The 144,179-nt window shown below is 39.3% G+C and overlaps 1 protein-coding gene and 1 pseudogene across 1 annotated transcript; one reads left to right on the top strand and one right to left on the bottom strand.

Moving 5' to 3' along the window:
- Positions 1-48,526: 48,526 nt before the first annotated feature.
- Positions 48,527-49,114, bottom strand: LOC132223479 (TIP41-like protein; annotated as a pseudogene).
- A 15,863-nt stretch (positions 49,115-64,977) lies between these two features.
- On the top strand, positions 64,978-143,868 carry ALG13 (ALG13 UDP-N-acetylglucosaminyltransferase subunit). The gene is given in 29 exon segments (XM_059679732.1): positions 64,978-65,122; positions 66,026-66,188; positions 68,395-68,533; positions 85,685-85,713; positions 85,716-85,837; positions 85,839-86,057; positions 86,620-86,703; positions 88,767-88,817; positions 89,543-89,589; positions 91,128-91,200; positions 94,302-94,383; positions 94,576-94,738; positions 96,595-96,670; positions 97,660-97,768; positions 99,701-99,765; positions 100,094-100,194; positions 102,052-102,179; positions 102,890-103,136; positions 103,583-103,696; positions 103,879-104,035; positions 104,368-104,488; positions 108,534-108,566; positions 108,671-108,726; positions 115,612-115,683; positions 117,636-117,801; positions 129,586-129,771; positions 131,442-131,482; positions 133,317-133,497; positions 142,969-143,868. Coding segments are annotated over 29 exon segments (3,372 nt in total). The 5' UTR covers positions 64,978-65,041; the 3' UTR covers positions 143,235-143,868.
- Positions 143,869-144,179: the final 311 nt, after the last annotated feature.

Genomic DNA, 144,179 nt, shown 5'->3' with positions numbered 1-144,179 from the left:
TAGCAAGTGTTGATTTTTTTAAAAACATTTTATTCTCATGATAAAGCCATATTACAAATTTTCCCAGTATTTCAAAGGGGCATCAAGTGAAAAAAATTTTTAAATGACTTTATTTTCTGGTTGCCTTACCTAGATATATTTGGTTGAGATATTTTTGGTTTTTAAGACAGCACTTCTAAAGTGTAGCATGCTTAAATTTCATACCTGTAGTGCTTGTTACAATTCCCTAGGCTCCTGCTTATGGAATCAGAATACAGGATGGGGCAAAGTAGGTTTATAGTTGTGAGTATGTGAAACAGTTTATTTTTTTATTATTACTTACTAATTACTAGAGGTCCAATGCATGAAATTCTGCAAGGGGCTCGGCCCTTGCAGCCATGGCTGCTGCCTTGGCCCTTGTAGCCCCAGCTTCGTCCGGAAGGTCGTCTGGAAGGATGTCTGGAAGGTCATTCGGCTGTCCAGTCTAATTAGCATATTATGCTTTTATTATTATAGATTGCATTATTTTCCATATGAACAACTGTAAACCTACTTTTGCTCCACCCTGTATATAGAAATCAGAGGTGGGGCACAGGGATTTTCACTTTCTACAAATTCTTCAGGTAATCCCTAGATATTATAGCTTTAGAGATTTAGCTTAAAGATGCAGCTAAGATAGATTTATTTCTGAGACACAGAGGTTGTCTAGAAGACCTTTAGATGTTATCTACTAGACTTTTAAGGGTTTTCTGACAACATTAAGAGCTATGCTTTTCACTCTCTTGGGGCTATTTTACATTTCTATATGTCGTAAAAAATGGATAATAATGCAAACTATTTTGATACATACAGATGCAAAAATTTTGTTCTGTTTGGGGATGCAATTAATTGAAGAATAGATGTCTCCACAAATTACATTTTATTTCCCTGTAAGCACTGATCAGTTTTGCATCTATTAGGAAATTCATTTGATTACCTATATATATGCCTGTTCTTTGGATTCACCTTTGAACCATACTAACAGCTTACTTGTTCAATCATTGAGAGCTAAATAAAGCCTTTGTGTGTTTATATTATATTTGTATAAACACAATTTTACCTTTTGAAATCATCCTTTAACACTGATTATCTTTTGGGAGTCAGGAATCAACCCTAGGATGAAAAAAGAAAAATGAATGAGATTTGGTTAAAAAACTAGGTAATATGCCAGAACTAAAAGGGGGAAAGAATAGGAACAGATCTGAGATTTTGGTAACTAGCACCATGAGAAGTGCAGCAGTCTATATTAGTCAGGGCTCTCCAGGCACAGAGAGAGAGAGAGAGAGAGAGAGAGAGAGAGAGAGAGAGAGAGAGAGAGAGAGATTTGGCTCACATGATTGTGAGGCCTGGCAAGTCTGAAATTTGCAGGGAGGCAAGAAGGCTGAAAATTCAGGTCACAGCTGATGTTGCAGTCTTGAGTCCAAAATCTGAAGGGCAGCCCAGCAGGCAGAAAACTCAGGCAGTATTGCTTTTATGTTGAAATCTTAAGAAAGAATGACATCTTTTTTGGAAAACCTCAGTTTTGCTCTTCAACTGAATAAATGAGACCCAGCCACATTATTCAGTATACTAGAGGCCTGGTGCACAAATTGGTGCATGAGTGGGGTCTGGCTGGCCCACCCCGATGGTGGGGGGGAGGGGCCATGGGAGGTTGGCCGGTTGGCCCCGCCCATGATTGGGGTGGGGGGCCGATCAAGTCAGGAATGACTGGGAGGAGGGGCCATGGGCCATTGGCCAGCTGGCCCTGCCCCTGATTGGGGCAGGGGGGCAATCAGGGGTGTGGCCAGCTTGGAGGGAGAGGCCATGGGGAGTTGGGGGGTCAAGCAGGGCCCTGATAAGGCCAGTTGGCCACCACAGTGTGTGTCATAGTGACCGGTCATTCCGGTCGGTCCATCGTTCTGGTCGCTTGGCTTTTACATATATAGATTCTGCTCTACTCAAAGTTTATTGATAGCAAATTTTAATTGTATCTTAAAACAAACAAACAAACAAACAAAAAGCACTGCACAGTAACATCTATTCTAGGCTGATATTTGACCAAATTAGCTGGGTACCATAAACTAGCCATGTTGACACATAAAATTAACCATTACATAGCCCCAAACTTTTTAATATACTTACAGTTGAGTCAAGAATCAGTCTTTTGTGCAGTGTCTAAGAGCAGTGCTTCCCAAGTTTTAATGCACAAAGGAATCACCTGTGAATCATGTTATGTGTAGATTCTGATTTAGTAGGTTTGGGTAGGCCCTAATTAACTCCCAGATGATGCTAATGATGCTGGTTCTTGGACCACACTTTGGGTCTAAACCAGCACTGCACATAGAAATATTATCGAAGCCACAAATATGAGCCACATAAGTAACATAAAATTTCCTAGCGGCTATATTAAAAATGTAAAAAAAGAAATTGGTACAATTAAATTTAATAACTATTTAACCCATAATATTAAAAATATTATCATTATAAAATGTAATCAATATAAAAATGGTTAACAATATCTTTCACATTGTTTTTATACCAAGTCTTTAAAACTAGGGTATATTTTACACTTAAAGTACATCTCAATTTGTACTAGTAATATTTCATGTATTCAACAGTCACATTTAGCTGTTGGCTACCACAGCAAACAGTACAAGACTAACCCTTCATGTAGGAGCCATAAAGGAGTATCTATCTGGATGAGTACTTGAGACATTATTTTTCCCTCACCTTCTCATTTCTTCTTTTAGCTAAGCCTTTATTAAGTGATATTTGTATTCAGGAATCAAGTGCATTTTAGCACAGACATTAACAACATTGGGACATGAGGCTGAACTATGCAGATTACTATCAGTCTTTGTTTCTTTTTCTCTCTTTAAGAAGTAGAGAAACATCTACATTCATACATAGTAAGAGATGTAATACTATTGCATCAGTTTCTGATGTTGGAGTGCATAGTTGACATTTGCCCAACCCTCTCTTGGTTCTGCCAGCTGAGACTAGGATTAATGCAAGGATCCTGGACCATGATGCTGGCATCTCAGAAAATCTGATCAAGTTTGGCCAAAGGCAAACACAATTCCATTCCAATGCCCAAACACTCCCTGTACTGATGCCTTTCAATAATATACCCTATAGCTGAAATAAATATTTAATCTCCTAGGAAGAGGAACTGGATCATGAAATGCTTCAGTGATGCATTAGACCTAGCACTTGAGAGATTGGCAAAACTTTGTGGGAAAAGTTCAAAAGACATAATATACCAGATAAAGAACAGGTATGAACAATTGTATGTATAAATCTAGTGGTAAAGAGGAAGGTCTTCAGTTTGAATCTTTGCCTTAATACTTACAAACACTACTGTGATTTTCATTCCATTTACTTATCTATGTGAAATCCCTGCCTTATTCCTTTTAGTTTCTTGCTCCCCTATTAGATAACCCTATCCCCATATCACATGCTCAATTAGCTAAATTGTTTATTTTATATCTGTGGGTAGGGAAATTCCCTTATGTTGTTTCACTCCGCTTTCCCCACCACCCCTTATTGCACAGGTGAAGTTATCTCTTGGGCAGCCATTTTATCTTACTCGCTGGCTTACAAAAAAAGAAGATAACTAGATTTAAATTCAGAAGAATTACATTTACTCTTTTTTTTATATTGCCTTACTCACTTAATTTAAAAATTTGAACCATTTTTCCATTTACATAGTAAAGTCATCCTCATAATTTTGTTAGCATTAAATAGAATCTAATAAAAGACAAAGATGCAAATTGACCATACCTTCATTATGCCTTAAGCCATGCCCACTAGCCAATCAGAGCAACTATATGCAAATTAACCCTCACTAGATGGCGGCTGGCAGCCACGGAGCTGGAGCGAGCAGGAGGCTTGGTTGCTCCAGTGATGGAGGAAGACAAGCTTCCCACCTATGGCAGCCAGCTCTGACCTCCACTGAAGGCAACAAAGTTTCAATTATAGAAGGTAAATAAACCCCAGATACCTGCTTTCAGCCGGCCATGGCCACAGAGCTGGAGCGACCAGGAGGCTTGGTTGCTCCAGTGATGGAGGAAGCCAAGCTTCCCCCCTATCCTGGCCAGCTCTGAGCTCCACTGAAGGCAACAAAGTTTCAATTATAGAAGGTAAATAAATCTCAGAATAAAAAAAAAAGAAAAAAAGGAGAGGCTGGGAGCTCCCATCGCTAGGGAGCTTGGCCAGCCTGAAAATGGCCCTCAGCCCCTCACACAGACTGGCCAGGCACCCCAGTGGGGACCCCCCACCCTAAAGGGGGTGTGGCCAGCCAGAAAACAGCCATCAGTCCCTCACCCAGGATGGCCAGGCACCCCAGTAGGGACCCCTACCCTGATCCGGGACACCCTTCAGGGCAAACCAGCCAGTCCCCACCCATGCACCAGGCCTCTATCCTATATAATAAAAGGGTAATATGCAAATTGACCCTAACAGCAGAACGACTGGGAATGACTGGTCACTATGACACACACTGACCACCAAGGGGCAGACTCTCAATGCAGGAGATGCCCCCTGGTTGTCAGTGCACTCCCACAGGGGGAGCTCTGCTCAGCCACAAGCCAGGCTGATGGCTGCCAGTTCAGTGGTGGTGGTGGGAGCCTCTTCCGCCCCCTCAGCAGTGCTAAGGATGTCCGACTGCATCTTAGGCCTGTTCCCCACTGGCAAGTGGACATCCCCCGAGGGCTCCCAGGCTGCCAGAGGGATGTCTGATTACCAGCTTAGGCCCAATCCCCCAGGGAGCAGGTCTAAGCCATCAGGTGGTCATCCCCCGAGGGGTCCCAGACTGCGAGAGGTCACAGGCTGGGCTGAGGGACCACCCCCCCCCCCCCGAGTGCACAAATTTTTGTGCACAGAGCCTCTAGTACTTAAATAATAATGACTAGAAATTAGTAGATCCTCATTAAATTACATTGTCACCCTTTAAAAAAATGTGTGAGCAAGAGAAAATAGCAACTTTTGAAAGGCAGGTCCTATAACATAGACCATTCTTAGACTGAGGGTGTCTAAGGATTAAAGGTACATTTCAGTTAGCTTTTCAATTTTTTACCATTTGCAAAGATTACTTATATGCATTTCCAGTTAGAACTTCAGTGCATAATTGTAAATAATAAAAATTAAAATATATTACATGCATCTATAAATCTAATAATAGTCATGAAAGTGAATTAAATTGTATGTTAGTGAATTTAAGCCTTGTAATAAGGGATAATTGGTATGAGATAGAATTACAAAATCAACTCCAAGGAAGCTGTCCAAGGTCAAAATGCCAGTAACTCTGTTTATGTACCCAAATCAAATGGGTGCAGGAGATAATTATGGGTCTTGTAACTCCAGGAAGACTCGCAATCTAAAAGGAAAGAAGCTAATAAAGGGCTAGACTTCTAAAACCTGGTCAGGATATAGGTAGTCGAGTGTAATTCTTCTAGATAACAGTTTCTTTCCTTACAGGTAAAATTCTGATGCCTGACATGGATACATTTACAATGATTACTTCTCTGCAAAGTGAAATTGGCGCAGTTCTCTGTTCAAAGTATTAATTTCACAATAATTGTTTTTGTATGTTTGTTTTTAATCCTCACCTGAGGATATTTTCCCATTGATCTTTTTAGAGAGAGTCGAAGGGAGGGGGAGAGAAAGAGAAACATCAATGTGAGAGAGACACATGGATTGGTTGCCTCTCGTATGCTCCCAGATGGGGATCAAGTCTGAAACCAAGGTACATGCCCTTGATTGGAATCAAATCCAGGACCCTTCAGTCTTCGAGCCAATGCTTTATCCACTGAGTCAAACTGGCCAGGGTCACAATAATTGTTTTTAGTAAAACATTACACCACTAGTGTATAGAATTTACACATAGTTATTCTCTTTTTCAGTTTGCTAGGATTTATAGGAACTTTAAGCAGATGCTAGTAGAATATATCTTTTCCAGGCTTTCAGCTCTGTTACATAAATATACTTAGACTCTTTCACAATTTGCAATATACTATATATGGCAATGAGAAAAGTTCAGTGTGAAAAGTATAGTGTGAAAACACTATAGTTCGAATGGACCTAAAGGAAAATTAATAATAGAGGTAGATATTTCAAAGAATAAAAATTGAAACACTATGTTGACCTTGAGCTATGCAATTTTAATTTTGATGAGAACAATTACTAAAAATGATATATGAGTTTGGTATTGGGACCACAGTCATTTAAAGTCTCTGAATATTTGGAGTAACCACTATAAAAATTACAAGCAAGAAGTTTGGTCATGGGTTTACTATCCCTTTGCCAGAACAAAATTGGTTAAGATGATATCTTTTGTTAAGAAAATCGCCATTAGGGAAGATAGGTCCAACAGGGATTGATATGAAGGTCAAGTGAGGTCCAAAAAAGTATTTTTGGTGATTAAGTTGTTTTTCTTCCTCCAACCATTTACTATTGGATTCTAAATCATTAAGGGGGATGATTACATTTAACACACCTTAAATTTTGGCAACCAATACAGTGTTATTTTCAGGACCACTGAGAAGGGTCTTTAAACCAGAGGTTTATAGAATGGATGTTTACAAGATGATCCATGGAGCACAGGAAGGAAAAGCAATTCTATTTAGATTTTTTATTTATTTTGTTTTGCTTATTGTATTTTTACAGAACTTTATTGAGATATAATTTACATATCATAAAATTTCATCTGTTTGAGAGTGTGAAAGTCAATGGTTTTTTTGTATATTCAGATTTGTACAACCATCACCAGAATCTTATTTTAGAACATTTCAATACTCCAAAAATAAACTCCCAAACATATTAGCAGTCTCCCCTATTGACCCTTCACCCTATCTCCAGGAAACCACTAATATACTATCTATCTTTATAGATTTTCCTATACTGGACATTTCATATAAATGGAATCCTATCTAATAAAAGAGTAATATGCAAATTAACCATCACACCCTCACTCCATCAGTCTGTCAAAAAGATGGCAGCGGCCACAGAGCTGGAGCAGCAGGAGGCTTGGTTGCCCCGGTGATGCAGGAAGCCAAGCTTCCTGCCTGTCCTGGCCAGCCCTGAGCTCTGCTCAAGGCTACAAAGTTTCAATTATAGAAGTTAAATAAATCCCAGATACCTGCTTCAAGCCTGCGGCCATGGCCAGCCTGAAAACGGCCATCAGCCCCTCACCCATGCTGGCCAGGCACCCCAGTGGGGATCCCCAACCTGAAGGGGGTGTGACCAGCCTGAAAACAGCCATCAGCCCCTCACCCAGGCTGGCCAGGCACCCCAGTAGGGACCCCCACCCTAAAGGGGGTGTGACCAGCCTGAAAACAGCCATCAGCCCCTCACCCAGGCTGGCCAGGCACCCCAGTAGGGACCCCCACCCTAAAGGGGGTGTGACCAGCCTGAAAACAGCCATCAGCCCATCACCCAGGCTGGCCAGGCACCCCAGTGGGGATCCCCAACCTGAAGGGGGTGTGACCAGCCTGAAAACAGCCATCAGCCCCTCACCCAGGCTGGCCAGGCACCCCAGTAGGGACCCCCACCCTAAAGGGGGTGTGACCAGCCTGAAAACAGCCATCAGCCCATCACCCAGGCTGGCCAGGCAACCCAGTGGGAACCCCCAACCTGAAGGGGCTGTAGCCAGACTTCAAACAGCCATTAGCCCCTCAAAAAGAATGGTCACACCCCCATGGGGTGATGGTCCCCACTGGGGGGCTTGCCAGCCTGCAAACAGCCATCAGCCCCTCACCCAGGCTGGCCAGGCACCCCATTGGGGACCTCCACCCTGAAAGGGGTGTGGCCATCCTGAAAACAGCCCTCAGCCCCTCACCCAGGCTGGCCAGGCACCCCAGTGGGACCCCCACCCTGATCTGGGACACCATTCAGGGCAAACCAGCCGGCCCCCACCCGTGCACCAGGCCTCTATCCTATATAATAAAAGGGTAATATGCAAATTGAACCTAACAGCAGAACAACTGGGAATGACTGGTCACTATGACATACACTGACCACCAGGGGGCAGATGCTCAATGCAGGAGATGCCCCCTGGTTGTCAGTGCACTCCCACAGGGGGAGCTCTGCTCAGCCACAGGTGAGGCTGATGGCTACCAGCACTGCGGTGTTGGCGGGAGCCTCTCCCGCCTCCTCAGCAGCGCTAAGGATGTCTGACTGCAGTTTAGGCCTGCTACCCCTGGTAAGTGGACATCCCCCGAGGGCTCCCAGGCTGCCAAAGGCATGTCTGTCTGCCAGCTTAGGCCCAATCCCCCATGAAGCGGGCCTAAGCCAGCAGACAGACATCCTCCAAGGGGTCCCAGACTGTGAGAGGGCACAAGCCGGGCTGAGGGACCCCACAAGTGCAAAAATTTTTGTGCACTGAGCCTCTAGTCATATAATAATTTATTATTATTATGGGCTCTTTCACTTAGCATACAGTTTTCAAGGTTTATCCACTCTGTAGCATGTATCAGTACTTGATTGCTTTTAAAGCTAAAACTAGTCCATTGTATGGATATAACATGTTATTTATCCATTCATCCACTGATGAAAATTTGGATTGCTTCCACTTTTTGGGTAATATGAATGATGCTATGAACATTCATGTAGAAGTTCTTGTATGGAATACATTTTCAATTCTCTTAGGTATATACCCAAGTGAAATTGTGGATCATATGGTAACTCTGCTGAACTGACAGAATGTTTTCCATAACAGCTACATCATTTTACATTTCTACCAGCAATGTATGAGGGTTCCATATTCTCCACATTCTGGGCAACATTTGTTTTTTTCCCTTTATTTGATTACTAGAGGCCTGGTGCATGAATTCATGCATGGGTGGGGTCCCTCAGTGTGACCTCTGGGGACCAGGCCCCAGATCACACCCCTAGCCTTGCAGACCCAGCTCACACCCCCAGCCTCGCAGCCCTGCCTGGCACCCCACCATGGTTGGCGCTGCCCCCTCACCTGCTCCACAATCCTACCTGTGGGGTGATCAATTGGGGGCCGCCCCCCCACCCGGCTCCCCCAGTGCCTGGGATCCAGGCAGCTGCCCTGCCCCCTACTGCCACTGGTCGCCATCTGTAGGGCGATCGATTGGGCAATTGGGCCCCGCTCGCACCCGCCTTGGCCTGGCACTGCCCACTCATCTGCTCCACCATCCCACTGCAGGCCCTCTCTTGTTGGGGCCCATTGGGGCCGGCAGCACTTCCACTGCCACCCGCTGGCAGTGCTGCATCGCAGAAGCCTGCCATGTTCCATGCCATCCCCTGGTGGTCAGTGCACATCATAGTGAACAGTTGAACTTCTGGCCGAACAATTTGCATATTAGGCTTTAATTATATAGGATAGTCACCTAGAACCGTGGTCGGCAAATTGCGGCTCGCGAGCCACATGCGGATCTTTGGCTCCTTGAGTGTGGCTCTTCCTAAGCGTTAGGAGGACCCTAATTAAGTTAATAACAATGTACCTACCTATATAGTTTAAGTTTAAAAAATTTGGCTCTCAAAAGAAATTTCAATCGTTGTACTGTTGATATTTGGCTCTGTTGACTAATGTGTTTGCCGACCACTGACCTAGAGGATATGTAGTGATATCACCCTGTGGTTTTGATTTGCATTTTTCTAATGTCTATTGATATTGAGCACTTTTTCATATATTGATTGGCTTTTTTTTTTGGTCTTCTTTGAAGAAATGTCTATTCAAATACTTTGCCCATTTTTAAATTGGGTTGTCATTTTAATGTTGAGTTGTGTTTTTCATATATTTTGAATACAAGTCTCTAGTATTCATATTTATTTTTATCTTGTTTTACAATTTCTAATTTTTAATACACTTTATAATAAACACTAGAGGCCCATTGCAGAAAGATTCCTGAAAGAATAGGGCTTCCTCAGGCCTATTCCTGCAAGAATAGGGCTTCTTGAGGCCGGAGCGAGGCAGCGGAGAAGGGAGCTGCCTCGCTCCCTCCCGTCTCCGCTGCCTGGCTTCCTCCCGTCTCCGCTGCTGTCCCACCTGGCCGCCCCGGGTTGCACACATGAGGTCCAGATGGCGGTCAGGCAGGCGGCGGATTGCTGCTGTCCTTCCCAGCCATCCCAGTCGCAGATGGCAGGCCCGGATGGCAGCGGGGCAGGTGGTGGATGGCGCTGTCCCACCCTGCCTGCAGTATACAAATTAACGGCCATCTTTGTTGGGTTAATTTGCATACTCTTCTGATTGGCTGATGGGCATAGTGAAGGTACAGTCAATTAGCATCTTTGTCTTTTATTAGTGTAGATAATAGTACAATAATAAGAGTATATTAATTATAACTAAGTTTGGAGGCGTGTGCTCAGTTATTTTTATTGTTAGGACCTGCAAGTAAAAGTCTATTGAGCAATGCTTTAGACCAATTTTTTTTCCTTCCATGCTTTTGCTGTTTGCAAGAAGGGAAAGCTGAGTGAGCTTAAGTCAAACTTCAGGTCTTATATATATTTTTTATTTTTTAAATATACTTTATTTGTTTTTTACAGAGAGGAAGGGAGAGGGATAGAGTGTTAAAAACATCGATGAGAGAGAAACATCAATCAGCTGCCTCCTGCACACCCCCTACTGGGGATGTGCCCACAACCAAGGTACATGCCCTTGACTGGAATCGAACATGGGACCCTTCAGTCCGCAGGCCAAGGCTCTATCCACTGAGCCAAACTGATTAGGGCTTTATATATTTTAGTTACTATCCTATTGAAGTGTGCCTGGTACATGCAAAGTATTTTAGGTTATGCTAGATAATTAACACATAATTTAGGAAACCCTAAATATGAGAAATGAGGAAGAGTGACTAAATGAGGAATGTGCTACCACATAGTGACTGCTCTAGGAAATATTAATCAAGATAAACATCATCATCATTTCAATTCTACAGATTATATGAGGAGCCATGTTAAGTAACATGGACAAGGTCATACAGTTCATAAATGGCAAAGCTGAAATTTTAATTCAAGTCTAACTCCAAAGACCATTGTTTTCTATGTGACAATGCCTATCAGTAATATAATAAGTGATATTTCTGCAGTGAGCAATAAATTGGAGATGACTTCCTTCTAATCCTTAGGTATTATGATGACATTTTGATTTATCAAAGTGTTCATGTCTGTGTCAGTGGTTATTTTTATAGCTAATAAACATGTAGGGGCAAGAACAATTTTGTCTTACTGCAACATGTAAGTAGAATTGATAACTGAGATAATGTTTAAGTCAATGTTTGACATAAAAAGAAAAGATATACATCATTGGTGAAGTTTATTCCTCTATATCAGGGGTTCTCAAACTTTTTAAACAGGAGGCCAGTTCACTGTCCCTCAGACCGTTGGAGGGCCGGACTATAGTTTAAAAAAAAAACTATGAAAAAATTCCTATGCACACTGCACATATCTTATTTTGAAGTAAAAAAACAAAATGAGAACAAATACAGTATTTGTATTTGCATGTGGCCTGCGGGCCGTAGTTTGAGGACCCCTGCTCTATATCTTATTTTTTTGTTGTTGCAATAGTAATAGTAAATGAGATGTTTTTTTAGTTTCTCTTTCTGAGAATTCTTGGGGGTATAAAAATACCATTGATTTTGAGGTATTAATTTCGTATCCTGCTATGTTACCAAATGAATTAAATCTATTTTTTTTGGTGGAGTATTTAAAGTTTTCTGTTACAATGTCATGCCATCTGTGAATAATGACAGTTTTTCTTCCTCCTTTTCAATTTGGATGCCTTTTATGTTTTCTTTTTGTCTGATCACTGTGGCTAAGACTTCCAGGACTGTGCTGAGTAAGAGTGGTGAAAGCGGACATCATTGTCTTGTTCCTGTTCTTATGGAAATGGTTTTCGTTTTTGCCCAGGCTGTAAGTTTGTCATATGTGGCCTTTATTATGTTGAGGTATGATCCCTTTATTCCCACTTTGCTGAGAGTTTTTATCAAAAATGGCTGTTAGATTTTGTTGAATGCTTTTTCTGTGTCTATTGATATGATCATGTGATTTTTGTCTTTCAATTTGTGTATATGATGTATCACATATATTGAATTGCAAATATTGTACCAGCCTTTCATCCCTGGAATAAGTCCCATTGGCCATGGTAAATGATCTTTTTAGTATATTGCTGGATCTGATTTGCTAATACTTTGTTGAGGATTTTAGCAACTATGTTCATCAGGGATATTGGTCTTTATGTTGTCTTTATCTGGTTTTGACATTAGGATAATGCTGGCATTATAAAAAGAGCTTGGAAGTGTTCCTTCCCTTGGATTTTTTGGAATAGTCTGAGGAGGATAGGTGTTAGTTCTTTGAATGTTTGGTAAAACTACCCTGTGGAGATATCTGGACCAGGGCTTTAGTTTTCTGGGAGTTTTTTCTTTATTATTACAGCTTCAGTTTCATCAGTTGCTATTGGCCTATTCAGGTTTTCTGATTCTCATGAATCAGCTTTGGAAGATTCTATTTTTCTAGGAATTTTCCCATTTTGTCCACATTGTCCAGCTTGTTGGTCTATAGTTGTTCATAGTATTTTCTTGCAATCCTTTGAATTTCTGTGGTGTCAGTTGTTACCTCATCTCTTTTGTTTCTGATTTTATTTATTTTCGTCCCATGTTTCTTGTTTTAAAATATTTTTTACTCATTTCAGAGAGGAAGGGAGAGGGAGAGAAAAAATCAATGATGAGAGAGAATCATAGATTGGCTGCTTCCTGCATGCCCCACACTGCTGCTTGAGCCCGCAACTCAGGTGATGTGAACTGACTGAGAATCGAACCATGACCTCCTGGTTCAAAGGTCAAAGCTCAACCACTTGGCTCTCTTGGTTTCTTGATGAGTCTGGCAAAAGGTTCATAAATTTTATTTATCTTTTCAAAGAATCAGCTCTTGGTTTCATTGATCTTTTGTATTGTTTTGTTTTTCATTTTTAGTTTCTCTGTCATTTATTTCTGCTCTGATCTTTATTATTTCCTTCCTTCTACTTACTATGGGCTTTCCTTTTTGTTCTTTAGCTAATTCTTTAAATTGTAGGGTTATGTAGTTTATTAAAAGTTTTTTCTTGTTTTTTGAGGTAGGCCTGTCGTGCTATGAACTTCCCTCTTAGGTCTGCTTTCAGTGTGTCCCATAGATTTTGGGTTGTTGTGTGTTCATTTTCATTTGTTTCCAGGAAGTGTTTTATTTCTTTCTTGATCTCACTAGTAATCTAGACATTGTTTAATAACATTCTATTTATCCTCCATGAGTTTGCATGTTTTTGACTACTTTTACTATAGTTGATTTCTAATTTCATACCATTGTGATCTGAGAAGATGCTTGATATGATTTCAATCTTCTTGAATTTGTAGAGACTTGCTTTATGTCCTAACATGTTGAAACATGAGACATAGGTAGATGTAAACAAGTGGAAGAATATACTGTGCTCATGGATTGCTCGAATTAACATCATTAAAATGTCCAAATTGCCCAAAGCAATCCATAGGTTCAATGCAATTCCTATTAAAATACCAATGGCATATTTCACAGATCTAGTACAAACACCCCCAAAATTTATGTGGAACCAAAAGAGATCCCCGATAGTCATAGCAATCTTAAGAAAGAAGCACGGAATTGGAGGAATCACAATACCAGATATCAAATTATGCTACAAAGGCACTGTACTCAAAACAGCCTGGTACTGGCATAAGAACAGGCATACAGATCAATGGAACAAAACAGAACCCAAGCCATAACAATTAATATTTGACAAAGGAGGCAAAAACATACAATGGAGTCAAGATAGTCTCTTCAATAAACGGTGTTGGGAAAATGGAATGTGCAAAAAATTGAAACTAGACCACCAACTTACACCATACACAAAATAAACTCAAAATGAATTAAAAACTTAGATGTAAGTCATGAAACCATAAAAATCCTACAAGAAGCCATAGGCAGCAAAATCTCAGACATTTCTCATAGCAATATGTTCATGGATACATCTCCTAGGGCAAGGAAAACTAAGGAGAAAATAAACAAAGTGGACTACATCAAAATAAAAAGCGTCTTCATAGCAAAAGAAACCAATTTTGCCAGCGCTATTTATTGGAGAGACTGTCTTGACTCCATTGTATGCTCTTGCCTCCTTTGTCAAATATTAATTGAGCCTAATGACTTGGGTCGATGTGGGGGTTCTCTCTTCTGTTCCATTGGTCTATATGTCTGTTCTTGTGATGGTACCAGGCAGCTTTGAGGACAGTGGCTTTGTAATATAGCTTGATATCTGGTATTGAGATCTCTCCTACATTGTTCTTCTTTCTCAGGATTGCTGTGGCTATGAAGGGTCTTTTTTTAATTCCATATGAATTTTTGGAGTTTGTTCTAGGTCTGTGAAATATGCCGTTGGTATTTTTTTTAATGATTAAAGTTTTACATAAGTCTCCTTTTTCCCCAGTTGACCCCCCAGTCACAGTCGTTCCCACCCCAGGCAAGCGCCCACTGCCCTAGTATCTGTGTCTATTGGTTATGCTAATATGCATGCATACAAGTCCTTTGGTTGCTCGCTAACCCCCCTCCTTCCCCTGCCATTTGTCTCTGGATCTATTCTTGTTCATCAAATTATGTGGATCATTATATCCCACATATGAGTGAGATCATGTGATATTTATCTTTCTCTGACTGACTTATTTCGCTTAGCATAATGCTCTCCAGTTCCATCCATGCTGTTGCAAATGGTAAAAGTTCCTTATTTTTTACAGCAGCATAGTATTCCTTTGTATAGATGTACCACTGTTTTCTAATCCACTCATCTGCTGATGGGCACTTAGGCTGTTTCCAAACCTTAGCTATTGCAAATTGTGCTGCTATGAACATAGGGGTGCATATATCCTCTCCGATTGGTGTTTCTGATTTCTTGGATATATTCCTAGAAGTGGGATCACTGGGTCAAATGGGAGTTCCATTTTTAATTTTCTAAGGAAATTCCATACTGTCTTCCACAGTGGATGCACCAGTCTGCATTCCCACCAGCAGTGCACGAGGGTTCCCTTTTCTCCACATCCTTGCCAGCACTTGTCGTTTGTTGATTTGTTGATGATAGCCATTCTGACAGGTGTGAGATGGTATCTCATCATTGTTTTGATTTGCATCTCTTGGATGATTAGTGACTTTGAGCATGTTTTCATGTCTCTCGGCCTTCTGTATGTCCTCTTTCGAAAAGTGTCTATTTAGATCCTTTGCCCATTTTTTTTATTTTAAAAAATATATTTTATTGATTTTTTAAGGAGAGGAAGGGAGAGAGATAGAGAGCTAGAAACATTGATGAGAGAGAAACATCGATCAGCTGCCTCCTGCACATCTCCCACTGGGGATATGCCCGCAACCCAGGTACATGCCCCTGACCTGAATCGAACCTGGGACCCTTCAGTCCACAGGCTGAAGCTCTATCCACTGAGCCAAACCGGTTTCGGCCTTTGCCCATTTTTTGATTGGATAGTTTATCTTCCTTTTGTTAAATTGTATGAGTTCTCTGTAAATTTTGGAGATTAAACCCTTATCTGAAATATCATTGGCTAATATGCTCTCCCATGCAGTGGGCTTTCTTGTTGTTTTGTTGATGGTTTATTTTGTTGTGCAGAAGCTTTTTATTTTGATGTAGTCCATTTGTTTATTTTCTCCTTAGTCTCCATTGCCCTAGGAGCTGTGTCTATAAAGATATTGCTACAACATATGTCTACTATTTTGCTGCCTATAGTGCCTTGTAGGATTTTTATAGTTTCCTGTCTTACATTTAAGTCCTGTAGACATTTTGAGAGGTTTTTGTGTGTGTGTGTGTATGGTGTAAGTTGGTGATCTAGTTTCATTTTTTTTTTGCATGTATCTGAACAAATTTCCCAACACCATTTATTGAAGAGAATGTCTTGACTCCATTGTATACTCTTGCCTCCTTTATCAAATATTAATTGTGCATAAGGGCTTGGGTCGATTTCTGGGTTCTCTGTTCTGTTCCATTGGTCTATATGTCTGTTCTTGTGCTGGTACCAGGCAGTTTTGAGAACTGTGGCTTGGTAATATAGCTTGATATCTGGTATTGTGATCCCTCCAATTTTGTTCTTCTTTCTCAAGATTGCTGCAACTATTTGGGGTCTTTTTTATTCCAGATGAATTTTTGGAGAGTTTGTTATAGATCTTTGAAATATGCCATTGGTATTTTAATGGGGATTGCACTGAATCTGTAGATTGCTTTGGGTAGTGTGGACATTTTAATGATGTTGATTCTACCAATCCATGAACATGGTATGTTCTTCTACTTGTTTATGTCTTCCTCTACCACTTTTTTAAACATTTTTCAGTTTTCTGAGTAAAGGATTTTTACCTCCTTAGTTAAGTTTATTCCCAGGTATCTTATTTTTTGTGTGTGTGGCAATGGTAAATGGGATTTTTTTCCCTCTTTCTGTGAGTTCAATATTGGTGTATAAGAAATCTATACATCCCTAACCGGTTTGTCTCAGTGGATAGAGCGTCGGCCTGCGGACTGAAGGGTCCCAGGTTCGATTCTGGTCAAGGGCATGTACCTTGATTGCGGGCACATCCACAGTAGGGGGCGTGCAGGAGGCAGCTGATCGATGTTTCTCTCTCATCGATGTTTCTAACTCTCCCTCTCCCTTCCTCTCTGTAAAAAATCAATAAAATATATTTTAAAAAATAGAAATCTATAGATTTCTGGGTGGTAATTTGTATCCTGCTACATTGAAAAATACGTTTATTAGGTCTAATAGGTTTTTTTTTTATGGAGCCTTTATGGTTTTCTATGGTTTTTCGATATCATTTCATCTGCAAATAATGAGAATTTTACTTGTTCTTTTCCAATTTGGATACATTTTATTTCTTCTTCTTGTCTAATCACTATGACTAGCACTTCCAGTTCTATGTCAAATAGGAGTGGTGAAAGTGGGCATCCCTGTCTTGTTCTTGTTCTTAGTGGAAATGGTTTTAGTTTTTGCCCATTGAGTATGAAGTTGGCTGTAAATTTGTTATTATTTTGAGGTATGATCCCTCTAGTCCCATTTTGCTGAGAGTTTTTATCAGGAAAGAGTGTTGGATTTTGTCAAATGCCTTTTCAGCATAGATTGATATGATTATGTGATTTTTATCTCTCAATTTGTTTATGTAATGTATCACATTTATTGACTTGTGGATATTGTACCAGCCTTGCATCCCCAGGATAAATCCCACTTGGTCATGGTGTATAGCCTTTCTAATGTAATGCTGGGTCCAATTTGCTAGAATTTTATTGAGTATTTTAGCATCTATCATCAGGGATATTGGCCTGCAATTCTCTTTCTTTGGAGTGTCTTTGTGTATAAGAATGCCTATCATCAACAAATCAACAAACGGCAAGTGCTGGAGAGGATGTAGAGAAAAAGGAACCCTCTTGCACTGCTGGTGGGAATGCAGACTGGTATAGCCATTGTGGAAAACAGTATGGTGTTTCCTCAAAAATTAAAAATGGAATGTCCATTTGACCCAGTAATCCCACTTCTAGGAATATATCCCAAGAAACCAGAAACACCAATCAGAAAGGATATCTGCATCCCTATGTTCATAGCAGCATAATTTACAATAGCTAAGATATGGAAATAGCCTAAGTGCCTATCAGCATATGAGTGGATTAGAAAACTGGGGTACATCTATACAATGGAATACTATGCTGCTGTAAAAATTAAGGAACTTTTACCATTTGCAACAGCATGGATGGAACTAGAGAGCATTACTGTAAGTGAAATAAGCCAGTTGGAGAAAGATAAATATCACATGATCTCACTGATCTGTGGAATGTAATGAACAATATAAACTGATGAACAAAAATAGAATCAATCATAGAAACATTGAACAGACTGTCCAACCTATAAGGGAAGGTGGCGGGGTGGGGGGGAAATGGGGTAAGAGATCAACCAAAAGATTTGTATGCATGCATATGAGCATAACCAATGGACACAGATCTGGGAGGAGGGGATGGCATGGTTCTGGGGGGTGGGGGAGGCTGGGGAGAGGTCAATGGAGGAAAAAGGAGACTTACATAATACTTTAAACAATAAAGAATTTTTTTAAGAAGAGTGTATTTTTATATTTCATTAAATTTTGGGAGGTGACATTGGTTAATAAGATTATATGTTTCAAGTGTATACTTCTCTGATATATTATCCATATATTGCATTGTGTGCCCACCACTCAAAGTCAAATTATCTCCTGTCACCATATAGTTAGTCCCCTTTACTCTTTACTATTGTTCATCCCCTTTCCTGCTGGTAACCAACATACGGTTGTCTGTGAGTTGCAGTTTTATATCCATTGAAGAGGAAAGAGTGGATTATTCTTTATGAAATAGAGAAAGTTCATTTAATTTTACCCAAGAGCAGATTTTAAAAAACACCAAATCTAATGAAGAAATATCAAGATTCTATAAAGTCAAATGAATTATTATATAACTCAATGCTAATTTTACTTATTCCCAAAGTAGTTATCTTACCCTTAATCTCCTTCATTTTAATGTACTGGATGGTGCATGCCTCCTATGGCAAAGGTATTGAGAAATGCATAATAATTGGTATTTTGTAATATATAAGATTTCTGTTTGGAATTGCTTCTTTACAGATGGTGTGGGGTTTTTTTCCATTGAGGGATTTATACCATAATTAGAAAAATGATGGTCTAAACCCCAATGGAATGATAGTACATTAATTGGTATTCATTTATATTAGACACGCCCATGGAGAAGACTAGAAGTCACTTTTTATTGAAGTTAAATTATTGTGTGAAATCAACTAAATCCCATTCTCACTTAAATATCTGAAATGACTGGACTTTTTAATTACTTTTTTTAAAAAAGCTAGTCATCTGACATTAACTGAATAATTCTTCAGGACAAACATTTTTAAAACCCTTCAGATGAAAATATAGACTCAGATAAAGTTGAAGAGACAGTGGAATATTTTAAGTATATTTAAAATTACCATTTTAAAAGACAATCATATATTTTAAAAATAACTCAAAAGTAAATAGTATGTTTCATATTTTAAGAGTTTCTTAGCAGAAATATTTAGCCTAAGGTCAGATGAACCAGGGTCAAGGCCTATAATGGCAATAAGATTATACTTCTCATATATAAGATAAAAGTAATAGCATATGCTGTGTGGCCAGCCATCTGCTGACTTTGCATGATAGAATAAAACCATATCTAAAATTCATCCTGACTCTTACCATTTGCAACGGCATGGATGGAACTGGAGAGCATTATGCTAAGTGAAATAAGCCAGTCAATAAAGGAAAAATACCACATGATCTCACTCATTCATGGACAATAGAGACCATTATAAACTTTTGAACAATAATAGTTACAGAGGCAGAGCTGCCTCAAACAGATTGTCAAACTGCAGCGGGAAGGCCGGGGAGGGTTGGGGGGCAGGAGGTAGGGGGGTAAGAGATCAACTAAAGGACTTGTATGCATACATATAAGCATAACCAATGGACATAAGACACTGGGTGATAGGGGAGGCTAGGGGACTATCTAGGGCGGGGGGATAAAATGGATACATATGTAATACCCTTTGTAATACTTTAAGCAATAAAAAAAAATAAATAAATAAATAAATAAAATAAAATAAAATAAAATTCATCCTGATAATATTTATTAAGTACAATTTGCATGGTGATCTGGAATATTTAGGGCAGTCAAGGTAACATTCAGTATGCTTGTCTACATAAGTCATTTAGATGCCCTGAAAACCCAAAATTTCATCATCCAAACTATATCTTCTAGACTACATGTTACATTTAAAAGGAACAAAAAAATGCCGAAACCGGTTTGGCTCAGTGGATAGAGCATCGGCCTGTGGACTGAAGGGTCCCGGGTTCGATTCCAGTCAAGGGCATGTGCCTGGGTTGCGGGCACATCCGCAGTGGGAGGTGTGCAGGAGGCAGCTGATCGATGTTTCTCTCTCATTGATGTTTCTAACTCTCTATCTCTCTCCCTTCCTCTCTGTAAAAAATCAATAAAATAAATAAATAAATAAATAAGTAAATAAATAAATAAATAAATAAATAAATAAAACGAACAAAAAATCCCTTTTGTCACAATACGTTTAAAACAAACATACGATTTTCAAAAATTTTGCCACTCTCAATACTGGATTAACTTGTATTGATCAAATGTATTAATATCTAGTAAAAACAAGTGCTATTAAAATGCAAGTTATTTACCCTGTGTCTAGGGACATTCCAAATCACTAAGTAAATAGCAAATACTATTCATATAATTTAGATTAAGAAACTATGTTAGATTGTAGATAAGTGATTGGTTTCTCAGAAATAACAAATTCAGCAGAATTTATATTTTACTTTTATATAATTTTACATAGGACTTCATTCATTTATAAGCAACTCATTTTTGCAGTCCTCCCTGAGCAATCCCAACCTCCAGGCTTCCTTGAGCTTTCACACTCACCTTTTAGTTTTGATTCAGTTTGTTCCAACAAAGATTTATTGAATATCTACTGTTTGTAATTTACTATGCTAAGTACAAATACAAAGATGAAATGTTCTCAATAAGCTTAAATCTAATAAAGATCACAAAATCATCCTATCTAAAAAAAGAGAAACATGGTAATTGGCGTATGACCGCTACCCTTCCCATTGGCTAATCAGGACGATATGCAAATTAACTGCCAGCCAAGATGGCGGCTGGCAGCCAGGCAGCTTAAACTGAACATGAGGCTTGCTTGCTTCAGTGACGGAGGACTCCAACGTTCCCCGCCTGCCTTGCCGGCCTCTGAGCCTGCAGTTTGAACATTGTAACAAATATAGAAGCTAAACAAAACCCCAGAGACCTGCTTTCAGCGAGCCAGGATCTCAGAGCTGGAGTTGATACAGAGTTTCGATTATAGAACCTAAACAAACCAGATACCTACTTTCAGCAGCTGAGGCCTCAGAGCTGGAGCCAAGCCTCAGAGCTAAAGCTGGCCCAGAATAAAAAAAAGAAAAAAGGAGCAGTTGGGAGCTTCATTCCCAGCCTGAAAACAGCCCTCAGCCCCTCACCCAGACTGGCCAGGCACCCCAGTGGGGACCCCCACCCTGAAGGGTGTATGACCAGCTGCAAACAACCATCATCCCCTCATCCAGGCTGGCCAGGCACCCCAGTGGGGACCCCCACCCTGATCCAGGACACCCTTCAAGGCAAACCAGCCAGCCCCCACTCATGCACCAGGCCTCTATTCTATATAGTAAAAGGGTAATATGCCTCCCGGCACCGGGATCAGCATGACAGGGGGCAGCGCCCAAACCCCCTGATCACCCTGCAGCTCTGTGTGTGACAGGGGGCGGGGCCACAACCTCCCTATCCGCCCTGCTCTGTTCGTGACAGGGGAAAGCACCCCAACCTCCTGATCGGCCCTGCTCTGTGCCTGATAGGGGGGAGCTCCCCAACCCCCTGATCGCCCTGCGGCTCTGTGTGTGACAGGGTGTGGCGCCCCAACCCCCCCACTCCACAGGCCCTACTCTGTGTGTGACGGGGTAGAGCCATAACCTGCCCGTTGGCCCTGCCCTGAGTGTGACAGTGGCGGCACCCCAACCCCCTGATCAGCCCTGCTCTGTGGGTGATAGCGGGTGGGACCCCAACCCCCTGATGGGCCCTGCTCTGTGCATGACAGGGGGGAGCTCCCCAACCCCCTGATTGGCCCTGCTCTGTGCGTGACAGGGGGCAGCGCCCCAACCCACTGATTGGCCCTGCTCTGTGCGAGACAGTGGGTGGCACCGCAACCTCCCCATCGACCCTGCCTTGAGTGTGACAAGGGGCGGTGCCCCACCCCCCCAATCAGCCCTACCCTGAGCATGACTGAGGGTGGCATCGCAACCTCCCCATCCGCCCTGCTCTGTGCATGACAGGGGGCGGCGCCCCAACTCCCCAACCGGCCCTTCTCTGAGCCCGACCAGGGGCTGCCCCTAAGGATTAGGCCTGCCCTCTGCGACCTGGGAGCAGGCCTAAGCCAGCAGGTCATTATCTCCCGAGGGGTCCCAGACTGCAAGAGGGCACAGGCTGGGCTGAGGAACCCCCCCTCCCCCCCCCGAGTGCACAAATTTTTGTGCACCGGGCCTCTAGCCTATATATATATATATATATATATATATATATATATATATATATATATATATATATATATATAAAGCCAGTGAATGGAATGCCATAACAGCTGGAAGGACTGGTCGCTATGACACCCACTGCAGCCAGCGAACCAGCCCGATCGAGGATGGGGCCAGCCGACCAAACTCCTGAAGACCCTCCCACTGGCCAGCTTGCCCCTGATTGGACTTATCCACCCCAAATGGGGGCAGGCAGCTGGCCAATCCCCCCGTGGCCCTTCCTCCCCACCCCCCCCCACCAGCCCCAACCCCGATTGGCCAGCCCCACCTCGATTGGCCCTCAGCCCCTCTCCCCAGCCGGCTCCGCCCCTGATCACACCCCCCACCCCAGTAGGGGGCGTGGCCGGCCAGCCAACCTCTTGAAGCCCCTCCACCTGGCCAGCCCTGACCCTGATCCCCACCCCAATAGGGGTCAGGGCCAGCCAGCCAACCTCCTGCAGCCCCTCCCTCCACTCAGCCCCAACCCAAAACAAACCCCCCCAATCAGGGGCAGGGCCAGCTGGCCAACCACCTGCAGCCCCTCCCCCAGCCAGCCAGGCCCTTATCAGGCCCCAATCAGGGCAGGCCAGCTGGCCTACCTCCCATTATCTCCTCTTCCTGACAGGCCCGGTCCAGATCTGCCCTGATTGGGGCCGGGCCGGACAGAATCCACCTGTACACGAATTCATGCACTGGGACTCTAGTATCATCCTATATAATAAAGAAGTAATATGCAAATTGACCCTCATGCCCCCACATCATCACAAGATGGCCATCCCCATGTCATTACAAAATAGCCGCTCCCACATCGTCACAAGATGGCCGACAGGGGAAGGCAGTTGGGGGCAAGATCAGGCCAGCAGGGGAGGGCAGTTAGGTGTCCCAGATTGGAGAAGGTGCCGGCTAGGCTAAGGGACACCTCCCCCGTACATGAATTTTGTGCACCAGGCCTCTAGTAATATTATAAGAGGGATATAAATAAACATGTAACCCTATGTTCATAGCAGCACACTTTATAATAGCTAAGATTTGGCAAAAGCCTAAGTGCCCATCAGCAGATGAGTGGATTAAAAAGTTGTGGTACATCTACACAATGGAATACTACACAGCTATAAAAAAGAAAGAACTCTTACCATTTGCAACAGCATGGATGGACCTGGAGAGCATTATGCTAAGTGAAATAAGCCAGTCAAAGAAAGATTAAGTATCACTTGATCTCATTCATACGTGGAATATAATGAACCAAATAAACTGATGATCAAAAATAGACCTAGAGACATAGAAGACTGTTGAACCTCAGTGGTAAAGTAGGGGAGGGTAGCTGGGAAGAGATAAACCTATGAACTTGTATGTATAGATGCATAACCCGTGGACACAGACAATGGGGTGGTAGAGGGCCTGTGCAGTGGTGGAAGCGGGCTGGAAGAGATTAATGGGGGGAAAAGGAGGACCTATGTAACACTTTCAACAATAAAGATTTTCTTAAAAAAAGTATAATATAATAAATTAATATGTAAACACAAAAAGGGAGAGAGTATGTCTACCATGTCAGAATAAGAGCAGTATTAAAAAATTACCTGAAAATTAGAAATACTGCAAATGAGTTGGGCCATATATTTTTAATGTCATAAGAAAGTGAAGTCCACCCAAAGAATGTCCAGAGCAACAATCAGAAAATGGTTTCTGTAAAGGTCCAGATAATAAATATTTTTCATTACATAGGCCATATGGTGTCACAAGTACTCAACTCTGCCTTTGTAGCATGAAAGCAGCCATAAAAAATATGGAAATAATTGATAGTGGCCAGATTTCACGCACAGACTATAATTTGTTAGCCCCTGGTCTAGGGGACCTAAGAGAACTCATTCAACTTACTATTTACTATTTATTTATGGTTCCAGATTTAGTGAAGTTGCATGTTAACATGCAAATTTTGTCTTGTCTAAATGCAAATAAATTCTGTCTGTAGATAGATAATTCCAGTTTTATGGCCCTGTTGAATATTATCCAATTTCTATCAAATTTAGCAATTTCATCTTCCTATCAATACTCTTTTAAAATGGTCTTTGACTTAGTTATGATATATTTTTAAAAATTATTTTTAAACATATTTTTTTATTGATTTCAGAGAGGAAGGGAGAGGGAGAGAGAGATAGAAACATCAATGATGAGAGAGAATCATTGATTGGCTGCCTCCTGCACGCCCCCTACTGATGATTGAACCTCCAACCTCTGCATGCGCCCTTGACTGAAATCAAACCTGGAACCCTTCAGTCCACATGCTGACACTCTATCCACTGAACCAAACTGTTATGCCCACCAGAGTTCGGGGTCCCCAATAATCCACCACCAGGGAGCCTCCTCCGATGCAAAAGCAACGAGTCTTTATTGATCAATTCTAGAATTGGCTCCCAGCCTCTATCCGGCACAGCGGTGAGGCGAGAGAGCGCGTCCCAGGAGAACAAGGGTTATATAGGGCTAGCTATTTGGGGTGGGCTTTGGGGGTGACGTGAGTTACAGAGATTGGTCAGGGTTTTACAGCATAAGGGCCAGGAAGTGACCATCACATTCTGAAGGTTGGAGCCATCCTCCACTATAGCCTTATTAGGACCTTAGCTACATTTCTGGAGCTTCATTGGTCCACTCAGGTGGGTGGTTGGGAGAGTTAGGACAATACCAGCATTCTTGTGGTCACTCTCGGGGGGGGAGTGGCTTGGGCTGAGGGCCCAGCCTTGCAAGACAAGATAGAGGAGAGGGAGAAGAGTATGTCCCTGCTTCGTCCTTGAAGAGGGAGGAGGGTGTATTTCTGCTTAGTTCTTAGTTCCATTCTGTCCCTTCACAAACCAGCTAGGGCTAGTCATGATATCTTTTTTTTTTTAATTAAATCTTTATTGTTCAGATTATTACAGTTGTTCCTCTTTTTTCCCCCCATAGTTCCTCTTCACCAGGTTCCCATCCCACTCTCTGCCCTTACCCTCCCCCACTGTCCTCATCCATAGGTGTACGATTTTTGTCCAGTCTCTTCCCGCACCTCCCACACCCCGTCCCCCCCCCACACCCGAGAATAGTCTGGCCACTCCCTATGTCCTTGATTCTATTATATTCACCAGTTTATTCTGTTCATCAAATTGTTTATTCACTTGATTTTTAGATTCACTTGTTGATAGATGTGTATTTGTTGTTCATAATTTGTATCTTTACCTTTTTCTTTTTCTTCCTCTTCTTAAAGGATACCTTTCAGCATTTCATATAATACTGGTTTAGTGGTGATGAACTCCTTTAGCTTTTCCTTATCTGTGAAGCTCTTTATCTGACCTTCAATTCTGAATGATAGCTTTGCTGGATAAGGTAATCTTAGTTGTAGGTTCTTGCTATTCATCACTTTGAATATTTCTTGCCAATCCCTTCTGGCCTGCATAGTTTCTGTTGAGAAATCAGCTGACAGTCGTATGGGTACTCCTTTGTACATAACTGACTGTTTTTCTCTTGCTGCTTTTAAGATTCTCTCTTTGTCTTTTGCTCTTGGTATTTTAATTATGATGTGTCTTGGTGTTGTCCTCTTTGGATTCCTTTTGTTTGGGGTTCTCTGCGCTTCCTGGACTTGTAAGTCTATTTCTTTCACCAGCTAGGGGAATTTTTCTGTCATTATTTCTTCAAATAGGTTTTCAATATCTTGCTCTTTCTCTTCTTCTGGCACCCCCATAATTCGGATGTTGGTACGCTTGAAGTTGTCCTAGAGGAAGTCATGGTATCTTAATTGTTCCTTCAATAATTAATTAGTTCAATAAAATTTTTGATATGTGTTCATTTTATATTTTTCTGATTATGATCATACTTGTTTAAAAATTATACTTTAACAATTTTGGAAAGTTCCATTCACCTGATGGAGACAAGTAAACTGCATTATGACAGAAATGCACCTCACAATCCATTTAAACCTAAGTACATTTTTATTGACTGTCAAGGTGAATCCCAACCAGTAATATTACTTGAACTTTGATTATTCTGTTTCTATACGTTTTATTTTCTCTTCTCTGGTGATTTTTGTGTTTTTGATTCTTGTTTGTACATGACAATAACTTATTCCCACTTAGTGGTAGTAATGATTGGGAATTTTATTGTCTGACCATTTGGTGATTTCTTCTAGATGGATGGTAGAGAGCTACTTTCTGCTGAGTGAGAAACAGAATCTGGTTTGTTTAGTCTTTTTGTTTGTTTATGAATTCATATCAATTATGAACTCTATACCCATTGTGAAAGAGAATAACTCCTTAATATATACATCTGTAAGTTTTTATGTTTGTGTTTACTTTTAACCTGTGGCAGAAGTTATAGTACTGACACTGTAAATTCTCCATATATCTGTGTTTATTTAAACTAGAGAGGACTTTCTGTTTCATATGAATATGAAATAATATCCTACCTATGAATAATAGTAAACTAAACCATAATGTTTCTTTAATGAGGCCAATTGTAATTGATTTGAGCACTTATATAAAAAATATTCCTATCAACCAGAAAATTTTAAAATGAACTTGTAATACTGTAAATATACTATGCATTTATAAAATCACTAGCGGCCCAGTACACAAAATTTGTACATGGGTAGGGTCCTTAGGCCTGGCTGGCAATCAGGGCTGATCTGTAGGGTGACTGGCAGGGCAATCTTGGCCCCCCCACTGGCACCTGCCTTGGCCGGCCTGGCACTGCCTGCTCATCGGCCCCACCCCCTGCTGCTGGTCACCTCCCTCTGTGGGATGACTGGAAGGGCGATCGGCGGGGGGGGGGCCCAGTTGGCACCCGCCTTGGCTGGCCTGGGGCCTGTGGGCCGGGGGCAGCTCCTGCATTGAGCGTCTGCCCCCTGGTGGTTAATGCGCATCATAGCGACCAGTCATTACACCATTCTGCCATTCGGTGGATTTGCATATTAGGCTTTTATTATATAGGATTACAGAAATGTCTAACTCAGACACATTTTAAAAAGTCATCTATACTAATAAAAGATAATATGCTAATTAAGGTGGACATCTTCCAGACGACCATCTGGATGTCCTTCCAGACAAAGCCGCAGCAGCTGCCTGAGGCTCAGGCAAGCCATGGATAGCGGCTGCCACTACGAGGGCCGGCCCAAGGCTCAGGCAGCCACACCCGGCTGTGAGGCTGGAGGCTGAGGCAGCCATGGTGGCTTCCAGTGGCAGCAATAAAGGGCTGATGGGGTGGTGCCTTCCCCTGATCAGCCAGGTCACCTCTGGCAGAGGGAGGCCAGACTGCGGCTTAGGCTGGGGGCCAAGGCAGAGGTGCTTAGCGGTGATCAGGCTGGAAGGGGGGCAAGGTAGGGGCGATCAGGTCAGCAGGGGGCAAGGTAGGGGCAATCAGGCCGGCAGGGGGGCAGTTAGGGGCAATCAGGTTGGCTGAGGCAGTTAGGGGTGATCTGGCAGGCAGGTAGAGTGGTTAGGGGAGATCAGGCAGGCAGGCAGAGGGGTTAGGAGCCAGTGGTCCCGGATTGGGAGAGAGATGTCTGACAGCTCTGCGGGATCGAGCCTAATCTGGCAGTTGGACATCCCTAGAGGGGTCCCAGATTGGAGAGGGTGCAGGCTGGGATGAGGGACCCCCCCATTCATGAATTTCATGCACTGGGCCTCTAGTGTTTACATAATTAAGAATCTTTGAACAATTTAGATTGGTTTGATCATTTAGGTTTAAGAAAGAGAAAAAATAGCTCGAGGTCCTTTTAAATGTATATTAAGTATAAAGTATACATTTTTTTATAAAATTATGTCTTTTATGAAAATAACACATATTATGACTTTCTTAACACATTAAGCACCCAGTCAGTCACTGGTGACTGACACTATACTTTCCATCCTGAAGTCAAAACAGGCTGGGCGCTTAATGTGTTAAACTTATTATTTTCGTTTACTAATCAAACAAGCTATTATAATTTTTTAAGATTGTGAAAAATTTAAGTTTGTTGTCTATTTTATTATGATAAACTTTTTACATGAGCTGTAATTATGTTTTGTAGCTTGAGCATAATTTTCAAGATCATTAAGTAAATTAAACACAGGTTAATATCAAATAAAATGAATTAATCAATAAGTTTTTATTACTAAATAACTTCTAAATGAAATGGAATACTAAAAGCTGATTACTAAGAATAATTTCAAACTAATATACACTTGCTTATATTTTTATAAGCTATAGGATGACTGCCTTTGGTCCTGTGAATGAACACATTCATTCTTAACACTTTAAAATGTAAAATATATATGTGAGGCTGTATGAAGTTGTATACTCATAAGCTTTCCTATTCTGATTATAGTGTACAACAGTTTTCAATTACTTCCTCCCTTTTCTTTCCTGTGAGATAGAGGTTACTGTTTGTTTTTAAATATATTTTTATTGATTTCAGAAAGGAAGGGAGAAGGAGAGAAAATCATTGATCGGCTGCCTCCTGTACACCCACAATCTAGGCATGTGCCCTGACAGAGAAACAAACCATGACCTCCTGGTTCATCAGTTGATGTTCAACCACTGCGGCACACTGGCTGAGCAGAAGTTAGTTACTTTGTAAATGTTATAATTAATATGAATATACTAGAAAAACAGTAGGAGAGAAATAAACCTGGGTATATAAGGTAACAATTATGTTTTTGTTTATTAAGGTAAGAAGAGACTAGTTTTTTTTTGAAGCACCTGATTGCTCCAGAACATAAAAGAAGACAGGGAAAGACAAAGCATTAATGGTTATACAAAACTGTAGAAGGTTTTCAGGAAAGGGAATTTTCTTTTGCCTTGGTTTATAACACAGAATGTGAAAAGAAGCAACAAAACTGTTAAATTTTTGCTAAGATTTGGCTCAGTTTTGATGGGTTTGTTCACAATAGAAAAAAAAAGCTTGTGAAATTTTACTGCCAATATTGTACTAATGCAAATCTAGAATCTGACTTTCTTTCAGTTAAAGTCATAAATTGCAGAGGGATAGACACATAGATCAGTGGAACAGAATATAGAACCCAGAAATAAATCCCACTAATATGCCCATTTATTTTTGATAAAGGAGCAAAAGCAATTCAATGGAGGAAGAATGGCCTTTTCAATAAATGTTGCTGAAAAAAGCTGGATATCCATGAACAAGAAAATGAACCTTGACCTAAAATTTATATAAAAAATAACTCAAAATGGATAATGGGCATAAATGTAAAATGTAAAACTACAAAACTTATAGAAAAGAACATGAACCTAGGTAGAACTAGTCAAAGCTCTTTGACTCGACACCAAATAGCACAATTGATAAAATGAAAATTTGACAAATTAGACCTCATCTAAAAGAAAAACAATTTATCTGTGAAATATTCTCTTAAAAGGATAAAAATACAAATCTCAGCCTGCAATTACATATCCAATAAAGAACTTGCATGTAAATATATTAAAAGCTCGAAACTTAGCATTACAAACAACAAGCAATCCAATTAGAAAATGAATGATATGTACAGACATTTCAACCCCACAGGATACACAAATGGCAAATAAATGAATGAAAATATGTTAATCATCATTAGTCATTAGAGAGATGCAAATTAAAACAAATTAGGTATCACTATACACCTAGTAGAATAACTAAAATGAAAAATAGTAACAGCACCAAAATGCTGGTGAGGATATAGAGAAACTGAGTCATTCATATGATGCTGGTAGGAATGTAAAATGGTACAACCACCTTGGAAAAATATTTTTGCAGTTACTTTCAGATCTATACATGGACTTAACATATGGTCCAGTGATTATACTCTTAACATTTATCCCAAAGAAATGAAGTTTTCTTTTTACGCAGGAACTTGTATATGAATGTTTATAGCAGCTTTATTTGTAATAATAAGAAACTGGAAACTACCCAAATGTCCTTCAATGAGTGAATGGTTAAATAAACTGTAGTACATCCATACCATGAAACACTACTCAGCAGTAATGAAAGAATGAATTACTGACTCAGGTAATAATTTAGATAAATCACAAGAGTATTATCCTGAGTGAGGAAAAGTCAATCTTAAAAGCTCACATACAACATGATTCTATTTATGTAACATTCATGAAATAACAGAGATAGAGAGGAGATTTATGGTTTACAGAAATCGGAGAAGGAAAGGAGAAAATTGGTGTGACATAAATGAATAACATGAAGGAGTCTTGTGGTGATGTTGGTTGAATGTCTTGATTGTGGTAATAGTTATGCAAAGATACACATGAGATAAAAGTGCATAGATACATACACGCATACATGCACTCAAGTGCATGTATAACTGTTTAAATCTGAATAATCTCTATGGATTTTATCAATATTAATTTCTTTGTTTTGATATTGTATTATAGTAGTGTAAGTTGTTAACATTGGGAAAATCTGGGGTGTGAAGGAGGAGAGTGCATAGAACTTCCCTGCATATTTCTTTGCAACTTCCTGTGAATCTATAGTTATTTCAAAGCTAAAAAAAATTTTAAAGATTATAAATTGGTCTTCAAGCTCTTATTAAGGGATAATGAGAAGTTATATTTCCCTTATGTAATCTTCCTTATAATAGAGACTTCGCATATCATAGGAATAATTTTATCTTCATTTCATTGCCCTTACTATGTCCTCCAGGTTTTAAAAATGCACCCAAATGCACAGAGACCAAGGTGGAAGAACTAAATTTTCTTAGAATCATGTTGGCTTTCTATATGGTTAATTTAAAACATTTTATTATCATTTTGATTAAATTGATAACCAAGTGCTATTTTTCAGGTACCCATGTAAATATTTCAAAAATTGTACAATATATGTAAAGGCATTGGAAACTTGCCAATGCCTTTGTTGTCCAATATGTTCTTTATTTGCTGTCAAATGAATTTAAATATTTTAATTATTTGATTTACAGTTTACTTTCAATATTATTTTGTATTAGATTCACATGTACAGCATATTGGTTTATAGTTTAAAAATGTTCCACCTGATAGTTCTAGTACCCAAATGGCACCATACATAGTTATTACAGTATTATTGACTATATTTCATATGCTGTGCTTGACATGTTACACTCAGTGGAAACACTGAACAAACTCATGAAATAGTTCTGTACTGTTACTCTCCTCTAGTATAATATTACTAGAGGCCCAGTGCACAAAAATTTGTGCACTCGGAGGGGTCCCTCAACCTGGCCTATGCCCTCTTGCAGTCTGGGACCCCTCGGAGGATGCCCACCTGCTGGCTTAGGCCCGCTCCCTGGGGAATCGGGCCCAAGCTGGCAGTCAGACATCCCTCTGGCAGCCCGGCAGCCCTCGGGGGATGTCAACTTGCCAGCAGGGAGCAGGCCTAAGCTGCAGTCAGACATCCTTACTGCTTCTGAGGAGGCGGGAGAGGCTCCCGCCACCACCGCTGTACTGGTAACTATCAGCCTGGCTTGTGGCTGAGCAGAGCTCCCCCTGTGGGAGTGCACTGAGCACCAGGGGACAGCTCCTGCATTGAGCATCTGCCCCCTGGTGGTGTGTGTCATAGTGACCAGTCATTCCCAGTTGTTATGCTGTTAGGGTCAATTTGCATGTTACCCTTTTATTATATGGGATAGAGGCCTGGTGCATGGGTGGGGACTGGCTGGTTTGCCCTGAAGGGTGTCCCGGATCAGGGTAGGGGTCCCCACTGGGGTGCCTGGCCATCCTGGGTGAGGGACTGATGGCTGTTTGCTGGCTGGCCACACCCCCTTTAGGGTGGGGGGTCCCCACTGGGGTGCCTGGCCAGTCTGGGTGAGGGGCTGAGGGCCGTTTTCAGGCTGGCCAAGCCCCTCCAGGAACAGAAGCTCCCAGCCTCTTTTTTTTTTATTCTGGGATTTATTTACCTTCTATAATTGAAACTTTGTAGCCTTGAGAGGAGCTCAGAGTCAGCCAGGGCAGGCGGGGGGAAGCTTGGCTTACTCCATCGCCAGGGGCAACCCACGCCTCTTGTTTGCTCCAGCTCCGTGGCCATGACTGGCTGAAAGCAGGTATCTGGGGTTTATTTATCTTCTATAATTGAAACTTTGTTGCTTTCAATGGAGCTCAGAGCTGCCACAGCAGGTGGGAAGCTTGGCTTCCTCCATCATTGGGGCAACCAAGCCTCCTTCTCGCTCCAGCTCCGTGGCTGCTGACCGCCATCTTGGTTGGGTTAATTTGCATATAGTCACTCTGATTGGCTGCTGGGCGTGGCTTAAGGTGTAGCAAAGGTAAGGTCAATTTGCATGTTTATCTTTTATTAGTGTAGATTGATGACTGTAATAAATAAACTATAACCTCTCAATCTCACTACCAAACAGATTTCTGCTTCCTGAAGCATACGTGAAGTCTCTGCTGTAAGATAGTGGCTGGAATTTGTGTTTACAACATAGGAAGAGGTTGTTGAGGCTCCTGGATAAGACTATATCAGGTTCTCTACTGCTACTTTAACTAGAGACTCTTGATTACAGGCTGACATTTGCTTAGGTAGGTTTCAGACTGAATGACTGGAGTGAGTCAGAGTTTCCAGGACTCTTCATAGTCCAAAAGTAGATATATTTCCCCAAGATGCAATGCACACACATCGAACAGAATTAATTACATAGTCATGAATGAACTGATGAGGAAATATTAGTTATTTCCTTAGAATATGGTGAGGTAATACACTGAGTAACATTCACATACGATAATATTTATCTATTGTAAGTATGCAACTCAATGATTTCTAGTACATTTATAGAATTGTGCAACTATCACCAAATCTAGTTTTCACATATTTCCATCACACCTAAAAATGCTCTCAGGTTCCTTTGCAGTTAATTTCTACTTCCTTACCCCTACCTTCCTGCCCCTAAGCCAAGGCAACCACTAATCTGCTTTCTCACTCTAAATGGCCTTTCCTGGACATGTTATATAAATGGAATCATGTAATAAAGAACCTGCTATATTTGAATGCTTTCACTTAGCATGTTTTTGAGGTTCATCCATGTTTTAGCCTGCATCATTATTTCACCTGTTTTATAGCTGAATAGTATTCCATTGTATCAATAAACCAATATTGTTTATCCATTCACCAACAATGCACATTTGAATTACTTTCAGGTTTTGGCTACTATAAATAACTATAGGCCCGGTGCACAAAATTCATGCACGGGGGGGTGGGGGGGCCCCCTCAGCCCAGCCTGAACCCTCTCCAATCCAGTACCCCTTGGGGGATGTCCGACTGCCGGTTTAGGCCTAATCCCTCTCACAATCCTGGACCACTGGCTCCTAATCGCTCAACTGCCTACCTGCCTGATTGCCCCTCACTGCCTCTGCATGCCATCCTGATTGCCCCTAACTGGCCCCCCAATGGCCTGGTCACCCTGAACTACCCTGCTGCCACCCTGGTTGCCCCTAACTTCCCCCCCACCTGCCGGCCTGGTTAACCCCAACTGTCCCCCTCTGCTGTCCTGGTTGCCCCTCACAGCCTGCCATTCAGTTGTTTGGTCATCCCTCACTACCGCCTGCTGGCCTGGTCGCCCCACACAGCCTGCTTGTTCAATCGTGTGGTCGTCCCTCACTAACCCCCCTGCCGGCCTGGTTGTAGGCAGCCATCTTGTGAGGGCATGAGAGTTAATTTGCATATTTCCTTTTTAGGATGCTGCTATGAACACTTGCATACAGGTCTTTGTGTGACATATATTTTCATTCCTCTTGGGTGCATTCCTAAGAATGAGAATCACTAAATGATATGAAAATTTTATGTTCAACTTTTTATGAAACTTCCAAAATGTTTTCTGAAGAGAGCATACCAGTTTACCTTCCCATAAACAATGTGTGAATATTCTTATTTTTCCACATCCTCACCAACACTGCTATTGTTTTTCTTTTTGCATACAACAATTCTAGTGATATCTCACTGTGGTTTTAATTTGCATCTCCATGATGATTAATTATGTTGAACAATTTTTCATGTTTTCATTGGCCACTTGTATGGCTTCTTTGGAGAAATGTTTATTCAGATCTTTTGTCCATCTTTTTATGTGTAGCTTTATTATTGAGCTGTAATATTTCTTTATATATTTTAGATTAAGTCCTTTAACAGTTACATGATGTTCAAATATTTCCTCCCATTCTGTGGGTTGTCTTTCACTTTGTTGACGTTATCCTTTGAAATGTAAATTTTTAATTTTGATGGAGTCCAATTTATTTATTTTTGTCATTTTTGCTGCTGCTTTGGGTATCATATCTAAGAAAGGTTGTGTAACCAAAGGTTAAAAATATTTTCTCTTAGAATTTTTAGTTTTAGTTTTACATTTAAGTCAATGATCCATTTTGACATTTTTGTTTATAGTGTAAAGAAAGTCTAAATTAATTTTTGGCATAATATGGATATTCAATCAACACAGAACCATTTGTTGCAAGGACTATCCTCTTCCCATTTAACTGTCTTGGAGTGTTGTTGAAAAATCATTTGATCATAACCATATGAGTTTATTTCTGGACTTCTAATTCTGTTCCACTAATCTACATGCCTATCATTATGCCAACACCATGCTGTTTTGATGACTGTAGCTTTAATCTAAGCTTTGAAATAGGGTAGTATAAATTCTCCAACTTTGTTATTAATTTTCACATTTATTTTGGCTATTCTAGTAGCTTTGCGTTTCCATATAAATTTTAGGATTACCTCAGCATTTGGGGGAAAGTTGCAATCTTAACAATATTAAGGCTTCCAACCCATTAACATGGAATATCTCTCCCACTTATTTATATCTTTTAAAATTCATCTTAATATTGGAAGGAGACTTGACTTTGGTGCTGGGGTCCAGCCCCAGCGGGTCCAGGGGTCCCCAAAGGTGTGGACGGAGTCGGCGAAGAAGGAATGACACGGAGACAGCGTTCAGTTGATCAGCAGCCTAGCCAGGATCTCTAGCCAGGATCTCCAGCCAAGTTCTGGTCTGGATCTCCAGAGAGGTTCTGCTTTGGAGCTCCAGCCAGGTTCTGTAGCCATGTTCCCTCGCTAGGTTCTCCAGCCAGGTTCTGGCTAGGTTCTCCAGCCAGGTTCTGTCCAGGTTCTCCAGGCAGGTTCAGTCACCAGGTTCTAGTCAGGTTCTCTTGCCAATTTCTGTAGTCAGGTTCAGTCCAGGGTCTTTTGCCATGTTCTCTCCAGCGAAGTTCTTCTGTCTTCTAAGTTCTGTGTAGGTTCTGTCTTCTGAATTCTGTCTTCTAAGTTCTGTGTTCTTACATCCGTATTTATACCAGTTGATTCAATCCTATCAATCTCTATTACAAAGGTTAGGGCGTTTCTTATCTCCATTCCAGGGAGTAAAGATTATGTAGCTTAAGCATGATTGTTTGTAGTTAAAGTGATTAATTACCCGCCTGGCAGTTAAGAGGTTTTATTCCCTCCCTAACTTCAGGGGAAAATCCCTACCTGGGGAAACAACCTTTCTCAGAGACCTTGGTTAAAACACATAGTGCCAAGAAGGTGAGCAAACATATTAAGAACAGTATGCCATATATGCCAGGTCCCGTGAAACAGCAAGCACGGACCGGCTCCCGGCACTTTGGGTGGTGAACACACAACACAATATAAAGATGATATAGAATTGCACACTTGAAACCATATAATTTTGTTAACCATGTCACCCTAATAAATTCAATACAAATTTTTAAAAAATTATCTTAACAATGTTTTGTAGTTTTCAGTATAAAAATTTTATACTTTTGTTAAATTTTTCCTAATTATTTTATTATTTTGATGTTATAAAGAATGTTTTCCTAATTGCACTTTCAAGTTGTTCATTGCCAGGAGTTCATTCATTATATCAAAATACAATTAATTTTTATATGGATTTTGTGTCTTGTGACCTTGCTAAATTTATATATGACAGGCGAAAACACCATAGACTTGCTCTGTTCTTACCCAAAGTTCAGTTCTCTGTTGTATTCAGAGTGTTGAAAATGGTAGTTTTTGACAATTTGTTCAACTTCTTAGTTGTTATGCACATAAGCATAAATTGCCCAAACTCAGGAATTTATTTACTCAAATAGAGTACAATTTCCTTCATCAAGGTCAAGAAAGTCTTCCAACTGAGGGAGATGTCAATCTTTGACCACCATCAGTGTAAGAAACAACAGTAATACTGACTTGGAGATTTTACTGCTCTTTTACAATACAGCCTTTTAACCAAATATCTGAAGAAGGGAACGAACATGCAATAAAAGATGGATATCAATTTTGATGAAGACTTTGATGTGATTTGAACTTGGAGTCATACAGGCAAATCTATATGGCAGAACAAGAGAATAAAAGGCCATATGTCTGGGGGATGGGAAAGTGAAATTTGGAATGAAAGGGATAGAATAAAATATGGAGTCTAATGATCATTTTGAAGTGTTCCTTATACCTAGATAAACTTTTCAAATTATTCTGTAAATCCTTCAAGAGCAAGAACAGTCTTTTATGTAGTGCAAAATACTTTAATATAATTTTGGTACTACACATGTGTTAAAATAAGAGTCATCAACTCCAATGGACTAAGTAGTACTGAAAGTTAGATTTGCTAGCATTATCCTATATAATAAAAGGGTAATATGCAAATTGACAGAACAGTGGAATAACCTGTCGTTATGATGCGCACTGACTACCAGGGGGCAGACACTCAATGCGGGAGCTGCCACCTGGTGGTCAGTGTGCTTTCACAGGGGGAGCACCGCTCAGCTACAAACCAGGCTGATGGCTGGCAAGCGCAGCAGCGGCAGAGCTAAGGATGTCCAACTGATGACTTAGGCCCACCGTCAGTCAGACATCCCCCGAGGGATCCCAGACTGCTAAAGGGTGCAGGCCGGGCTGAGGGGACCCCCCCTCTCCACAACAGTGCACAAATGTTGTGCACTGGGCCTCTAGTATGACAATGAAGCCAAAATTCCACATCTATAAAGTGATGTGTGTCCTAGAAGGTGAGGCACTGATACACTGACACTAATAAAATTTCAGCAATATCAGAGCCATATTTTCTGACTTTCATTTTATAAACAATATCTAAAAGTAGGCATGCCAGGAACCAAAGATAGACGAGAATGGTTGTAGCCAAAATGCAGAGTATTTGTCATGTGAAGAGGAATGGCATCTAGGTATAGCTATACCAATTAAAAAATACTCAGAGCCTGGCCTGTGTGAATCAGTGGTTGAGCATCCACTCATGAACCAAAAGGTCATGGTTCAATTCCCACACATGCCTGGGTTGTGAACTGCATCCCCAGTAGGGGACATGCATGAGGCAACCAATAGATGATGTTTCTCTCTCATTGATGTTTCTATCTCTCTTTTCCTTCCCCTTCCTCTTTCTCTAAAAAAATCAATAAAAACATATTTAAAAAATACTCAGGAGACTTACATTTACTAAAACTCATTACATTGTATACTTGAAATTAGTGAATTATATATGTAAATTATGTCATAATAAAGTTACTAAAAATACCCAGGAGACTGAGAAGCATGTTTTTCAAATACAGATTTTTGAAAGCATACAGATTCAAAATAAAATCAATTACAGTAATAAGAAATAGGCAGTCTGTTACGTATCATAGATATCTAATTCAAACAGATGTTTTACACAGCTGTACTTTAATGTTGGTGAAACATGCCACTTTAGAAATGAATTTATTAATGAAATGTCAGATGCAATTAGAACTCTAGCTATTCAGTAATAAAATTTTCAACAAATTCATTTTTTTTCTTTTTCTGGAACATTTACTATTATGCATACTTTCAGAAATTTGCAGTTCATGTAACCAACTCATTAATGACTTTCACTTGACCACAGATTTATTTTTATGTAAAAACACAACAGTATTTGCTGAGTATATGCAATATCTTCCACCTCATTAGTACCTCAGGGCAGGTTGTTTATAAACAGAAAATAATAAGGGACATGTTAAATGGATATGCAGTACTTTCTGCATACTATCAAGTTTAGAAATAAAGAAGACAGTTTCATTTTAAGCAATAAACCAGCTAGCTCCCAGATTGCCATTAAGTACAAGGAATCTAACTAGAATAACTTGTGATTCGTGAAGAAATAATACGATCTACTGGATAAATGAATATGGTTCCTTTTAGCTTCAAATTAGAAATATGTTTAGAGTGGAATATGGAAATAGATACTAATTTTTATTTTCAAGATTAATTTTAAAATAATGTTACTAAAATATTTCACACATGATGCTAAATACATCCCAACACTGCACATCCCCCCATTGTCCAACAATTACTGTCAAGTGACTACCTAGTATCCATTTACTGGGATCACTATAGAAATCAGCCATGAATCAGGGAGCATCTGGCTTAAGGGAACTGTAATGGGTGGCAGAGGAGTGTACATCCTGTTTGACATGCAGATGAGGTTGCCATCTGGTGGATTTTCTCTAACTAAACACTAATAACATTTAGAGGTATAAGCAGAGCACATCTTTTCTAGGTTGGTAAATGCTGCCACTTTTAGAAAACATATAGTTTATTTTAACATTTATTATGTCCATATTATGATTTGTACTGAATGGATGCCTGTTTTTTGTAACTTAAGTATGAAGAAAAAATACCAGTACCAGGAAAAGAAATAAACGAAAGCTTCAGATTTAAAAGTTAATAAATGTGGGTGGGAAAAGATATTTCATTCAAACAATAAAAAATGAGAGCAGGAGTGGCTATCATATCAGATAAAATAGACTTTAAGTAAAAGTTAGTTACAATAGTCACTATGTAGTAATAAAAGTATCAGTTCAGAAATAAACAGTGATACCACAGTAAGGGACTTAAATACATCACTCTCAACATTGGATAGATCATCCAGAAAGAAAACTAATAATGAAACAGTAGACCTAAATAACACTATAGAGCAAATTGACCTAACAGACAAATATAGAATATTCCATCCAACAGCACCAGAATACACATTCTTTTTAAGCTCACATGGAACATTCTCCAGGATAGATCATATGTTGGGCCACAAAACAAACCTTAACAAATTTAAGAAGACTGAAATCATATCAAGTATCTTTTCTGACCACAAATGTATACAGCTAAAAATCAGTAACAGGAGGAAAAATGGAAAAATTCACACAAAAAATGAAACAACACATTCCTAAACAACCAATGGGTCAAAGAAGAAATCAAAGGAGAAATCAGAAAGTATCTTTAGACAAATGAAAACAAAAAGACATCATACCAAAATTTATGAGATGCAGCAAAAGCAGTGCTAAGGGTTTGCAGTGGTTCTCAACCTTCCTAATGCCACGACCCTTTAATACAGTTCCTCATGTTGTGGTGACCCCCAACCATAAAATTATTTTCGTTGCTACTTCATAACTGTAATTTTGCTACTGTTATGAATCATAACGTAAATATCTGATATGCTATATGTGTTTTCTGATAGTCGCGACCCACAGGTTGGGAACCGCTGGTTTGTAGTGATGAATGCCTGCATTAAGAAAGATCTCATCAACCAATGGACTTGTATGCATGCATATAAGCATAACCAATGGACACAGACACGGGGGGGGGAGGGGGAGGGTATGAATGGGGGTGGGGTGAGGGGACAGTGGTGGGATAAGGGCATATATGTAATACCTTAATCAATAAAGAAAAAAAATTTTAAAAAGAAAGAAGATCTCAAATAAGTAACTTAACTTTACACCTTAAGTAATTAAAAGAAGAAAAATAAACTAAGCCCAAAGTTAACAGAAGGGAGGAAATAACAAAGATTATAGCAGGAATAAATGAAATAGAGACTACAGAGCCAATATTAAAAAATTAATGAAATTGAAACGTTTTTTGAAAATATAAACAGAATTCACAAATCTTTAGCTAAACTAATCAAGAAAAAAAAGAGAGGGCTCAAAAGGTCATAAATGTGACTTTTAAATTATTTATTTATGTATACTTTCTGTCTATTTTGTTTCTTTTTTAAAATTTATCTTTATTGTTGAAAGTATTACAGATGTCCCCTTTTGTGCCCCATTGACCCCCTCTACCCCACCTCCTCTCTCCCCTCCCCCAGGCCTTCACATCTGGGTTGTGCATATATGTTCTTTAGTTAACCTTTAGCTAAACTAATCAAGAAAAAAGAGAGGATTTAAAATGTCATAAATGTGCCTTTTTAAAATGTATGTTACATTAATATTAAATATTCAACATATTAATTTGTCGTGTTTCCCTCCACGTCCTGCGTGGTTCAGGGTTCGGGTCTGGAAGAGGAGCCGCACAACAAATGAAAAAGAAAAGACAGGAGATAATTTGGGAATATTGGGGGACCAGGCAGCAAGTCCAACTCAAGAGGAAGGACTTCCACTGTGCTCAGGCCTCACCAAGCTTTTAATAGTGAGAGGTAAACAAGGTAGTGGTTACCCAAGTTACACTTTTCTTGTTTCACTTGTTTACACCATGGTTATACTTCCTGCACTTCCTCAGCCCATTAGATTCCCAGATAAGATCTAGGGAGTGTTATAAGGTCAAGCCTAATTATGCTAAGAGGACTGTGCCCTCTAAGCTAGGACTTCTTTGTGACTTTGCCAGCAGGTCAGTCCGAGGCTTAACCCTATATCAGTTTCCCACATTAATTTTTTTATTTTTCTGGAGCATTTACTATCATGCATACTTTCAGAAATTTGCAGCTCATGTAACCAACTCATCAATGACTTTCACCTTGACCACAGATTTATTTTTATGGAAATACAAAACAGTATTTGCTAAGTATATGTAATATCTTCCACATACTTAGTACCTTCTAGATATTAAAAATATATAGATATTAAAAATAGCTAGAAGACCTGTGACATCACATCGGCTTTGTTTTAAATGTTAAAGTGACTTTTGGTGCCATGTATGTCCTTACATAACAGCCTTGCAATGAGGAATGAGGATCAGATACATGCCAGCACGTGCCCAGGTTCTGGGTTCAATCCCCAGTATGAGGCGTGCCGGAGGCAACTGATCAATGATTCTCTGTCATCATTGATGTTTCTATCTCTCTCTCCCTCTCCCTTCCTCTCTGAAATCAATAAAAATATATTTTTATAAACCTAGACAAGGCCATATATTTTATGTTTACTAGTATGTGTCAACTTAAATTAGCTATAATTAAGTATTTGAAAATTGATATGCCTGTTTTTTGTAGCAACCAACCTTTTCCTTTTTGATGGTGCAGTGAATAGTCATATACAGTGTATATGATTTACATATTATAGAATTATTGATATCATGTGTCTCTGAAACAGGTTTTTACTTTTTTGTTGCAAAGTGTGTTTCTTAATTTTCTACCCTTAATATTATTAGCTTTGGACTACATTAATTCTCGATATAGAATGTGTTATAAGACTTCCAGTTAAAGAAGGCAGATTAGACACATTGCATTTATCTCTGCTACTTCATGAAGCTCCACTTAAATGACAGCAAATTATTTTTAAAGGTATAAATAGAAAATGAAAAAGAAAACAAGAGAGGAAACAACAGAAGACTTGTGAAGTAGAAAAAATATTGGAAGTTGGAAAGCAATGGATGAAGTGAGTGTTAAGCTAACTTAAACTGGAGAAAGCTGAAACCTAAGGCTAGTTGTGATGGGTTCAGTTCTTAAAGTTACGGGATATCTCTGAGGTATAGGGTGAAGGGAGGACTGACTGAAAGTACAGTTAAGAAAAAGTTATATCCAAAAAGCCCCTTATCCATTCCAACAAAAGTTTCAAGTTTTATTTAACATATTTTCAGAAAAGTAGCTCTAGTTTTGGAAACAATAGGCATAGATTGAGTATTTACTAAATAGTAAGACACTCTTCAGTCACTTTTCTGCTGCTTGGTTTCTCACATATTTTCAGCTGGGCAAAAGACTGGAGAATTCTGTAGAAGCTGACCAGCACTAGTATAATGTTCTACAGTGATATTGTTATGCCCAGATTTCAAGATTCCCAAGAGCCCACCAGGTAGCCAGCGAGTCCGATGCAAAAGCAAAGAGTCCTTCATTTTGAACTAGTTCGGCTCCCCGACCACACTCACCGATGCAACGGTAAGCCCAGTGGCAGAGAGCGAAGCCTGATGGGATGAGGAGTTTTATAGGGGGGTGGAGTAAGGGCAGGAGAGGGGACTGTGGGCCCCGCCGATTGGCCAGGCGCGAGTAGGTGTCTCATTACACAGGATGTGGTCATAGTGATGGCATGCACTTCCCTTGATTATCATTGGCTAGTCCAGAGAAATCCTGGGTGTGGCTAGCAGAGGCTTCTTCCGGGAAGAAGCCCTGCCAAGTACATGGCTCTGTCCAAAAATGGAGGACCCAGGGCAAGATGGAGGGTGCAGTCCTAGCTTCCCCCCCAGGGCGAGCTGAGCCCGGGCTCCCGGGGCCAGTCCAGTTGCCGGGGGTCAAGCAGATCGGCCAGTTCCAGCCCAGACAGGAAGTCCATGTCCTCCGTCTCATCCCCATGGGGCGCCGGCGATCGCCTCCTTAGGCAACCTGGTGGCCCCCCGCTCCCAGGTGGTCACCATATTGATGCCGAACTTAGTGCGGACACCCGATAGGCATAGCGCACTACAGCCCAGAACTCCTGGGCTCAAGCAATCCTCCAGCCTCAGTCTCCCGAGTAGCTGGGACTACAGGTGCGCACCACCGTGCCCGGGGCCGCTGCCTCAGCTGCTCGCAGCAGGGAGACCTGGAGGTCCTCGGCTCTTCCTTCGCCGCCGCTGTCGCGCGGGTCCGGTCCGGGGACAGCGGGCGGGTGGTGGCCTGCGCCGGGCTCTCGCTGCGGGCTGGGGCGTCGGTGCCTGAGGCCACCAGCAGCGTGGTCAGGCTGTGCCTCATGGGGCCCGGCGGCCGGCCCACATAGGCCCCGCGATGACTCGCCCTTTCAATATCTGGGGTTCTCCCATTGAAAAGAATGAATTTCTTCCCAGTTACTCCACAGTGAAGCTCATTTATTCCCAAGTCCCAACAATGAAGGCAGAACTTCTCTTTTGTGCCTCACTCTTAAACATTTTTGACTGGCCAAATCCCTAGATATTTGCAGGAAGTTTCTAAAATGAAACAATAGCAACAAGAATCAAAGCAAAAAGAACCAAAATATGTAACTAATAATATCCTCAGAAATATGAAAAAATACTGCATTCAAAACATAAGAACAGTATGCAGTAAAAATGGAACTTTTAAGAAATGAGAAAGAGCTACTAGAAATTTAGAATATTATATGTATTAGAAATCTAAAAAATCAATAGAAAATTTTAAAAAGTTAAATTAAGAAGCATCCCTAGAGAGTAAAACAAAAAGAAATGGGGAAAAAATCAAGTATGGAGGGCCAAATTAGACCTACAGAAGTTGGAGAAATAGAGGACAGAAAAAGGAGTGCGGGAAGCCACTGCTTGCCAATACTGTCACAAGAGTGCACCAAGTGACGAAACCGGCTTGGCTCAGTGGATACAGGGTCGGCTTGCGGACTGAAAGGTCCCAGGTTCAATTCCGGTCAAGGGCATGTACCTGGGTTGCGGGCACATCCCCAGTAGGAGATGTGCAGGAGGCAGCTGATCGATGTTTCTCTCTCTTCGATGTTTCTAAGTCTCTATCTCTCTCCCTTCCTCTCTGTAAAAAATCAAGAAAATATATTAAAAAAAAAGAGTGCACCAAGGAACACAGAAGGCTGATGGACCTTAGGCGTTAGCAGGCCTGACACTAAGTACCTTGTCTGTTGAGATAGTGGTGGCTAAAGGCAATTCCCTAACCTGGTAATCCTTTTACTGTTTACCAAACTTTACCTTTGACATGCTTGTATGCATTGCTAAAGGGCAAATGTGTATTCAAGTAAATAAATAGCAGACCAGGACAGAAGTCAGTGTGTCTGTTCAAGAAAGAGGCTCCACCTGGCCCCCAATGCCTTCTAAATTCATATTTCTTATATAGTATTTTCATTTGTGTGTCAGCCCCTCCTTCAGATCCTGAACCCCGCCTCGAAGGTCACAGCAAAGGAGGAAGGAAGAAAATTACTAAAGAAATAACACAAGGAAAATTGCTAGCACTGCAGAATATGAGCATGCAGGCTGAAAAGGTCTATGAAGTATCCAGAGCAATAAATGAGAAAATTATTCTCAGCAATGTACGTCACAGTGAAATTTTAGAAAATGAAATAGACGATTTTACTAGTCAAAGCTTCCAGAGGGAAGAAACTGGTTATATATAAAAACATCACAGATAATTTTAGGAACAAACTTCTAAATTATATCCCTAGAATCAAGAAGACAAATTTTGAGGGAAAATAATTTCCAACTGTCATAGGTTTAATAATGCCTCCCCTCAAAGATGTTCTCTTCCTAAGCCTTGGACCTGTGAATATGTTATCTAAAAAACAGGATTTTACAGATGTGATTAAGTTAAGGACCTAGAGATGGGGGTGATTATACTAGATTTTCTGAGTGGGCCCAATGTAATTAAAAGGGAAGGCAGAAAGATCAATGTAAGAAAAAGAAGATATGAAAACCGAAGCATAGGTTGGAATGATATGCTTTAAAGATACAGGAAGGACCCATGAGCCAAGGAATTCAGGTGGCCTATAGAAACTGAAACTGAATTCAGATTTCTTTTTTTTTAATTAAATCTTTATTGTTCAGATTATTACATTTGTTCCTCTTTTTTCCCCCATAACTTCCCTCCTCCCAGTTCCTGCCCCACCCTCTGCCCTCACTCCCCACCCACTGTCCTCATCCATAGGTGCACGATTTTTGTCCCGTCTCTTCCCGCATCTCCCACACCCCTTTCCCCACCAAGAATAGTCAGTCCATTCCCTTTCTATGTCCCTGATTCTACTATGATCACCAGATTATTTGTTCACTTGATTCTTAGATTCACTTGTTGATAGATGCATGATTGTTGTTTATAATTTGTATCTTTACCTTTTTCTTCTTCTTCCTCTTCTTAAAGGATACCTTTCAGCATTTCATATAATACTGGTTTGGTGGTGATGAACTCCTTTAGCTTTACCTTATCTGTGAAGCTCTTTATCTGACCTTCAGTTCTGAATGATAGCTTTGCTGGATAAAGTAATCTTGGTTGTAGGTTCTTGGTATTCATCACTTTGAATATTTCTTGCCATTCCCTTCTGGCCTGAAAAGTTTCTGTTGAGAAATCAGCTGACAGTCGTATGGGTATTCCCTTGTAGGTAACTGAGTTTCTTTCTCTTGCTGCTTTTAGGATTCTCTCTTTGTCTTTTGCTCTTGGCATTTTAATTATGATGTGTCTTGGTGTGGTCCTCTTTGGATTCCTTTTGTTTGGGGTTCTCTGCGCTTCCTGGACCTGTAAGTCTATTTCTTTCACCAGGTGGGGGAAGTTTTCTGTCATTATTTCTTCAAATAGGTTTTCAATATCTTGGTCTCTCTCATCTTCTGGCACCCCTATAATTCTGATGTTGGTACGCTTGAAGCTGTCCCAGAGGCTCCTTACACTATCTTTGTATTTTCGGATTCTTGTTTCATTTTGCTTTTCCAGTTGGGTGTTATTTGCTTCCTCGCATTTCAAATCTTTGACTTGATTCTTGCGCTCCTCTGGTCTACCGTTGGGAGTCTGTATAGTATTTTTTATTTCAGTCAGTGTATGCTTAATTTCTAGTTGGTTCTTTATCATAACATCGAGGGTCTCATTAGATTTCTTGTAGATCTCATTAAGTTAATTGGCAGCTTCTAGACAGTTCTTGAGAGACCTTAAAAGTGTGGTTCTGAATTCTATATCTTCCATTGACAATTTTGTCCTGTTTCTTTGTCTCCGCATTTTTTTTATGCTTTCTTGGTGCACCTCCTAGTGGTCTTTGTGCGCAGTCTTGTTGTAGTTAAGCCTTGATTGTTGTAGTTAATACTGGGGGGATTTGACCTCCAGGCCAGCTGGCTGTGAGAGTCAGCTGTGTCTGCAGTGGGAAAACTTCTGTCCTCTGGGGAGGTGCTAATCTAGCCTTTGCCTGAGGCTATCTGGCAAATGGCTCTGTGCAGGGCTTGGGCAGGGCGGGTTGCATGGGATCAAACAGGGCGGGCTGAGCGAGCAGTTATGGCTGCTCTCAGTTCCGTCCCTAGGGGCTCTGCCTCACAGAGTCCCAGCAACCGCTGCAAACCTCGGAGAGAAAGCTGCCTTCGAGTTCCGACCGAAGCCAGACAGTCCCGCTTCTCCCGTTTGAGTCTGGGTCCCTAGAGACTCGCCTGGATCTGGAGCTCAGAGTCTGAAACTCCCTCCAGATTGAAAACAACAACCATGCCCTCCGCCGCCAGCCCACTCCGCGCGCACTCGGCACCTGAGTATTTCACTTCAGCACTTCTGGGTATGATATTCTCTTTCCTCCTAGTTGTAAAATTTCCACTCAGCCAGCCTTCCTGTGGTTCTGGATGATGTCCGTTCCACCTTTTAGGTGTACCCTTGAATTGGTTGTTCCAGATTTCTTATAGAGAATAAATTTGCACTGTTTTGAGACACTAACTTGAGGGTAATTTGTTCCAACAGCAGTAGGAAACATACATCAACCTAGAATTCTATATCAGTTGAACTAACAATCAGATGAGATATTAGAACAACGTGTTTTCAGACATGCAAGATCTAAAGAAATGTACCATATTTTCAGGAAGTTACTGAGGATATTTGTCCACCAAAATGAGGAAGTTAAAGCAAAACTGACAGAAATAAAAGGTCCAGAAAATGGAATCCAACACAAGAGAAAGGCAAAAAGGATTTTCAAGGTAAGGATGAGGGGATACGCCAGGAAGACAGCTATTCAGAAAGGTTCAGATTGGAGAAGGACAAATATCCCCAATAACCAAACAAACAATCCAATTTTAAAAAGGGCAAAGGACCTAAATAGACACCACTCCCAAAAAGACATACAGATGGCTATCAGATATATGAAAAGGTGTTCAAATTCACTAGATATTAAGAAAATGCAAATCAAAACTACAATGGAATACCACCTCACATTGTTATAATGGCTATTATCAATAAGACAGGTAATAAAAAGTGTTAGAGAGGTTGTAAAAAAAAAGGAACCCTCATTCACTGCTGTTGGGAATGTAAACTGGTACAACCATTATAAAAAACAATATGGTGGTTCCTCAAAAAACTAAAAATAAAGTTACCATATGATCCAGCAATCCCTTTTCTGGATATCAATCCAAAAAACTCAAAGATATTTGCAAAGATATATTTATTCACAAAGATATATGCACCCCTATGTTCATTGCAGTATTATTCACAGTGGCCAAGACATGGAGACAACCAATGTGTCCTTCAATAGAGGACTGGATAAAGAAGATATGGTACATATATACTATGAAATACTACTCACCCATAAGAAAAGATGAAATACTGTCATTTGTGACAACATGGATGGACATTGAGAATATTATGTGAAGTGAAATAACTCAGTTAAAAAGTCTAAGAACCATATGATTTCACTCATATGTGGGATATAAAACTGAAACTCATAGTCACAGACAGACAACAATATGGTGGTTACCAGAGGGAAGGGTAGCAAAGGGTAAAGGAGGTCAAATATATGGTGATGGAAGATGTTATGACCTTGGATGTTGGACAAAAAATGCAATATACAGATCATGTATCATAGAAATGTACACTTGAAACCTATATGACCCTATTAACCAATATCACCCCAATAAATTCAATTAAAGAACAGAAAATCTAAACAGACCTATTGCAACCAATGAAATCAAAGCAGTCATCAAAAAATTCCCAACAAATAAAAGTCCTGAAATGAATGGTTTCACGGGTTAATTTTTCCAAACACTCAAAGAACTAACACCTAGCCTTCTCAAACTATTTCCAAAAATTCAAGAGGAAGGAAGACTCCCAAGCTCATTTTACTAGGCCAGCAATATCCTAATTCCAAAACCAAATGAAGAAGAAGAAGGATAAAAAATATGATCAATAAATAGCAATAAATACACATCTATCAATAATTGAACCTAAAAATCAAAATAAGTGAACAAGGAATCTGATGGACAAAATAAACTGTTTAATAAAATAGAACCAGAGGCATGGAAACCTGGAAGAGACTGACAAATCTCAGAGGGAAGGGGGGAAGGGGAGGGAAGAGATTAACAAAGATCTTATATGCATATATGCATTACCTATGGACACATACAATAGGGTCCTGAAGGCCTGGGGCAGGGTGGGAATTGGGTAGAGGGGGGGCAATGGGAAGCAAAAGAAGGACATCTGTAATACTCTCAACAATAAAGATTTTTTTAAAGACACTACAGAGAAAGAAAATTATAGGCCAATATCCCAGATGAACACATACGCAAAAATCCTCAACAAAATATTAGCAAATGAAATTCAGCCATACATTAATAAGATCATATGCCATGATCAGGTAGTATTTATTCCTGGGATGCATTCATTCTGATAAGCACTCCATCAATTCTCAAGAAAAACCACAACAGCAGGAAAAAGCTGGAAGGCTTTTCACTTTTAAGATTGAAACTCCATGCTCATGAAGTTCATCCTCAAATAGGAGAACTTCTTCAAAAAACTTATTCTGTTCTATAGCTTTCAATTTCTCTGTATCTATATGATTTGTTATAGGTACAACCTTTAACTTGATTCTCCAGGTAATATTCCCTTATAATCTTTGTAGAGGCCAAATGGTACGGTTTAATAACCTCCTTGAAGTATTCACCCTCTGCCCTACCTTCCTGCCATTCTTCACACAGGCTACTTTAACATTCCTTGGTAGTTGTTTATACATCTTAAAGCATGTGTAGCATTGAACTCAATCCCCAAGGCAGAACCATGCTGGATTTTTAAAATGTTATCTCCAAACATCATTTCAGGGAGAGATGGCATACGCAATTGATTAGCTAACTTCTCCACCTCCACTGACTTCGTGATGTGAATTTTGGCCACCACCAGCTTTCAGAGCCTAAGAAAAAGTCCCAGTGGCTGCCCTGGAAGCCATGGATCATCATGACCAAGGTATCCAGCGTGAGCCACGTGGAAAAGGCTGGATCCGCTGCCTCACTGCAGCTTAGCCCCCTTGGGCTTCAGAGCCCTTACCATGCTCAGCCATACCTCACCCTTCCCTCCCAACTAAGAAAGTTTTTGCACAGCAAAGAAAGTTATCAACAAAACAAAAAGACAACCTACTGAATGGGAGAAAATATCTGCCAATGATACATCTGATACGTATACACTCATACAACTCAACACCAAAAAAACCCAAATAATCCCATTAAAAATGGCCAACAGACATATGAAAAGATATTCAACATCACCAACACAGAAATTCAAATTAAAACAACAATAAGATATCACCTCACACCTTCCAGAATGACTATCATCAATAAACCAAGATACATCAAGTGGTGGTGAGGATGTGGGAATGCTGATTGGTGTAGCCACTATGGCAAACAGTATGGAGGTTCCTCAAAATATTAAAAATAGAACTGCCTTATGACCCAGTGATTCCACTACTGTGTATATATCTGAAGAAGTCCAAAACAATAATTTGAAAAGATACATGCACCCATATGTTTATCGCAACGTTATTTACAATATCCAAGATATGAAAGCAACACAAGACAAGTCAATAGACAAGTAGATAAAAAGTGGTGGTACATATACAATGAAATATTAGTTAGCCATAAAGAGAATGAAGTCTTACCATTTGAGACAACATGGTTGTACCTAGAGGGTATTATGTTAAGTGAAATAAAAGTCAGAAAGAGAAAGACAAATACCATATGAGGAATCTAATCAACAAAATACACCAACAAACAAAACAGAAATACTCATAGACACAAAGAACAAACTGAAGGCTGCCAAATGGGGAGGAAGTTGGGAGGTTGGGTGAAAAATGTGATGGGATTGAGAAGTACAACTTGGTAGGTGCAAACTTGTCATGGGGATGTAAATTACAGCATAGGGGATATAGTAATAATTATGTATAGTGCCAGGTGGGTAATTGAATATTGGAAGTATCACTTCATAATTTATATGATTGTCTAACCACTACGCTTTATAACTGAAATTAATCCAAAGTAATATTGAATGTGAACTGTAATTGAAAAATAAAAAAGGATATACAGAAATTTTTGTAGAATAATGAAAGCTTTTAAAAATAAATCTAAACAGAATAGTTAGGTTCAAGGATTCTTTAATGTGCTGTATTTAAAAGATGAAGAAGAAACTTCTAGTTTATCATCCTTTAAAATTATATTGCCCTTTTTTTAAATATATTTTTAATTTATTGATTTTAGAGAGAGAGTAAGAGGGAGAGATTTGTTGTTTCACCCATTCATGCATTCATTGGTTGATTCTTTCATGTGCCCTGACTGGCTATGGGGAGGATGCTCTAACCCAGTGGTCGGCAAATCAGCTCACGAGCCACACGCGGCTCTTTGGCCCCTTGAGTGTGGCTCTTCCACAAAATACCGACTTCTGCGCACGGGCCACAAAGTTTCAATAGCACTGTACGTGCGCACCCGCACGTGGTATTTTGTGGAAGAGCCACACTCAAGGGGCCAAAGAGCCGTGTGTGGCTCGCGAGCCACAGTTTGCCGACCACTGCTCTAACCAACCGAGCTACCTGGCCAGGACAGAGCCCTGCATTTTTAAGGGGGGTCCCAAGTGACCTGACCCAGCCAGTGTGACCCAGGTCTGTGGACTGGCTCTAAGTGCCAATGGTACTGCAGAAATGCTCAGTTTTCAGCATTGCAGGGCCTGGTTCAAGCCCCAGCCAGTTCTGCCACTTTATTGGGAAAGTCTCAGAGCCCTTTTCCCCAGCTTTCAAATGGGGACAATAATAGGACCATACCAATAACTAGCTCAGGGACAGAGCAGGGGCTCCTGTGCTGGGCTAGGCTCCACCTCAGGCTGCTAGCAAATGGGCTGGTGTACAGGACATTCGCCTCTGTTGGGCATTTTCCACAGGCCAGACCTGCCCTGCCTTACAGCCAGTCAGCTCCCCGGGGCTCTTGGCCGCCAGCACCTACCTAGTTACCCCCAGGTTCCCACCTGGCACCTGGCTGCCCCCAGTCTGGAAAAGGCCTCCCTTCAAACCACCACCACCACCACCACCCTCCACTGCCCCCCCCAGCAACCCCCACCTCAGGCCTCACCACAGCTGCCACTCTGTCTTGGGGTGCTGTTTCCTATTGCTCTTTTTTTTTTTAAATTCTTACCTGAGGATTTTTTTTTCTTTTTTTGTGTGTGCATAAACCTGCTATTTCTTTTTATTAATCTTTACTAGAGGCCGGGTGCACAAAAATTGGTGCACTCGGTGGGGGAGGGAGGGTCCCTCAGCACAGCCTGTGCCCTCTCACAGTCTGGGAACCCTCAGGGGATGATCACCTGCTGGCTTAGGTCCACACCCTGGGGGATTGGGCCTAAGCTGGCAATCAGACATCCCTCTGGCAGCCCGGCAGCCCTTGGGGGATGTCTACTTGCCAGCGGGGAGCAGGCCTAAACTGCAGTCAGACATCCTTAGAGCTGCTGAGGAGGCAGGAGAGGCTCCCACCACCACCGCTGTACTGGCAGCCATCAGCCTGGCTTGTGGCTGAGCAGAGCTCCTCCCATGTGAGAGCGCCCTCACCACCAGAGGGCAGCTTCTGCATTGAGCGTCTGCCCCCTGGTGGTCAGTGTGTGTCATAGTGATCAGTCATTCCCAGTCATTAAGCTGTTAGGGTCAGTTTGCATATTACCCGTTTACTATATAGGATAGAGGCCTGGTGCATGGGTGGGGCCGGCTGGTTTGCCCTGAAGGGTGTCCCGGATCAGGGTGGTGGTCCCGCTTGGGTACCTGGCCAGCCTGGATGAGGGGATGATGGCTGTTTGCAGCTGGTCACACCCCCTTCAGGGTGGGGGTCCCCACTGGGGTGCCTGGTTAGCCTGGATGATGGGCTGATGGCTGTCTGAGCTGGTCACACCCCCTTCAGCGTGGGGGTCCCCACTGGGGTGCCTAGCCAGTCTGGGTGAGGGGCTGAGGGCTGTTTTCAGGTTGGTGGGCGACTGAAGCTACCAGCCTCTCCTTTTTTCTTTTCTTTTTTCATTCTGGGATTTATTCACCTTCTATAGCTGTCACTGGAGCTGAGAGCCAGCTCCAGCTCTGAGGCCATTGCCAGCTGAATGCAGGTATCTGGGTTTGTTTAGATTCTATAATTGAAACTCTGTTGCCATCACTGGCCGCTCTAAGCTCTGAGGCCGCGCTGGCTGAAAGCAGTTACCTGGGGTTTGTTTAGGTTCTATAATTGCCACATTGTTACATCCGTAGCTCAGAGCTGGGCTGCGGCAGGTGGGGAACCTTGGCTTCCTCTGTCACTGGAGCAAGCAAGCCTCCTATTCACTTCAGCTGCCTGGCTTCCCGCCGCCATCTTGGTTGGCAGTTAATTTGCATATCTCGCTGTTTAGCCAATGGGAAGGGTAGCGAAGTTATGGTTAATTACCATGTTTCTCTATTATTAGATAGGATTGTTGAGATTATTACAAATGTCCCTCTTTTTACCACCCATAGCTCCCCTCCACCTGGTTCCCACCCCACTCCAGGCCCTCATGACTCTATTGTCTGTGTCCATAGGTAATGCATACATCAATATAAGATCTTTGTTTAATCTCTTCCCGCACCGCCCACACACCTTCCCTCTGAGAATCGTCAGTCTGTTCCATTTCCATGCCCCTGATTCTATTCTAGTCACCAGTTTATTCTGTTCATCAGATTTTTATTTATTTCATTTTTAGATTCACTTGTTGATAGATATGTATTTGTTGTCACTTTGTTGTTCATTATTTTTTATCTTTACCTTCTTCTTCTTCTCCTCCTCCTCCTCCTCCTCCTCCTCCTCCTTCTTTTTCTTCTTCTTCAGTGATGAACTCCTTTAGCTTTTGCCTGTGAAGCTCTTTATCTGACCCTCAATTCTAAATAATAGCTTTGCTGGGTAGAGTAATCTTGGTTGTACATTCTTACTATTCAGCAGTTTGAATATTTCTTGCCACTCCCTTCTGGTCTGCATAGTTTCTGTTGCGAAATCAGCTCACAGTCATATGGGCACTCTCTTGTAGGTAACTAACTAATTTTCTCTTGCTGCTTTTAAGATTCTCTCTTTGTCTTTTGCCCTTGGCATTTTAACTATGATGTGTCTTGGTGTGGTCATTTTTGGATACCTCTAGTTTGGGGTTCTCTGTGCTTCCTGGACATGTACGTCTATTTCTTTCACCAGGTAGGGGAAGTTTTCTGTCATTGTTTCTTTAAACAGGTTTTCAATATCTTGTTCTCTCCCTTCTTCTGGAACCCCCATAATTTGGATGTTGGTACACTTGAAGTTGTCCCAGAGGCTCTTTACACTATCTTCATATTTTTGAATTCTTTTTTCTTTTTGCTCTTCTGATTGAGTCTTTTTTGCTTCCTCATATTTCAAATCTTTGACTTGATTCTTGGGATCCTCTAGTCTATTGTTGAATCCCAGTATACTATTCTTTATTTCAGTCAGTGTATGCTTAGTTTCTGACTGGTCCTTTTCCATGTGTTTGGCATTCTCACTAAGATCCTCAAAAGTCTCACTAAGTTCCTCAGAGGTTTCTAGAAGATTCTTGAATAACCTCATAACTGTAGTTTCGAACACTATATTCAGTAGTTTGCTTTCTTCCATTTCTTTCATTTGTGACATGCTTCTTTGTCTCTGCATTTTGGCTGCTTCCCTGTATTTCTTTCTATATATTGGGTAGCTGCTAAGTCTCCTTGAGTTGATAGAGTGGCCCTGTGTAGTAGATTTCCTATAGGGCCCAGTGGCTCAGCCTCCCCTATTACCTAAGGTGGACACTCTTGGTGCACACCTTTGTGGGCTGTGTGCACAGTTTTGTTGTAGTTAAGACTTGATTGCTATTGGTAACAGGGGAGGAATTGACCTCCAGGCCAATTGGCTGTAGGGACCAGCTGCAACTACAGTGGGAGAGCTGCTGTGCATGAGACACCCTTATGGAGCAGGACTTGCTTAAGTGGGGCTTCGGTGCTCACTGAGTCTCCCCTTGAGTGTGTCTCTTATGGATGTGAAGAGTTGTAATCTGGTATGGTCTCACACTGATCCCTGGATATACTGGCTCTTGGGTCTCCAGGGAAGTGCAAAGTCAACCACTGCCTGTGGCCATCCAGAAGGAGCTACAGAGAGATATTCAGATTCCTGCTCTTTGTATGGGATTTGGAAGTGCCCTGATGAGGCCCAGCTGTGAAGCAAGGCAGGCTGGTGCCAGGCCTTGGCCCTTTTATTGATAGGTTTGGGGATCCCTGACCCAGCTTCAGCTTGTTTGACAGATTTTTAGCCTGAGAAAGGACAGAGCATTCATATGCAAAGCCACTGTGTAAAGCTTGGGTGGGGTTGTAAATTGGGTGGGGCAAGGTCTCCAGGAATCTCCAGGGAGGAGCAAACAGAAATGGCTGCCAGTCTGCCCTGCATGGGGGAGGTCCTTACATGGGAGTAATGACTGATGTGAGGGACAGTCCAGTTTCTCCCTGTATGTGTCTGGGTCCCCCAGAGCCTCGCCCTGCACTGGAGCTCAGAGGAAGTGGGAGCCTGTAAATTCAGTTCATGGGGCCGGCCTTTTAAGAGGAGCAGCTGGGTCTCCAGCAGCCTGTGTGTCACTCAGCCCCAATATGCACTGGTTTTTACAGTCCGTAGTTCTTACCGCCAGTAGGGACTTCTTTCCCCAGATCTGGCAGTAAGTTCTTACTGCTAGTAGGGACTCCTTTCCCCAGATCTGGGCTGGGGGTCTGGTGTGGGACTGGGACTCCTCACTCCACGGAGCGACCTCCGCAGAGGCAATCTCCCTCCCCATTAAAAAAAGTGGCACAGCTGGGTGCCAGACCAGCCCATTCCATGCCTCCACACCTCCTACCAGTCTCATTGTGCTTTCTTCTTTATTTCTCTAGTTGTATTACTTCCATTCAGCCAGCTTTCCAGAGGTTCTGGATGATAGCTGTTCTGTATTTTAATTGTAATTTTGATGTGGTTGCGGAAGGCAGCAAGTAAAGGCACTTCCCTATGCCACCATCTTGGTTCCACGGAGGATATTTTTCCCCCATTAATTTTTTAAAGAGTGGAAGAGAGGAAGAAGTGGGAGAGAGAAACAGATGTGAGAGAGACACATAGATTGATTGCCTCCCATGAGAACCCCAGACCTGCAACCAATGTACATGCCCTTGATTGAAAATCAAACCCATGACCCTTTGGTTCACAGGCCCATGCTCTAACCCTGAGGCAAACCAGCAAGGGCAAAAGTATATTGCTCTTAATGCTTTATATTATAATGCAGATGTCATTCCTGTAGGCTCATTGTTAAAGGATAGGTCAGCATAGTATAGGAGAGCACTTGACAGGATGGCTGGGTTCAGTCCTTAGTTCTGCTATTATTATTAGCTTTGCTATTATACTCAGGAAAATTCACAGTCTTATTTGAACCTGTTTCCTGTTCATAAGATAAAAAGAATGGATTCCATGGTTTCTTAATTCTAAAAGTCCACAAAACATTGATCAGCCTATGAAAAACAATTGTTGTTGGAATAGAAAAGGAAACACGTTTTATTTATCTTTGCATTTCCCATACTGCTTAGTTGGTACCTAATAATTTAACATTTTTTAGTACAATAAACATTAATTGAGTATTGTCTAGGTCAGTGATGGCGAATCTTTTGAGCTCGGCATGTCAGCATTTTGAAAAACCCTAACTTAACTCTGGTGCTGTGGCACATATAGAAATTTTTTGATATTTGCAACCATAGTAAAACAAAGACTTATGTTTTTGATATTTATTTTATATATTTAAATGCCATTTAACAAAGAAAAATCAACCAAAAAAAATGAGTTCGTATGTCACCTCTGACATAGGTTCGCCATCACTGGTCTAGGTTCTATGGAAGCACTAAATGATGGGAATTCACAGATGACGTAGATGATCTCTGCCTTTAGGATTTTACTATCCAGAGGAATAAAAAAGTACATAGGTTATTTAAACACCAAGAATTATGACAGTGCTAGGTAAAGAGTAGTATTCATAAACATTGGGCATACCTTATTAGGCTTCCTTTGGGAAATTCCACCTCTGCTGAATCTTGAAGGATTAATTAGCCACATTGATGAGGAGGCAGAAAAATTACCAAGAGCAGAAACAAAAAATATATAAAATTAATATGAATAAATTAATGTTATACTTTCATTACAATTTCCTTCTGGATTATTTAAGAAAATAAAATAGATATCCTATCTAATAAAAGAGAAACATGGTAATTGGCGTACGACCGATACCCATCCCATTGGCTAATCAGCGAGATATGCAAATTAACTGTCAGCCAAGATGGCGGCTGGCAGCCAGGCAGCTTGAAACTAACATGAGGCTTGGTTGCCTCAGTGACGGAGGAAACCAACATTCCCCGCCTGCCGCTGCCTCTGAGCTGGCAGTTTAAGAAACATTGTAACGAATACCACCCGACTTTAGCCAGCAGATTGGCAACATTGTAAGCAAAGGCCAGAAACCTACTTTCACCCGGAGGCCTAAGAGCTGGAGCCAAGCCTCAAGCTAAAGCTGGCCCAGAATTAAAAAAAAAAAAAAAAAAAAAAGGAAAAAAGGAGCGTTTGGGAGTTCAGTCACCCCCAGCCTGAAAACAGTCCTTAGCCCCTCACCCAGACTGGCCAGGCACCCCAGTGGGGACCCCCACCCTGATCCAGAACACCCTTCAGGGCAAACCAGCTGGCCCCACCCGTGCACCAGGCCTCTATTCTATATAGTAAAAGGGTACTATGCCTCCCAGCACCGGGATCAGCGGAGCCGTGAGGCCTCCCGGCACTGGAATCAGCATGACAGGGGGCAGCACCCAAACCCCCTGATCGCCCTGCGGCTCTGTGTGTGACAGGGGGTGGGGCCACAACCTCCCTATCCACCCTGCTCTGTGCCTGATAGGGGGGAGCTCCCCCCCCCCACGGGCCCTGCTCTGTGTGTGACGGGGTAGAGCCATAACCTCCCCATCAGCCCTGCCCTGAGTGTGAGAGTGGCGGCGCCCCAACCCCCTGATCCGCCCTGCTCTGTGGGTGATAGAGGGCAGCACCCCAACCCCCCTGATGGGCCCTGCTCTGTGTGTGACAGGGGGTTGCTCCACAACCTCCCCATCAACCCTGCCTTGAGTGTGACAGGGGGCGGCGCCCCAACTCCCCAATCAGCCCTGCTCTGAGCCCGACCAGGGGCTGCACCTAGGGATTGGGCCTGCCCTCTGCCACCCGGGAGCAGGCCTAAGCCAGCAGGGCGTTATCTCCCGAGGGGTCCCAGACTGCTAGAGGGCACAGGCCAGTCTGAGGGACCCCCCCCCCCGAGTGCACAAATTTTTGTGCACCAGGCCTCTAGTTGTTATATAAAATCATTAGGAAACCTCCCTTTTCATCTAGTTAACTAATGCTACTTTATTTTCCATATTTTCCTTAGATTCTAAGCAATAGTTACATGTTTATTTTATCTGGGCAAGTATATATGATATTTCTTCTAAAATGCAAGTCAGAAATAATCAGTTTCACATGTCATCAACAACTGTAAATACTTTGGAAGGGGGTAGAAAAAAAAGAATTATTGGGTATCTTATGGAAGGCTAACCATTGTCTAGCACAGTGGTTCTCAACCTTGGCTGCACATTAGAATCACCTGGGAATCTTTTTAAAATCCTGATTTCTGGGCCTCATCCTCCAGAAATTCTGTTTCTTTGTTACTAATGTGGGCCCACCCCATAACAAAGAAACAGAATTTCCAGAGGATGAGGTCCAGAAATCAAGATTTTAAAAAGATTCCCAGGTGATTCTAATGTGCAGCCAAGGTTGAGAACCACTGGTCTAGCACATCCTCCTGGTTATCTGATTCTATATTACTCTGCCCCTTTCATTGGATCAAAAAGATTCCTGGAAATACTGCCTCAGCCCACTGGTGCCACCTGAAAGTTATCTAAGTGATATCAACTCAGGTGTCTGAACTCCAAAGTTTATTCTTTGAAGTGGCAAGCATGTTATGTCCTTTTCCATGAGGCTCTGAGATTGTTCTTCTTTGTTGAAAATATAAACTCTGTCCTGTAGTTTATAGTACAGCCTTTAGGCAAGCTTAGAGCAGGAGTTGGGGATGTCCAGCACTCAGGCCGTATAAGGCCTGCAAAATTATTTGGTCTGGCCCTGCCAAGGCATTAGGGGTGAGTTAATTAAATTTGACCAAATATAGAAGGCTAATTTTTATTTTTTTAACATATATATTTTATTGATTTTTCACAGAGAGGAAGGGAGAGGGATAGAGAGTTAGAAACATCAACAAGAGAGGAACATCGATCAGCTGCCTCCTGCACACCTCCTACTGGGGATGTGCCCACAACCAAGGTACATGCCCTTGGCCGGAATCAAACCTGGGACCTTTCAGTTTGCAGGCCAACGCTCTACCCACCGAGCCAAACCGGTTAGGGCTAGCAGGCTAATTTTTAAATTGGTGATTTTGTATGGCCCACAAATTATGTTATAAATATCCAAATGGCCCTTGGTAGAAAAATGGTTCCCCATTCCTGCTTTAGAGTATGACAAGAACATTAAGAAATTTAATAGCAGTGGTTAATTTATTTCTATTGTCAATTCTTTCATAATAGAGAGGAGTTAAATTCTGTATTGGAGTCCAGTACACAGGCATACCTCAGATATATGGTGAGCTCTGTTATATACCACCATAATAAAGCAAGTATCACAATAAAACTGGTTGTAATCTTTTTGCTGGAGGAGAGTCTTGCTTTCCATTTGTAAAAAACACAACACCTGTGAAGCACAATAAAATGAGGTGTGCCTGTATAGCTACTTCATAAGAGTTTTGATAAGGGTTACCTCTGAAGGTAAAACAGAATTATGAAAAGATAGGGCACTGACAAATTGCCAGACACTTCCAATAAAACATACAATTTTTGAAATGTTTATATTAATACTATTTTACACCAAAATTAATTTACAGAAGGCTGTGTCCATTATGATGACAACTCTTCCCAATCAACTTTACAGTAATAACACATTAAACAAACATAGTCATTTGCAACACCTCTTTTTATAAGGTGAAAGAGCAAATATTTATGATTCCAGAGGCACTCTGAAAAATCTTGTTTTATGTATAAAAGTTACAGTTTTAGCTATAAAATATATCATGAAGATTTTATTTTATCCTAAGTTTGGGAACTGATTTGGCAAAAGCAAAATTAAGAATGGTTGGAGATTTGTGCACTTGAGTAAAAAGGATCCTGAGTGACTGAGAAAAATACTTCTATACATACTTAATCAAAGTAAAAATAAAGCATTTGAAAAAAAACACAGATATTAATACTATTGTAAGTGAAGAGCCTATGTTCTAAGGCAGTGGTTCTCAACCTTGGCTGCACATTAGAATCACCTGGGAATCTTTTTAAAAACCTGATTTCCGGGCCTCATCCTCCAGAAATTCTGTTTCTTTGTTATGGGGTGGGGCCACAACATTAATAACAAAGAAACAATTTCCAGAGGATGAGGCCCAGAAGTCAGGATTTTAAAAAGATTCCCAGGTGATTCTAATGTGCAGCCAAAGTTGAGAACCACTATTCTAAGGTTTTCCCTCCTTAAATAATGCTATCTAATAATAGACAAACATGGTAATTAACTGTACCTCTGACACGCTTCCCATTGGCTAATCAGGGTGATATGCAAATTAACTGCCAACCAAAATGGCAGCCGGAAGCCAGGCAGCTGAAGGGAACAGGAGGCTTGCTTGCTCCAGTGAAGGAGGAAGCCAAGGTTCCCCGCCTGCCGCTGCCTCTGAGCTGCAGTCTAAGAAACAATGTTGCAAATATATAAGCTAAACCATCCCCAAAAACCTGCTTTTGGCCAGCTGGGCTTCAGCCAGCAGGACCGCAACAGTGTTTCAATTATAGAACAAATGCAGATACCTGTTTCAGCACCTGAGGTCTCAGAGCTGGAGCTGAGCCTCAGAGCTAACGCTGGCTCTCAGCTCCAGTGACAGCTGGCTCTCAGCTCCAGTGACAGCCATAGAAGGTAAATAAATCCTGGAATAAAAAAAAAAAAAGAAAAATGGAGAGGTTGGGAGCTTCAGTCTCCTGCCAGCCTGAAAATGGCCCTCAGCCCCTCACCCAGACTGGCCAGGCACCTCAATGGGGACCCCCACCCTGAAGGGGGTGTGACCAGCTGCAAACAGCCATCATCCCCTCATCTAGGCTGGCCAGGCACCCCAGTGGGGACCCCCATCCTGAAGCAACAAGATGTCGGCTAATTTGCATACTGAAGGCAGGCGGTAGCGGGCAAGGCTATCCGTGGTCTGGGACCCGGATCTGTGACCCTGCCGGGTGGGGGGCAGCGCTTGAGGCTGTCCGTGGTCCTGGGACCCGGATCCATGACCTGTCGGGGGGGTCAGCGCTTGAGGCTGTCCGCGGTCCCGGGACCCAGATCCATGACCTGGAGGGCAGGTGGCAGCACTTGAGGCTGTCCGTGGTCTGGGACCTGGATCCATGACCTGGCAGGTGGGGGTTAGCGCTTGAGGCTGTCCACGGTCTGGGACCCGGATCCATGACCTGGAGGGCAGGGGGCAGCGCTTGAGGCAGTCCGCGGTCAGGGACCCAGATCCATGACCTGGTGGGCAGGGGGCAGTGCTTGAGGCTGTGCGCGGTCCTGGGACCCGGATCCGTGACCCTTCTCGGCAGGGCAGCAGCTCGCACAGGGGCAAATCGTCCAGGGTTGGGCAGGGCAGAATGCCTGGCTTCCACCCAGCCCCAGTCACTCTGGGCAGGTGAGCAGCGCAGAGAGCCTCTGGACAGGGGAGGCAGGCCAGCGGAGGGCGGCCTGTACTCCCCACATGGCGGTGGTGACAGCTGTGAGCACGCCAAGCGGAGCCTGCAGGCTGAGCTGAAGTAGTGCCTGCAGGCCATCAGCGCCCAGGAGTGACTGCGCAAGATCCGCCTCCTGGGCCAGAAGGTGCAGGATTGCAGGAACAGCCACTGTGGCGGGCCAGACTGACGTCGTCCTCCTGGCTGCACCACGGGGGTTTGCGGATCTGCAAAGCCAGAGGCCTCCAGTGTGCACACCCCCCCCCTTGGCGTGCGAGCATCCCCCAGCACACTGTCACCCTCCTGCGCCTGCAACAGTTGCAAACCAAGGCATGCACAAAGTCCCCCCCCCCCCCCCCGGCTTTTCCACTGCACTTCCATCAACCCAGCATGCCTAACACCCCCACAGGATGTGCACACATCCCCTCTGATGCGCTCACGTCCTTTGGAGAGTGTCTGGGTGTTCTGGGTGCTGAGAGTGGGCGCCTGTGAGATGACAGTGAGAGGGCGGAGTGGTGATGTCCTGTTCCCATGGAGGCCAGTGCAGCTACGAGATCACCTCTGGGGAGTTAATGCAGGTGCTGAGGCGGGAGCAGATGCAGACAAACACACCTGGTGGGCGCGGGCAGCCCTCACTGAGGTGCCTTCGGTCAGCATTCAAGATCAAGAACCCAGAGGCGGAGAGGAATTCCGTCCTCTCAGTGAAACAGTGGGATAGTCTGGGCTTCTGTAGAGGAGGAATGTGCACTTTGGGTGCCAGCACCCATGAGCAAAGGCTGCCCTGACTGAGCCTCGCTTGCTTGGGGCCTAGCGCACTCCTGCCGGGCAGCGGGTGACAGGACATGCTTGTCCGAATTAATGAGAGAAAAGGTTGATTCTCCTGCTGCCTATGAAGGTGGAAAGTGAAGTGGGGAGACATGTGGGGAGTGAGCGAGGTTCTCTGTCTGGGGGTTCCAGATCTGCTGTTGGTTTCTTTCACCGCTGACTAGAGATATACAGGGTGTCCCCCCAAAATGTATACACACTTTGAATACCTACTAATTCCAATGTTTTTAAGCATAAGGAAGAAACAACAATGGAGCTGTTATCTGTTAAAAGTGTGGGCACAAACAGATAGTTGGACATTCCCTGTGGGGTCTTAGATTGGAGAGGGTGAAGGCCAGACTGAGGGGCCCTTTCCCCCCACCCGTACCCCAGTGCACGAATTTTGTGCACCGGGCTACTAGTCCTATATAATAAAGATAATAAAGAGGTAATATGCAAATTAACCCTCACACCATCATGCCATCACAAGATGGCTGTGCCCACAGCCGAGGCGGGGTTCCCATAACACAAGATGGCTGCACCCACAGTGGAGGCAGGGTTCCCATAATGAGCCTTAACGAGTGATCAGCAGGGACCTGAGGCTGCGTGGCACCGGGCTGGGGTGGGGGACCTGAGGCTGTGCCCCCCCAACCAGCAGGGCTTGATGGGGGACCTCAGACTGCACCCCCCGCTCAGTGAGGCATGACAGGGGACCTCAGGCCGCTACCCCCACCCTGGCGCCAGGGCAGGGAACCTCAGGTCATGCCCCCTGCTTGGCAGGGCTTGATGGGTGACCTCAGCCTGCACCCCTCACCTGGCAGGGCTTGTCAGAAATGAAAGAAAATAAGTAAAATGTACATGAAAATCTTCCTCCTGTCAGAGTCTGGGGCATGATGTAGGACCCAGAGTCAAGTCCCTGCCCACCTGCGTGTGCCTCAAAATCACATGAGACCTAGACCTGGCCAGCCCCACCCCTATTGGGCGAGATCCAGACCCAGCTGGCCCCACCCCCATCAAGCCCCATCAGGTGGGGGGCGTGGCTTGAGGTCCCCCAGCCTGGGCCAGTGCGGGGGCATGGCCTGAGGTCCCCCAGCCTGGGCCAGGGGAGATCTCTGAGATTGGATAAAAAGTAAAATGGAGAGACAAATACTTCTTTTACATAGGTGGGTATAAAATAGTTAACAATTAACATTTACAGAAAAATGAGCGGTTATTCAAGATAACAATGAGGGCTGTGGTCTCATGCTCTGGTGTGGTGGGTACAGGGGTAGGGTGTGATGAGGAAAAAGAAAATTATTCTGACATTCCAAAGGTGTGTTATCTTAGATGCAAAAAGACAATAAACAGGGTCAGTTAAGGTAAAGATTGACCATTGTCAAGGAAGAACCAGTCTAGGACAAGACTACATACCACGACTTGTTTTTAGTCAGAAATTTTAATTTCAGACCATCCTATGTGGTTACTTTCAGTCTCTGAGTTTATGAGACCCACCATGCAACAGGCCTCTCTTGAGCTTGTCCGGTCTAGTATGTGCCCCTTTTTCACCCACACAAATTTACCTTTTTCATAATTATAATCATGTTTAAAAATAATGTTAATGTATTTGATCAGTAAGCTGGTATAAATTTAGGGTAAACACACCCAAGTAAATAAAATTCATGCTTGAATTATACTTAAAACTAACAAAACAGAGAAAAGAGTTAATTGCCAAAATTGTTTTCTTGGATTCTTAAGAGTTCTGGATCAGTTTCTGAAAGATGTTTTATTAAAGTTTAGCAGATTAAAAGTATTAGAAGTTAAATTTTCTCATTTTCTGGTAATATAAGAACATTTAATTTATATATGTGCTTATTCTCTCTGTGATCCACAGAACAGTGCTCCTTTAATATCTTCCAGACATAGGAAAAGATTTCAGAGGGGGGGGGGATGCAGGGTAATGTGGGGATAAGGACACATATGTAATAACTTAATCAATAAAAAATTTTAAATAAAGATTTCAGAGACACAAGAGGTAAAGGTCTTTCTGAATTACAGAGTATTTTGGAATATTTTTGTCTTATATTTCAATAGTTTATTGCTCTTATTGGGCAGCATATATGATTATGTTTGTATTTTATTATTCAACCATTATCTACATTTACTGTTATGAAACTGTAGTTTCACTGTATCATTAATTTGTGAAATTTAGAACCAAGAGAGGGATAGCAGCATATCACTCCTCAGAAAGACAATTACTCAAGCTACAAGACTTAAAGGTAAAAAGATTTTTTTTCAGCCTAAGATCTACATCTAATTCAACTCCAATCCTGTTTCTCTTTAAAACAATTTCTTCTTTAGGCTCCCTTTGGTATATAACTAGCCAGGGCAAAGTATAAATATGACCTAAAGTGAGATTTTAAGTTGGAAACAGAAAACATTAGAACCGGATAGAGCGGGCAATGATCTTAATAACAGTGATAGAAGAAAGGAGTATTGAGAAATCACCTCTCCTGTACTTGACTGCCTAATTGTAATGTATCTGTGGTACATATTCATGCTAATGTATAATTTCACATTTCATCATAATTTAAATTTACCATAAATTTCACATTTTAAATGGTTCAATGGATGGGTTCAATGCATTACAGATGTAAACTTCAGGCCTTAACGCCTCTACTTTATGCGCAATGCTTGCTAATGGAGGTTAATTTTCTTGCTGCAGCTTCCAAAAAAATGCCAGCCATAGAGTTCTGGCTTCTGGAGAACCAAAGTTAGAAGAGCCCATTCTAATGAGTGATTTTAGAAAGGCGCTTTTTTATTTCATGCTCTCTCAACAGACTCAAAGTAAAACCATAGCTCATATGTTCATGTCTTGGCAAAACATGATAGAAAATAAAGAATTTCAAACTTCTGTACCATTAAGATTTGTGGTACCCAAGCAATGAATCAAACGCAATTCTTAAGATAGGATGCAAGGTTTCATTATTATTTGTTAACTGACACTTTTGAGAAAAATAAACTTAAATCTGTTAATTCTCCACCTCCTTAATGTGAGTGTCCCAGGAGCTTACTTGTAAATGACTTCCGACAGTGGCTGACACGTCACTTAAGTAGCCTTTGGCCCCACCCCCCATAGGGCCACACAAACCCAGTTCCCGCCGCACTTTGTCTGCCTTGGCCAACTTCCGCCTCCCCCACTGAACGCGCAGTTCACGTGACCTCATACGTCACATCCGATCCCTGCGATTCTGGGCTGGGAATCCTAGCGATGAAGTGCGTGTTTGTTACAGTGGGGACCACCAGCTTTGACGACCTCATAGCCTGTGTATTGGCGCCCGACTGTCTGCAAGTGAGTGGGGTTGCGGGAGGGCGGCAAGCGGGCGCGCCTCGCTGAGCTCGCCACTTGCCGCCGCCTCCACCCTCGGTAACCTAGCGCGACAGCCGCGCTAGGAAGAATCCTCCTGAGCGGGACACCAGGTCCCACTGTCCCTTTGCTGACTCCTTCCCGCATCACAGAGTCCTCCGCCTCAGTCAGCTTCCCTGCCGCCTCCCCGGGCCACTCCTCCCTGTCTTTCCTCAGGCTCCTCCTTTCCTTGGCTTTCCTCAGAATCTCCGCCTCCGCCTCTGTGGTCCTCGGCCTGGCCACTCCTTCCTGCGGCTCCGCCTGTAGGGCTTAGGTCCGCCTCGCCGCCCTCTCCAGCGGGCTGTGGGCGGTGCAGCCGCGTTGGGCCCCTGGGCCCTGGGCATGCTCAGGCAGACTGGATTCGGACCCGAATCTACCTGGCTGAACTCTGCTCAGCCCATTCGGCTCGCCGCCCCTGCCCTGGCTCCGCTGCGCTTGGGCAGCCCCGCGCCTTTGGGGCGGCCCAGCGGCCGGTTGGTGGTCTGAGGTGGCGCGGCGTCGCTGTTTGCACAGTCGGACCTGGGAGCTCTTAGTTGTCTCCGGCCGAGTTTTCGGCGCCTTTTTCAAAAATCTTTGCCTGGTCTCAGATTTCTTGCGGGGCCACTTCTTTCAGGACTCCGTGAGCTGGGTCGCATAGATCCGTTAGGGCTAGTGAGGTGCCTTGTCAGGGCCCGGGACGAGGAGGAAATGGGTCATTTTGGAAAACGAACAGAAATCGTCTCCATTTAGACTATTTGGCAGCCCGTCCTCAGATCTGAACACCGACTTTAGAGTTTGCTGTTACTACTATTTTTATAGTAACCTGTGTAAAAGGTCTGTTGTTTTTTTTTCTGTTTTGCCTCCTTTCAGATCATCAAGACCCTTGGTTACAACCGACTCGTTCTACAGATAGGCAGAGGAAAGTTTGTACCTGAACCATTCAGTACTGAGTCATTTACTCTGGATGTTTATAGGTACAAGGATTCACTGAAAGAAGACCTTGAGGAAGCAGATCTTGTTATAAGTCACGCAGGTAAAGTGCCTTAGAATCTTAACGGGGTTTGGTTTTTTAAGAACAGAAACTTGAACCTTTTGGAGATAAAATCATTAGAGTAACTGTAGCCCTTTTGAATAAAAGACTTATTTGAACATAACAATCGAGAATATTGGACAGAATTTGTTATTTCTGGGTGGTAAAAGGATGGGATATTAATTATCATAGCCCAACTTTACAGTAAGAAACTTTAAACACGGGCAAAAACATTGACCCAATGACGTGTGTAAAGAGTTGTCATTTGAGGTATTTGGACTTAGATCTGCAGTAGTGTTAAGCCATCTAATTGGTTGGATTAGTCATGGAGAAATTGACTTTGAAAGACATTTTACATTTTTATTAAATGTGAATGTGAAATACATTAAGTAAAAATATTCTATAACAAGTACATATTGTATATCATTGCCTGCTCTTCAGCGAACCATCCTGATCTAGTTACACTGCCTATACCTTCAGAAGAACTGTTTTGGGAGAGCATTGCAATTATGACCGCTGGATAACTGAGGGAGGAAGAAGTTTTGTGGCTCTTAAAAAGCCTTCTTTGGAGAGAGAAAAGTCTTTAGAAGTAGACAGCACTAACAAATTGGTGATTAGAAATGGATAATAGCAACAGCTTTTGGTATTGTTATACTTATTATGTGTGTATAACTGGTTGAATCCTCCCAATCCTATGAACTAAATACTATTAGTATCTCTATTTTACAGATGAAGAAACAGAGACACAGAGGTTAAGTGACTTTTCCAGTTAGTAAGTGGTAGACAGATAACAATCTGATACTGGAGTCTGTGTTTTTATTACTACCCTAGCATTATTTACCCATAAAGGAATTGTCTATTCATTTATCAATCTCCTCCCTGCTATAGAAAATACCAAATGATTTTAGATTTTAAAGTTCAGTTGACGCAAGTATTGTATATATGCACATTTGTGGAGATTTACCCTTGACTGTTTTCTGGAATCAAACCTCACAGGCAAACTCATAAGGAGTGATCAGAGTTTTTCTTTATTGGTGCCTATCACTATTGAGGGCTTGCTTTTACCACTTTTTTAATAGATGTGCAGAACACTTCATGTACAGTATGTTGAACCTGAATTTTATTTGGATTCAAAACCCATGCCCAGGGCATCCAACTAGAGGGCAAATGGCAAAGCACTTAATTTATTGGCAGTGTTAAAAAAAATGTATTTTTCAAATTATGTTTATAACATTAAAGAGCAACTGATAACTATACTTTTGGTATTTTGAATATATAATTAAAAGTCCTGGTTTGTAGTTCTGCCAATTAAGTTTTTCATCTTTTCAGTTTTAGCACAAAACTTGGTAGAACACTTTAACTTTTAAAAACATTTTATTAAATTTAAATAATTGGGGTGAAAATGGTTAATAGGATCATATAGGTTTCAAGTGTACAATTCTATGGTACATGATCTGTATATTGTATTGTGGACCCACCAACCAAAGTCAAATCTTCTGTCACCATAAATTTCGCCTGCATTACCCTTTACTACCACCATCCCCTTCCCTCTGGTAACCACCATATTGTTGTCTATGTCCTAAGTTTCAGTTTTATATTTATCCCACATATGAGTGAAATCATATGGTTCTTAGCTTTTTCTGACTAACTTATTTTGCTTAGCATAATATTCTCAAGGTTCATCTGTGTTGTCACAAATGGCAGTGTTGTCTTTTTTCTTATGGGGGAATAGTATTCCATGATGTATATCTATCACATTTCCTTTATCTAATTCTCTATCAAAGGACACTTTGGTTGTCTTCATGTCTTGGCCACCTTGAATAATACTGCAGTGCACATAGGGGTGCATATATCTTTGCAAATAAATGTTTTCAAGTTTTTGGGGTAAACATCCAGAAGAGGGATTGCTGGGTATGTGGTAATTAAATTCCTAAGTTTTTGAGGAACCTCCATACTGTTTTCCATAGTGGCTCTACTAGTTTACATTCCCACCAGCAGTGAATGAGGGTTCCTTTTTCTTCATAATCTCTCTAACACTTGTTATTACCTATGGTGTTGATAATGGCCACTCTAATAGATGTGAGGTGGTATCTCATTGTAGTTTTGATTTGCATTTCCTTAATAACTAGTGAGGTGAGCATCTTTTTGTATATCTGTTGGCTTAACTTTTTTTAAAACCTGTATTAACAAATTTGATGTATGTTTGTAGGTGCAGGAAGCTGTTTGGAGACTCTGGAAAAAAGAAAGCCTCTTGTAGTGGTTATAAATGAAAAATTGATGAACAATCATCAGCTGGAATTGGCAAAACAGCTACACAAAGACGGGCATCTCTTTTACTGTACCTGCAGGTATACTAGAGACTTATTATTTGACTTCTTGCTTTAATTCCTCCCTATTTTTACCCAGCTACCTACCCCATCTGTCTCTTCAGCCTCTTACTTTCTCCCACTTATCAAACATTCTTTGATTTTTCTCACCTGTCAGACCCTCTCATTTGTTTGTCTTCCACTCCAACTATGATCTGTACCTGCATCATTGCATGTAAATATCTGAGTGTGTGTGTGTGTGTGCATGTAATTTATGTTCATCTGGGTGCTCAAATCTCTGAGAATATAATTTTTGAGTTCATTATTTAGATTTTCATTATTCAAAGAAGGCATTTGCTTATTTTTTTTAACATTTTTAATATATTATTGATTTCAGAGAGGAAGTGAGAGGGAGCGAGAGATAGAAACATCAGTGATGAGAGAGAATCATTGATCAGGTGCCTCCTGCACACCCCACACTAGGGATCCAGCCCACAGCCCAAGCATATGCCCTGACCAGGAATTGAACTATGCTCTCCTGGTTCATAGGTTGATGCTCAACCACTGAGACACTGGGCCATTTGCTTATTTTTAATTCAGGTTTTGCGTTTAGTAAATCCACTGGAATCTCTTAAGTTTGCTCATTCGTTAATTCAACTACACCTAATATATGGCAGGCATTGTTTTAGGTACTGTGGATACAGTGGTAAACATGAGATAAAGTCCCATGGTACTAATGTTCTAATGGTGGGAGATAGTAAACAGTTCATAAATAAGCAATCAATATAATTTTACATAGTGAAATGTGCTATGAAGAAAGTAAGTCAGGGTGGAGTGATAGGTTGGGTGAAGACTAATTATCTAATTTTATCTAAAATGGTTAGGGAAGTCATGATGGTATTTGACATTTAAGCTAATGAATGAAAAGGAAGAGCCAGTCTTGTGAAGCTCTACAGCAGTGGTTCCCAACGTGAGGCAAATGCCCCAGAGGGGGGCAGTTTGATTTTTAAGGGGGGCAATTAAAGAATGAGTTATTAGCAGTGAATTTTTTGCATTTCTTATGGTGGTAGGGGCCTCATATATAGTATATAAGTATATATTGTGACATATTTATGCATTTCAGGTCTCTATTATATGTTTTAAAACTTGTTTTTTCATATCACTTCATATTATTTTTAACAATTTCTTCCTCAGTACTTCAAATGTCCTTTCGTTCTTTCATTTTTCTCTTTCATGGATGCCATGTTCTTTGGAAGCTTGTTTAGACCAAGTTAATGGCCTTTTAGGCTTCCTCTGTGTGAATAGGAGTTCACTTTTTGAATAATAAGAATTATATGTCACGGGGTGGGGGCATCAGGATTTCAGAGATGCTTAGGTGGGGCATTGCCAAAAAAAAGTTTGGGAACCACTGCTCTAAAGGCAGAAGGAACAGCCATTGCAAAGGCCCTAAGCTAGGAATGAGCTTTGAGTTTGATATGTTTGAGGAACAGAGGGATGGTTAGTGTGGCAGCATAGTAAGCAAAGGAGAATGTAGAATAAGATGATACTGGGTAGAAAAGCTCATGTAAGAGTTCTGATTTTATTCTATGTTTAGCGAGAAGTCATTGGAGTATTTTAAGCAGGGGAATTACATTATGGTAAGGAGTATTATTTTCTAGAAGTACCTTAGAATTCAACAGAAACTGATCAACATCACAGTAGAAGGAAGAAGAAAATTGCTGCTTTGTTTTCTATTAATTCTTCTTGAGACACTAGAAGCTTGCCAAAGGGTCAGGTCAGTAATTTGCAATTGTTCGACTTGAAGAGCTATCCTAATTTGATGTTTTAAAAAGCAAAGACCTTATAGAAGTATTGCAAAATACATACAGGGATGGGCAAAAATAGGGTTATAGTTATAATACAAATAATTAATATAATAATACAAGAATAAACTGCTTCACATACTCACAACTATAAGCCTACTTTTGCCCACCCTGTATTTTTATATTATAATAAGTTGAAGTTAATTTGAAAATAAAAAATAAACTTTAGAAGAAACATGTTACAGGGTTGGGCAAACTTTTTGACTTGAGGGCCACAATGGGTTCTTAAACTGGACTGGAGGGCAGGAACAAAAGCATGGATGGAGTGTTTGTGTGAACTAATATAAATTCAAAGTAAACATCATTACATAAAAGGGTACGGTCTTTTTTTTTTTTTTTTTTTAGTTTTATTCATTTCAAACGGGCCCGCAGGCCGTAGTTTGCCCACGGCTGTTTAGAACATAGTTTTTCTTTTAAGCTTTACTGCATCTGTCTCCTAGGCATTCAGTAAACACTTGTTCATTCATTAAATATTTATTGTGCACCTACTATGTGCCTCACATTATTCTAGGTACTAAGGATACATCAGTAAACAAAACAAGGATTCCTCCTCATTAAGAGGAGACAGATTCATTGATTGTTTCAGGAGTATTTGTTGACATCATAATCCCTATAATGATGGAAGAGAGGGAATGTCAGGCTGCTTTGTAATATAGAAGCCATTCTTAAAGGTATTGTAAGTCAGGGAGAATCTAGATAATCAAAATTATGTGGACCTCAGATAATGGGCATATCTGTCATTAGGTAGTTGAGAGTAATAAACTCTAATCTTACTGTTTATGAAAGTCAATTTTTCCAGACACTTGATGAGTATTTCCATTTAAAATGTTAAATCAGCTTTGAATTTGTGTCAGTACATTTATAAAAGGAAAACATTGATTTCATAAAGGATGTCCTGTCCTGACTCTTTTTTCAGGCTGAAAAGGAATCTGTACAAGTCTCTAAAAATTTATTAAAGGTTTAAAAGTCATTTTTTTCTTATATTAATTTCAAGAAAATCATACACATGAATGCCATAAGAATCAGCAATTAGTTGTGCTTTCATCTTAGGTATATTATTTATTTGCCCCAAATTTAGGCTAGGTGGTTGTATATTGTAATTTAAGTGGCTGCTTTAATTAAATTCCTGAAGTATAGTTTTAAGTTGTGGTTTGGAATCTTATTTCCAACAAGCATGGCTATTGTACATTGCTTAATTTACACCAGATTTATTATAGTAAATTGCTGTCAAAAAGTTATTCCACCAACTTCATGAATGGTTTAGTAGTTTCCCAAGCTTGTTGTTCTTGTCTGGCAGCTGTTACTTTTAGTTTCATTTGTTCTGTTTCATAAATTAATTTTGTTTCAATTTGTATCTTCCCAGTCCTAAGAAGTGTTCCAAAGCCATGTGACCACATCCTTCCTGAAATAACATTTCTGAAATATATCAGTTGACATAAGATACAGTATCTTTTGAATTGATGTTGATATATAGCTCTTTGTATTGCTTTAATCTTAGTATGTATACCTATAATATTAAAATACATTAAAATTACATGTATAGATTGAGAAGCTTCACAATATTCTTGGAAGTTAGATTCATTCATCAAATGGGCAGCAGGTGAATGCTGAAATTTTCTCCCATATTACCTAATATTTTTCTTCTTTTGTTTTAGCACGCTTCCTGGGCTGTTACAGTCAATGGACTTATCAACACTGAAATGTTTTCCTCCTGGCCAGCCAGAAAAATTTTCTGCATTTTTGGATAAAGTTGTTGGATTACAAAAATAAACATTAAACTCTCAACACTTTAAAAACATCCCCCCCCCAAATCCAACCAATGGGATATGGTTAAATCAAATTAAATGCTTAAGATATATTTGCAGAGTAATATAAATGAATAAACTTCCTACATCTAAAGAATGTTAGAAAATTTTATGGTGTGAATATTAGCATTTGAGTTCAAATAGTAATTGCAGTTTAGTAGATTTATTAGAATTCCCCTTGATCTTTATTTTTAAGTATTAGAAGTATGTAGTGAGCATTTACAGGTTTCATCCTAGAATCCCAAGTGGAATTGGAATCATGAAAAAAAATGAATAAAATTTGAAAACTCTGACAATAATATCAAATGTAGTTAGTTTGATTTTTCTTAGAGTAAGAAAATAAAACAGTAACAAACTTGTAAAAAAATTCTGAGAGTCAACATCTTTAGATTTATAACTTAAGGAGTCAAATATTAGAGTGGAGTGAATGTGTTCACTTTTTTTCTCTAAAATACAGTGACAGTAATCTTGCCCAATGTCAGAACTTTACTGGTTTGAGTAGAGTAAACCAAAAGGACAAGCCAATAGGATTTGCTGTGTTATTCTTTTCTAAGAAACCTCTCTTACAGTGATATTATAACATTTGCTGTAACATCATAATTTTACTTATAAAATTAGTTTTACAAATGAATAAATATTCTGATGTGTATGGGCTAAATATATGGTTTTACAATTCACATAACAGATATGCAGGGTGGGGCAAAAGTATGTTTACAGTTATGAGTATGGGAAAGTTTATTTTTACATTACTTATTTATTGTATTTTTTCATACAACTGTAAACCAACTTTTGCCTCACCCTATATTATGAAATTATGATGAGCATAAGTAGTCTTAAGACCTGTAAAATAAATTAGGTTATCCATAAATATTCATGGTTTTCTGGCAGAAAGTTTAGACAGAGTTCATCCATGAAAATAGAGCATTCACTGTAATGACCTGCTTTCCATTACATTATCCCAAAATGTTGAATATTCTAAATATTTTACTTGGGATACATTATATTTCTGTAAATTTATTTTCCTGATTGTGTTTTACTTGGGCTAATATTAAATTCTTACTAACGGTAGAAGGTGGTGGCTGAGAAGTACTCTGGGTAGCAGGAGGAAGCCAAGTTGGACTAAAATTTTGCTGAGAATATTCTAAAAAGTGAGTAATCTACACAGTTGAGAATTCACAGCACCATAATCAAAATTGTATTTTAATACTAAAGTTGTAGAAAGGGCCTTATTTAAATCCATAGAGAGAATTTGACTTTTCTGGGATCTTTTCTAAATGTGTTTTTCTAATTTTAGAAAAACTGTGACTTTATGTTGATCACTCACCTTTAGTTATTTTATATCAAGGACTAATCATACAGAATCAGAAACAAATGAAAGGGTGTACTCAAACTGCAGACAACTGAAAAGCAATATGGAACCCCAAATCCTCTGCTTGCTTCTTTCTCACTAGAATACAAAATCCAGATTCCATTATTTTATTTAGCAAAGGCTTAACCAATGGTTTCAATTATGTGTTGTGACATCTCTTGATTATACCTTTATGAAATGTGGGGCTTAAAAATCAAAGCATATCTTGGGATCATTTTGATTTGACAGGAATCTTCAAGATCATCTAGTCCATTCCCTCATTTCTCAGATGAGGAAGAAGGCCAGAGGTTAGTACTTATCTGAAATAACAGCCTTTGGCAAAGCTGCCCCTAGAAGCAGCTCTTTACTCCTGAGCTCTTTTTCTATCATACCATAACATATATTGTAAGCTTTTTGTTTCTTTTTATTCGTTTAGCTACTTTAATCCCTTCCAAGGAAACTTTTTTTCATTTCCAGGAGTTGTTAATTAGTTTATTTTACTAGGAATTTCACACTTAATTGGGTTTTCCTTTGGTTTATGATAACCTTCATTCAGACATAGAAACCTGTGATTACTGAGTTTTTGGAATCTAGCAAAATGCTATGGGGTAGAATTAATGCTAGATTGAATGAATGAAGACTTTAAAACAGAATTGTAGATTTTTGGAGTTCAAAGAGTATAACATGACAGGGCTTCAGGTTCTTGAAGTTAGTAAGTGGAATGCAGTTTTTTGAGCAGTTTTCTGTTCGAATTATTTAGATTTCCAGGAATAAGGAAGCAAAAGGGAAAGTTTAGTATTTTGAGAAATTCACATTGTGGATAGGTTCAGAAGTAGACAACAGAAAGTTGATGTTGGAATAGAAAAATTATGTGAGGAAGGGGATGACTGGGAAGTAAGGATTCTTAGATTACTGTATGCTTATAATTTGGGAGAAAAGAAAATAAGAGCAAGAAAGATTTGGTGGTAGGTAAGAGTATAATTGATGAACTTGAAGTGGGGTTCTGGAATATTTAAAAGTAGTCATCTAAAAGTTCTGTCAGTTGTCTGATTTTAGATACCTTAGAGCAGTAGTCGGCAAATTGTGGCTCGTGAGCCACATGCGGCTCTTTGGCCCCTTGAATGTGGCTCTTCCACAAAATACCGACTTCTGCGCACGGGCCACGAAGTTTCAATCGCACTGTATGTGCGTGCCCACACATGGTATTTTGTGGAAGAGCCACACTCAAGGGGCCAAAGAGCCGCATGTGGCTTGCGAGCCGCAGTTTGCCGACCACTGCCTTAGAGCACTACTTTGTGTACTTATAAAGGCAGATAATCTAGGCACAAAGGGCAATATATAAAGTTTGTATTGCTTATTTGATAGTTTGAGAAAGTTTTCTAAGACTAAAAATCAGAAATAACTAGTGGTAATGTAAATATTTCCTTGGCTCTTTATTATGGTATAAGCACTTAATCCCTCTGATTTGTTCAAAATAAAAGTTTCAGAGATGACCAAAAATCTTCATACAGTCTGAGAAATGAGATATATGGGAAGATTATTTAAAATTGGTTTTTGGGAAAGATTTGGGAATTGGTGGTCCTGATAGCTATGGGCTAATCAATTTTCTGCTCTACAATTAGTATACATTTTTATGGGGGAGTAGAGAATGATAATAAGTTAATACCTGTTGCATGCGTAGTATGTGTCAGGTACTATTTAAAGCACTTTGTAGTGTGAATTTGCTTAATCTCTATGAAATAGGTACTGTTACTGTCCCATTTTGCAAATGAGGAAACTGAGCATAATGTGAAAAAGGACTTTTATGCTACTTCATTATCCAAACGATGATATGGGAATTGTAATTGGAACACTGAATTCCAGTGTATTTCCATCATTTATGGGAACAAGAGTACAAAATATTTGAAATCGGGAATATTCCAAGAAATTTAAATTGTGTGATAGCTACAGGTATATAACCTATTTCAGTATTTGCATTGCTATTTAAAAACATACTGATTTCTACTCATCAAATCTACCTGGAGAAAATCCTAATAGGTTTACTTGGTTGCAAGTTATTTGCTAGCTCCTCTTTCTCTTTAAATCATTGTGTTTTAGATTCTATTTTTGGACCTCTTTTATTTATTTATTTATTTGTTTGTTTATTTATTTATTTTAACATACTTTTATTGATTTCAGAGAGGAAGGGAGAGGGAAAGAGAGATGGAAACATCAATGATGAGAGAGAATCATTGATCGGCTGCCTCCTGCACATCCCCATACTGGGGATTGAGCCTGCAACCCGGGCATGTGCCCTTGACAGGAATCGAACCTGGGACCCTTCAGTCCGCAGGCTGATGCTCTATCCACTGAGCCAAACCAGCTAAGGCTGATCCTCTTTATATATTTTTCTTGGTATTGTCATTACACCTAGAGCTTCTGTTGACTCCCCTATCAATGTCCCCAACTCCGATTTGAGCTCCTGAATGCTATTTTCCAGTTGTCTACTTGTCATGTCTGTCAGTTCTCTAAGTACCTTAAATGTGCCCCAAACTAAAATCATATTTCTCGTATTATTTTTCTGAAATCCTTATATCTATTAATGGTGTCGCTATTTAGTCAGTCCTCCAGGCTTTAACTCATCTCCAACCTTATTTATATGATTGACCACCAGTTACTCTCAGCTTTACTTCCTAAATCTGTCAAGCCCATTTAGTCAATTAGTCTTTTAACATAGATGCATAAGAATCTACTTTTGTTATCAGATGACACAGTTCTTGCTATAGAGAAACTCTTACAGTTTAGTTGAGGAGGAGCTCAGTCTTTGAGTTCTTTGCCTGAAACACAGTAGGCTTTCCATAAATGATAAATGTGCCTCTTTAACTTAGTACTGCTTTCTCATCTTTTTAGGATTAGGTATTGTTTCCCAGAAACACTGTCATCTTGCACACATTCATTTCATATTGTCTTCTGAATACAAAATATCTAGTTTGTCTCATTGAGAAAGATGTGACCATCATGTTGTTTGGTGGAATTTGTAGGATCAAGCTTTTATAGGAATGGTATCTAAAATAGCAGTGCTGAACTTAGCGTAATATCCTAGTGGTATTTAAGGGTCTTTAAAATAATGGGACCTATTGGGAATTTGCAGTAAAATATAATGATGCTAAAAATTAGAGATTTAGTAAAAGCAGTAGTTATAATGAAAGATTACATGGAGAAAGGTCTAGGATAATCAAACACAGTTTAATTACTTGTTAAATGGTTAATTCTTACATGAATATTCTAGCACAATCTTAATATTGTATATTCTTTTAATTCTATAATCTTTGTAGGTGGCTAGACCAAAGGTGGGCAAATCAATCTAGCTAGCTTCAAAAAGGAATGTAGCAATATGCTTCTTGACTTGTATATTCTTGAAAAATATTTTGAGGCGCTTTTATACCATTACATATTTCTCTTGGCATTTCACTTCTAAATCTTTACTGTCTTTATGAATGTTTACATTCTTGCTACAGTTATTTATGTTAATTTGTACTCTATCATTATTTTATTTTGATAGCTACAGTCCTGCTCTCTAAGATTCTTTGGGTCATGGAATCCTTCAAAATATTTAAAACTTAATTTTCTCTCTACTCATACATACACACATTTTCGTGTGAATTTCAGGGAGTTTACAGATACTTTGAGGCCCCAGGTTAAAAATCCCTAGACTGAGGCCATTTCAGTTATTCATAACTACTAGACTTTTTTATAATTAAACCCTCTAGTTAAATACATTTAAGTTTAGTAATTCCTAATTTTTCTAACAAATTATAAACTTTGCTCAAGTTTAAAACATACCAAACAATACATTTTGAAACTAACCTTAATACTCGTATACTGTTAAATCAGTATCTGTTATCCATAATGTTTTGTGCAACACTGTTTCTAATTGATAAAAGGAACTAAATGGAATGTTTTCATTCATAGTTGATTATTTTAGGATATACTACATTAGGCTCTTTGGTAACGCAATACATAATTATGAGTTAGTCATTTACTGTCAAGTGTGCTTCTAAAGTATTTGCTGAACTGATAGTTATTGTTGGAAAGATGTCTGTGAGAGGCCATATATTACATCTTTTTTACTGTTCATTTCCGCTTTTGTACAGGGTATGTTGGTTGTTTCTCCACTAATAGTGTCAAACGGGTGGAAAATACACTCCCCAAATTTAGGAGAGAAGAAGATTCCAAAATCCTCATCCTAAGTATTATGCATTTTAGTTTTCCATTTTGTGAATTCATAAAAGTAACTTTTCTCATAGGTGCTTTCTGAGATAAAACCATTTGTTGTTGCATGTTTGAAAATAAAAAATGTCATTGGAATAATATATTTTCTCTTGGTTAGAGTTTTTGTTTTAAGAGTAGGAATAGCCATAGAAATATTACCCTAGAATTCAAAGTACATAGATCTAAATGTTAGAGAAAGCAAAGTCTTCATTGGGTTTCATATTTATTTTCATATTCAGTCACTAGCTGGGGCTATAGTTAGAGAATTAAAGTTTATTTAGAGATTTCAGTGAATGGGTATTTCCAGTGCATCAAAACAGAAAAGAATGTTCTGGTCTTTATTCTCCTTTCCATCAATCACTTCCTTGTATGTCTGTAGACTGATTAGATATTGCAAGTATCTTAAATCAAGAAACAACCAAAAATAAACCTCAGTATTTCTGTGCCTATATGATATATTTTAAAACAAAGTGCTATTTTTCTTTTTTTCTAATCTGTATTAGAATGTTTCAGGTCGAAGAAGGGAAGCCATGGAATTGAAAGCAAGTGGCTCTTGGTAATGTTTCTTCAGTTTTGCATATCTGAACAAGGATCACTGCTCTGAGAAATTCTTTTTCTTGTCTTTGTCTCGTTCCTAAAACTTGAGGAGGTTGAGTAGGGTCCCTGAGGCCTAATTTTGTTTTAGAACCATTATGTTCCCTTCCTTCATAAATTCTACTTCACTAATTCTGTTTAAATGTCTACCATGAAAAGAACTGACAGGTTCTAGTTTCAAGGTGCTGTTAAAAATGTTGCTTTAAAAGTTTTCCATTATGTTTTTAAAGAATGAAAGACCTTAAAAAGTGGTTCTATAGAGTTGAGGAGCTATTTCCCCCAATTGGCCTCCAGTTATTTGGTGCTAAAAATAATTGAAATAAATGATTTAGTATTAAGTTTTCTAAATATTAATTGCCTTTTTAGCAGTTTCTGTCAACAGTTGTTTTATATACATGTATCATCTTTGTCTTTTCTACTTTTAGATATAATTGACATGTAGTATTGTTTAAGTTGTACAACATAATTGTTTGATGTGTATATACTGCAAAATGATTACCACAATAAGTTCAGTTAACATCCATCACCACACAGCTACAAATATTTTTATCTAAAAATCTAAGTCTGTATATTTCATTTAGTAAGATAAGACTTACTATTCATTTCTCTATGGGTTAATCAACACTACAATTTGCCAGGATAATAGGTTAATCCCCCTAAAAGCTATATTTTTATGGTTAATGTTGATCACAAATTTGACCAACAGAAGAGAGGGCAAATCTTTTATTTACCATTGAATCACAGAATCATAGTTCCTTAAACCTTAAAGAGAGCTTAGAGATCATGCACCCACAGAGATTAAAGTGGCATAACCAAATTCATAATGTTTTCATGGTACCATATTGCCTCTCAGACTCTAAAATAACTGAAGTATCATTTTACATATACATTTATAACTACATATGTTGCAGATAATATATGCTTAGAAAATTCAGACATAAACCTTATTTAATTGGTTGAAATATGGAGTGTTATTTTAGAATTAAAATATTAGAATTATCTATACATATAATTCTAATGTAAGATTAGGAATATATTAGAATATAATTATCTTAGAATTATTAACATTATATTCATATGTTGTACTACAATGAATTTCTCCATTTGATCAGTGAAAGAAGAAATAGAATTTTAGCAATTAAAATAACATCACATTTTCAAGTTAATCAAAATATAAAAAGTAGTAATTATAAAGTTAAAGCACATCAGTTTTCTGACACATCAAATAAATACTTATTTTAAGTTATTTTTGTTTTCTTTAATTTGTTTTATTTTAATCGGTATCTAGAGTACAGTGCCAAAAAAGTCTTTAAGGCAATCATTTTTCTTCCTACTATTTTCCAATGTTGAAGGAAGGAAATCCATCAGGGTTTGAAAACATTTTTCTGGGGAGTATATTTGAACTTTGATTTGATTTCCAGGAGAATTTAGGTAAAATTGTCCACTCTCTCCCTTCCTCTCTCCCTCCTTCCTTTCTTCCTCCCTCCCCCCTCCCTTCTTGTTCATCAGTCCTCTCTCTCTCTCTCTCTCTCTCTCTCTCTCTCTCTCTCTCTCTCCCCCTCTCTCTCCCTCCCCCCTCCCCCTTCTCCTCCTTCCCCCTTCTCTCTCCTTTTACCAAACAATAATTTCTTACTGAACTGTTTTATTTGGCAGCTGACATTCATCAATGCTTAAATAAGCACTTACTACTCACTTGATATGCAGTGTCTTAGCTCATTATCCTACCAACTTTAGGTATAGTCACAGAAAAATTTCTAGAACAAATTTCTCAAACTTTGAAATAATTTAAAAGTAATAGCTATAGTGCATACAACACCATTAATAACTGAAATGGGTTAAGTTAACCTGCTTAACTTTGACCTGGCCTTTCACAAACCTTGTTTTTGCAACTCAAAGATAGGATTATAGTATGCAGTGTTCCTAAAATTTTGGCCTTGAAACTCTCTTAACAACACTTAGTAATAACTTGTGGAACACATTGTTCTAAAGCACTGCTATTCAAAGTGTGGTCCTGGACCAGCAGCATCAGCAACACTTGAGAACTTGATATTCTCAGGACCCAATCTAGCCCTGAGACAATCTCTGAGTGTGGGGCAATCTGTGTTTTATCAAGCCCTTTATATGAGAACCACTGCTTTAGAGGTTTACAGGATTAGTGTAGTTAGCTGTTGAAGAATAGTCAAGGGAGTTCAGGTGCAATAGACATTTCAAAGGACAGTATTAAATAAATTCTTATTGTACTAATTTGGGGAACATAACCTGTACTTAACCACCTCTGAGCCTTTGTTCATATCTTTTCTTTGGTATACAATTCCTCTTTATAATAATCGTGCAACAATATATAGTTGTAATCCTAGTACTGTTACTGAACGGATGGGAAAACTTGGACAAGTCATAATTATTTGAAACCTGGTTTTTTCATCGCTAAAATAAGAGATCCCTTGTAGCTGTAAAAATTCTACTTATTTTTCAGTTTACTCTTCTATTCTGTTTCTTGCTCACATACTGAATAACTTTAAAATTTAATTTTTATTATTTCTTAAGCTAATACATGTAAATAATATAAAATATTAAGGAGTTCTACAAGGTTTCTAAGAAACAGCAGTTTTATGTACCACTACTCTCCATCTCTGATCCTAATTCCTATATATGACTATTGATGATGCTTACATTTTAAAAAACTCAAAAAGGTAGCTTTATCAGTTCCTGTGAGATGTTTTCAGTGTTGACATTATTACAATTACTGAAGTATAATATTGATCACATCCAAGCCATGTAGTATATGTTCATTGATTACATTTCCTTTGCTATAAAACGTTTTACCCTTTTTGTATACTTTTTTTTCATTTGCTCAATTTTCTATAGAAACATCCTCAAATTCTCCAACAGAAGTGTATATCCTAGTATGTTTAAATACATTAGGTCATCTATAACTTCTATTACTTATTTATAAAAGTTTTTTGAAATGTTTGCACTGATGTTCTTCCTTTTACCTGAACTGGTTGTTCACTATTTAATCTTCCTAAATGTTTGTCCTCAGAGTTCCCCTTCATCCTTATAGTGGAAATTCCTTTGCTTCTCTCTTATATTGAATCTTCTGTTTCCAGGATACTGTGCCTTCCTACCTTATTCTGCAGTTTAAACTTTTTATTTTGATTTCAAATATTTCTCCAGAAGCTTTCTGAGAGAGTAAATTATTTTAATATTTCATTTTTGAAAACTCCAGCATCTGATTGATAGTGTAATATGTAATTCAAAGTTGGAAATACTTTCCCCTCAAATATTGAACTATATTGTTTTCTAGCTTCTAGTTCTATTGAGAAGTTTATTGCTATGCATATGTGTGATCTTTTGTATATGACCCCTTTTTTTCTCTCTGAAAGATTTTAAAATCTTTTCTTTATCCCCAGACTTCAGAAATGTTATGTGCGTTGCTGATCATCATGTTTTGTTTTCATTGTTGTGGCTACGTCGTGGAACCTTTTAATCTAAATAAAGATAATCATGTCCTGCAGTGCTATAATTTTTATGATATCATCATCATCACCATCATCATTTCTTCCCCTCTACTTTTTTCATCACTTTTTGGGCTTTCTGTTCTTTAGGTGTTGGCTTTCCTGGATTGACCTTCTAATTTGCTTGCTTTTTCTCTCCAATCTTGTCTGTTCTGTGAGCTCCTCAACTCTAAATTCTATTCCTTCTACTGCTTTTTGTTTTATTCGTTTTAAAATTTAAATACAGCAAAATTAGCATTTTTTCTTGTACAACTCTATACGTTTCAACAAATGCATACTCATGTAATCACTACCGCAATACTCCAGACACCTCCATACATCCTTTGTGCTATATCTTTGTAGTCAACCCTTCTCTGCAACCCCAACTACTGGCAGCAACTGCTCTGTTTTCCCCTCCTATAGTTTTGCCTTTCCAGTATGACATATAAATACAGTCATACTGCATGTAGCCTTTAAATCTGTCTTCTGTCACATAACATAGTGCATTTGAAATTCATACATGTTCTGTGTCTATCAATGCTTCACTTTTTTATTGCTGGGGAATATTCTATTATATGGATATGCCACAGTTTGTCCATTCACCAGTTGAAGGATGTTTGGATTGTTTCCAGTTTTGGGTTAATCATGATTATGAAAAAAGCTGCTATACACATTTATGTACAGGTGTTTGTATGAACTTAAGTTTTCATTTCTCTTGGAGAGATACCAAAAAAAAAAAAAATGGGATTGTTGGGTCATAATGGTAGCTCTATGTTTAACTGTTTAACTTTATAAGAAACTGCTAAACTATCTTTCCAGAGTGGCTTTACTATTTTATATTCCCACCAACAACATATGAGAGTTCCAGTTGCTCTGCATCCTTGTCAACACTTAGTATCGTCAGCTAAAAAAATATTTTAGTTATTCTAAGATGTATGTAGTGGTATTTCATTAAAGATATACAGATGGCCAATAGGCACATGAAAAAGATGCTAAATATTATTTTCCATCAGGGAAATACAAACAAAACCATGATGAGCTACCACTTCACACCCACCAGTATTGCTGTAATCAAGAGATGGACAGTAAATATTGACAGGATATGGAGAAATGGGAACCCTTATACACTACTGATGAAAATGTAAAATGGTGCTGCTGCTGTGGGAAACGGTCTGACAGTTCCTCAAACAGTTAAACATCATTTACTGTATGATCCAGCAACTACATTTCTGGGTATTACCCAATAGAATAGAAACATGTCCAAACAAAAACCTGCATGTGAATCAGTGGGGGCAAGTATGAGGCAGCCGATCCATAATTCTCTGTCGTCATTGCTGTTTCTCTCTCTTCCTCTCCTTTCCTCTCTAAAAAAATAAAAATATTTTTAAAAAATCTTTGATATGAAATATTTTATATTAGTTTCAGGTGTACAGGATAGTGGTTGAACATCTTTTTATGTTACTAACCATATCTTCAGTGAAATGTATAGATAATCTTTTGCCCATTTTTAAATTGTATTGTTTTCTTACTATTGACTTTTGAGAGTTCTTAATATATTTTGATTAAAAGTGTTGTCAGATGGGTGATGTACAAATATTTTCTCTTAGTTGGCTTGTATTATCATTCTTCTGTCATTTGCAGAGCAAAATATTTTAATTGTGATAGATTCCAATTAGTTTTTTTCTTAAATTACATCTAAGAACTCGGGCTAACTCAAGGCCTTGAAGATTTTCTTTTATGCTTTCTTCTGAAAGTTGAAGTTTTGTTCTACATTTAGGTCTTTGATCTATTTTGAGTTAATTGCTATAAAATGTGTGAGGTATAGGTTGAGGATAATTTTTTTCTTTTGCATATGGCTGTCAATTGTTGCAGCACCATTTGATGAAACTACTGTCTTTTCTCTATTGGACTGCTCTTGTACTCTTTGTCAAAAATCAATTTATATTTTTGTGGGTCTTGTGTGCTTTCTCTGTTATTTTCCCTTTCCTCTTCTCTTTTTGTCTTCCGGTCTCTATTTCCTGTCCTTTCTATTTTTGATTCTCTCTGTCCTCTCAGTTTTCCCTTCCTTTATTCCTCAAAATTAAGTATACTAGTATAGATTAGTATTACTTGAAGTTTTATATACCTTATTTTTCATTTAAATAACAATAAATATGAAGTCTTTGTATTTTTCATTATAACCCTTGATTTTTTTTAGTGAATTTGTGGACTTAAAGAAAGATGGTGATTCCTCTTCCCAAATCATGTTTCAGAACTTTTACAAAAGGAATAATTTCCTCAATGTTATGGTTTCTTTAAAAAATAAATTAGTGAAGGTAATTTCAAATTGGCACATTAAAAAGGATGTCAAGATTTTATTCTCTACCATGCTTTTATTTCATTCCTAAATTATAAAATTGATTATTGATGCTGTCTCTGTAGGCATTACTACTAGATCCACAGTTACAAGAAAAACAGTTTTCAAGGCAGCTGAATTTTGCAGTTTCTTCAAAGCCTAATTTTAATCTATTTTTTTAACCTTTAGAAAAGTAAGAAGGGCATTGGATTTTGTCATTTAAATAAAAACAAGACACTTGACCATGGACTCAAGTAATACAAGTGAGCAGTCCTTCTTTGGACCTTAAAAAGCACAGTCATATTTTACTTTGGTTTTCTCAGAATTTAGAGTAATTTTTCTGGGAAAATGCCCTAATAATACACTGAAACAGGCCTCTCAATGTCCAACACCTTCAGTGCTGTGCCCCAGGATTTTAAATGTACTCTAAAGTTTGTGGCTAAATTATTCCTTTCATGCTGCTTCAATTAAAATAATTTTCATTTTTTAAGAAATATTTTTGTATATTCTCTTTTAGTTAAAGCTATACAATAGTTTGCAGACATTAGTCAATAATTGTATCACTGTTTCCTAGCATAGCTAATGGAATTAGTTTCTGTGATCATATCATAGTTATTATTATCTAGGGCAGTGGTTCTCAACCTTCCTAATGCTGCAACCCTTTAATACAGTTCCTCATGTTGTGGTGACCCCCCAGCCATATAATTATTTTCGTTGCTAATTCATAACTGTAATTTTGCTACTGTTATGAATTGTAATGTAAATATCTGATATGCAGGATGTATTTTCATTGTTACAAATTGAACATAATTAAAACATAGTGATTAATCACAAAAACAACATGTAATTATATATGTGTTTTCTGATGGTCTTAGGTGACCCCTGTGAAAGGGTCGTTCGACCCCCAAAGGGGTCGAGACCCACAGGTAGAGAATCTCTGATCTAGGAGAACTGAATGAGATTACTTAAATTCCATTACCTGAAATATCCAGATAACTGCTTTGGCACTTTACTTTGCTTGAATTGTGACCTCTGCACCTATATATTAAGGGTGCTACCCTTTGCTTTTTAAAAAGATATATATATATATATTTTTTGGAGGAGGCACCCGGATATGAACCTAAAAAGATATTCTTAATAAAAACTCTTACTATTTAATTAGGTTCAGATTTTTTCCCTCTCATCTCCATGTAACTATAGGAGCAGGGAACTTGGGCAGAGGTTTTACGGCAATGTAATGTGGGCCAGGCTGCATCATATACACCTGGGTGTTATTGCAGTTCCTTTGCAGCCTCGTGCAGCAGTTGCCCTGAGTTAAGCTGCAAACTCGGCTTCCCTTTGGCCCCAAAACTCAGCTGCTTGTGCATACTTCTCTCAACCTTGGGCTGATGGGTTAATTCCACTCTTCCCAGCAAAGTAGCTCTGCAAGTACCCTTCTCCCATGTCTTTCTCAAGTCTAGTTCTCTATTCCTAGGAGCATTGGTTCTTCCTCTTCTTTTCACAGGATCTCGACTAGTCCTGGGCAAGCCAGCTCTTTGCTTCTGCTCCTGAGAAGTGCCAAGATTCTGCAACGCTGACTCCAACTGCCTTCTCATGCCTAGACTTTGGGCTGCTTTCCGGATACCTGCATAAGCAAGTCCTTGTCACTACTACCCATTCCTACCTGCACCTTGCTTTTTCTTCTGACTACACTTGTGTTCCTTTCTTCCATTCCCCATCTCCACCCTCCGTGCACAATGCAGAAAGGATGGAAAAAGTACTGCGGTCAGAAGTCTCTGAGTGAGGCAACAATGGATGAATATTTAGGCAGCTTAGGGCTGTTTCGAAAGCTGACTGCCAAGGATGCCTCTTGCCTCTTTCGGGCTATTTCGGAGCAGGTAAAAGGAAAGCAAATATATCTTCCCTATACTTAGATTTCAGAGTTTGTGATGTGGCATGGTACTGTAGCTAGAAGACCTGTAGCCCACAAAAACAAAAATCCCCTTTTTTCTTTCCTAGTAAAAATATCCAGGTCTGTCTGCTACTTATTAGCTTGGTGGATACCTTTGCTGATTAGTCCAAATATATTGCTGTGCCTTTGCTATCTTTTCTGTTTTCTAAATACTACTTTGGAATGGATGAGAGGTAAAATAATGGGATTAAAGAAAAATCTGAAATTTATCTTGATCCTTTATAAGCAGCCCCTGATTCCTCTAAATTTTATGCCTAAGGAAAAATATTCAAACTGTGCCCATAAAGAGTAGAAAAAGGGGAGCTTAACAGAATAATCTCTCCCCAGTCTCACAAAAGGTGACAAAAACAGATGTTAGTAATATCAGGACTTAATTTCCCACATACGTTCTGAGCAAGGGGGACTTTTAAGTGACTAATTCCTAGTCTTAATTTAGAAGCTTCTATTTCAAATGACTGCTAAAAGTAAGCTGATTTTTCTCTTTTTAGTTGTTTTGCAGCCAAGTCCATCATATGGAAATCAGGAAGGCTTGTGTCTCATATATGAGAGAAAATCAACAAACTTTTGAGTCTGTAAGTAGAATACATACCCAAGGGAGAGTTGTCATTAGAATATGTAGCAGATGGGAAATGAATTTTGGACACCTATATATGAAAATTATATGTAATCTCAGTAGCAAATATTCAATTTTCTGCTAGCTTCACCCTAGCTAGCACATTTCTGGACCCCCTCCAGAATTAGATTGTTTTGTACTCTAAAAACTAAGAAAAAAAACCAATCTGTATTCTTCCCATTACTTTCTTCCTCCCACACACCAGAAAAACCTCCAAACCCTAAAAAGTCATACTTTGACTTCTGTTTTGTATTATATATACCACTGTTTTATTGAACAATTAATCCTAGTTCACGAAAGGTATGCCTTTGTTTATATTTTAAATGTATATATTTTAAAATATGTACAAATGGGAACACCCTCCGTTCTCTTGCTTAATTCAGTGCACAATGCTTGAAGAGTCTTATAAAACTTAAGTGTAAGGAAAAAAATTAGTCCTAAACATCCATCTTTTCATGTGTCAAACTGTGGTAATTGGAGGTCTGTCATTAATGATTGACTTTAAAACAATTTTTAGAAGGCATCTTTCTATACATTGAAGTACTTGAATTCTTGTTAACAAATAGAGATTTTTATCAAGGTACCCTTTCATTAGTCCATTAAATTTTTATCATGCCTCTAGCCCTTGCAGTACTATTTTTCTTCTGCTTTTATATTACTGATATTTGCCTGCTGTTCGAGGTTTACTCTTAATTTTCTCAACAGGTTTCATTGAGTTTTAAAAATATGTGAAGGCTTTTTGACTTGTAAGCTCATTACCTTAAAGTTAATTACAGTCTTTACAACACCTGGGAAAAGGATTGTTCATTAATTACTTTAAATGTAAGACCATGGTGTAAACTGTAAAGCATTGCATCTCAAGTATTTTTGTGCATACAAATCACCTGGAGACCTTGTTAAAATACAATTCTGATTTAGTAGGTCCGAGCTGGGGCCCAAGATTTTTTGCATTGTTAACAAATTCCCAAGTGATGCTTGCTATTGTTTGTGGACCACATTTTGAATAACAAAAATATGTGTGTAAATTTTTAAAACTATGTGGATGAGTCTCATAATAATAATGCTGTGTGAAAGAAGCCAGACTCCCCCAAAAAAGTACATACTGTATGGTTTCCTTTACATAAAACTAAAGAAAATGCAAACCAACCTGTTGCGATTAAAGCAGGTCAGTGATTGCTTGGGTGTCAGTGGAGTTAGAGAGGAGCACAAGGAAACTTATGGGGAGGATGGATATATTCACCATCACGGTTATCATGATTATTTCATGGGTGCATACATATGTCAAAACTTATTTGACTGTGATATTTAAATATGTGCAGTTTATTATATGCCAGTTATTCCTCAGTAAAGCTGTTTAAAAGGATTGAGAAAAATTCAAAATTGATTTTTTAAATTCTAGTTATATTTAATACTAGGTATGTATGTATGGAATGAGATTTATATTCTCTGAGTTTAATGTAATTTTATTTTTATTGAGGTATATTTTACATTCAATAAAATTCACCATTTTAAGTTTAGCAATTTTAGTTTTGGCAATGCAGTCATGCAGCTGCCACTGCAATCAAGAGAGAGAACATTTCCATTGCCCCAAAATGTTTCCTTGTGCCCTGGGCTTTTTTGAACGTAATAAAATTCCCTTTAAACTTCCTCAGAATTTTAACTTTGTAAATGCATGTCTCCTGTAAAATTTAAAATATTGGGCTTATAATTATTGGGCTTGCTTGATTTTTGAAAATAGTCAAGTTGATATTTCAAAGGAAACTTATAGGCATAGCAGTTGAGGAAATGCACTGATGTATGGATAAGCCAGGACCAATTTCTAACATTTTTAATAGTACAGCTTTTCTCCACCCATAGCTTTTGTGTATGTGCAAATCTTCTTGATGTGCTGTGCAAAGTAGTAATTTAGTACCATAATTATTGAGCTGAACAAAAATCCATTGGAGGATAATATTGCAGAATATGATCAGATTTCAGTAATGATATGTATTTGGTTAAGTCAAGTTTGTTTTATTTTTGAAGTATGTGGAGGGATCTTTTGAGAAATACCTGGAACGGTTGGGAGATCCCAAGGTAAGATAAAATATGGGGGTTTAATCTTTTCAGAGTAGTATTTGGAATAAGAACCTAAATAATCATTCAGCTTGTTGCTTTAGCTAGGGCCAATCTATTTAGTTTCTTAAGTAGCCAGCTGTGTTGAATCATACAGTTCTTGCAAAAGTTTAGAGGCTGGCAGCTGACCTATTATTCTGTGCTGAATGTTGAGAATTGTGTGTTTAACAATTTTATCATCCATAAATGAGTGAAAGAATACATGCTGCTTGGGAACTGTACAAACATGAGCCATTATCATTTTAATGGGGGGGTGGTGGTAATGAATGTTACTAGGAGGTTATTAAAACAATTCTTCCTATTTGTAGTTATCTTTCTTTTAAGTGGAAGATCCATAAACACATTTAATTAAAATTTTATGTGATTAAATTAATTCCATAGTTCTGGGCTTAAAACACATGTACTAAATACCCTGCTAACTTCATATTTTTACACTAATTACATTTTAATTTTGCCTTTTAAATCTCCCATATGAAGTGTCTTTGTTACTTAATAACTAAGGTCTTCGGGTCCTTTTTTCCAGAACAAGTCTATGTTAATTAGTAACTATCACAGTATCCCAAGTCTCAAAGCAAGTTATATTGTGTTCTACAAATTCTTCATCTAAAAAAAAAAAAAAATTATAGTCTTTCAAAACCTTGTACTTTTTAGCTACTCAATGTTTATAAAAACTAATTTATATTTAGGAAAGTGCTGGCCAGCTGGAAATAAGAGCTCTTTCTCTAATTTATAAGTAAGTGGAATCTCCTTTTTTTAAAGTGTGTGTGTGTGTGTGTGTGTGCACGTGCGTGTGTGGGGTTTCTATTTAAATTCCCTTTAGTATTGGGAAAATTTTAGATTTGATGCATTGATATGTAGAAGGAACCAGGTCTAAGCAAAGTTCATTAGTGTAATTTTAGGTGGAGAATCTCTAGCATTTGTTTCAGTTTGAATGGAAGAATAAAAGACTTTAAGAACTGCTGTTATTGTTCCTGTGGCTAATTAGAGTGCTTATTTTAGAATTTTGTTTAACTCTGTGCCTCTTTTGCATGCATCCTCAATAGGGTTGTATTGCTTCCATGAGGGTAGAAATTGGTTCAAGGACAAAAAATTTAGATACGGTGGGTATTAAAATTTCATAGGGAAATTAAGAAAAGTCTAAAGTGTCTCTCTAGGGAGGTGATCATGGGGGGAAATTTTGAGAAACACTGCTCTAATGCTTTGCAAGTTTTGTGTTGAAACTGCAAAAAGTGGCATATGTGAAAGCTGTAGGGTTGGGTTTTTTTTACTTTATTTTTTACATATTACAGATGTCCCCATTTCCCTGCCCCTTTGCCCACCTCCACTCAACCCTGCCCCTCCCTTCTTTCTGGCCAACACCACACTATTTTTAGTGTCTATGGGTTATGCATATATGTTCTGTGGCTAATCCTTAGGGTTTTGAAAAAGCTATATAATATAGGTTAGCCTCGAGGCTCATGGGAATCTTACTCATTTGAGAAGTTTGATCTATATAAGACTCCTTCACAATTCTGAGGATGGTGAGATGGCATATACCAGTACCTGGGTAGAGTCAGAACCCTCTGGTTATGGGGACTTGTTCAAGTTAGTGTTTTTTGTGTTTTTTCTTTGGTGTGCTCTTTACTCACTAAATCTAGCAAGATGTAGTATAGCAGAGTCATTGGGCAGGTGGATTTTAAATCGGGCCATCTCTTAAATTGGCCTGACATCTGTTTTTTTATGGCCCTAGAGCTGAGAATGCTTTTTAAAAGTTTTAAATGGTTAAAAAATCAAAAGAAGGATAATGTTTTATGGTGTGTGAAAATTATATGAAATTCAAATTTTAGTGTCTATAAATAAAGTTTTATTGCAACACAGTCATGTGCATTTATCATTGTTTATGGTTGCTTTTATACTGCAAAATGGAAGTTGAATAAAACATAGGGCTGGAAAAAGCTGAAATGTTTATTACCTGGTCTTTTATCAAGAAAAATTTGTGCACCCCTGTTTTAAATAAATGGAAACCTCCAAAACTCACAAACATACATACAGTTGGTAATCTACCTTTACTGCCCGTTCCTCTAAATTAAGATATATTTTTAAAAATCCATAGAACTTTACAGGCCAGTAGCTTGTCTACCATGAGTTAGCATTATGTAGCCTCTTAAAAATTTGGATTATTTTATATGAATAAGGTCAGCAGTTTCAAAGCATAAATATTGGTTCTTATAACTACCTCTTGCATATGTTAAATTATCTCTTCTCATCCACCTTTGTTTTCTACCCATGTAGTCGAGATTTTGTTCTTTATCGCAATCCCGGAAAGCCTCCAACTTATGTCACAGATAATGGCTATGAAGACAAGGTAAGAAGATGAGTGAATGTTTACTAAAATAAAAAGAAGAAATTGAATGATGTTGTGGGCTTACCAGGATCTTAAATCATCCCTTTTACCTCGTTAATTAAAAAAGCCCATTCTAAATTCCAAACTCTCTTGCCACCAGTCAGTGTTGTTAGCTACCCTTCTGAACAGACCTGATCTTGTCACTCCCGTGGAATAGGAAACCCTAATCAGCTCCTTCCTCATTGATAAAAAGGTAAGTTGATACTCTGAAGCTAGGCATTCAGTGCCCTAAAGATTCCCAACCCTTCTTTTCAGCTTTTTTCCCCCTTTGCATATCCAATGTGTCAATTACAGTGAAACTTGCACAGCCACCACCCCCTGCCCAAGAGTTATTTCCTTCCTTTGCATCACCCAAGTAATTAGGGTATTTATCACATTGTATTTGTTTTCCTGTCTGTTTTTCTAATTAGTCTGAAAGTTTCTTGAGGGCAGGGACAGTGTGCTAGTACTGCCTAAGTAAGGTACAAATAGTAGGAGGTTGAGGACTCTCAGGTGAACAAATTGTTCTTAAGCATATAACTTTTCTTCCAAAAAGTTTTAAGAAAATCCTTTTATCCTGATTATTTAAATCATTACTAAATACAGACTACAAAATATTTGACTTTTGTAAATCTTGTTTCACATTGTAGAGCAAAATTCAGGCAACATTCTAATGATGGTCAAATAAGAATAGACACATCCCTTATGTAAGACAGAGGTTTTTGAACAAACATTCAGAAAGGTTCTGGAGCAGTTATTTAAACAAATTTCATTACATAGCTTTAAGTAGCATTTTTACTGAAATACCAGGTGTACCAGTTAATAATGCGGATTTTGTAATCAAAGAAAAGACGATAATTTCAAGAGAAACATCAGAAGTGCTTTATTCAAAGTAATGTCCATCGCTAGCTACACATTTTCCCCACCTTTCAGGTAATTTGTGGATACCGTTCCAATAGAACTTTTCTTGTTCTGAGGCAAACCATTCAGAGACCCAATTTGCCACTTCTTCGTATGTTTAGAAGTGCTGCTCAGAAAGTGCGTGTGCCATCGATTGGAACAAGTGGTCATCTGAAGGAGCAAGGTCTGGTGAATACAGCGGATGGGTTAATACTTCCCAGGCAAGATCTTTTAACATGTCTTTTAACTGGTTTTAAAGTGTGCGATGGTGCGTTATCATGAAGCAAAATTATTTTGCTGTGTCTTCTGGCACATTCTGGTCGTTTTACCATCAAAGCCTGGTTCAAATTGATTATTTGTTGTTGGTAGCGATCAGTATTAATGGTTTCACCTGGTTTTAGAAGCTCATAATACACCACACCTTCCTGATCCCACCAAACGCAGAGCACTGTCTTTTTTCCAAAGCGATTTGGCCTTGCAGTCGATGTTGATGGTTGATCTGGATCAACCCATGATTTTGTGCATTTGGGATTCTCAAAATAAATCCATTTTTCTTCACTAGTCACAGTTCGATGCAAAAAAAGACTTTCTTTCATGCCGTTGAAGCAACATTTTACTTAGGACTTTTCGGTTTTCCATTTGTCTTTTGTTCAATTAATGTGGCACCCATTTTCCTTTAAAATCTTTCCCATTGCTTGTAAACGATTGGAAATTGTTTGCTGAGCAACATTTAATCTTTCTGCAAGTTTTTGAGTTTGACACGCATCTTCATCCAACAATGCATGTAATTGTTGGTCTTCAAACTTTTTCAGTTGACCTGGACATTCTTTGCCTTTCACATTGAAATCATCACTTTTAAAGCGTTTAAACCAGCGTTCACAAGTATCTTGAGATGGAGCATGTTCACTATAAGCTTCCCAAAGTATACGATAACTTTCAGCAGCACTTTTCTTCAAAATAATGAATTAAAACTTCCAGCAAATGCTCTTTTTTTGGGCATGAAATTCAACATTTTTAAGCATAAGAATATCTGTGATGTTAACACCTTCAGAAAATTTGACATATGAAGTTTTGAGGCTTGCTGTCAATACAACAAAATAGCATACATATCAAATCGCATATAAACATATGTGTAACTCCATCTATTGAAAAAAAAATTCGCATTATTAACTGGTACAGCTGGTAATCTGGGTAGTAAGTGTGCATGGCCTTTGAATTATTTGAAAAATCTACCAATCGAATCAGCTAAGAAGAAATAACACATTCTGTAGCCATCTTATACCTTAATTCATTAAGGAAGTCTCTTTAGCAGTATTGCTCCTATATAGTATATTTATATATTGTTCTTCAGTATAGTGGATAACATTTTGAATAAATTGAAGTCTCTTCTCCTCTAGTCTTGTGTTTATATTCACTTGTTCAATTTATAAAAGTTCCTATCTTTTCAAATTGTCAATTAGTATTTGTTTGATATATTAATCAGAATGTGATTGAGGCTCACAGTGTATCCTTAATAGTGATTTCAATCTTGGCATTTTTAGAGAGAGGAAGGGAGACACACACACACACACACACACACACACACACACACTGATTTGCTCCACTTATTTATGCATTCACTGGTTGCCTCTTGCATGTGCCCTGACTGGGGATTGAACTGGCTAACCTTGGCCAGTCCGCACTGGTTTTTATAGCCTGTAGTACTTACTGCCCCTAGGGACTTCTTTCCCCAGCTCTGGGACCCCTTGCTGTTCCAGGCGGCCTCCACAGAGACAATCTCCCTCCTGACTAAAAAAACAGCGCACCTGGGTTCTGGACAAGCCTTTTCTGTGCCTCTGTGTGCTACCAGTCTCAGTGTGTTTTCTTGAGTTCCAAAGGGTCTCTTGCTTCCATGCCTTCTTTACTTCTCTAGTTGGCCTTCCATTCAGCCAGCTTTCCAGTGGTTCTGGATGATGGTGGTTCTGTATTTTAGTTGCCATTTTGATGTGATTGTGGGAGGCAGCCAGTACAGGTGTTTGCCTACACCACCGTGTTCCTTTTCCTCTAAAAGTCACTTTTTAAAACAAAAAAAATATTCATTTAGTTTATCAGTTTTCTGATTCATTACTTAATTTCAAGTATCTCATGGTTGTAGGATGTTGTAACATTCACTTAATGGTTTTGTATGTTTTCCTCTTCTTTAGATTCTACTATGCTATTCAAGTAATGGCCATTATGATTCAGTGTACTCAAAACAATTTCAGTCAAGTGCAGCTGTTTGTCAAGGTATGTGAAAGCTTTATGAATGTTTGGGTGCGATTTGTTGCCAGTCTTTAAATTGAGTAACCTTCCATAAATAGCTTTTTAAAAACCTTGTTGGTAACTATTGAATTTGTATACTGGGTTATGGCTGTTTCCACATTTTTACTTTAAAAAGCATTGCTTTGATAATTGGAATTTTGACCATTTTTTCTTTAGCTGTATTGTATGAAATTCTCTATAAAGATGTGTTTGTTGTGGATGAAGAAGCATTGAAGTCTGCAGTTAAATTGTTTCGAAGTGGTTCTAAGAAGAACAGAAACAATGCTGTCACTAACAGTGAGGATGTCCATGTTGCCTACAAGAGTTTAACTCCAGAAAGGTAATAAAGGGAAAGGGAATATCAATTGCAAGATCATCATTTTCTCTCTCGGTGTCATCATTGGGAAGTGGAAGAGACCTGGAAAGCTTTTATGACTGACTTAGACCACACACACACACACACACACACACACACACACACACACACTCTCTCTCTCTCTCTCTCTCTCTCTCTCTCTCTCTCTCTCTCTCTCTCTCTCTTCCTCTTCCTCTTCCTCTTCCTCTCTTCCTCCCCCCCCCATTTATGTGTAGGAATATAAATGTTTTAATGTGAGAAGATAATTTTTGCCAAAAAGATGTGTTGTATTGTTAGATGCTCAGGCTTTGGAGGTTCGGTCAAAGTCAGAATCAGATTGTTTTTTATTGTTGGAAAAGACTTTAGAGCTGTCTAATTCTGTGACTCTTAAACTTCAGTTATATATGAATTATTTAGGGTGCTTGTTAGAAAGGCAGATTCTTGGTTCTATCCTCACAAAATTTCAGATCAGAGTAAAGCCAGGAATCTGCTTTTTTAACAAATATACTCAAGTATTCTGCTATATATAGGCCGTGGACCACACTTTGAGAAAAATAAAAACTAACTCTAAACTAGCACCATAATTTTTTAGACGCTAATTCAGGTTCAGAGTGGTTACTTGGCACACACAACCAGCTAGTAGCAAAGATTCTACCTCAAGCTAAGGGAAGTTTTAAGAGCTGAGTGTCTTAAAACTTGTCTTTAAGACAGGTGTCACCTTGTTTTTTTGCCTTATAGTTCTATTTCTTTGATATTTAATGCTCTGAATTTTATTTTTTGGTGATATTTGAGAATGCAAAGGGCAGCAACTATATACCAAGGTAAAAGTTGCTTCAATCTTTACTGTTTATTTTTTAAAGGACTTAGGCTTAAGGAAACTATAGTATTAGGAAGGCAGGGTGTATTTATTATCTATTGCTATGTAACAATATTACCATAATTTGGCAGCTTAAAGCAACACACTTATCTCACAATGTATATGGGTTAGGATTCTGGGCATAGCTTAGCTGGGTCTCTTACTTAGGATCTCAAAAGACTGCAGTTATGGTGTTGGTAGGGATTGAGTTCTTTTTTGGAGCTTTGACTAAGGAAAGGTCCACCTCCCCACTCACATGGTTCTTGGTAGTATTCAGTTCCTTATAGCCATAGGACTGAAAACAGTTGTTTTCTGTCCATCAGCCAAAGGTAATACTCAGCTCCTTGCCACATGGGGTTGGTGAACATGGCTGCTTGTTTCCTTAAGCCAGAGAGAGAAACTAGCAAGACAAGCACTACAGTCTTACACAATGTAACCATATACTGTTTATTGGTTAGAAGCAAACTTAGGACACGTGAACAGTGGGAGGATGGGGATTGTAGGGACCATCTTTTTAAAATATATTTTATTGATTTTTTACAGAGAGGAAGGGAGAGGGATAGAGAGTTAGAAACATCGATGAGAGAGAAACATCGATCAGCTGCCTCCTGCACACTCCCTACTGGGGATGTGCCCACAACCAAGGTACATGCACTTGACCAGAATCGAACCTGGGACCCTTCAGTCCACAGGCCGATGCTCTATCCACTGAGCCAAACCAGTTAGGGCTTTTGGGACCATCTTAAGAATGTGTCCCCACAGGAGTCATGAAATATAGGAGGTAATCTGCTAAGCATATTTTATCACATATTTATGCAAAGGAAGCAGCATAAATGTAAATGTTGAGTGAAAAAAATATTTGCCTCATTTTTAGAACTGAGCTACTTTAGTACCACTAGGTGGTAGAATAGTCAGTCATTAGATTTAAGATTTTCTTAGCTGCTACATTTATATAAAGCTCTTTGTTCTAAATCTTTTCAATTAGGACTGAAGAATTGGGTGCTTGCTGCAATGTTGAAAATATACCAGAGGGGTACAATAAAGGAACAGAAGAAGCAAAGGTTTGAGATTTTTCTAGAGCAAAGACTTTATAATCTTGGTTTGCAGCATTATAACTTAAACTAGTTGAAATCACATGATCCGTTCTAGTAATATGAGGATGGGGCGGAGTTGATATTTCCCTCTGTGGAAGTCTTAATTTGAAAATGTAAAATGTGTGTTTAATGTTCTCTGAATTTTTATTATGGAATTGTACATTTTTTTCAAAGCAAACTGAACACGTGAGAAATGTCAGAAGCTGTTGTTTTCAAGATAAAGTAGTATTACAGACTCAATGGATAGTTTGTAATCAATTTTATAACACTGAGGTTTCTTTTTGTCATTAAAGAATATAATGCTTATCCCTATCTACTCAAAGAAAATAGGTAATAATCCTGGTTCATGAAACAGGAGACATTTGTATAGGTTTAAAGTTAAGCAGATGTTACATTTGAGGCTAGCTAAATAGGACAAATACTGTTGCAACAATCTCTGTATGCCCCGAGTGCTGGTAATTTGGGAATAGCATTGAATATGGTGAAATTCTAGGAAAGCAGAAGGAAAAGGTAATTTCTTTGGAAATTATCACAGATTTTAACCAAAATGAAATAAACTTTTCAGATTTTTCCAGTTGATTTTAGGGTTCAGAAGCACTTGCATCTGTGTGCATACCAAGGGAAAACTTGTTAAGTAGCTCTGACTGAGTCTTTAATCCTGGTCAGTGTTGCATTGATTTATATATGATGTATCCTGAATTGTTGGCTGCTTGAGACAATATTTCCCTTCTGCCACCCAGAACCTTTTAGATTATTTGCATATTGCTTCTTTAGTCTTCTGATTTTTAAATACACAGTAAAATTTATTGTGGAATTTATTTCTTGTTTTAATAAAGAAGGAAAGGAAGTCATATGTACATAGCTTTAAAAAAAAGGGAAGAAAAGAACCTTAATTCTTCTTCATAGAAGACTTAAGCTAAAGATGGGAGTTTGTAGCATGATTATTTTTGTTTTAGTCTCCAGAAAATCCATCCAAGGTGAACTTCCCCTATAAGGTGCTCAAAGCTCTGGATCCAGAAATCTATCGTAATGTAGAATTTGATGTTTGGTTGGACAGCAGAAAAGGTAATGAAATATTAACAGGATACTTTTGAATCCTGACAGGTCTAGGAAATTAATTTTGTAAATTGTTTTTAATAGGAGACATTTTCAATGTACTGTTAATGAAAAACAGGCATGTACTTACTTTTTGCCTTACTCAAACATGGTTTAAATCCAAAGGAGGAACAAATGGTTTTAGAAGTCGGATCTTTTAGAGTCTGATGTTTTATCTGGTATTTCAGCTTTGCAAAGACTGTGTGGAGGTAGCCTTTAGGTAACTAAGAGTACCAGAAACTTGTAGTAACTAGAAATAAACATATCTTACATTTAAAGGGTTAAAACTCCCCTTATTAATAAATGAGGTCGGGTGTTGGCAAACTATGGCCTGTAGACAAAATCTGACTTGCCATCTGTTTTTGTATGGTCTGTGAATTAAGAATGGTCTTTAAATTTTTGAATGACGGAAAAAAATGAAAACAGTATATTATGTGAAATTCAAATTTCAGTGTCCATAAGTAAAGTTTTTTGACAGAGTTGTGTAGTTTGCCAACCCTAAAAACAGGTAATTGTTTACCTCCCCCCACTTTCTTAGATAATTAAGTTGGTCAAAGTAGGCCTTAAAGTTCTGCCTTCGAGGTAGCCTTTAATGTCTCATATTCCTTGAACCACGTGAACCAGGGTATAGTTAGCAATATAGAATGAGGTTATGACCTACTGGAACACAATAAGTTGTTAAAAATAATAGGTTACTTTGAAGAAGCTTTGTATTTCTTTTTTTGATTGAGATGTGTTACTTTCAAATTTTATCTAATTGGTGTTTGACGAACTCTAAAATTGCAACTCTAATTTCCACTTAAAGTAAAACCTTGGTTCTTGAACTTATTTCATTCCAGAAGGCTGTTTGAGAAGTGATTTATTCAAAAACTGAATTATTTTTCCCATTAGAAATAATGAACTAGTAATGAATCCATTCCAGATCCCCAAATGATTCCCTATTTTAACCTTTCTTATATATAGTACATGTCACTGTTTAATCTATAAATACTTCTTTTCTTATATTTATCGAACCACCCCCTACTAGCCTTATTCTAATCCATCCCTTTTAGTATTGGGTCCAGGGGTGTCTTTCAGGTCAGCATGCAGTACCTTTGCTTGTTCATTTATCACTGCCTCTGAAATGATTGTCACTGGCTAACTGCTTTTTGTTAATCCAAATCAACAGCAGTTTTTCCATCTCTTCAGTTGCCTGTGGTCATTGTTTCTTTCACAACCTCAGCAACATTCTCTCTTGATGGCCTTTTTATATTTTAAAATTGTGCTAATCCATTGATGCCAACAACAAAAGCATTCTCTCCTTTGTTGCCTGAGAGACACTTTTTGTCATGCTGAGGTATCAGCTTGAAAGGGTTGTCAGTTCCAAAACTAGTTTGGTTCCACAAGTTAGACATTTTTTCTGTGACAACTTGGTCAAGAACCAAATTGTTCCACCTGGGAGGTTCGAGAAATGTATATTTGTGTTTTGTAGCACAAAACTGTATTTGCAAGTCTCCTTAAACTAACTACAGAAATAACCTATCAAGAGTGATAGAATAACCCTTTAGGACAGCAACCTGTGGGTTTCGACCCCTTTGGGGGTAGAACAACCCTTTCACAGGGGTCACCTACGACCATCGGAAAACACATATATAATTACATATTGTTTTTGTGATTAATCACTATGCTTTAATTATGTTCAATTTGTAACAATGAAATTGGAGGTCACCACAACATGAGGAACTGTATTAAAGGGTCGCGGCATTAGGAAGGTTGAGAACCACTGCTTTAGGACTACCCCTCACCCCAATTTTAGCTTACAGTGGTAGCATTGTAAAGACTCCTTGGTAAAAGTGCATTAGAAAATTAAATGATGTAAAATAGGAAAGGAAACAGTTTGAGTTTGATCCTTTCTTTTAACAGAACTTCAAAAAGCTGATTACATGGAGTATGCTGGGAAACATTACTATTTGGGAGACAAATGTCAGGTTAGTTTCTTCTTTGAAGAATCAATAATTTATTTTTTCAAGATTGTGGTTTTAGTCATTAATATGAGTTCAACACAACTAATTTGCAAAATTCTAGAAGATTTTTTAAATGTTTGTGTTAAATTTTAATTACAAACTTGTGATTAAAGGTAAAACTCTTTCAGCATGTGCTACCTCCATTGAACTAGACTGGCAGTGCTGATTATCAGCTGCTTTAATAAGTAGATACTGAACTCCATTTGGGGAAAAGTGGTATTTTTGTTTGGCAGAAGCCAGATCTGCCAGTAGACTTGGGAGTAAATGTATTCTGTCTCTTCCCCTCTTTCAGGTTCGCTTGGAATCAGATGGAAGATATTATAATGCTCATATTCAGGAAGTTGGAAATGAGAACAATTCAGTAACAGTCTTCATTGAAGAATTGGCAGAAAAGTAAGAATATAATAACGCGTTGAATTACTGAAATCTTTGGCTGCTGATGCCTTTTTTTGTAATATTAAATTGAGAATTACCAGGATATTAGTAAGAGAACCAAAGTCATATCTGGAGCTAGTCTAAGATGACTTATCTTGAATTGTAAAAGTGTATACTAAAGTATGAAACCTCAGTACAGTCATGTGCTACATAATGACATTTCAGTCTATGACAGTGATTACTTAAGATTATAATGGAGTTGAATTTTCCATAAGAAATGGAAGGACATACTAGTATAGTTCAGGAGGAATTTTTTTTCCTCTGATGGAAGCAATATCTGTGCAGCCTGGCAGTAGATTCCCTCTCACAGCACCTCCGTTGTGAGTGCACGGGTCACATCCCCATCAGTCAACCACTGAGCTGTTTCAGCACAGAGCAGCCTGTTCCTTCAGCACTACATACTCAAAGGGCACTGCAGTCAGTCCTCCCACATGTAGCCAATGGTCTTCAGAGTTCATTGCTTTAAATTTTTTGTTGAGGACATAAGATTCTGTACAAGGACACAAGTCCACAGGAGCTACTTTAACAGGTATTAAGTGCCACTGATATGTCAATAAAAGCTTTCTGTGACAGTATGGAGCCAGCCTGTCTCTATACTTTGGGAATATGTTCAGGTTGTCATATGTAAAACTTAGAAAAGTACGGGTGCGCACGTACAGTGTGATTGAAACTTCGTGGCCCATGCACAGAGTCAGTATTTTGTGAAAGAGCCACACTCAAGGGGCCAAAGAGCCGCATGTGGCTCGCGAGCCACAGTTTGCCGACCACTGACCTAGGCCTTCACATTCACTCACCACTCACTCACTCACCCAGAGCAGCTTCCAGTCCTTCAAGCTCCATTCATCATAAATGCCCTATACAGATGTATCATTTTTAACTTTTGCACCATATTATTAACCTATTTTTCCTATGTTTAGATATACAGATACCATCGTGTTATAATTGCCTACAGCATTCAGTATAGTAACATGCCGCATAGACTTATAGCCTAGGTGTATAGTAGGCTAGACCATCTAGGTTTGTGTTAAGTGCACTCTATGATGTCCATACAATGATGGAATTGCCTAATGATGTATTTCTCAGCATGTATGTCCTTTGTTAAGCAACACATGACTGTATACCTATGTATAAAAGTTTATAAATCCTAGTCACTAGCCAACTTACTATAAATATTAAGTACAACAGAATGCTATTAAAAACTGTTCATACTAATGGGAAAGCTGGTTTTCCAATATCACGGCAACTCAGCTAGCTAGTCCAGTCATTCTCAAACTTTTAACATGCTCCAGAATTGTATGGAGAGTATAACACAGATTGATGAGCTCCATCCCCAAAGTTTTTGATTTAGTAAGTCTGTGGTGGGGCCCCAAAATTTGAACTTCTAACAAGTTTCTGGATGATATTGATGCTATTGGTCTACTTTGAGAACCATTAAACTAGTCTATACTGCCGTAATTATAAAAAAAAAAAATCTCAGCAGCTTAAAACAATAAGGTCACTTCTTGCCCATTTTGCATCTTTATAGTGGGACAGCAAAGGGGACCCTGGCCAAGAAGGCTCTATTACAGGCAGAGAAAAAATTATACCATGACAAACCATGTGCTGGCTCTTAAAGCATCAGTTACATAATGTAGCTGAGTCTGAAGTCAGTGGGGTAGGAAAATATAATCCTCCTCTAAGGAGAGGCAACAAATATTTCTAAACTAGTTTACCACAGTCATTCCTCTGGAAGGTGAAGCAGAAAGGGTGGTTATGTGTATCAAATGAGAATTAAGTCTGCTGCAATAGCTTCATGTTGGTATCTTTAACTTTAAGGCATGTTGTTCCACTGGCTAACTTAAAACCAGTTACTCAAATGACACCTGTTCCTGCTTGGAGTGCTATGCCTAGTCGGAAAGGAAGAGGTTACCAAAAAATTTCCGGGGGCTATTTCCCAGAAATGGGTTTGTATACTGAAGGTTTTTATTATTTTCTCCATCTCTCCCCCTACATTGTAATTTTTTCAAGGTATAAATAAGTCTTATTCTAGGGTAGAGTTTCTCAACTTTGTCACTACTGATATTTTGGGATGGATAATACTTTATGGTGAGCTGTCCTGTGCACTGTAGGATGCTTAGTAGCATCCTTGGACTCTATCCACTACATTCCATAGCACTCTTCCCCCAGTTTAACAACCCAAAATGTCTCCAGACATTGCCACATGTTCCCCAAGTGGGAAGAGGGGCAAGATTGTCCCTGGCGGAGAAATACTATTCCAAAGTACTTTGTGTAAACTTAAGTTAGAGTAGATTTTAGATTCTAAAATTTGAAGGGAAAAGATTTTTCAGAGAATTAGGAAAACACTTCACGGAAGCAGCTGGAGATATTAATAGGCATTAACTCTATGTTTTGATGATCAAAGCTGCCTATCCTAAAGATAGTGCTGAGGTGTCCATTGATACAGAAATACCTACTGGTTTTGCCCTTCCAAATGGAGTATCTAGTACATCCTTAAAAAATACAAAAATTCCCTCTCTGTATTTTTTGTTTGCTTGTTTGTTTGTTCCTAAGAAAACGTTTGAAAGTTTTAGTTATTTATGGGTGTGGTAGGGAGACACTGGATATTTTGCTTTGGTTATGAAGCTTATTTGCTACTTCTTTGTTTGCCTGAAAGTTATGTCGGAGATGGACATGAAGCAACACAAGAAGATGTTCAGAAAAGTTAGAGGGAAAGAGATGTATATGTCTATGGCCTACAGCAGGGGAGAACCCCTGCCCCCACCCAGGCTTCAGAATAGTATGCATTATGGGCATGACCCTCCAATGCACTACGCACAGACAGCTGGCAATTTTATGCCTAATGAACATTTTTATCCTCAACATTCATCTCAGAGACAAGGTCGGGGATATGGGATGCCCAGGTAAGGTTTAACCAACTTTCAAGATAATGTACATCTCTGTTTAGATATTGGAAATAATTCCTGGACATAATTACAGTAGAATTTAGAAATATCTAAAGAGTTTAGATTTCTTACAATTTCTGCCTACAGAGAGTATAGAAGATGAAACTTGCATATACTTAAATTCCTGTAAATGAATTCACTGGAAGATTCATATTCTCACAGTTTAGGGAAATATGGAACAGTTGAAGAGATGCTAGAAAATAGAATGCTATCAAGATATGAATGTCATGTATATGGCCCTATATCCATTAATAATGATTAGGCCTAATGCCAGTAGTAAGGGGAGCAAAGCTCTTTTTTGTGGATGTTTTTATAAAGATGTGTTAATTCTATTTAACTACAAAGACTGACCACTCAGACACTAGTGAATAAAGAATTCTGTTTTCCTTTCCCCTTATTCTTAGGGATTCATCTCGCTTTATAAACAGGCCTAACATGGTGGACCCTAAAGTTGGTTTTTACCCTGGCCCAGGGAAAAAGTGCTGCCAGAGCTATGATAACTTCTCCTACAGAGCTCGGTAAGTAAATTTTAAGTGTCAAAAGTCAGAGAAAATGGGTAAGTCTGTCTTCATTGCTGAGCAACAAATGTATGGAGTAAATTGTGTCAACATTGAGATGTTTGAACTGTTATTTAGAAATTAGAAACAAGTTACTACCATATTTTATCATTTTTCCCCTTTCATTCTCTGAACCACTTAAGTTCCTTTAGACGTAGTCACCGCCAGATGCATTGTGTGAATAAGGAGTGCCAGTATAGCTTTGCCCCAGAAAATGGACAGATGCCCAGGGGTTTGGAAGAAACCATTACTTTTTATGAAATTGAAGAAGGGAATGAGACTGCTTATCCAACTTTAGCTGTAAGTAATTTAAAAATTTACTCAAAAAGCTATTTACTTTTCTCTTTTTTTAAATAAAGGCATGTAGATAAATTTTAGCTTTTTTGTATAAATATAGCAAATACAGCCCTTCTTGGAAAACAAGACTTCATTTTAGCACTTTTAAGGAGAACTTTTGTTTTTGTCTTAGAGAAGCAGGTAGAGGTGGACAAATAATCTTGCCTATATAGGATGGGCTAATATTTTCTGTTTTCTTGATCATTATTGCCTCACACTTAATTCTAAAGCACATTAGAATTAAGAGGGAGAACTGCATGTATGTGTGTGTGTGTGTGTGTGTCTCTTTGGTACAGAATCATGGAAGGCCCTCTACAATGATTCCTCCTACTCCAACATACTGTGTTGCAAGGCACGGACATAGCCCAGGCAAACACACTTTGAGTTCAGAGGAGGGCAATGGCCAGTGTGATAATGGTGAGTCAATTACACTTAAATGTATTTTTTAAAGATGATTCTTGTGGCATTAGAATATCAAGGCTATGAAGTAGACCTAAAGTGATTGTTTGGGGATCTGACTCTGTTCTGGTAGCTTGCTTTGAAAGAAGTATTAGTTTTTGTCTCAGAGTTTGCTAGGTTTTTAAAGATATCTTGGTATCTCTCAGAAGAATAGGCTTCTATTTCTGTAGGCTCTACATAGTTATAACTTATTTTCAGCTCTTTGCATAGGTTTATACAGTAAAACCTCAATATAATGGACTAATTCGGTTGAGGAGGTGTCTGTTAAAGCTGAAAGTCTGTTACATAATAAAGTAGATTTTCCGAATGCATATGTTAAAAAATTAACAAATTAGTGTACTTGTTTTTACTTATGTAGACACATTTGTGTAATTAAAATTAAGTATGTATGAAAAGTTTAATTTCACAGAAAAGTTTTCTATATGTATTACTGTAATTTTAAATTTATATTGAATAGGTCTAGTAAGTGCATGCATTCACCAGTCACTGTGAGTAAACAAATGCACATTGGCACATCTGCTGTACACTTTAAAATTGCTGCATAAAGTCTCGCCATGTGACAATGAAACCAATTACTGCACATGATATGGTGTGATTATGTGCTAATCATTCACTGAACATTGTTTATGAGTGGTGACTCTTGGATTCAAATATATAGACTACTAGAGGCCTGGTGCATAAAATTCATGCACTGGGCGGGGCGGGGGAGGCACTCCCTCAGCCCAGCCTGCACCCTCTCCAATCTGGGACCCCTCAGGGGATTGGGCCTACACCGGCAGTTGGACATCCCTCTCACAATCCAGGACTCCCAAGCGCTCGCCTGTCTGCCTGCCTGATTGCCCCTAACAGCTTCTGCCTGCCAGCTTGATCATTCCCTAACCCAGTGATGGAGAACCTATGACACGCGTGTCAGAGGTGACACACGAACTCATTTTTTGGTTGATTTTTCTTTGTTAAATGGCATTTAAATATATAAAATAAATATCAAAAATATAAATCTTTGTTTTACTATGGTTGCAAATATCAAAAACTTTCTATATGTGACACGGCACCAGAGTTAAGCTAGGGTTTTTCAAAATGCTGACACGCCGAGCTCAAAAGGTTTGCCATCTCTGCCCTAACCACTCTCCTTCCAGCCTGATCGACACCTAACTGTTCCCCTGCCGGCCCAATTGCCCCCAGCTTCCCTCCCCTGCAGGCCTGGTCACCCCCAACTGCCCTCCCCTGCAGGCCTGATCGCCCCCAACTGCCCTCCCCTGCCAGCCATCTTGTGGTGGCCATCTTGTGACCACATGGGGATGGCCATCTTTGACCACATGGGGGTGGCCATCTGGTGTGAAGGTCAATTTGCATATCACGTCTTTATTATGCCATCTAATAAAGAGGGACTATGCTAATTGACTGCCATGCCTTCAAACATGGCGACACCCACAGCCAATAAGGAGGGAATATGTTAATTGACTGCCATACCCTCAAAGATGGCAGCGCCCAGTCCCCTCAGCCTCATCGGGGTGGTAGGTGTGCGGCAAGGCTGGTCCCGCCCCGTGTGCCTGCCTCCGGAGTCCCCCAGTCCCTTCAGCCCCCCAGCCGCCCAGGGCCAGCCAGAGGCGTAGGCAAACCTCAGATAACAGCTGCCCAGCTGCCCAGGGCCACCTGAGGCTCAGGTAACCAGGGCCAGCCGAGGCTTGCGCTGCCGGCAGTGGCAGCAGCAGAGGTGTGATGGGGGCATCGCCTTCCCCTGATCTCCGTGTCGCCTCCTGACACCTGAGGGCTCTCGGACTGTGAGAGGGGGCAGGCCTGGCTGAGAGACCCCCCTCCAGTGTATGAATCTTCATGCACTGGGCCTCTAGTATAGGATAGTTGTAGATATGTAATATTTATCTATGTTGGTGAAATTACGACTGTTTTTTTCCAACATTTGGCCTATTCACTAAAATTTGTTAAAAATAACAATGAATTCATAACAAAAAATAACTCAATTTAATTATAAGCAAATCTTGGATAAAGTAATTTTAAAAATAATAGGGTGTTTATTTTCACATGTGACACATGGGCTGGAAATTTTGTCTGTTAAATCCGAAGTCCATTAAATCAAGGTCCACAAAATTGAGGGTTTATTGTAGTGAGTTTGAATTTGGGAGATTTCCCTGTGGAAAAGGAAAACATCTATTCCTTATTAATAAGGTATTATTCATGTTGTCCTCACGATTTGTAATAACTACTTTGGGCTTTTCATGAGACTGGCTATTAGTTTACAAGACTGCTATGAAATAACTACATTGCCCAAAGAAGTCTACTTAATCTATAAATATTACTATTCATTGAATCCTATGGACAAAGTAATTATATTTATAATTTAATATAGTACTTAAACTGTATCCTTCTGAGGAATGTGGTATTTGTATATTACATATAAGGAATTTGAGTTTTGAAGGTTAAATGACATGGCCAAAGACATACCTGGTAAGTGGCAAATATTTAATTTTTTTCTAACAGCTTTATTTAGATGTACTTTACATACCATACAGTTCATCTATTTAAGTGCACAACTCAGTGGTTTTTAGTATAGTCATAGAGTTATATAACCATCACCACAACCAATTTTAGAACATTTTTATCACCCCCAAAAGAAATTCTGTATCCATTAGCAGCCACTTTCCATTTCCCTTCCCCCTCCCCTAACCCTATGGAACCACCAGTCTGTCTTTGTCGTAATAGATTTGCCTATTCTGGACATTTCATATAAATGTCCAGATGTTATATGTGGTCCTTTGTGACTGGCAGAGATCAGTTTTAAATTTGGGTTTTTATGACTTTAAAGTTTATATATGTGCCTATATGTACCCTCAACAGTTGTTATAGTGCCTCTTACCATGCACAGGGTATGCTTATTTTTACTATAAAATCATATATGCTTACTTAAACAATTCTGGTGGAGTTGGGTATATTAAGGAGGTAAGAGGCAGTCTGAATGACTCAATTTACCAGTCAATTTCCTTATTTCCCTGTGATATTTTTCTTTTACTTATGTAGAAGAAAATAGATATTTCTAGGAAAAAATCTCGCACAGGGATAATCTGCGAATATTTTATATGTGCATGTGCATACATGTGAAGGATGTGTATGCTCTGCTCTTTCACTCAACATGACCCATGACCCTTTTGTCTTTTCCTTTAGCATGGTGGGCATCTTTAGATATATTGCTCACCTGTAGTGGCATATTCAGAGTAACCAAATCTTCTCACCTAAAATTCTGCTGTCTGGAGGGGTTAATGCATGTGTGTTTGATAAGTAACATGTTTAAGAATCAAATCCAGTTTTTACCTATGGATTTTCTTTGGTGAAAAACTGTTTAATTGAAGATTGGCATTCTCTGTGTTTCATTGGTATAGCAGTCTTAAAGCAAAGTACATCAGTGTACTGAGCCATCCTCTGAGAACAGACTGATTTTAAATGTATTATTTACCTGACAGGCTAAAAAACATATGAGGCATGATATATCTCATTGATGTCCCCCTAAACAAATTATGGGTTATACTCAAATTATAGTCACCATTTACTATATATCAAGCATCATGCCATATTCTTTTCACTTCCCTAGGTACTATTATTCCTGCTTTATAGTGAAGAAAGTGAGGCACAAAGAGTGGTATTGTTAATCAAGATTCAAATCTAGCCCTAACCACGCTGGTAAACTTAATCACCATAGTCTACTGCCTGACTGGAAAATTGGACACAGGTGTATTTTTCACCTCTGTCTGAACTTTAAAAACTAAGGGAATTTTCAGAGGAGAAATTCATATTGTTTACAGCCAATCTCTAGCTTCAGTATCTTTTCACTAGTACAAAAGCTCAAATCACTTGTTGCAGGTTGTATATGTTTTAGTCTTGAACCTACATATCCACAAAACTTTAGAAGAAAGCAAGTGCTGACCATCTGGCTGTGCTGAGCTAAAAAGCTCTACATAAACATACAAACATACTCTTCTGTCTTTTTTTCTAGGGGGATATCATGAAGAATATATTTATCCTTCAGGTCAGTGAGATCTAGATAGAATCTATGACATTTATTATTGTTCATAAAATTTCAAACTATGAAATAATGCTCACTTTTGACTTTACTTTGGCAATATCCTCTAGAACCAGACTATGAAACTTCAGATGTTTATAGCACAACTGAATCTACAGCAAACTTGGTAGGTACTCTGTGTACTAGGGCCCTATTCTAAGAACTATACATATAAGTGTATTTAAATCAGAACAATCCTATGAGGTAATCAGGGTATCATTTCCATTTTGTAGATGAAGAAATTGAGACCCAGAAATTGAATAACTCATCCAAGATCACACCCCCTTTCTGAAATTAGTCTATTTAGAGATATTTCTAATATGCATTGATACATGAGGAAGTTCAAACATTGGCAGTGATAATTTCTAGAGGAATTTACTACGATTTTTCTATCAGTAAGAATGGACCATAAGTAATTTTGCTTTGTTTATGCTACATGTGCAGCAGGAGGGCCCTGCTCAGGGACTCAGGCTGATGGAAGCTCCATCCATGATTGCCAAGGCAGGAAACAAAAGCTAGTGAATGGTGCACTAGAGATGGCATGCGTCACTTCCTTTTCCATTTCTTTTTCATTGGCCATAACATGTCCTACTAAAGAATCTAATTTCTCTGTGCCTGGAAGTAAAAAAGTTGGAAATATTTTAACAACACTAAGTAGTGTAGCATGCAACTCAAACTCCCTCCCACAGGCAGAATACTTGCTTCCTCCTCATGGGAGACAACCTAAAAATTCCATCCAGTGTAATTAAACTCACAGCCCAAGGCTTCTGGGGAATCTGTGGTACTCTTTGTATTGGGTATAGGTATGACTCTTCTTGATCTGGAAGCCTAAAGTCAAAGATACAAAGTTGTTTACCCCCACAAACCCAATTTGTAGTGGTGGAACAGGGACTGAAAAATTGTAGTAAAAATTCCCACTCAGAGGGGGGAAATGGGAGAAACACAGTTACTTGCCTGTAGCAATTCTGACATCATGATAGACAGACATTGTGAGGGCCCCCAACCTGGGCATGGGGACTATTCTCTGGACGTGACTGGTTCATTGTTTTCTGGGGCTCTTGTTTTCTGGGACTCCCAAGTCCCTTCTGTCCTTGACCATATTTGAAGTAGGCATTGAAGAATAATCCTTGGCAGCCGAGCAACTTTCTCAGCCTGCTTTTTATTCATAGAAAATTGGGGGCCCAAGGGTCATTTTATCTCAGTTGGGGATGGGTTTAGTTCTGCTCATGGTTTCTCTAGCTGTGTGATTAATTATGCTGCCTCTGTTTGATTCCTATTAGTTTCATGTGTTAATATTCCTCCTAACATGAGCCAGGCCAGCACAGCCAAGGGTTCGGTGAGCCTGAGAGAGGGCGGGGAAGGATTTAGAAAAGAGACAAAGAGAATAAGCTGGGTTTAGGTGGATCTCCTGTGCCTGGCCAAGGCCACAGAGAGAGATCCAGACGGCAAGCTGAGCCTTTATTTTATAGCCAGAGGTAAACAAGGTAGTGGTCACCATAGTTACAATGTTCTTGTGAGTTTCACTTGTTTTGGCAGCACTTGCTGCACTTCCCACAGCCCATTAGCTACCCAGATAGGATCTAGGGAGCGTCATAAGGTCAAGCTTAATTATGCTAAGAGGGCTGTGCCCTCTAAGCTGGGACTTACTTGTGGCTTTGCCAGCAGGTTAGTCTGAGGCTTAACTCTATAGCCCAGTGGTTCTAAACCTTCCTAATGCCGCAACCCTTTAATACAGTTCCTCATGTTGTGGTGATCCCCAACCATAAAATTATTTTTGTTGCTACTTCATAACTGTAATTTTGCTACTGTCATGAATCGTAATGTAAATATCTGATATGCAGGATGTATTTTCATTGTTAAATATTGAACAAAATTAAATCATAGTGATTAATCACAAAAACTATATGTAATTACATATGTGTTTTCCAATGGTCTTAGGCGACTCCTGTGAAAGGGTTGTTCAGCCACCAAAGAGGTCGCGACCCACAGGTTGAGAACCGCTGCTAGAGCCTCTCCCTACAGCTCACCCTTCTTTTATTTTTAAGCTACTATAATGAAAGTAAAACTTAAACATCAAGAACAAAACTCTGGCTATTAAAACAACAAAACAATGCCAATGCAAAACCCAAACTACAGACGTTAACATTTTAAAACTCGAACATCAAGAACAAAGCTCTGGTTATTAAAATAATAACAAAACAATACAGCAATGAGAGAGAAATCAAACTACAGACATGTTAACATTTTTAGCTACTAAATGAAAGTTTCTTTTGCTGATTTATTCAGAGTCCTCGGATTTGGCTGTGCAAGACTTTACAGAAGACTGGCAACTAACCAATGCTAGCATAGCCAGAAATGTGGTTGAGGGAGTAGTTTCCACTTCTTGCTTTTCTACCATCTTCTGGGCCTCAGTTGTTAACTTCTTCAGCTGACCCCATTTTGGCACCTCGGTCCCTTGCATAGCCTTTGTCATCTTCCTTTTCTGTATTGCTGTCATTGGGGCAACTCTCAGTCTTTTGAACGAAGGGACAAGGAGCTTCTCTGGGTCCAATGTGGTGATGCATGTAACTCTCTGGTACCCAAATTGGCTGCACTGCTCCTTCTGGAAAGATACAAAACACAACCTCTTCCCCACATCATTACTAGATCTGGTAAAACTCTTGTCTGGTTTGTGCATCCTTCCACTGGGCTAAGTTGGCAGAGGCTATTGTATAGGAGGCCCGATGCCTTTTGGACGCTGTACAACTCTCTGCATTGTAATTTAAAAAATTTAACCTGTAACATTCTTCTCCCCCTTGTTTGTTTATATAGTTGCATTTTAAGAGTATGATTGGTGCTTTCCACTATTGCCTGAGTCCTGATCTATCACGCCAGGAAGAACTTGCCAATCCTGCGCTTCCTGGGATGGCATGATAAAGGTTTACTGAGCCAGCCTGAAAGGCTGCAGTGGGGTTAAGGATAAGGCCCCTACTGTTTGGTGGGGTTGGGGCTGGCCCCGCTTGAAGTTTCCCTGCCTAGGGGGCATTAAATTATCATCAACATCAGTCTTGGGGTGGCATTCATTTACCCAATGCTTTCCTCTCCTGCATCTTGGACATAATCCAGGCTGCTTGTTTCCACTCCCTGGAGCCTGTTGACTTCCTTTTCTAGCATTGCAGTCTTTAGCAAAATGCCCTAGTTTGCCACAGTTAAAGCATCCCCCTTTCCTTTTCTGCTGACCAGTGAACAACATCTTCTTTAATGTGGCAGCTAATACTGCTCCTTGAAAGTTGGCTGGTCCAATGGCAGCACAAACACAAATATAATACTTCCATAATAAGTAGTCTCCAGGTGAGAGACAGGCTTTTGCGACAATATTAAGCCTCTGGTAACCTTCCACTATCCATCTTAGTTCCCCTGCCACATTCATCCGTTCCCTTTCAGGAGTGGGCTCTCGGGAGTCCCGAGTCAGGGACCACAGACTGAAAGTGGAGAGAGGAATTCTCTCTGGACCTTCAACTATATAACAATCTCTAAGTTGTTTTCGTACCTTCTCCCATGCCTCTACATTTACTTTTCCTTCCTCAGTAAACCATGGGCAGGTTTTACTTACAAAATCCAACAAATTGAAAAGCTATTGATAACTCACTGAACAGCTCCATGCTAGGACCATAGCCTTAAGCATGGATATGTATAAATTCTTTTCCTGCGATCCTGAATTTCCCATATTTTACACCTAGTTATCACTAAACTTCGCTCCTTACCTTCCTCTTTGCTTTCTGCACGTGCTTCACTGGAGCATCCTTTCACCTGACAACTGCAGTTTCCCTGAACTCAGGCCCCACTTTGGGTGCCACATGTGCTGAGTCAGCTCAGCCAAGGGTTCGGTGAGCCTGAGGGCAGGTGGGGAAGGATTTAGAAAAGACAGACGAGAATAAGCTGGGTCTAGGTCAGCCGTGGGCAAACTACAGCCCGCGGGCCGGATCCGGCCCGTTCGGCTGTTCTATCCGGCCCGTTCAGCTGTTCTATCTGGCCCACGGAGCCGAAAGAGCGGAGGGTTCTCTTGCTCTCCCCTCTGCTCCTTCACCAGCAGCAGTGTTAACATGTATTAGTTCACACAAACACTCCATCCATGCTTTTGTTCCGGCCCTCCGGTCCAGTTTAAGAACCCATTGTGGCCCTCGAGTCAAAAAGTTTGCCCACCCCTGGTCTAGGTGGATCATCCTATGCCTGGCTGAGGCCACAGAGAGAGATCCAGACGGCAAGCTGAGCCTTTATTTTATAGCCAGAGGTAAACAAGGTAGTGGTCACCATATTTACAATGTTCTTTTGAGTTTCACTTGTTTTGGCAGCACTTGCTGCACTTCCCACAGCTCATTAGCTACCCAGATAAGATTTAGGGAGCATCATAAGGTCAAGCTTAATTATGGTAAGAGGGCTGTGGCCTCTAAGCTGGGACTTATTTGTGGCTTTGCCAACAGGTCTGTCTGAAGCTTAACCTTATAGATGCTCCCTACACTAACAGTTCTTTTTAATAATAGATACACTACTTAGATTTGCTATAGTGCTTTGCTTTCTTATCTGTGTTTCTCTCTACTTGAGTATCATGAGCTTATCAGGCGTTGATGGAAGAGCCATACCTTAGAATGATTTTCCATGAGTTACTTTGTCCAAGTGCAAGTATTCACTGGGTGTTATATCCTTAGTTGGACTCTTGCTTTGATATATCTTAATGCAATTAGTTTTTAACAACAATGTGATTCTGGCTTTAAGGCTGAGTTTTAACTGCTCTTTGTTCAAAGCATTTATCAATTTTCTACAGTTTGGGGTTGAAGTAGTTGCCTCTTCCTTTAAGATCTTACAAATTCATAATCTCCATCCTAAATCAGGTTCTTAGAACAACACATTGCTTCTAGTTACCAATTACTGTTTTAATCAAGCTAGGTTAGACTGCAGTAACAACCCCCCCAAATTTGAACAGCTTAACAAAGGACAGTTGCTATCCCTAATGTTATATGTCCAATGCAAGCTTTTGTGCATCATGGTCATGCAGGGACTTAGGCTGATAGACATGAGCTTTCAGTCACATTGGGGCAGGCTAAAAATAGGAAAATTGAACACTGGCTTTTAATATTTCTGCTCTTATTTCGTCTCATAGCCATACTTAACTTTAGATGAGACCAGGAAGAGCAGCCTACCATATCCAGGGAGATAACTGGAATATTTGTGAAGAACTTGAATAACTACCCTCTATTCCCTAGCTCTGATTAATTTAACTTTGGTAGCTTCATGTACTAAATTTTTGTTTTTGCTGTTTAGGCAATACATCTTAGGAAGGTAAAGAAAACATATATAATTCTCTCCCCTATTTTTCCTTCATTTCCTTTGCCCTTTCTAGAGAAATAGTTGTCCCTTCATTTATTACTATTCTCATATCACATGCTTTTTATACCATTTTTTGAAATAGTCACCCAACTGAAAAAGCAAGTAAAAATTTGAACATCAGAGATGACCTTTTAATTTCACTTGTTCCTTTTTCTTCTTGACTTCTTTTATCATGCATCCCAATAGCTTTCAATCTTTTCATGTTTTGTTCCATTCCCACCCTCCAGTCACCAAATGCATAGCAAGTTTCTAAGTAATTTTCTTACAGTATTCTGAGGGGAGAAGACAAATGCAATACTTAAAGATTTCCAGGCACAGAGCCTTCTAAGAAAACATAAATATTCCTATTTCATATTTTCATGTTCATCTCTCAACTAAGTCCTTTTCTAGAATTGTTTAGCATTCACACTGGGCATTCTAAGTCAGGGCTAAAGTTTGCTTTTTGGCAGATACGTTGGCTATACTTGAACACAAAATTTAGACATGCAATCTTAAGCTCATGTTAAATTAGGTTCATATTTGTTATAGTATGGTTCCTGCTGTTTCTCTGATTACTTCCCCTGATTCTCTCTGTTCTTATCATTATTACCAATTTTTGCTACTGGTTTGCTTGCTTGTGTGTTTGTGTTTGCTGTCATGACAATCAGAGCCTTTTAAAATCATTTTTGCTTTCACAAAGATAGTCTTGAGACAGAGGGAGTGGTGTTTGGATTATACTATATCCTGCTTAGATAGGATGCAGCTGACCAGCCAATTATCCACCTTTGTCCCAAGCTACTTCTTTAGATGGAATGCTTTCTCTTAGCAAAACCATTGTTGGTGTTACTGATTTTGAAACTTTTAGGTCAAGAAAGGCCACTAAGAAAGTGTTTAAATTACAATCCTCTGTTACATTTTAGTGTCTGCACTGGGACTGGAGTTGGATGTAGATAGGAAATAGAACAGTTACCCAAATCAGGCATTGGCATTAGAGTGATACTTTTGGGAATATTATCTTTTTTTTAAATGTCTTTGGTGGGGGGAGGAAGTGATTTTCAAGAAGCTCTTTGAAAGTACTAAAGGAACCTGGTCCTAACATCACTCCCCCTTCCAAATCGATCACTCCCCCTTCCAAATCGATCAACAGCATTCACACCATGCATGAGCCACTATCAAGAATCCTTTCTGAGCTCCAAAACTCAGGGAACACCTTACCACCATGAAATGCTCAGAATACTCTATACTTCTCATCTGATACAAATTATTTTTGCTTCCTTGTCATTACATTTTTTTATGTGTTGAAATCTCAATCTCTGTCTCTCTGTCTCCCTCCCACTCCCTTCCCCCCACCCCAGTAAGCTGCTGGAGATTAGGGTTACAAACTGCTCAGCTCTGCCTCGAGGATCTACCCCTGAGTTTACTGAGAACCTCTGATAAAGTGGATCAATTCAAGGGGGACTGAAGACCTCATCATCAGAGCAGTAGCAGCAGGCATGGAGGAGAGGGTATAGATTGGAGCATTATCTTATTAGTCACTTCTCAATTTGAATATTTTCAGAACAGATCACCTTTATTTTAGGAGATGTTGAAACACAGCAGATATTTTATTGATACGTTGTTTGGTTTCTTGATTTGCCCTTACTTAACTGTATTTCTGTATTCACTAAAGTCTCTTCAGGACAGAGGACCATGTTCTATGTCTCCTCAGGACACAGTTACCTCATGCAACTACCCCCAGGAGGTAATCTTTATTGTGTTATTAAGGAGTCAGTTTCAGTGATCTGAATGGAGGAAAATGAATTTTTTTCTTTTATTCTCTTCACTCATCATATTTCAAAGAAGCTGCTTATATTCCTATTTTAAGTATTATACCCTGTGGTTCCTTGTATAGTAATTGGTAAATTCATTCAATTAATTGAGCATCTACTATGTTCCAGTCACTGTTCTATGCACTGGCATTAGACTACTATGAACCTCTTATAATGAGTTAGTTAATATAAATGATGTCTCAAGTCAACGTCATACACTGACATTTAAATGTAAAGCTCCCCTGTAGAATGGGGAGTTGGTATCAAAATGGTAGCTAAAACCATAAGAGTGGCCCTAACCGGTTTGGCTCAGTGGATAGAGCATCGGCCTGAGGACTGAAGGGTCCCAGGTTTGATTCCGGTCAAGGGCATGTACCTTGGCTGCGGGCACATCCCCAGTCGGGGGTGTGCAGGAGGCGGCTGATCGATGTTTCTCGCTCATCGATGTTTCTAACTCTCTATTGCTCTCCCTTCCTCTCTGTAAAAAATCAATAAAATATAAGAAAAAAAATAAAACCATAAGAGTGAATAAGATCATCCTGGGAAAAGGAAGAGATAAGAGCATCTAGAACAGAGCCTATGGATCACCAAATTTTAGGAAATGGGTAAGAGAAGCAAAAGCCAAGGAGGGCGGGGGTAAATAGGAGAGTATATTTGGGAAACCCAGAAAGAGACTTGTTTCAAGGTATCAGTTATTCCCAGGAGATCAAGCAACATGAGGACTAACAAGAGTCATGGAGTCCACTGGTGACTTCAAATACAGTTTATGAGGACCAGAGGGGGTAGCAGCCATACTTCAGTGGTAGCAAGGAAATGGAGACTGCAGTGAGGACAGTATATTCAAGAAGAGGAGTCTGTTATCATTTATTGAACACCTCTCTGTGCACAGCCCTGTATTGGGTGCTGTGGCCTAATCAGAAATATATGTAGTCTCAGGAAGTTTTAAAAAATCCAAGCACCTTTTGTGTTTAAAGAAGTATGTATAAATCTCTGTACAATATGCAGGAAACACAGAAGTCACCTGCTTGGGCAGAAAGGAACAAGGCAGATGGAGTATAGGGATTGGAGGGAAATATCATTGTTACACAATGTTATACTTGATTTTTTTTTCCTAGAGAAAGGGAGGGACCCTGTTTATTAACACTAGTGGACTCCCAGAATAATTTCCAAATCAGAGTGAAGAAACACGCAGAGGGCTTCACTTTTTATAACCTTCCGGGGTCTTTGTCTTGCAAATGTGGTTCTGCCCCTTTCATGGGCTTATAGGAAGGCCCCCAGGTGTTGAGGTCCCCAGGCCATATCCGATGATCTGTCCTGGGGCCAGCAATAACGACCCCCCCCCCTCCAGGGCAGTGCATTGTTCACAGTTTTTATGGCCTGACAGCCTTGTAAGACCAGTTTCCTCCTCATCCCCCCCTTGTATACTTGATTTTTGAATCATATTAATGTATTACCTTTTTAGAAAAAAATAATACATTAAAAATTAAAGTTCTCAAAGTAATCTGGGGTCTTGTAAGAAATAACTTAACCTGCCTATAGAGGGTTTACATAAAGATTGACTCCTCTGTGTTTTAGTTATCAAAATACTGGAGCCGGGTGGTGAGGGTCAATGGGGGGAAAAGGTGGAACATCTGCAATACTTTCAACAATAAAGATTTAAAAAGAAAGAAAAAACACAAAATACTTAAGAATGTATCTAACAATATAGCTGGAAAATTTGTATGCTAAAAGTGACAAAATGTTGCCGAGAGAAATTAATGACCAAAAAAAAAAAATAGAGATATACAATAGAAAATACTATTTCCTGAAATTTAGGATCATATAGGAGACTAATATTGTTTGAGAAGTGGAACTTAGAATTCTAAACTTTCTTTCACACTTACAGGTGATGGTAAATTCTGCAGCAATTACAGCTTCCTGTGCCAATAATGTTCCAGTTCCAGTCTTATCTAACTGTGCAGCAGCTAATCAAGCTAGTAGTCCCACTTCAGTTTCCTCACAGAAGGCTATACAGCCTTTATTTGTATCTTCACCTACACAAGGCAGGCCAGGTAGGTTATTAGTGGTTGCCTACTTTGGAAGCTTCTTTTCCTATTCATGAATATGCACACAGTAGTTCTAGTGATTAGATAGGATTACTTTCACTTCCATAATTACATTTGTTTAACCTACTTAATAAAATACATTCTATAGTTGAAGAATCCATAAGATTTGAGAGAGCCAGGGTTTCAATGATTGGTTGGTTGGGTTTTTGTTTTATTGCAAATTTGGCTTTGATCTGATTTTATATCTATCTCTTTAGTACCCTGCTGAAAATGTAAAGGACTTGGAATAGTTTCTCAAACTTCCAGTTGAGTTTTATTATACAAGAATTAAGGTAGAAGTGTGTTCACACTTCACAGAATTAACTCCTGACAAGTTTTCTATAAAATACATTTCTATATAATGAATGATTTTTCCCGTGAATGTTATAAAGAATATATGTGCTAGAATTCAAGAGATCTGGGTTAGAATCTTGGTTTTACAACTTAAATAGCTGTGTAATTTTGGACAGGTTATTGAACCTTTTTTATCAATGAGCTTATGGGTACTGGTAGTAGTTATGGAATTCCAATGAGATAATATAATTTAAAATTCTTAGCAGAACTCTAGGAAGGTGGTGGCAACAATAGCTTTTCAATCTGAGTCCCCCAATAAAAATTGAAATAGCAAACCAAAACCCATGGATAGTACTTACAACAAAACTAGATGGTAAGGTATCCCCATGAACCACAAAATGTAAACAGGTAGGGACAAGCCACCCATCATAAGACCTGCATGCTATCAGGGTTTATGTGGGAGCAAGAAGACAGAAGCATATTGGGGATGTTGTCTTATGGACCTAAGAACAGAAGAACCCCAAAAGAACTTAAAAGAATTCACTGGAAAGGGGGGCAGCCAATTTGGAAGGAGAAGCTAAGATTAGGAAGGGATTTTACCTGTCCAACACTAGATGAGTGCTTTGGGTACATTATAATGGGACTGAAGGTCTTGAAGCAGTTTGGCTCCTAAGAACTCTCATAACTGACCTGCCAGGTCTCCCTTTCAGGATATTATTCTTTACTGGGCAGAAACTGCTGGAAGTGGCATAAAAATGATCACGATAGGGAAAAGAGTAGGTCCAGAGTAAAGTTGGGATGAGAACAGGGTTATGAATCCTAGAAAGCAGTGATACATTTTTTTTAGCATTACATAAAATCAACAGCTAAAGAGAGCCCTGTGACATTAGAAAATCTTTCCTATACTCTGCCTAATTCAAAAGTTTATGAAAAATAATTTCACATAAAAATGAACAGCCCTAGCTGGTTTGGCTCAGTGGATAAGTGTTGACCTGTGGACTGAAGGGTCCCAGGTTTGATTCCAGTCAAGGGCACATACCCAGGTTGTGGGCTTGATCCCAGTGTGGGGGTGGGATTGCAAGAGGCAGCCAATCAATGATTCTCTCTCATCACTGATGTTTCTATATCTCTCTCCCTTCCTCTCTGAAATCAATATAAATATGTATATAAAAAATGAACAAATGAAAAGTGCTAAGGTAAAAAGTGCTAAGATGAAAAGTGCTGAAGATGTTTTAAGAAAAAAAAAAGACTAACATCCTTATAGACAGTAAAAGCATGTCAGAAATGTGCTCACTAAACAGAACTAAACAAACTAAAAGTAAACTAACAACTATGAGGTATCCCAAAAAATGTATACACACACTTTGAATAATTAGAAAAGCAGTGTTTACTAAAATACATTTTATTTTCTCCCTGACCAGTGTTGCTCAGTGGTTAGAGTGTGGGACTGTGCACTGGAGGGTCATGGGTTCTATTCCTGGTCACTGGCACATACCTGGGTTGCAGGTCCAATCCCCACCCCTGATTGAGGTGTGTGGGGGAGGTAGCTAATTGCTATGTGTGTCTGTCACATCAATGTTTCTCTCTCTGTCTTCCCCTCCCACTTCCCCTCTACTCTCTAAAAAATCAATGGGAAAAATATCCTCACTCCTCAGGTAAGGGTTAAAATACCTATCATTTTCAAAACTGAGCTATCAGTTATTAAAGTGTATACATTTTTAGGACACCCTATATTTCAGGATGAGCTAAAGACATTAATAAAATAAGATATTAAAGAATAACAAATCAGAATCAGAAAAGCTCTGATGAGGTGACAGAAACGGAAGAAAGTCATTTCAGTAATGAAGACTAAACTATAGGACCATGACAAAATATATACAACAGATAATGCTTTAAGAGAAAGATGTTAAAAAAGGTGGAAATTTAAAGTGAAGAAAATGAATATAAAGATTCAAAAGTGACGTACTAAAGTTAGGTAAAGGAGATCAAACACAAGTCCCTGAAGAAGAAAACCAAAGTAAAGGAAAAGAACAAATACTGAAAACTATAATTCAGAAGACTTTCCTGAAATTAAAAAAGGTTTAAAATTACCTACTGAAATACCACTCTGCAGACTGTTTACTCAGAACAACCAACACCAGGATATTCTAGTAAAATGGCGGTACTTGCCCTAGCTGGTTTGGCTCAGTGGATAGAGCATCGCCCTGCAAACAAGGGTCTTGGGTTTGATTCCGGTCAAGGGCACTTGCTCAGGTTGCAGTTAGATCCCCAGTGGGGTGGGGGGGGAGAGTGCAGGAGACAGCCGATCAATGATTCTTTCTCATCATTGATGTTTCTATCTCACCCTCTCCCTTTCTCTCTAAAATCACTAAAAATATTTTTTTTTAAATGGATGGACCTTAAAGAACTAGAAAGTCCTTTGATTATCTATGAAAAAGAGCCTATGGAGTATAAAAGAAATAAAATAATCATCAAAATTTATAGCAGTGCTTCATTTTGGAGTAACATTTGAGATACTACAGGAATGTGTGAACCAAAATTTTATATTCAACCAAACTGATTTTCATGCTTAATGGGCAGTATATATAACAATTACGAGAATATTATTCACATGAGCACCTCCTGAAGAATCTACTTAAGTTATGCTGTCAAGCAAGGTAATCACTAGCTACATGTGACAATTTAATTTGAAATTAATTATACCTAAATAAACCTTCAATTGCTCAGTTGCACTAACAACATACCAAGTAGCTGGTGGCTACAGTATTGGAAAGCACAGATAGAGAATATTTCTGCCATCACAGGAAGTTGTATTAATGGTCAGCAATGTATTAAAGGATGAGTTTTGACTTTTAGACTTATAAAATAATTAGCAACATCAACGTAAGACCTAATGAGTAAGCATTAAATTTACCTGTAGAATTAAGACAAAATGAGGGCTGAGAGTTTGAGAATATTCCATGTAATGGCCATATGTTTGGACAATGTGGATAAAGTATAGCTATTTTTTAATGGAAGATAAGTACTACAGATGTAATAAAGAGTCTAAGTAAAAGCTTAGTTTCTTCAAAACTAGAAAATAGAGTGAAAGAATTAAGTATTTATTTTCCCTTACATGAACTATACTACTAGATAACCAAATAGATGAGGGGAGATGTTTCTATGTATTAGTATTCCAACTAATCATTGAAAAAGAAGTGGCAGAATATAATCATTTTGCAGTCCTTACTGAATGGATGGGTATTAAACAGTAATAGCTGCTAAGATTGCAAAGACAATAAGACATTACCTATAAATGTGCCAAAGGAATCAATCTTGAGTTTGATCCAGCCTTCTGGATTGAGCTGCCTATTTGCAAGAAATACAGAAGAATATGTTGAAATGCACCACGGGTGTGTATTCAGCAAAATCCAGACTTTGGGAAACTCAACATATCAAAAGACCCAGATTCTTACAAAGAAAAACGGAAAGAAAATGATAGGGATGGAGAAAGGAGCAACAATTGAGAGATTCAAGGCATCAACTTTAAACAACTGTGTGGGAATGAACATTTGGGTGACAAAACTCCTAAAAAGAAAACCACAGATGCTCAGTCACTAATCATCAGAGAAATACAAATTAAAACCACAGTGAGATATCACCTCACACCTATCAGAATGGCTATCATCAAAAAATCAACAAGTGCTAGCGAGGATGTGAAGAAAAGGAGACACTAGTTCACTGCTGGTGGGAATGCAGTTTGGCACAGCCACTATGGAAAACAGTATGGAGATTCCTCAAAAAACTGAAAATGGAACTTCCATTTGACCCAGCAATCCCACTTCTGGGAATATATCCTAAAAACCCCAAAATACCAATTCAAAAAGAATATATGCACCCCTATGTTCATAGCAGCTTTATTTACAATAGCTAAGATGTGGAAATAGCCCAAGTGCCCATCAGTAGATGAATGGATAAAAAAGCTGTGGACCCTAGCTGGCTTGGCTCAGTGGATAGAGCTGCGGACTGAGGGGTCCTGGGTTCGATTCCAGTCAAGGGCATATGCCTGGGTTGCGGGCTTGATCCCCAGTGGGGGGGATGCAGGAGGCAGCTGATTGGTGATTCTCTCTCATCATTGATGTTTCTGTCTGTCTCTCCCTCTCTGAAATCAATAAAAATATATATTTTTAAAAAGCTGTGGGACATTTACTTTATGGAATACTATGCAGCCATAAAAAAGAAAGACGACAACAAACAGACTGTCAAATTACAGCAGGAAGGCTGGGGGGTGTTGGGGGTAAGAGATCAATTGAAGGACTTACATACATGCATATAAGCATAACCAATGGACACAAGACATGGGGGGGTAGGGGGAGTAAGGGCATGTGCGGGGGGAGAAGGTGAGGAGAGGCTGGGGGACAATAAATGGGGAAAAGAGACATATGTACTACTGTTTGTAATACTTTAAACAAGAAAATAAAATTTTAAAAAACTGAAGACAAAGATCTTGCCTTGTGGCTAATTGGTTGACTGTTGACCTATGAACCAGCAGGTCATGGTTCAGTTCCCAGTTAGGGCACATGCCTGGGTTGCAGGCTCAATTCCCAGTGTGGGCATGCAGGGAGGCAGCTGATCAATGATTCTCATCATTGACATTTCTCTCCTTCCCCTTTCCTCTCTGAAATCAATAAGAATATTTTAAAATAAAAGAGGGATCTCTTACCTTTTGGGACAGCAAGGGTGGGCCTGGAAAATATTATGCTAAGTGAAATAAGCCAAACTGAGAAAAGCAAATATCACATGTTCTTATTTGTGCAATCTAATGAACAAACTGAATTGACCAACAGAATAATACCTGAAACATGGAGGCATGGGACAGACTGACATACCTCAATGTGGGGTTGGAGGGGACGAGAAAAGATAAACCAAAGAATTTATATACTTACATGCATAGCCCATGGGCTATAGGGTAGTGATCACCAGGTAGGGGGTATGGGCTGGGAGGAAGGTGGGTAAGAGGGAAAATGGGAGATACCTATACTAATAAAGGGCTAATATGCTAATTAGACCAGGAGACCTTCTAGACAAAGCCATGGTGGCAGGGCCAAGATAGTTGGTTAGGGGCGATCAGGCCAGGAGGGGAGGGCAGTTGAGGGTGAGCAGGCCAGCAGGGGGGGGGGGCAGTTGGGCAAATAGGCCGGCAGGCAGAGTGGTTAGGGGCAATCAGGTAGGCAGGCAGGCAGGTGAGCGGTTAGGAGCCAGCGATCTGGGATTGCGAGAGGGATGTCTAACTGCTGGTTTAGGCCTGATCCCTGTGGGACATCCCCTGAGGGGTCCCAGATTGGAGAGGGTGCAGACTGGGCTGAGGGATGAATTTCGTGTACCGGACCACTAGTCTGTAGTAATAAAAAAAGAAAATATAGGAAGTGATTACTATGAAAGTCAGGGTAATGGTTAATTATGGTCGAGGGAAAGGTTTTGTAATTGGTATAAGGAGCATGGAAGTTTTCTGGAGTGGCTGGTTAAGTTTTATTTATTGACCTGGATAGTGTCTATCTTAAAATTCATTTGTTTTATTTTCTGTATCTTTTTCACTTATAAAAATCAAGTTCTCAGTAGACCAGTGTCTGGAACAAAAACATGCAATATATGTTAATTAATGACCATACAGATTTTTCATTGTAAATGTTAATGTAGACCCTGGTTGTACAACTTTGGGATTAATTGTAGGGGAAAGTGTTGGCTGTCTGCTTCCTACTTCTGAGCTTTAAAAAATCAAGTGACAGGTGAATCAAGCATTGTCATACCTCATTTATATAGAGTCATTGAATGCTTACTCTTTAAATGCCAAATTTGTGTTCTGTATAGGTATTTCTAAAAATGTATATTGCCCTCATTTATGTTACTTTTTATTCTTTGAGTCACTTAAGAACTTCAATTATAATTCTACCAGGGTGAGCAGGCCAGCGGGGGGAGGGGGGACAGTTGGGCAAATAGGCCGGCAGGCAGAGTGGTTTTCAGTTGCTCTTTATCAATCCTCTAGATCAGGGGTGGGGAATATCTGGCCTTTGGGCCATATAAGACCTGCGAAATCATTTGGTTTGGCTCTGCCAAGGCATTAGGGCTGAGCTAATTAAATGTTTGACCAAATATAGCAAACTAATTTTTAAGTTAATAATTCTATATGGCTCTCAAATGGTGTTATAAGTATCCAAATGGCCCTTGGTAGGAAAAAGGTTCCCCACCACTACTCTAGATGAAACAACTTATGTTTTCTATTGCTATTCATGTGACTGTCTAGCAGCCCATTCCATCCTCCTGCAAGTTACTCCTATCTGCCAGGTAACTAGATGCCATGGTTGTCTTTACTGTGACTCTTCATAAGCATCAAATACTGTTATAACTAACTTTTGGTTACTGTTTCTTAGGCTTTTGCCAGGGACAGACTAGTGACTCACCTGCCCTAAAGACAGGATCTGTGGGCCAGGCCTAGGGTGAACTGAGAAAGGGATTCACTCTTGATGTTATGTCATGCCAGTGCAGGCTGATATCCTGTCTTTTAGAGTTTTCTTTTTTAATCCTCACCTGATTGCCTCCTGTACAAGCCCTGACTGTGGATCAAATCTGCAGCCTTTTAGTGTACAGAAGGACACTCCAATCAACTGAGTTACCTGGCCAGGGCCTGTCTTTTAGAATTTTGATATTTTATTCATCATGGATTTTTTTACATTAATTTGGTGGCCCCTTAAATTTTGCACCTCACTGCATCTTGGTCTTGGCCATGCTCTTTGATCTCTAAGAAGCCAGTTCTTGCTATATATATATATTCATGTTTTCTTCTAAAATGTCCTGAAGCAGCCCTGCCAGTGTGGCTCAGCTGTTGAGCGTTGACCCAGAAACTGAGAGGTCATGGTTCAATTTCCTGGTCAGGGTATATTCCCAAAGGCAGTGGATCGAAGTTCTCATCAATGTTTCTATCTCTCTATCCCTTGCCCTTCCTCTCTCTCTAAAAGTCAATAAAAAACATTAAGATAAAATAAAAGTAAAATGTCCTGAAGTAGACTGCAGAAACACAGAACAGGGTAAATAAGCATTTAGAGTGCATTATGTTGATTTCCATTAATATTTTAGAAAAGTTTTTCCATTGTTCTGGAGCCATCCCTGAATTATATCTATTAAGCTATGGAGCCCTATTAAGACTGCAAATCAGATGCTAGAACAACTGGAAATTATAAAAGCTTTTTTATTATGGGACTTAATTGTAATATGAATTTAAAGGAAGGTGAATTCAGAAAAAGTAATCTCCAAATGTTTTCTGCCCTGTATCCTCTCAGGCCCATAAGAATGTATTTAACTGCTTATATGTCTAGTAGTTGGTTTTTACCTAATGATAATAATTGCATTCTACTATCTGTAGCTAATTGAACTTGCTTCATTGGCTTTTTGAAAAATTAAATTTATTGGGGTAACATTGGTTACTAACATTGTACAAGTTTGAAGTGTCCAGTTTCATAATAAGTCAATTGTATATTGTTGCATTGTGTGTTCAACCAAAGTCTAGTTTCCTTCCATCACCATATATTTGACTGCCTTTCCCCTCTTCATTCTCCCTACTCTTCCCTTCCCCTCTTGTAGCCACCATACTGTTGTCAGTGTCATTTTGTTTTGTTTGTTCATTTGTTGCTTTGTGTCATTTGCTTTTTTTAATTGATATGATTTGAGTGCTAGTTTAAAAGGAAGAAGAGTTGAGCTTTATTAAATAAGTTATACTATAATAAAAGGCTAATATGTAAATCAACCGAATAGCAGAACAACTGGTCACTATGATGCGCACCAACCACCAGGGGGAAGATGCTCAACTCAGGAGCTGCCCCTGGTGGTCAGTGTGCTCCCACAGGGGGAGCGCCACTCAGACAGAAGCTGGGCTCACAGCTGGCGAGCACGGCAACAGTGGCAGGAGCCTCTCCCACCTCTATGGCAGCTCTAAGGATGTCCAACTGACAGCTTAGGCCTGCTCTCCACAAGGGCTCCCAGACTGTGAGAAGGCACAGGCCGGGCTGAGTGACACCCCCCACTGAAGTGTGTGAATTTCGTGTACTGGGCCTCTAGTTATTTTATAGAAAGCAAATTCATAAAGCTTTTAGAGCATTTGGAGATACTCTAAAAATTAAACTTCTCTTCCAAAACCTTGACTTATGGAGACTTATGCATGCATGACAAAACTTCAAAACAGCTGGGCAAGTTTTTAAAATTTACTGTTTAATTTATGTATAGTAAAATTTATGTTTTAGTGCCCCATTCTGTGTTTTGACAATGAAAAGAGTTGTATAACCTCTGTGGTCAAGAAAGAATCACCTCATCACCTTCAAAGAGCTGTTTATCAAGTTTTAAATGACCCTAAGAAACAGACCTCCTTTTACTATTAGCATGCAACTGTATAAAGGGTATAGGTAATTGTATCATTAGTATTTATATCAGTAAATGAAAAAATGTGGATTTTTGCTAATACTTGGCCTGAAATTTCTCCAGCTAAATTACCAGAATAACAAATTCAGCTTCTGTGGACAGTTGCTGTACTAAACTAAGTTTTTTAAAACTCTGAATTTAAACAACTTTATTGAACAATGAGACTAAACTTTGTGTACTTCTCAGATTTAAAATTATAGTGTAATTAACACAATAATAAAATTTAGTACTTGAATTTCTTTGTTTTATTTTTTAGACAAATATTTTATTGTTTTATTAGAAATCAGCCTTTGCATGATAACTCAAACATTTATAAACGCTTTAAATAGTCTTTCAAAGAATATTGTTACCATCTCAACCACTTTTGACTAAAATTTCACACAAAGAAATAAAATAGTTAAAAATGATAAATGCTAAAGGAATAATTCTAATGTTTGGTTGTTACTTTACATGTTTATTTAAGAAATATACAACCAAGTAGGAAACCATCTTCTTTTGTTTTCCATAAAAGCAAACAGTTCTGAATGGATAAAACTTACTTAAAACCATCTATTATGAAAACACATCTAAATTGCTTTCATTTTGAAAAACAAACTCACAAAACCAGATTATTTATTTCTACCCATTTAAGTCATTGGCCCCATTATCTTGACAATACTGTACTATTTAGTCTAAAAGACAGAATAACTACCAAAGGACTTGTATGCATACATATAAACATAACCAATGGACACAGACACCAGGGGGTTGAGGGCAGGAGCGGGGGTGGGGTGGGGGGCAATGGGAGGATAAAGATACATATGTAATACCTTAATAAAGAAAAGTTAAATAAATAAATAAATAAAAATAAAAAACTATCTCCTTGTAATAGAGATGTCTGGGCAAGGCAGAAAGTACATAGTGTTTAACATCAGGTACATTTCCAGAAGAAAAATACTACTAAGTTATAATAAAATTGTATTTGTCTTAGGTAAAGGAACAATGCTTACTGTGTAAGAACCATAAGTAGTTGTAGGTAGTCTATATATATATATATAAAAGCCTAAGCGACCAGCCAACTGGCCAGTAGCTATGACATGCACTGACCACCAGGGGGCACAGGAGCAGAAACCACAGGCATGGAAACATGTAACAGACAGGAATCTAAGAGGGAAGGGGGGAGGGAGAGCATGGGAAGAGATTAACCAAAGACGTTATGTGCATACTAGAGGCATCCTGCACTGGTGGGGTCCCTCGGCCTAGCCTGTGGGAACTAGGCCGAAACTGGCTCTCCGACATCCCCTTAGGGGTTCTGGATTGAGAGAAGGTACAGGCCAGGCTTAAGGACCCCACCAGTGCATGAATCCATGCACCGGGCCTCTAGTTTCATATAATTCTATACTGCTATTAGTAACCTTAAGAATTAAGAGCTGTTTATAAGTGAAATAAGCCAGAGAAAGACAAGGACCATATGTTTTCACTCATGTAGGATCTAATGAACAAACTGAACTACCAAGCAAAATAGAGACAGACTCATAGACTGCTTGCTCAGGATGTGTGTGTAGGGGTGTGTACCAGGTGTATTGAGGGGGAGGGATTGAGCAAAAAAGTGAAAGAACTCATGGACCTTAACAACGGCGGGGGGGGGGGGGGGTTGTCAGTGGTGGAAGAGGGCATAGAGGGGATAAATGGTGATGGAAAAATTTTAATTAAATTTAAAAAAAGAATTAACTGATTTCACAACAGAATAGTTTTTCTTCTTGGAAGTGACATTGAGTAACAGAAGTAAAGATCACTGGTTACTTAAAGTTCTCAAAAATGAAATGGTTATTACACAGTAAATACCTCAGAGAGGTTAGTGTTTAAGGAAGCTAGTTGGAGAAATATGTTATTCATAAATTGGTTAAATCTGTAAGTTTTCAAGTTTCAAAATTCTACATAGGGAATGAATTGCAAAATATTGACATACAGATCAATCTTAGCCTTTCAAATGGCTTCCATTGTTATAATTTAGAAAAGAAAAAAGTCAGCAAAGTGCCTACGTTTCTATATATGTTTTAAAAAAGAATATGCATAGAAGGAAGGACTTGGATTTCTAAGGCAGCTAAAATGTTCAATTAAACTTGAAGGGGGTTATATCATTCATGTTTTGTCAAAAAATTTAACAGGCTTATCTAGCATACTATATATATAAACACTTTCACTAGGCTGGAACCATATTGTTTCCTTTTTTATCATAGAGGAATGTACTAATATTTAAACAATTATATTTTAATTTATGTCAAAAACTGTAAAATTCATAAGTGAGTATTTGTTTTAAATTATAGTAACAAGTATACAAAGTTAAAGGGTGGAGGTGGGGGAGAGATATTACCTGGGGGAATTATATGCATATATGCATAGCCCATGGACACAGACAATAGTGTGACAAAGGCGTGGGAGGGATGGGTGAGGGGTGGAAGGGTCAATGAGAAAAATAAAAAAACAAAGGGGACATCTGTAATACTTTCAACTATAAAGACAAATTTTTTAAAAAGTTACAGGGATAACATATTTTACCTACTCTGTCCTGATACTCCTCTGATGCTACGAAATAGAGATCTTCAAATATTAACCTAAATCTGTAGTTTGTGCAAATTAGTCTCTCTTACTAGCTTTTGCATCTTGTGATTTGATGAAGAATTTCAGATGGCTGATAACATCTTTAACTTTGTATTAAGCTAAAGTAAAACTTTTGCCTTAATGATATTTTATTTATGTACCTGTTAGTTGAAGTTCCAAGTCTTGATAGTCAAAGTTCTGAAATTTCCAGTTTTTCCTTCTAATTTCAAGTATTTCCTTAACTGAAAATGACCTGTAATGAACTAGTTTTCAGCTGGCATGTCTAAGAGAATGTGGAGCAATTCATCTTCCAAGTTTTGGTTTTTAAGTCAAACCATAAGAATTTAAGCCATTTGACCATGCTGGGACATAGAAGAAATAGAAGATGAACTTAGTTATGCATTGTTACTTTATGTTTTGTTTCTTTTTTAGTGATTGTTTCACCATCCTATCCATACCTCTCTGCTCATGTGCCTGCTGTTGCTGCAACTCTGCCACCACCCCCCTTTCCTCCCCCTCTGGCTCCTCCTTTTCCTCTTGAGGTGGGAGAGGCTTCCAACTTACCACCATCACCTCCACCTTATTCCTGTGATCCAAGTGGCAGTGATCTGCCTCAAGGTGAGTGGATTTTGAGATTTGGATGAGGGTTGTGTACATCTGGGATTTTTTTAAGAGCATAACTGTGGTTAACCAAAAGGAGTAGGGTGGGGGACCAAAAGGAAATTGACTTGAGAGCATAATGTTAAGTAAGTGACTAAGGAAAGGAGCAACTGAAAGCTGAGAATATCTTCTGCATAATCAAGAAGTAGATGATTGAATTCACTCCTGCTGCTCCTTTTTGGTAGCTATGTCTGCCTTGGAGAAGATTCTCAACTTGATGTCTTTGCTCTCTCAACTTTTTCTTGAAAAGCAGGAATCAATATAAAATTTTCTCCATTTTCTTAAGTTCTTACCGTAAATATATGAAATTTTTATGATCTTTTGACATTTAATATTTGGGATTCCGACTGAATTTTCAAGACTTGGAATAAGGTTGTTTTGTTTTTGTTTTTTAGGAATTAGGGGTCTAATATGCCTTGGATTTCAGCCATGTTTTTATAATTAAACTATACTTGTTTCTATAGTTAAACTAAGGAGTAGCTTTCCATTGGATGTTCTTTGTTACTCCTCAGTTTGGCAGTGTTTCTCAAAAGAGAATTGTAGTTGAAAATTGTTTGTAGCTTATTTATATTTTCTTTTCTATAACATTCTCTTGAATTTTCTAGCTGCTTCTCTATTCTATTTTGTTATTTTTTTCCAGCCCCTAAGGTAGTCACCAAGATCATCTTCAACTCTATTTTGTTCTTTTTCTGTGCCTTAAAATTTCAGTATCACCTTTATGTAGATTATTCCGAAATCTATCGAATCCTGGCCTTTGAAGTTTCAGGTACTTGTCTCTAGCTACTTGGTAGTCATTTTCCCTTGGCTTAAAACCTGACTATGATGAAGTACTCATCTTTATCTCCCTTCTTCTCTTCAGGCCATATAAAATATTAACTCTTCTTGATTTCCTATTTTGTTAACAGTGTATCATGTATTAGTACTTTGTTTCTTTTTACGGCTGACTAATGTTCCATTGTATGGCTACACCACATTTTATTATCTACTGGTTGATAGGCATTTGGGTTGTTTTCACCTTTTTGCTATTGTGAATAATAATTGCTACGGATATATGATGTCTGGAGAAATTTTGTCACCTTAGAATTTAACTTATTTTGAGTTACTTTGCTCATTACCTTCTCTTTTTGGAGTTCTACTGGTGGTTAGTCGTGTTAACTAAAACCAAAGTAAATTACTTTGTAAGTAGTAGTTATCTCCATAGACATCACTTATCTCTCCATATTAGTAGAGCATTTAATTTGTACTATGTAGTAGCTTCATCAACTGAGAAACAATATGATTGCTTAGATAGTACATTTGTATTGAAGTAAAATTTTAGCCTTGGGATGAGCCAGAAAATGCCTTTACCAGATTCTTCTTAAATTAGTAGAATGGCATTTCTGTAGTAATTGATAATATTAAGAATAGAAATAGAATATATATTTGGTTATTTAAACCTTGGATCAGAAAATGACCTTACCTGTAGTTGTAGGTAAATGGTCATTTACTGTAAGGTAGATTTGAGTGTTGTGTTGATGTCAGGAGACTACATTAGTTATCTACCTTAATACTTAAACAGAAAAGCTTTTAAATGGTAGTTCTAATTGTTTATATCATCTAGTCACTAAAATTAATTTTTTTTATTTTAGATACAAAAATTTTGCAGTACTATTTCAATCTGGGATTGCAGGTAAGAGTCCTGTTAAAATTGCTTTTATAAACTATTAAAAATACAGTAGATGCTGTTTTGATAATCAGACTTTTGAACTTTCAGAGTCAAGAATATTGTGAAGGCCCTAAAAGTTTTATTTCTGTCATTATAAAATATCTCTGAAGATGATAATAGGTCACTTTTCTACTTTAGCCTCCTAGTGCTCCTGTTTCTCTTATAGTATAGTTGGTAAATAGTGGCAAGCAGAGACTTTAAGCAGCACAACTTTAGCACACATTGGCCTCCATATTTAACATCATGTGCCAACACTTCACTATGTTTTTCTGTCTCAAAATAATAATTGGGTTATTTATCCTGCTTAAAATATTTTTATGGCTATTTTTGTATTTCATGTGAAAAGTAACCTGACAAATTCAGATATTTAAAGAACTGTATTATTTTTAAGCATTTGCCTATTCATAGATATTTGCAAAACACTTGATTTTCACCACTCCTCTGAGTTGTATAATGTGGGTACTGACAAATACCTTAGTATCACTGGAAGGTGTCTGATTTCAGGTAAGGGCTCTTTTATTTTATTCTTTCAGGGATCGTTCCCCCCCCGAGATAGACTTGTCTTCTGACATTACAAGATGGTATATTTACGGAAAAGTAATGATGCATCTTAATATTTGGCAGATAGTAATCTAGATAGTCTCCTGGATAATGCTCAAAGTAGTTAATATTCCCAGACACTGATTTCCTTAAAACTTTGGATATACAATTTCCAGAAAATTATCTTATCCAACTGCCACACATTTATAAATTAAGAGTATGGAGTTGGTTTTTTTGTTCTTTGAGACTATATTTCATAAAAGAAATTTTGAGAATTGAAAAAATAAACTTCTTGCCACTTCAGTTATGTTAGATTACTATAGTCACATGTGGAAATGTTCTAATTCATTCCACAAGGCTGAGGCATTTTAAAATATTCTTCCTGCATTTAACATCATGGGAATATAAGGAAATACAGAAAAATACAATAATTTTTGTATTGAGTGGAATAGCATTCATTATAGTACATCTGAAAATGCTATGGTATAAAGAAAACCAAAATCATCTGTATAATCACAGTATACTTGGATACATTTTTCAGTTTATTTTACAAAATATGGACTATGATTTGTAATTTTGTGAACCTTCAATAATATGAACGTTTTTGTTGTTTTTAAATATATTTTTATTGATTTCAGAGAGGAAGGGAGGGAGAGAGAGATAGAAACATCAGTGATGAGAGAGAATCATTGATCAGCTGCCTCCTGCACAATGCCTGCTGGGAATCAAGCCCACAACCTGGGCATTTGCACTTGACTGGAATCGAACCTGGGACCCTGTAGTCCGTAGGCTGATGCTCTATCCACTGAGCAAAACTGGCTAGGGCAATAATATGAGCGTTTAAAAAATATTTGACAGTATGTTTTTTTAAATTTCCTGTATTGTGTTCCATCATGGATATATCATAATTCATTCATCTAGTTCTTTGTTGTTTAATATTTAGGTTGTTTAATGTGTTTTACTTTTAAAAATAATGATATAAAAGGCATCTCTATATGCATGTCATTGTGTATATCTCTAATTTCCTTCAGGTTGTTTCCTAAAAGAATTTCTAAGTCCAAATATGAAATACAGATGCTGCAAAAGATCTGAAAGTTGTAATAGAGAATAGGTTTTCTATATCTTTTAGATCAAAAAAATCATTGTTACCCCACTTGAAAATTATGGCCCAACTTTTTTTTTTTTAGACAGGAATTGTGCTACTTTAAGAAAATGGACATTTTCTTAAAGTGTTTGTTTTTTCCCTTTCTTGCCCAAGTGCTATCATCACAACTACTGGCACTCCATGGTCTTTGTGCCACAGATGCAGCAGCAGCATTTTCATGTAGAGAATTATCCCATCTGTACTGAGACACCTACTCTGGTAGATCAGACCATTCCTCAGTTGTACAGTGATGTGGGAAGACAAGATGGCGTGCAGGTAGAAGCATCAACAAATGGTGAGCATGTAATGACATTGCCTGGAAGAAAGACAATTGGATTTTGTGTATCTTTAATAATGGCCTTTAGATATTGTATTAGGTCCAAATATTACATCATTGTTTCTCAAAGGGTGGTCCATGGGGTCCCTCAAACCCTCTGAAGGGATCCATGAGGCCAGAAGTATTCATCATAATACACAGATTTTCTTTGTCCCTTTCACTCTGTTACATTTGCATTGAGGGTGTAAAAATCAGAGGGTAAACTATGTAAGGAATCAGTGACTTCCTCATTGCCACACACACACTCATGATAAAAATTCCAGTGTGATTTCTTTTTTTTTCCTTCATCAAAGATGTTTTTATTTTTATTAAATGTTTGTCTTTGAATAATTGTACTTATTCTGTTTGACAAAACTGGGACATATTCCTCAGGCACTCTGCATACTGAAGTATGATTAACTTAAAAGATTTATGAGGTTGAGGTCTGAGACGAACTAGCTGACTTTTTTCATGGAACACTATTTTTGCTTGAAAGAGTGATAGACAAACAATGGTTATTCAGACTGGGGGATCTGGTACACATTTTCTCAAATGAGCAGCATGAGCCTGCTACTTCAAGAAAAACAACTGACAACATTTGTTATCTAAGATAAAAATTTCAACTTTCAAATGAAAGTTAAAATTTTGGAAAACTTGTATCTACCACCCTAACGTTAACAGCTTCCCAATACTTAGATGGGGATATTAATGAATGTGTTTTTCACAATGTGTAATGAAATGATGTCAGCATTTGGGAACTCATAGACAAAGCAACTATTCTTATGGTCTCAGACTGCATAACTTAGTGAAATAATATTTTCCTAGTTACCAATGTGTGATGTTACCTGTGTATAATTTTATAAAAGACCTATCAAAAATGCAAGATAAAACTGGATTTTCATATTAACAAAGTATGAAAAATTCGCATTGATATCCTATATAATAAAGGCTAATATGCAAATTGACTGAATGGTGGAACGACCAGGCGCTATGATGCACACTGACCACCAGAGGGCAGATGCTTAACGCAGGAGCTGCCCCCTGGTGGTCAGTGCGCTCCCACAGGGGGAGCTCGCTGCTCAGCCAGAAGCCAGGCTCACGGCTGGCGAGTGCAGCGGTGGTGGTGGGAGCCTCTCCAGCAGCACTAAGGATGTCCGAATGCTAGCTTAGTCCTGCTCCCCACAGAGAGCGGGCCTAAGCCATCATTTGGACATCCCCTGAGGGCTCCCGGACTGCGAGAAGGTGCAGGCTGAGCTGAGCACACACCCCCCCCTCCCCCCGCCCATGAATTTCATACACCGGGCATCTAGTTGATATATAAGAAACTACTACTTACCTAGTTTTGTTGTAGCATTGGAGATCTACAATGATCTACTTACTAAAAGACTTCTCTTTTCCAAGTACATATCTGTATGAAGCCAGATTTTCTTCTTATACTTAAACCAAAACAACATATCATAATAGATTAAATAGAGAAGCAAATATGAGAATCGTGCTGTTTTCTATTAAACCATACATTAGAGCAGTGGTTCTCAACCTTGGCTGCCCATTAGAATCACCTGGGAATCTTTTTAAAATCCTGATTTCTGGGCCTCATCCTCCGGAAATTCTGTTTCTTTGTTACTGATGTTGTGGCCCCACCCCATAACAAAGAAACAGAATTTCTGGAGGATGAGGCCCAGAAATCAGGATTTTAAAAAGATTCCCAGGTGATTCTAATGTGCAGCCAAGGTTGAGAACCACTGCATTAGAGACTTGCACAAGTATAAAACAGTGCCACTTATGACACAGTTTTCTTTTGTTTAGGATAATAAATTCATTTTGCATAAAGAATTTATGTTAACATTAAGGGCTTATTTTTACATGAATTAATAATTTTTCAGTTTCTCAGTTTAATGCTTAATATGGTAAATATTTATAAATATAAGCCACATAAACAAAAGCAATTTGGGATCCTCAATCTTTAAGTGTAAAGAAATCTCAAGACTAAAAAGTTTGAGACTATAAGGATGGTTGCTTTGTCTATGAGTTCACAGTATAATATAGATGGGGAGGCATTTTGAAGGATTTAGAATAGGATCATTGGATGGCCCTTCTTGGAAAGAATCAGCAGGAGGTAAGAAGAAATGGTGTGGACTAACCTAACCAAATGTGTTTCTCATTCCAGCACTGCTACTCGATGTTTGTGATCTTGGCTAAGTTACTTAACCTCCCTAAGTCTGATTTTCTGTAAAATGGGAAATGCCTGACTTGCCAGGGTTGTTATAAGAATGAATAGAGACCTTATGTAGAAGTATACTGTGCCTGGTGCATGTGAGGAATGTGAATTTCCTTTCCCTTCTCCCTCTTTTAAAGCATATAAATGGTTTTGGAATATTAGCACTATAGAATCTTTTTTTTATTATTTTTTATTGCTTAAAGTATTACAAAGAGTATTACATATGTCTCCTTTTTTTTTCCCCCGCCCTTGACAATCCCCTGGCCTCCCCTACCCCCCAGTGTCTTATGTCCATTGGTTATGCTTATGTGCATGCATACAAGTCCTTTGGTTGATCTCTTATCCACTCCCCTCCTGCCGTCCCACCCTCCCCGGCCTTCCTGCCGTAGTTTGACAGTCTGTTCGAGGCAGCTCTGCCTCTGTATCAATTTTTGTTCATAAGTTTATAATGGTCTTTATTATCCAGAAATGAGTGAGATCATGTGGTATTTTTCCTTCATTGACTGGCTTATTTCACTTAGCATAATGCTCTCCAGTTCCATCCATGCTGTTGCAAATGGTAAGAGTTCCTTCTTTTTTACAGCAGCATAGTATTCCATCCTGTAGATGTACCACAGTTTTCTAATCCATTCATCTACTGATGGGCACTTAGGCTGTTTCCAGATCTTAGCTATGGTGAATTGTGCTGCTATGAACATAGGGGTGCATATATCCTTTCTGATTGGTGTTTCTGGTTTCTTGGGATATATTCCTAGAAGTGGGATCACAGGGTCAAATGGGAGTTCCATTTGCAGTTTTTTGAGGAAACTCCATACTGTCTTCCATAGTGGCTGCACCAGTCTGCATTCCCACCAGCAGTGCACAAGTGTTTCTTTTTCTCCACATCCTCTCCAGCATTTGTCATTTGTTGATTTGTTGATGATACCCAGTCTGACAGGTGTGAGATGGTACCTCATTGTTGTTTTGATTTGCATCTCTCGGATGATTAGTGACTTTGAGCATGTTTTCATATGTCTTTTGGCTTTCTGAATGTCCTCTTTTGAAAGGTGTCTATTTAGATCCTTTGCCCATTTTTTGATTGGATTGTTTATCTTCCTTTTGTTAAGTTGTATGAGTTCCCTATAAATTTTGGAGATTAGGCCCTTATCAGATATGACATTGGCAAATATGTTTTCCCATGCAGTGGGTTTTCTTGTTTTGTTGATGGTTTCTTTTGCTGTGCAGAAGCTTTTTATTTTGATGTAGTCCCATTTGTTCATTTTTTCTTTAGTTTCAAGTGGCCTAGGAGCTGTATCAGTGAAGAAATTGCTTCGGCATATGTCTGAGATTTTGTTGCCTTTGGATTATTCTAGTATTTGTATGGTTTCCCGTCATATATTTAAGTCCTTTATCCATTTTGAGTTTATTTTTGTGTATGGTGTAAGTTGGTGGTCTAGGTTCATTTCTTGCATGTATCAGTCCAATTTTCCTAACACCATTTATTGAAGAGACTATCTTGACTCCATTGTATGTTCTTGCCTCCTTTGTCAAATATTAATTGAGCGTATTGGTTGGGGCTGATTTCTGGGCTCTCTATTCTATTCCATTGATCTATATGTCTGTTCTTGTGCCAGTACCAGGCAGTTTTGAGAACAGTGGCTTTGTAATACAGCTTGATATCTGGTATTGAGATCCCACCTACTTTGTTCTTTCTCAGGATCGCTGCAGCTATTCGGGGTCGTTTTTCATTCCAGATGAATTTTTGGAGAGTACGTTCTAGGTCTGTGAAATATGCCATTGGTATTTTAATGGGAAGTGCATTGAATTTATAGATTGCTTTGGGCAGTATGGACATTTTAATGATGTTGATTCTACCAATCCAAGAACATGGTATGTTCTTCCATCTCTTTATGTCTTACTCTATCTGTATTTTCAACATCCTATAGTTTTCTGAGTAGAGGTCTTTTACCTCTTTAGTTAAGTTTATTCCTAGGTAGGTTAATTTTTTTGGTGCGATGGTAAATGGGATTGCTTTTTTAGTTTCTCTTTCTGCACATTCACTATTGGTGTATAGAAATGCCGTAGATTTCTTGGCGATAATTTTGTATCCTGCTACATTGCCGAATTCTTTTATTAAGTCTAATAGTTTATTGATGAGTCTTTAGGGCTTTTTAAGTATAATATAATGTCATCTGCAAATAAGGACAGTTTTACTTCTTCTTTTCCAATTTGGATGCCTTTTCTTTCTTCTTCTTGTCTAATTGCAATGGCTAATACTTCCAGTACTATGTGGAACAGGAGTGGTGAGAGTCGGCATCCCTGTCTTCTTCCTGTTCTTAGGGCAAATGGTGTTAGATTTTGTCCATTGAGTATGATGTTGGCTGTGGGTTTGTCATATATGGCTTTTATTATGTTGAGGTATGATCCTTCAATTACCACCTTGCTGAGAGTTTTTATCAAAAATGGGTGTTGAATTTTGTCAAACGCTTTTTCTGCATCAATTGATATGACTGTGGTTTTTTTTCAATTTGTTTATGTGATGTATCACGTTTATTGATTTGCAGATATTGTACCATCCTTGCATCCCTGGGATAAATCCTACTTGGTCGTGGTGTATGATCTTTCTGATATACTGCTGGATCCGATTTGCTAAGATTTTGTTGAGGATTTTGGCATCTATGTTCATGAGGGATATTGGCCTGTACTCTTTCATTGTGTTGTCTTTACCTGGTTTTGGTATTAGGGTGATGCTGGCTTCATAGAATGAGCTTGGAAGTGTTCCTTCCTCTTGAATTTTTTGTAGTAGTCTGAGGAGGATAGGTTTTAATTCTTCCTTGAATGTTTGGTAAAACTCCCCTGTGAAGCCGTCTGGTCCTGGGCTTTTGTTTGCTGGAAGCTTTTTGATGACTGCTTCAATTTCTTCCATAGTTATTGGCCTATTGAGATTTTTAGCTTCTTCCTGATTAAGTTTTGGAATGTTGTATTTTTCTAGGAATTTGTCCATTTCCTCCAGGTTGTCTAGTTTGTTGGAGTTGTCCATAGTATTTTTTAACAATCATTTGTATTTCTGTGGGATCTGTTGTTATTTCGCCTCTATCATTTCTGATTTTGTTGATTTGGGTCCTTTCTCTTTGCTTCTTGGTGAGCCTGGCTAGAGGTTTGTCAATCTTGTTTATCCTTTCAAAGAACCAGCTCTTGGTTTCATTGATTTTCTGTATTGGTTTTTTGGTCTCTATGTCATTTATTTCTGCTCTAATCTTTATTATCTCCTTCCTTCTGCTCACTCTGGGGTTTTCTTGTTGCTCTCTTTCTAATTCTTTGAGCTGTAGATTTAGATGATTTACTACCATTTTTTCTTGTTGGTTGAGATAGGCCTGTAGAACTATAAAGTTCCCTCTCAGGACTGCTTTCCTTGTGTCCCAAAGGTTTTGGATTGTTGTGTTTTCATTGTCATTAATTTCCAGGATGTTTTTAATTTGTTTAATGTCTTTAATTTCTTCTTTGATCTCATTGGTAACCCAATCAATATTTAATAACATGCTATTCAGCTTCAAAGTGTTTGAGTATTTTGAGTTGTTTCTATTGTAGTTTATTTCTAATATTATGGCCTTGTGGTCTGAGAAGATGCTTGGTATGATTTCAATCTTCTTGAATTTGGGGAGACTTTGTGACCCAATATGTGGTCTATTTTTGAAGATGTCCCATGAGCACTTGAGAAGAACGTATATTTTGTGACTTTGGGGTGAAGTGTTCTGAAGATGTCAATTAAGTCCATCTGATCTAGTGAGTCATTTAGGATTGCTGTTTCTTTGCTGAGTTTTTGTCTAGCGGATTTATCCAGTGATGTCAGTGGTGTATTAAAGTCCCCTACTATGATTGTATTGTTGTCGATCTCTCCCCTGATATCTTCCAGGAGTTTTCTTATGTATGTGGGTGCTCTTGCTTTGGGTGCATATATGTTTATCAGGGTTATATCCTCTTGTTGTATTGATCCCTTTAGTATTATGAAGTGGCCTTCCTTATCTTTTGTTATGGACTTCACTTTGAGGTCTGTTTTGTCTGATATAAGTATTGCTACCCCAGCTTTTTTTTTCATTTCCATTTGCCTGAAAGATATTTTTCCATCTCTTCACTTTCAGTCTGTGTGTCCCTTCTAATGAGGTTGGTCTCTTGTAGACAGCAAATATATGGGTCATGTTTTTTCATCCATTCAGTGACTCGATGTCTTTTGATTGGATCATTTAGTCCATTTACGTTTAAAGGTATTATTGAAAGGTACTTGTTTGTAGCCATTTCTATTTTTTTGTGGCTGTTTTCTTTCTGGGCTTTTTAGTTCTTTTTACACCAGTCCCTTTAGCATTTCTTGCATTGCTGGCTTGGTGGTGATAAACTCCCTTAGCCTTTTTTTTGTCTGTGAAGCTTCTTATTTCCCCTTCAATTTTGAATGATAGCCTTGCTGGATAGAGTATTCTTGGATTCAGTCCTTTGCTTTGCATCACTTTGTAAATTTCTGTCCATTCTTTTCTGGCCTGATGTGTTTCTGTTGAGAAATCATTTGATAATCCGATGGGGGATCCTTTGTACGTATGTCTCTTTTTCTCTCTTGCAGCGTTTAAGATTCTCTCTTTGTCTTGTACATTTGCCATCGTTATTATGACGTGTCTTGGTGTGGGTCTTTTGGGGTTCATCTTGCCTGGGACTCTCTGTACTTGTGTAACTTTTTTCTTCCCGATATCTGGGAAGTTTTCTGACATTATTTCTTCAAATAGATTTTCTAATCCTTGCTGCTCTTCTTGTCCTTCTTGCAGACCTATTATGCGTATATTACTTCGTTTCATGTTGTCCCGAAGCTCCCTCAGGCTCTCCTCCAGCTTTTTAATTTTTTTTCTCCAGTTGCTGTTCAGATTGAGCTTGTTTCTCTGCCTTATCTTCTAATTCACTAATTCGGTCCTCTGCTTCTTCTAGTCTCCTGTTGAAACTTTCCATGGTGTTTTTGATTGTAGCCATATCACTTTTCATTTGTTCCTGATTCTTGCATAGGTTGTTGATTTTCTCATCCATCCGGTGAATGAATTGTACAACCATTATTCTGAATTCTTTTTCTGTCATGTTGCATGCTTCAACTTCATTAATGTCCTTTCTTGGTGACTCCTCATTGAATTTCCTCTGGGTGTTGTTTCGTCTCTTCATTCTGATTATCTCCCGATGGTTCAAACGTCGAGTTGTGTGGGCCCAGGCCGTGTGCAGAGGGAGCCTCCCACCACCCGGGTGTCACTGAAGAGCTCTGACACTAAGATGTGTGGTTGTTGTGGGTTGGTGGGAACCAGGCTCGCTCAGAGTCAGTGTTGTCAGCGCTCACTGTGGCCTGGTACGCGCCCTTAGAATCAGGGACCCTGCCTGCACCATGCTAAAACAGAGACCCCCCTGAAGGGTGTTGAAAACCAGAGCCCCCTCGCGTGCGCCAGGAGTCAGAGTTCCCCAAGAATCCAGTATCAGAGTCTCTGTTGCATCGTGCGACCTTGCCTTGAGAATCAGGGTCCCTGTGTGCCCTTGCACCAGGAATTGGAGTCGCTGACTCTTAGTATGTATGCACAGGGAATCAGTATCTCAGGCGCAGGTGATAAGAAACACAGTCAAGTCACTGGTGCTTGGTGCTGCCTCCTGCCCAGAGAATCGGGGTCCCTGGGCCTGTGATATGCGAGACAAATTCCTGGTGTTCCCGTGATTGCTCCCAGCCCAGGGCTCCTGGAGCAGGCAGTGCGAGCAGGACCAGATCCTGGTGTTTGCGGGATTGCTCCCAGCCCAGGGCTCTGAATCCAGCAGTGCGGGTAGGACCAGTTCCCAGTGTTCGCACAATTGCTCCCAGCCTAGGACTCCTGAACCCGGCCCTATGCGGGATCAGTTCCAAGGTGCTCGGGCACTTCCAGGCTAATGTTCCTGGAGCGCTGAGGCCCCGGCAAGGGGTGGGTCTATCAGTTAGTTACTCTGGCGCTGCCTGTAAGCCTGTGGGAAGGGGCGATGGGCTCTGTTACTCACGGATCTGCCGCGGGGATTTCTGAACTTCTGGTGTCCGCAGGTCTGTAGCTGTGGTCACAGGTCTCTGTCCCCAGTGGCTGCAGGGTCCTGGTATGGGTCTGAGATCAGACTGGGTGGTGCTGAGGCCAGGATCCTAGTCTCAAGCAGCTCTGTTTCCCAAGATGGCGTGGTCGCTGTGCCCGTGCTGGCCACCCAGGAGTGTCCTCGCAGGGAGTGGGGCTCCGCCGTCTAAGACTGCCCGGTTTAGCAGCCCCTTAGAAGACCTGCACAATCTAACTGTCCCTAGCTCATACACACACACACCACACACGTCCACACACTCCTCTATCACTTCCTTGTGCTCTCACACTCTCTCCCTCCCTACCTTCCTGCTGGTCGCCATTTTCTCCAATCTCAGCACTATAGAATCTTATTCCTAGTATGGTGGTATGATGTGGTCCATGGTAATAAAAATTAAAAAATCAACCTTTATTTCATTTTTGTGCCCGATAACTTTTATAGAGCTATTTTTTATTTATAGGAAACCATGAGACAGTGGTAGGAATGAGCTAATCTAAGTTATCCCAAGTAATGAAGGACTCCTTTTTGTTTAATATTTATATCGTCACTATATAGCAAGGTCACAACAACATCTATTTCCACTGAAACTCACTCATGGTAGTAAAACTGCTGTTAAACTGAATTTATGCTAGGATCTTAATGACATTCAAGAGGTGGCACTTAAATGTTTAAATGCCTTTCAGAACTCTACTTTGAAGTGTAGACAAGGCTATATAGACACTGAGTTTTTAATTGCAAAAGTAATACAAAATAGTCATCTTGATGGTATGTGTTATACTGGAAAACTATTGGCTAACTTGATTGTGAGCAACTCTTATTAGAATTTAGTTGACTAGAAGGACTCTAGCAAATGTTTATGTATTTAGTCTGTTGGTGCCAAAATCATCCCAGAAAGATAGCTAACACTAGGTAGAATACATTTGACATATTATATACATGCACATGTATGTGTATAATTTTTTCCAATTAGGAAATGTTCATATAGTCTTTTAGTAGTCTGTTTTAGTCAGATTTCATATCTAAAGTGCTCCTGCTGCAATTTCTGTGATCTTTCCTATAGTTAGTGCTAATTTCATTTTTACATGTAAAAACATTCATTTATATTTTCTTAATGAATCTTTGTATATAAAGTGTACTAAATGCAGTATTTGTTTCAGGTACTTTTCCAAATGCTGACCCTGCATCTGTCCCTCATGGAACAGTCTATTATCCAGTGATGACAGATCACTGTGGGCAGCCAACTTTGCCGGGTTTTGATTCCTGCCTTCCCGTTATGCCGGAGTTTTCCTATATTGCCCCCTGGCATCCCATTGGTGCAGCATATGGTGGTTCTCCTCACATTCATGGTGCTATGAATCCAGGTCCAGTTGGCTATATTGCTTCACCTCCCTCACCTTCTCATTTTGTACCTCGGAATATGTAAGATTCAGCAGTATGATGTATTCTTGCACTGCCATTTTTCTTGCTGTTTTGATTTTTTTAAAACTGTTCTATGTTAGTGTTTAAGTAAGTGATTTAAGTGGTTAGAGTAGTTACTATTGTATCCATCTTTAAGATTATTTTTTCTTTTGATTTAAAATAATACTTTAAAAGAAAGGAATATTACTTTGAGTTATGAATAAGGAAATTGAGATGAATGTATAACTAGCCTCATGTTGAGCATACTTAGTTGTATTCAGCTGTCTTTCTGTCAGCCAGCTTGTCAATTAATAAAAGGAATAAGTCATATGAACTATTTCCTTGGTTTTGATATCAAACATCTGATTAAACTAAAAATTCTATTAACTTCCACTTTTCTCTAGAAAATAAAGCAAAATAAAGAGCATTTGTTTTTGGGTAACTAACAATATTAAATGAGAGCTCTTTGGGTTTCTTAAGAATAGTCTGAACTGAGTTGTTCTGTGATATTTATCAGTTTTGAAGGCACATGGTGCTCGGCTTTAGAATTATCCCATATGCTATTGTTTAATGTTGGATTTATGTAACTTTTACTGCACAGTATTGAATTGGTATCCTTTGCACAGTTAGCAGTAAATAAAAAATAGCATTTAAAATTGCTAAAATGAGTGGGATTTTCTTCATTTCTGCTTTTTCATGGTAACAAAGAGTACCAGACATTTGATTCTTTTAATATGTTTTTTCACTAGTATTTGGGATGCAAAACCATGTGAATTTATAGCATGAACTGGCAGAGCCAGTTGAAATGTTATTTAATCTCAAGACATTGCAATCCATACTACCATATCTCTTTTTTTCCCTTGAGAATGATCCTTTTTAGGTTGTATTTCTGTTTTTTTAAATCTGTTCACTCCCTTATGGAACTTCAATCTAGGCTTACTTTCTCATTGTCCTATACTTCCAATAGTTG

The sequence above is a fragment of the Myotis daubentonii genome, chromosome X (assembly GCF_963259705.1).
Source record: "Myotis daubentonii chromosome X, mMyoDau2.1, whole genome shotgun sequence".
Classification (NCBI taxonomy): domain Eukaryota; kingdom Metazoa; phylum Chordata; class Mammalia; order Chiroptera; family Vespertilionidae; genus Myotis; species Myotis daubentonii.
The sequence above is the reverse complement of the archived record's forward strand: the minus strand, read 5'-3'. Positions and strand labels throughout refer to the sequence as shown.